The sequence below is a fragment of the Oreochromis aureus genome, linkage group 3, assembly GCF_013358895.1.
Source record: "Oreochromis aureus strain Israel breed Guangdong linkage group 3, ZZ_aureus, whole genome shotgun sequence".
Classification (NCBI taxonomy): domain Eukaryota; kingdom Metazoa; phylum Chordata; class Actinopteri; order Cichliformes; family Cichlidae; genus Oreochromis; species Oreochromis aureus.
Window position 1 is genome coordinate 79,223,083 of NC_052944.1, and position 144,179 is coordinate 79,367,261.

The 144,179-nt window shown below is 40.7% G+C and overlaps 2 protein-coding genes and 3 long non-coding RNA genes across 5 annotated transcripts in view; 2 read left to right on the plus strand and 3 right to left on the minus strand.

Annotated features, from left to right (window-relative positions):
• The first annotated feature begins 23,241 nt into the window (after positions 1–23,241).
• On the plus strand, positions 23,242–99,524 carry LOC120438225 (hemicentin-1-like). Its single transcript, XM_039608660.1, has 11 exons — positions 23,242–23,275; positions 50,734–50,853; positions 52,416–52,748; positions 55,822–56,151; positions 58,099–58,431; positions 59,358–59,687; positions 73,468–73,800; positions 83,876–84,217; positions 87,052–87,381; positions 88,956–89,297; positions 98,012–99,524. The coding sequence occupies exons 2-11, from the start codon at positions 50,784–50,786 to the stop codon at positions 98,134–98,136; spliced, it is 2,868 nt and encodes a 955-aa protein (XP_039464594.1). The 5' UTR covers positions 23,242–23,275; positions 50,734–50,783; the 3' UTR covers positions 98,137–99,524.
• Positions 99,525–100,902: 1,378 nt separating this feature from the next.
• Positions 100,903–101,892, minus strand: LOC120438288. The gene is made up of 2 exons (XR_005611777.1): positions 101,785–101,892; positions 100,903–101,702 (listed from the first exon to the last, which is right to left on the minus strand). It is a non-coding gene; the product is annotated as an uncharacterized LOC120438288 (long non-coding RNA).
• A 13,795-nt stretch (positions 101,893–115,687) lies between these two features.
• Positions 115,688–120,445, plus strand: LOC120438284. Its single transcript, XR_005611768.1, has 3 exons — positions 115,688–115,925; positions 119,496–119,831; positions 120,070–120,445. It is a non-coding gene; the product is annotated as an uncharacterized LOC120438284 (long non-coding RNA).
• A 21,679-nt stretch (positions 120,446–142,124) lies between these two features.
• On the minus strand, positions 142,125–143,759 carry LOC120438255 (zinc finger protein 708-like; the record flags this gene model as incomplete). The annotated part of the gene is made up of 2 exons (XM_039608703.1): positions 142,125–142,481; positions 142,728–143,759. A coding segment is annotated over one exon (1,008 nt), but the record flags the coding sequence as incomplete, so codon positions are not given.
• An 8-nt stretch (positions 143,760–143,767) lies between these two features.
• LOC120438269 overlaps positions 143,768–144,179 on the minus strand; it is a 12,995-nt gene continuing 12,583 nt past the window's right edge. The window contains exon 3 of the long non-coding RNA XR_005611754.1: positions 143,768–143,828. This is a non-coding gene — a long non-coding RNA (uncharacterized LOC120438269). The remainder of the gene's footprint in view (positions 143,829–144,179) is intronic.

Genomic DNA, 144,179 nt, shown 5'->3' on the forward strand with positions numbered 1-144,179 from the left:
GTGCCTCCGATAATCAGAGTAAGTTTTACTCAGATGATCTTCCAGGTCTTTTATGGCCATTTTGAGGCACCCGCTGTTCTCTTCGACAAAAAGGCACTTAACAAAGTTGTATGGGTTGCTGTAGAAAAGGGTCCTTTCCATTCTTTCTTCTTATGTTGTTGCCTGAGGTGTTCTGCTCTTCAGAGTTTAGTAAGTTGCTACTTCCTTTCCTCCTGCAGGCAACTCTTCCAGCTTGGGGTCACTGCACTGAGTTCTCAGATTATTACTGGGAGGACTGCTGCTTTCACCCTCCACATCTTCTCAAGCTCCTTTCTGATACCTTGGTACTTCTCAAGCTTCTTGTGATCTTTATTCCTGATGTTGCTGTCATTTGGTATTGGTCCATTTATTACTACAGCCCTCTACTTCTGCTTGTCCACTACTACTGTCTGGTTGGTTAGCCATCACCAGTTTGTCTGCCTGTATCTAGATGTTCCACACAAGATCTTAGCTCAGTCATTCTCGACCACCCAAGGGTTTGTTTCCCACTTTGACCTCAGGACTTTCAGGCCATACTCAGCACAAATGTTTCTCTATACTATGCCGGGCACTTGTCTGTGATGTTCCATGTATACTCTATTTGCTAGCATTGTGCGCCCTGCTGTTATGTGCTGGATTGTCTCTAGGGCATCTTTACACACCCTCCACCTGGGGTCTTGCCAGGTGTGATAGACCCCAGCCTCTATGGATCTTGTGCCTACACCTTGTTCCTGTGTTGTTGTAAATGGTGGTGTGAATCTATGTATTCAGGTAGCACACATTGTACTGCCTGGGAAGAAGAAACACCATAGAAAAATGCGGAAAAGAGCTGGGATTCTGGTCAGGCTTAGAAACAGACAACATTGCACCCCATTTCCCAGCATTCTTCTAGCAAACGTCCAGTCTCTCAAAAGCAAGTTAGATGAACTAAGGGCCAGGATAACTTTCCAAAGGGATGTTAAGAACTGCAACATCTCTCTTTTATCCGGCAGGTGGTTCTGGAGCATTCAGATCCACACTAGCAGACACAAAGACATTTTCTACTCACAAGCCATCAAGCATTTGAACTGCTCACATCCTGGACACACCATTAGACACTCACTACAGCTACTGGACTCTACACACTTTCACTTTAAACCACTATAAATCCTCACTGGACAAATGTTTGCCCTACTATAAATATGAAACAACTGTAAATACCAAACAATTGTCTTAAACTCTCTTAATATTTAATAGTTGTTATTTTTTCATTATTATTATCATTATTATTATTATTGTTTATTTTCTTCTTTAATACAACTGCACACTTCTATATGTTCATGTAAAGCTGAGGAGCACAATTGTTTTTCATTATGGATTTCATTACAGGTATATGTGGCTACACTGTTTATCTATACATGACAAAAAGACTTGAAACAGAAACTGAAGACTTACTAGTCCCTGTCTATCCTTCTCCTCCTTTGGCCAGCTCTTTATTACAGCAGGGTACCTGATCACGGGCAAGGCGTATGTGTTGATTTTTTCTTATCATTCAGCTGACTCCTCCTTGGTAGATTTCTAACTTAATAGTGACTTGTCATGTGGGCTTGAAGTTGGCCTCTATGTTGTTTGTGTTGGTTGCCTTGGTCTGCTCTTAGATCCACTAGCCATTGATCATAGTGGTTATAAGTTGCATCCTTCTCCCATAAGCTCTTCCAGTATTGTTCTGTCTCCAGCCTTGGTGGAACCATTCTTATATTGTTCCCCTCCCACTATGAGTACACTTTGGATGGTTCTGTGGAGAACAGCTGGTTTATCCTTCTGCCTTCTATTTCTCTGGTGTACTTATCAATCAGCTGGCCAAGGCCGCTTTGCTTGGCAGTTCCAAGGCCTCAGGCATTGACAGCTTGCTGTACTTCTTAGGTGCAGAGTTATGCAGAAAGGTAACCCGTCCTTATCTTTCTGCAACTTCGATAGCTGGCTAACTATCTTCCATGCTACCTTGATCTTGGCCTCTAGTCTCCTTCTTTATGGAGGGTATTACTCCTTGTAGCTGTTCATCTTGTAGCCAAACATTTCACTGATCATTGCTGCAGTAACTATTGTCCAAAGTTTTGTAAAAGAAGCATGCAGACCCGACCACATTGTCACACTTATTTCGGTTGTTGTTTCTTCTACACTAGGCTGCAACTTCCCAGATGCAGCTACACAGACAACAACAAAACTACTCAGAGCCCAATACAGACTTTAATACAGGGGGGACGTGATTCATTCACATTATCTAGCAGATCTTTAGAAGTTACTTCATGTAGTCTTGGTAGCTGGCTATGGAGGGCCCAGATTTCAAGCTTTGCCTTGATCCTGTCTTTCAGGTCAGTTCCTCTCATACTCAATGATCTTTCTTCGCACTTTGGGCTTGGTACCAATCTTGGGTGCGGGTGATAATTATATCTCCCTAGTACCGATGGAGTCTTCAATACCAGCATCCAGATTGATGGCAAAAAACTAGAGGCTGAGCGTTCCAATCTTTGGAAGAAGGAATTGTGTTCATGTCTAAAGATTCATGAGGTAGAACACAAATCCTATGGCAAGGGGGAGATAGGATGACAGGTCAGGGGCGAGATATCATCACGCCCATTAAAACCTCTTGCTATGCCAGCATCAAGCTTTGCTTGACAGTGCGTAGAAAAGAACCCAATGACACATAATCCCAAAAAGTTTCAAAATCCACCAAACAGATCTAAACTTTGAGGGTTGTGAGTAAAACATGAAGCAGACTGAGCCCCAAAACAACTGTAAACCTGTTTGGCAGTCTGGTATAATAAGTAGCTTTGGAAGTGTGCAGTGCTTGTCAGCATCATTGTTTTACAGAACAGTATTGTGAAACTGTTGGGAAATCCACATTTTTTTGTTTTGTTTTGTTATTTTTATGCCTGCTTTGCATCTCCAACTTCAACTCCAGGTTTTCCACACTTAACCTTTTCACCAAGTTGTGTGAGACTATGTCGAAAGTAGGGTAGGGGCCAGTTGATAATGAGATTTGATTGGACAAACTGGTGTCAGTGATGAAAATAACAGAAAGGGCTGCTGTCAGTGGTTGTAAGGAAAAAGGTCCTTACAAATGTGCCAATTAGCAGCCCACCCCTGCATCAGTGTGTACCTGCACAGCTGTACTTAAAGTATGTTCATGCACTCATTTCACAATAGTCAAAATAGAGTTATGCTTCTGATTTGTGTTTTCATCTGTGTGACTCATCTCGTCTGAGAGCATCATAGAGATAAAATCAGGTTATATTCCAAGAGTAGTTACATACTTTTATATTTTTATTGACATTTATATTTAACTGATAAGGTTTATGTAGCTAGATTTAGCTACAGTTTTTAAATTCAAAGTTCTTTAAGAGAAAAATGCATTTCAGTGTGTTATAATTTTAAATAGTTTCATCAATTGTATCTCTGCACAGTGAAAAAAGTGCTCCAGCACTGTCTAGAATAGGAAGGGGAATATAAAAACTCTTGCTCAGAGGAGGAGGGTGGGCTTTACTTGGTGTCAGTGAGAGAAATAAAAAAAAAAAAAGCTCAAATGAGTGAGAAGGACGATGAAGGAAACATCTGTGCTGTGTCTGCTCTGTAAGTAGAATCTCTGTGTTTGTTTGAATTCTTGTACTTTGACTGTCTGCTCTCCTGATAACTGATGATGGAGGAGAAGACATGAAAAACAAATCAGGCTGAATTCACAAGGTGTTCTTGAAATTAACAACAGGTATACTAGAGGGGCAAAAATGAGACAATCTCTAAAAATAAGAAAGAATTCATAGTTTATACAGCAATAAAGTTTCATTGTTGGGTCTTTATCTTACAATATAAAATGCCTTGAGGAAACTGCTATTGTAATTTTGCATTACAAAATTAAAGCTCAGTTGAATTAAAATATTCTCAGGCATGAATACAAGCATGAGGGCCATGCAAAGTATTTTGCATCATTTTGAGTTGCTGTTGCAAAATTTTAAGAAAATGAACTGGCCTATCACATATTTTTTTCACTTTTATATTTAGAATGTCTTTTTCCTCTGTAGGTTGATTATTTTGATTTTATTTTATTTTCATCAGGGGTGATTCTTGGTTAAAACATTTGCATACAGTAGAGTAATTTTCAATTGCAATTACAACATTGCTAAAGTAGAAATAGATCTACTTTTTGTTGGTAATTTTATTTTAAATTTTCAAAATATAACACAAAAACAAACCCAAAACAAAAAGGGACGCAAACAGGCTCAGCTGTATATATATATATATATATATATATATATATATATATATATATATTTAAAAGAAACCTCCTACAAGTCTCTACATTAAGATTAGAGGAACAGACTCTGACATGACATCACACAAGTGTAGGAATATATATATATATCTATATATATATATATATATATATATATATATATATACGTACAGCTTTTTGTGTGTGTATATATATATACAAAAAGCTGAAGTTGATGAAAGTTTACAAATCTAGTTTAGTCCAATCTGGCTTTTGCAAAGTGTTCCAAAAAGGGGTTCCAGACATTCAGAAATGAGTCTTTTGGGTATTTACTGAACCAAATAGATCTACTTTTGAATTTAAATTTTTGAATTCATATAAACTGTCCCTTTATTCTGCCGACTTGGGACCAGATATCACCCTTAGTGGAGAATAGATTAGTAGCAACCTGTCAAAACCATGTTTAGCATTTATGTTACCGTTCATATAATGAGCAAACATCGTCCATGTAAAATTATTTTCTGAATAGTGATTGTTTTCCCATCTTACTAGTATCTGAAAATTTGGCCACCTGGTTCTTCCTGCGGTTGTACAATTTCTCTGTCCGCTCACTGTCCTTTCTCTTTATTGCTTCTTTGCATCAACAATCATACACAAATGAATGGTGTTCAACATAAGAATAACATAAATTTTATATTATATTAAAAATATGTATTATATAATCTTATATCCTATATTATAGGCAGGCTATGGCTCCAGATAAGATATCAGTGTAACACACTGCTTAGTTATCTGAAATCATCATTAATCATGTGGGGGAAAAAAATCAACCTACATTGGCTTTACTTAAATGTAAATCAATAAATGTTCACTGCACCTTTTTGCTCTGAAGTTTTTTTTGCTGTTCCCATCGAGCTCTCTCCAAATCTCTCTCTCTCTAGATCGTCTTAGCCTTTCTGCTAGAGAGGAAAAGTGCTATACAAGAACCAGTCCATTAATCACTGATCATTTACACCTATTTTAAACCCATCCTGTAGGATGTTAGTAGGGTTGGCAAAATTTAACATTAGAAGACCGCAGACCACCTCATTTTCTGTCATCAAATAGGAAATGTTCAGATATATTAGAGGACGAGTTTGTGTGTTTGTCATCTGTTTGTGTTGAGTTGTTCTTTATATTCACCTCAAATAAACCTGAGTGTCGTTTCTCTTTAGTTCTGATCTCACTGCTGAGCTGCACAACAAACCAAGGTCAGTAACCTTCTTCTGTCACAGTTTAAACCTGATAAATGCTCACTGATATGACCTGATTGGGTTCATGTTTCACAATGTAAAGTCTAACAGATCATCAGTTTTTCATTTTAACCCTCACAGCTCGTCTGACTGTGAGTCCCAGCAGCTCTCAGTTCTTTGAATATGACTTTGTGTCTCTGAGCTGTGAGGAGGACGACAGCTCTGCTGGATGGACTCTGAGGAGAAACACAAGCAAACAACAGAGGACTCAGTGTGGAGATGGGTGGGGAAAATTAGCAGGTTCTTCATGTAGCATCTGCTACACTTATCCATCAGACAGTGGAGTTTACTGGTGTGAGTCCAGAGAGGGTCCCATCAGTAACATGGTTAACCTGACAGTCACTGGTAAGCTGAGTGTGTGGAGTTAGTGTTGATGAAGCTGTGTGTAAATGGATGAAATGCTGTAGTTTGTCTCTGTGTTGAGGTGGATCAGTGATCCTGCAGAGTCCTGTCCTCCCTGTGATGGAGGGAGATGACGTCACTCTGCTCTGTAAAACAAAGACCACTCCCTCCAACCTCCCAGCTGCTTTCTATAAAGATGGCTCCCTCATCAGGAAGCAGCCTACAGGTCACATGACCATCCAGCATGTTTCCAGGTCTGATGAAGGCCTCTACAAGTGTGACATCAGCGGTCATGGAGAGTCTCCATCCAGCTGGATCACTGTCACAGGTGACACACTCACCTGTCTGTGTTTCTGCAGCTTTCAACATTCACAATGTGACGACAACTTAATGACTGTGTTTGCTTTATTTTAGACAAACACACAACCACACCTCCACCTACATCCACCTCTCCCCCTGTTCTCTCCGTGTTGTCATTTTTTGGATCAGTTTGTGTTGGGGTTCTACTGGCGCTACTGGTTATGCTGGTGAGACGATGTGTTCACAGGAAACCTGACGGTGAGATTCAGATTATTCATATACAATGTTCAGTGTGATAACTTGTTTCCATTCTTTGGAAATGTTATCATTTACAAATCTTTGGAAGATCAATATTTTACCCTCATTTCCAGCTCCCCTAAATGCACTTTAGATTGATATATTTAATCTATATTACTCTTCATTTTGATTTATTTCAGCAGATCAAGAACCAGTTGGAGAAGATGACATCATGTATAATGATATTAAAATATCAAATTGTCATCCAATCAGACAAAACATAGGTAGATTTTTTTCTTATTGTCATTTTTGTTAGTAATTGGGGGCTGAGGTTTAAAGTAAATTATAAAACTGTATGTCAACTGTATATACATGTTTAAACTAATTACTACTAGTAATAACAAAAATAATGCTAGTACCATTAGAATTATTATTGTGTGTTTCTGTTCAATTATATTAAGACATTCACTTTAATAGCAGATTGCCCAAAATGGTAAAGTACCTCTTAGGTACTTTACCAACAGACATTACAAAGTTTAAACAGTTCAGAGGACATCAGCATTTTATTTAATTGAACCCTGAAGAACAATTAACCACAACAAAGCTCCAGAGAGTAATACCAAAGAAAAAAACATATAAATAAGTACACACAGTATCATAAATTGAAGTTCATAACAATTTGTTCTGGTTATCATATTAAATATGTAATTAGCTGTACTGGCTTGTTACATACGGTCTAAATAAATATAATGCATTTAGGCACCATAATGTCACCCACTGTTTTTTGCTTCTAGGTCGACAGACAAACCCAGTTTGCTTAAAAACCTGCATTTTGTCTGAAATCTACAAGATAGCAATAGCTGTGGTTAGAAAAAGACCTATTAATGAAAGAACAGCTGTCTGAACCGAACCCTGTAAGAAATTTCCTGCTGAGTTTATGAGCTCAGTCACTCATTTTGGGTGGAAAAAAAAAATCTTGGTCACATTATGACACTTTATGCTCAGTGGCTAATGGGTTGTCATTAGCCACAAGATATTGGCCACTGAGTATGTGGTTTCACATTTGAACCTGCCTTTGCTACCAAGACAGCGATAGCAGAAATGTTCATCTCAAAGTTGCAAAATAAGTCTTCACAAAACAGAAAGTGAGATCAGAGTAACCACAGTGGTGGAAATAATTATTATCCCATGTTGAATTTGTAAGATTGCTTGTAAGATTAGACAATTACATTTTCTAATTTTTCAGGTCATTTCATTTTACTGGAGACAGATCATCAATTACCTTATAGTACCATATCACACCATTAGAGCACTTCTTTATTGCCACATATTGTGTCACAGCAGAAAGTCGATAGTGTAAATTACAGCAGCAAAAATAAGTAAAAACAATGGAATACAGTTAGGACCTTTACCTTACAATATAAAACATCTTGATGCTGTAAAAATGAAATTAAATCAGTATTTGTATTTTAATTTAAACTACTACTAGACATCATTTGAAAAAGCAATTCTCTGAACTCTGCATAAAGGCTATTAATCTACAACTAAAGTTCTATCCATGGAATATGTTTGTTACTTTAACCTTTAAAAGTCGTAACTGCTTCATATTGAATCAACACAATTTTAACATTAATTTAATTATGTTTCAAACTGCATATTTAAATTTTAAATCTCACATTTACAAAGGTGATAATGTGATAGTTTGTATGACATGTTAGCATGTTGACCAGGACGCTGATAGCTCTGTGCTAAGAATTAAGATTTAAAATAGAACCAAACAGAACATGCTTAATAATTAACAAGAACGCGAAGCCCATGACAGAAGCATTCATGCTTTAAGTAAAATTAGACAATTTTAAACTATTAGTGTAAAAATAATCAGAGTGTTGTGTGTGTTTTCTTTATTATGCAGACAGTGATCCAGCTGTGGTCTACTCAACAGTAAGAACAGGAGACGTCAGTTATGGATAAATTTTCATCAAAGGGAAGAAAACACAAGTCGAAGGTGAGAGGTACAGCTGCTCCTCTCTGACTCCAGAACTGTTACATCTACAGCCAAACACTGAGACTTTTCTTTAAGCTAAACGCTGACAAGCTGATGTTTAGTAGGTGCATTGATCACTTTTACTAGAATGGTAACATCTGATAGTTAACACCAACTGTTTTGCATGTATTTATAGTTGCTTTTAGAAACTGAACAGATATTCAATTCAATTCAACTTTATTTATATAGTGCCAAATCACAACAACAGTCTCCTCAACGCGCTTTATATTTTACAGTAAATTGTACAATAATAGACACAGAGAAAAACCCAACAATCATATGCTGCTGAGACTGGTTGGGGTGACAGAATATTGTTGTGATTTTATAGAAAAAAGTCAGACAACTGACTGACAATCAGTCTCTATGTAAGATGAGGCCCATTCTTCATTTATCGATTCGTTATTCTAGAAAAGATCAAGCAGGCGCAAAAAATCTTGAGTTAATTTCAAGTGCTGAAATTATGTTAGGTACCTGTTCACTGAAACTCTCAAAATGAGGTCTAAAGAATTGTAGCTGCAAGTGAAATATAGTTATCTTTTTTGGAGGTGGGGTGGGGGAGGGAGCTGAGTGGCATATCACCCAGCTTCTTGTGGCTCTAGCAGCAATAGACAGTTCAGCTGTCACTTGATGAAGCACATTAGCTTTAAAAGGACGTTTTAAGCCTAATCTTAGAAGTACAGATAGTGTCAGTCTCTTGAAACAGACTGGAAACTGGTTCCATAGAAGAGGGGCCTGAAAACTGAAGGCTCTCCCTACTATTCTACTTTTAAATACTCTAAGAATAAGAGGTAAGCCTGCAGTGTGAGAGTGAAGCGGTCTGTAATGATAATCTTGTATTAGGAGATCTGATTTAGTTTTAGTACTTGTTGACAGTCTGAATGGTCCAGGAGAAAAATCTCTTTGTGAGTCTGGAGGCGTGGAACCCTAATGGCCTGAGGTGCTGACCAGAGGGCAGCGGGTCAAAGAGGTGCTGAGCGAGCTGCAATAGGATTAAAATATCAGAATTCTTTGGTACAAATTCATGCATGTTCTTAGGGAGATATTTGGCAGTGATGTTCCTTAAGACAATGAATCATTTTCACGTGCTTACTTTTGTAAACATAAAACCACAGCTGCAGCTACTTCCTGTTGTTGTTTCTAATCCTGCTGCTGATTCTACTTATCTGTAGTTTAAAGTTGGTGAGACGTCTTACTGTGTCTTAGTTTGGCTATTAATAGTGTTCACGTTATGAGAACTTTTTGTTTTTCTGCTCTGTGGTGAAGTGTATCAGTCTGCACTTAAAGGAGATCACAGCTTTGTGGTCGTCCACCCTCCTTTTCACAGAAGCAGCGCTCAGTTCTATGTGGTCACTGTATATCTTTCTTTTTTTTTTAAGTCAGCAGCATGAGAGTGTTTGACAAATGATACAGTCACTGTACTGTACTGTACAGCCATATTCAACAGTTTGGCAGATAACAATCAAGAGTTAAGACTATTGTAAATGTACGTATGTTAGTGTTAAAAACAGAAGTAAGAATTAGGAAAAATTACAACCAGCACAACAACACAAAATTACAAACATTTATATAAAACTACTTTTAAACTATTTCTTGCATCTGGACTTGAAGATATTTCACTTCTTATCCAAAAAGCTTCTTCAGTTCTAAGAGCAGTTGGTGAATTCTAATCACTGTTGGAGTGTCCCCAAGAGGGTCATTGACCCCCTATTGATCACACGACCCAAGGTGTGAAAATGGGTGTAGGTCACAATCAGACAAGATTTCAGGTGAACCCACTGTGAATTTAGTTTCTGATCCTCTTGTAGCAATCTCAATAACACTTTTGATTAAAAGCAATATCATACTGGGCACCGTAACAAACACAAACTCTAAGTAACTGATAGAAACCAGCACTGTGGGGAGACAAAAAGACAAAAGAATCAGAGCAAATTAGATGGTTAACAAGGTTACCCACGATACATTCAGTCTTACATTAACTTACATAAACCGGACCAAAAGATCATCATGATATAAACTGAATAGAACAGGAGACAATATTCCACCTGTTCTGACTTCATTAGATACAGAGAAAGATTCAGATACCTGTGTACCCTAATTTGCATGGTTTAATGTGAGTACCATAGTGTAAAATCCGGATTAGACATGCAGGGAACTCTCTACATTTTAATAAACAACTTCTGAAGATAACTCTGTCAAATCCTTTGGAGGCATCTAAAAAGTTAGTTCCAATAAATAACTGTAAAAGTTATTTTATAGTTATTTACTCTGACGCCCTGGGTCTCATAAAATCATCTCACAATGATCCATTCACATCAAAGTTTTAGTTCATACATTTTAGACACCTCATCGCACAGTCAATAACTGCAATATGTTTATATTCATAGATGAAAATATCAGCAAGTTCTGCAGTGAGATTCATTGATATGTTGTAGGATTAAAAGGATTAAAATGTCAGAATTGTTTAGTCCAATACACATCTGCATTTTCACAGGTCCACCTTATCTGGACGAGATGTCAGTGGACTCTTGACTTTTGAAGATTTGGAGCGGTATAATTGAGCATTGAACATCAAGAGCGGCTCAGATGTGTCAGTTATATGAATTTGATACACAGACACATTTCATTTTATTTTCAAGATGATCGAAATATAGTGATGAATTAGTTGTTGATATGACACCAAATCTTCTTGAAGACAATGAATCATTTTCACTTCTGCACTTCTGTAAAACCACAGCTGCAGCTACTTCCTGTTGTTGATTCTACTTACCTGTAATCTAAAATTGGTGAGACATCTCACTGCACTGTGTCCTAGTTTGGCTATTAATAGTGTTCATTTTGTTAGAACTTTTTTCTCCTCTGTAGTGAAGTGTATCACTCTGCACTTAAAAGAGATAACATCGTTGTGGTTGCCCAGCTTCCTTTTTCACAGAAACTGCCATCTGTTCTATGCGGTCACTGGATTTTTCAGCAGAGATGTTAAGAAGAAAACGAAAAGTCAGCAATGAGAGAGTGTGTGAGAAACGAAACAGTCACTGTACAGTTGCTTAGTATTAAAAGTGCATTTGAATCTTTGTGTCCTTCAAGTGCTTTGGTCATTAAAACTAAATAAGATCTACTATGTTAATAAATGTAATAAACTACTATGTAGAAACTCAAATTTAGATTTATTGGGCTTACTGGCATCACAGGACCCATAAGGTGAGACACACCTTTGACCATTTTACCATCATAGGTGCATCTCACCTTATGGGCCCTGTGATGGACAACCTATTTTACCCTGGGTAAAAAAAAAAATTACAACTATTTATTCAAAGCCACATTTAAAACAATATTTTATTACTGTTACTGATTATTACACAAAAAAAGCAGCTCAACAAAACTTTGACTTCTTTGGTTAGCTATAGAGGACTTTCTTAGTATTACTCTATTGCATTTACCTTATAACATGATGCACATTGACGCCAAAGTTTTGATTTGGCACTAGATGAATACACATAATTTAACTGTAACCTTCTTTTGTTTCTTTCCATTATGAACGTCCTCACTGGTTAAAATATAATAACTTAATGGTTTAATTAAGGTTTTGAATACTGAAACCAGGAGCGGTGGTTATTTCTGAGACTAGAACTTCATTTGTCATTTAGCCCATTGTTTGCTGGGTTGTCACTTCTTCAGACTTCTTCAGATCTCTGTTTGAATTTTGAGGATGTCTTTCATTTTTTCTGTTAGGCTGCAGCTTAATATTTTGACATAGAAGATACAGATCATTCCATAAAGTAGAAATTACTTCTGCATTTTTTTAAGTACACTCTGTTATAAAGTCAACATGATCAAATAATAAATTATACCTGTCTGTAAAAATTTCTTTTGACTTAAAACTACTACAGAGATTTATCAGAGATGTAGTGAATGCGGGTCACAGTGGGAAGTTTACTGCATTTTAAAATGATGCTATCCATATCTTATTAGTTAAACTACTCTTAAGACATCTATGTAATGAATAAATAAACAAACTGTGTTATTACAGTGTTTATTTATTTACTCATTGCAATGGTGCTGACACTGACAGGAATGAATATTTGAAAGCAATTAACTGTGACTGGGTTCTCTCTTTCATTCTGGTAAAAGCTAGAAAAAGCGTTTGAAGCTTTGCTGCTCACCCTTTTTCCACCAGGAGAGGGAGACATTGTTGATTTAAACATTGGGTAATGTCCATAGACATCATGCTTTGGTGAGATGTTGGATGGCAAGGTGAATCAAAAAGCAAATGAGAAAAATTGGTGAGTGCCTCAAACCTGACCTCTTAAGAATAAGTTAGTTTTTACTTTTTTACTAATAAGAGTTAGTTTTTTGTCTATTACTTTAATAAAGCCTTGTATTGAAATCTACTTTAATATTAACAAAATGATGTGAATTACAGGCTGTAAAATTATGCAGAAGTCATAATTTGTCATTTTTCAGGATGTCATTCTTCTCCAAGGCATTTCAACATGCAGTTACAGTGTGAGCAGTATGGAAGCTCTGTGATTTGTATCTGAGCTGGTTCCCAGTAAAGTCTGAACTGGGACTGTGTGTGATGCAGAGAGGTGAAGATTGGAGGTCTTGATTGAACTACAAAGCTTGTAATCATGTTTCCTGTTGTTTGAACTGTGTGTGTTTGTGTTCAGACTTTAAACCAGAGCCAGATGTCGTCTACTCTTCACTGAAGTAGTCCACCAGTCCAACCACTGATGTCCAGCTGCTGGTCTTTAACTGGTCCCCCCAGCACCTCAGACCAGAGGACATCCACAACCTGTTCAAAATTTTTATATTTATGTCAGGGGCGATTCTATGATCAGAGCTTTGGGGGTGCTGAGCACCCAGAGAGCTGCCCAGCCAGGCAAGATAAACTTTACTCGTCACGATGAGACTTCTTCCCTGTCTCTGTGAGTCCCTGCATCCTTAAATGTCTCCAGTTGTCCCGAGTTCCCTCTGACTGTCTCCTTGGTGCATTTAAACTCCTGTTCCTCCCTGTCCTCATCGTCTGTTGTCTTCATCTCCGTTATCAGTCATCATAATTTTACCATCTCTGTGCAAGTCTGCAAATTTCTTCATTAAATCATAAGAGTCTTAAATTCATCAAGTCTCTCTCTGCCTGGGTCCTCGTCACAAAACATGACATCACCGTTTTCTACATTTTAACACAATTTAATCCCAACATTAGTGAAAGAAAAGAAAAGCACTTTTTTTTAAGTCTGTAACAAAAACATCAAATCTGATAAAGGTTATTTAAAATGCTGCTAAAGAAGAATGGATTGGAATAAAAACAAATACATATCCTAACCTTAATTACTGGGGGAGGATAATGAATGATGATCACAGTGAGTAAGAAGTAAACTGAGTGCATTTATTGGACAGAGATTCACTTTTAATATGTATGTATAATACAATAGATACATAAAAATACACTCCAAAAATAGAGTGCTTGAAATGTACAAAATATTGATAAAGAAATTATAGAAATGGAGGCAACTTTGCCTATGGTAAAATGTATACAATGTATGAAAAGATCTTTACTGCAGATACTACTATGGCTCTGCAGATTTGATTGGCAAATAACTTTTGGTGGTCAACTCTCTCAAGCAGTTTAACAGTTTCTGTTTTGCCTGTCACTGTTCCCTGCCTGTTTTCTCACCTGGTTCTTCCTGACCTTGTACTTTCTCCTCACGTTCCCCTCTTTCCTCTCTCCCTCTTTGGACTGACAATCATACACAAATAGATTGTATTCAATTGGATGAAAAAAAAATACTTTAATATGAAAAAAAATATTATTAAGATCACTAATAAAAAAGTCCTCTCTCAGTGTACTTTCAAACAAAAGGCAAATAACCAAAACACATGTACATCTAATAAAGGATATAAATATTGAAATACTGATCGAACATCATTCTTGATTGATTGATCATTTGTTCTTACACTTTTACCTGAATGTGGCTCCTGGGTTTCATATCGGCACATGCAAAATATGACAAAATAACCAGCTTCTCTCATTCCATTTCAAACAGGACAGTGGTAACAACAGTAGGCTACAGACAATTTTAAGTTTTAGATTTTAAATAGGCTGTATAAATGTCAATGGGAGCAACAGGACGGTCAAATGTCGCTGATTTTACTACACGAGGATGAATTGCAGGGTAACAAACATCGTCGGAAAACACGTTTTCAACACTGCAGGTTTTCTTTGTTTGTAATGTTTTTTAGCTAAAAAGAAACATGTTATGACTCCTACCTAACTATATAAAGAGTAACTGAAGGTTAAATGTAGCTAATATGTCCTGTTTTCAGCCAGGCACTCACACCTCCGCTCGCTGCGTCTCAGAGTAGTGGAGAGGCGAGCTGGAACAAACCATTTTGGGGGTTATCTATACTTTTGTTGTTGAAATGTTACGTCTCAACCAAGTACTGTATGCTTTTTATATTTTTAGTAGTGTGTCACAAAAACAGCAAATATTGTCAAAAAAGTAAGAAATCTTTGGGGATGCTTTGATTCATTAAATGGGCTAAAATCGCCCCTGATTTGTCTTTTTTTTCCCCCTTGATGAACTAGACTGATATGAGCAAACATGTCTTTTTTAAATGTATAATAAATATACATGTAGATAAACTTTTCTGCATGACAGAATTGAATCACATCTTCTGGTTCCTTGTATGTACTCAGCAATCTCACTGTTATTTGTGTTTTATGCTCTTGTTTTTAGTTTCTGTTCTTCTCGTGTGTTTCTCTGGGTTTATAATATTTATACATTCTCCTGTGGAAAACATTCATAGACTCTCTCTCTATGGTTTAACAGGAACACAGCATGAACACCTTTACTTCTTATGTCTTGAACCAGCACAGAGCTCCTCCCATTTAGCCTTTCAGTGAAAAATTAAAAAGATCACAAATCACATTTGATGTCTGCTGCCATCTGCTGGTAAAACTGTGTCAAGTCAAGTAGATTTTTATTGTCAACAATATACACTATCATCCTCCTGGATCAAAGGTGCAAAGTGTAACAAATAAAAATCAAAATCAAATACACATATACAACTATTTGTTACAGAAATAAGATAAACTAAGAATAAGTACAATAGTATTGTAGTTGAATAGAAATAGAATAAGAAATAGAAATGAATGAGAATAAATAAGTACAATAGTACATAGACAGCATGGAACAGTGCGATACAGAAAAGTGCAAGTATTGGAAGTGAGAGGAGAGTGTTATGTAGTCCAAGAAGTGTGAAGAGGGGAATCCAGTGTGGAAGAGGGCAGCATGGTGTTCAGGAGGTGGACTCTTTGGGGGAAAAGCTTGCACAATCTCACCGACCTGCTCCTAATGATGCAAAGTTGTTTTCTAGATAGAAAAGGAGTAAATAGTCGGCGGAGGGGTGATGCAGGTCAGCCATGAGACTACTAGCATGCAGCAGAATACGGCGGGAGGTAAGGCTGGGTAGAGAGCAAAAATGCGCTCAGCGGATGTGTTACAGGAGAGCACCTGCTTTACTAGTGAATACAGTTTAATCTCATAACATCCTCCACATGTTAAATACGGGAAATATTGACCTTCTATGAACTGGAGAGATTTTAGATTCTATTTAGAATGAAATGAATGCCATTGCAAATAACAACGATAACAAGAATAAATAAAAACAATCAAAATGAAATTAATAATAATTATTATTATCATTTTCATTACCATTATCGAGCAACAAATTATCATTATTTTGTTTTCCAAAACTCTACAAGCACAAAATCCTCAAAAATTGTTTTTGCTAAATAATTTTTGATTTTTAACTTGGTATACAGCACAGTATATACAATGTATTGGCCCATCCTAATTAGAGCTTCAAAAGGCTGTAATTCAATTTTTATCTAAAACAAATATGTTGTTTTCCTTTCCTCATGCTCAAAAGACTCTTAAGAGTCTGTTTATACTTTTAGACCTGCAGTCGGTCTTTGTTTTTTAGTGTTCTTTTGTTATGCTGGCTTACATACTGTGCTATCTGTAGGATACAGATAGCAGACGTGACTGTAACATGAGCTCTGTCAGAGACACTGAAACACAAGTGTAGAGTTTGAGTGAGTAGCTGAAGTGGCTCATATTGTCTAAAGAGACAGACTGAATGTACCAGATATTTAATTTGTCTGAAATATCTCAATGTTAGTTCAACATTAAGCTGAATCAGCGAAGACGGAAATCTTTGCTGTAGCAGAGTCACTCTGCTCGACTTTCCTGTTTGTCAACTTCTTTGTTTGTACCTGCAGATGTGATTATCTCTGAGGTTAGGAACAGCAGAGTGTAATGCGTAATACACATTTTTACACAGAAGACAAATTTTTTTAAAATTGGATTTGTCAAAAAAAACAAAAACAAAAAAACCAAAACAACCACACAAGTCACACACAGAGTTAAATAAATGTAACTGATGTTATTCTTTTTTGTCAAATATGGCAATGCTGTCTTTAATCTTTTTCTGTGTTAATAAAGACATAAATGTTTGCCTAAAGAATGTGTTTCTTTATTCTATTTATTCTATATTTTTTTAAGTCTCATAATTGTGCAGATTACAACAAAGTTTGATGGTTTTCTCTGTTTAGATATTTTTAGTGAGGCTGAAAATTGTAAGTGAAGTCTAATATAAGCCAACAAATTAAATATATATGAGATGAATAGAAATAAACTTTAATAAATGGAAATAAAGCAGAATAATAATTAATTGAATTTGGAAGATGGCGGTGCGAGCAGTCGCAGCGGCCGGCGCTCTCCTCAACTTAGCTGTTTTCTTTTTATTTTGTGTATTTTTGTTTCACTTTTACTCCGATATGCAGGAGCACATATGCAGTACAGTAAAACTGAACTGCTTGCGGTTCTAAACCACAAAAACCTGCACACCTTTTTTGACAATGACTGGGATTCAATTCCCCCAGAGATCTGGAGGGTCACCGACTCTAATTTCACCATACCACCGCTGAAGTGGTGTAGGCGACGGAGGCACAGGAAACAGAAGAGAGGGAAGAGAGCGGGGCTGAAGGCTAGGCTACGTGCTAACCCACACGGACCGGCTATTCCGAGTCTCTTCCTCACCAACTCACGGTCACTAAATAACAAGATGGATGAGCTACGACTGCGGATCACCTCACGCTGTCTGGATTACTGTGTTATGATCATCACAGAGACTTGGCTGGACTCTTTTACCCCAGACACTGCGATTGAGCTAGCGGGCCACGCTACGTTCAGAGCGGACAGGAACAAAGAGTCCGGTAACAAACGCGGGGGAGGTCTGCTAGTGTTTGTAAACAATAACTGGTGCACCAACAACACAGTTAAAGTCGTCCACTGCTGCCCAGACATAGAATACATGATGGTTCAGTGCAGACCCTTCTACCTGCCGAGAGAGCTCACAGCGATCACAATAATAGCAGTTTATGTGCCGCCGCAAGCTAATGCTAAGTCAGCCATGGAGCTACTCCAGCGCTCCATTAATAAACAGCTAACAACGCACCCGGACTGCGCCGTGATCGTGGCAGGAGATTTTAACCACGCAAACCTGAAATCTGTCCTGCCTGGATTCTTTAAAAACGTGAGCTTTCCGACGAGGGAAAACAACACACTAGACCAGGTCTACACCAACATCCCAGATGCTTACAAGGCCACCCCCCTGCCTCATCTCGGACTCTCTGATCATCTCTCTCTGTCCCTGATCCCTGCTTATAAACCTCTAATTCAAAGACAAAAACCATCTGAAAAATCAGTAAGAGTGTGGACCGCGGAAGCCACCACGGCCCTACAAGACTGTTTTGATAACACAAATTGGAGTGTATTTGCAGAAGGATCAGACTTGGAGGGCCACACATCTGCCGTACTCTCATACATCAGTTTCTGTACTGAGAGCGTAACAACAACAAAGACTGTTAAAGTGTTCCCGAACCAGAAGCCATGGCTCAACAGTGAAGTGAAAGCCCTACTAAGAGCACATGACAGCGCCTTCAAATCAGGAGACCAACAAGTCTACAAAGAGGCACGCCAATCTCTGGTTAAAGGCATAAAAGAAGCCAAGCGCAAATACAAGCAGCGCATCAAGGAACACAAACAACTCCAGAAACATGTGGCAGGGGATCAAGACACTCACTGGCTACAAAGACAGTTGCACACATACCAACTCCCCAGACATCACCTTACCTGACACCCTAAACCATTTCTTCGCCCGCTTTGACCAAGAAAACAGGAACACCATCACCCATCCTGCCATTACAGAGAGGGACGACACTCCAATCCGGCTGGAGCAGCACCAGGTCAGAGCCACACTGCGCAGAGTCAACGCGAAGAAAGCAGCTGGTCCTGACAGTGTAGCCAGTAGAGTGCTTAAAGCCATAGCTGGACTGGCCATCGGGCATACCGGGCATTTGCCCGGTGGGCCGATGGTGATTTTTCATTTTTATGGGCTGATGGGGTTTTTTTTCTTCTTTTTTTTTCGTAAGGGTATAAACACTGAAAGGTGGTCGATTGGCCAGATGCTGGCAGATGTGTAAAAATAACTCAATTGTTTGGTGGTGGCTATTGCGGAGCTTCTACAGATTCAGTAACATTAGCAAGTGGTGGAGGCCAGCAGATGCAACACGCTGGCAGGTGGATGACGGAAAGGCAGGAGGAGCAGAGACCCGAGGCGGTGAACTGAACTTCAGGTAAGAAGTTATGACCTGCAGTCTATCTGGGTCAGATATAAACCAAGTTTAGGTGGAGTTTATTTTCGTTATGCTGACTTTTTAGTCAATTACAATAACTCGTTTCTATACTGCTGGGCGGGTGCTATGATATTATTGATGTTGAACTTGTTTTATCTTATTTATAAGGTTAGTTATTAGAGTTTCCAACCGTCGCGTAAAAAACGGAATCGTCTGGTATACAGAGAAAATATTGCGCGTTTGGTATTGAGGTGAAAAGGAACAGTTTGTCCTGGACTTCAGCTACAATGAAAAAGACACAAAGCTGGAGTTATTCTGTCTTTGCTGCACAGCTGCCTCTTCTTCTCTCATTCTTTCCCCCTCCCTCTCCTGTTTCTACTTCAGTCATGAAACTGATCAGTGATCAGCTGATCAGCTTTTCTCTCTTGTTTGTTTATCGCTCTAAATCTTACAACAAACGTTTTCATCTGATGTAAAATGTATAGAAATCCATTATTGTACATAGTATTTTTTTAGGGTCCCATCATAATATCTTCAGAAGTAGCTAAGTACTGTTTATGATGCCAGCATTTTCCCACATTTTCTAGATACTGTACCAGTACTGTGTGTAAAATGCCATCAAAAAGTCAATTAAGTTTTTCTTTCTCACCTGTCTTTCTGTCTCCTTTCACTTTTTAAAGGTTGCCATGTTAGAAAAAAATATTTTGCCCTGCCATGCTGTTTATTGATGTGGCAAATGAATGGTTTATGAAAATATATCTAAATCTGTCATCAGTAATCAGTAATGATCATGTCTCACCTCTAGTCTTCTCTGTCTTAATTTCAGGTTTTCACCATGTGTTGTAGATAGTTCAGGAGGTTAACTCGACCAAGCAGTCTACTTTCGGGTACTGTTTAGAATACCAGAATAGGGAGGAGGGTGAAGGTTTAAGTTTATTAGACTGATACATATATACCAGCAAGACAGTGTACATCACTGTGACAACAGCGTTTGTTTTCATTTAAAGGCTTTATGGTTTTTCCTATAATACCTAGTGGGCCGGTCTCTAGTCAAAATGCGCGGGCTGATTTTTTGTCCCAGTCCAGCCCTGCTTAAAGCATGTGCAGACCAACTAGCAGAGGTGTTCACCACCATCTTCAACCTCTCACTGCTACAGTCTGTAGTACCATCCTGCCTTAAGTCAGCCACCATCGTTCCAGTGCCCAAGAAGAACACAGTGAGCTGCTTGAATGACTATCGTCCAGTTGCTTTAACACCCATAATTGCCAAATGTTTCGAACAGCTCATCATGTCCCACATTAAAGCTGCCATCCCTGCAAACCTCGATCCATACCAGTTTGCATACAGGGCAAACAGGTCGACAGAGGACGCCATAATAACAGCTCTTCACCCAGCCCTCACTCATCTGTACAGTAGTAAGACCTATGTTAGAATGTTGTTTGTGGACGTCAGCTCTGCCTTCAATACAGTTCAACCCCACAAACTGGTTAATAAACTAAGCAACTTAGGACTCAGCAGCTCACTGTGCACCTGGATACTGGACTTCCTGAGCAAAAGACCCCAGAACGTAAGAATGGGAGAGCACACCTCCTCCACCCTCATTCTGAATGTGGGTGTCCCACAGGGGTGTGTCCTCAGTCCCCTCTTATACTCACTTTTCACCCATGACTGTTCTCCAATCCGCACCAGTAACACCATTATAAAATTTGCTGATGACACCACTGTCATAGGACTGATCGACAGCAACGATGATTCAGCCTACAGAGAGGAGGTTCAGCATCTGAAGCAATGGTGTGACGACAACAACCTGCATCTGAACACAGCCAAGACCAAGGAGATGGTAATCGACTTCAGAAAAACAAAGCGATCTGAGCACTCTACCCTCTACATTGATGGGGAGGAGGTAGAAAGGGTAGAAAGCTTTAAGTTCCTCGGAGTCCACATCTCAGCCGACCTTACCTGGTCCACAAACATCTCCCACCTGGTAGGGAAAGCACAACAAAGGCTGTACTTCCTCAGGAAACTACGTCAGGCCCAATTACCCCAAAGACTGCTAGTAAACTTCTACCGCTCCACCATTGAGAGCCTTCTGACTTACTGCTGCGCACTCTGGTTCAACTGCTGCACCGCGGAGGACAAGAGGAAACTGCAGCGGGTGGTGAGGGCAGCAGAGCAGGCAATCGGCACTTCACTAACCCCCCTCAGAGACATCTATACTGGCAGACTTCAGCAGAAAGCCAGCATCATCATCAAGGACCCCTCACACCCTGGACACTCACTTTCCCCCCCCCTTCCCTCTGGTAAACGCTACAGGTCCATCAGGTCGAAGACAAACAGACTCAACAGAAGTTTTTACCCACAGGCTGTCAAACATGCCCTACCTCCACCCTGATTGGAGGATAACTGCACTGCCAACACTCATGGACATTACACCTTATTTATAAATCGTATTTCTGTTTATACTTCAATGCAACCAACACCCCTACCTCTTTAAACTGTATTTATTGAAACCTTATTTAGCATAGTTCCAACAGCACCCCCCCCCCCACACACACACACACACACACAGAGTCAACGTGCAATATCACTGATCACACTGCACCTCTCAATGCACCTGCTAGTTAGATGGCATGTATGTGTATGTATATAGATGTAAGTGTGTATGTGGAAATATGTGTGTGTACGCATGTATATATTCATATATTTATCTATGTATGTGTGTGTATGTTTTGCAGGTGTATGTATGACTTGTACATATCTTTCTTTTGTAAGTGTAAATTTGTCTGTTATTGTGTAAATACTTTCGCTATTGTGTACTCCACACACATGGAGAGATGCCAAACTGCCTTTTATTGTTCTTGTAACAGTGACAATAAAAAAGCTATTCTATTCTATTCTATTTAACTGTTACTTATATTTTATGCTCTTGTTTTTACAGCAGCAGTTTAGTTTCTGTTCTTCTCTCGTTTTTCTCTGGGTGTGTATAATTTATAAATCCTCCTGTGGAAAACATTCATAGAGTGAACACTTTCACTTCATATGTCCTGAACCAGCACATAGCTCCTCCCATTTAACTTTTCAAAGGTCTCCCTCCCTCCCCTGCTCAACGTTCCTGTTTGTCAGCTCTTTGTTTGTCCCTGCAGTTACAGTTATCTCTGACATAAAGAACAATTGAGCCTCAGTCTAACTTTTTACTTTCAATTTCATTCTTTGTATGTAATACCAGTTCACAAGTACTCTTGTTTTTGGTTTTCAACCCTTTTGAATCTCACTACATTTATATTTTATTGGGTTTAAATACTGCATTAATTACTCTACCACACTTTTAGTGTTATAAACTAAATTTAACTACTAAAGCTGAGGACAGGACTCACACAGTGTAGCACACACAAACAAATGTTGTTTAGTCTGATTAACATGGACTAATGCTCACTTTTATCTGATTGTGTAACATGGATAACATCAGTGTTTCTGAGCCGAAGTCATGTGTTACATCAATGTTTCTAGTTTAAAGTACATCAGTAATAGTAAGGTAGCATTTTGACAAAATGAGGACTGTGTGTCAAGATCCAACAAGTGGGAGCAGAGATGGGTTTTCACTCTCACTTTTAAGGCCACAAGAAGACAAGAAGAACACCTAAGATCCAAAAGTATGAGAAAGAAGCAACAGAGAGAAGTGAACCAGAAGGATCTGTGTGGCAGCCATAATAATAACAAAAGCTCTTCAAATTCCCCAAATACAAAGAAAATGAGCTTAATTTCGTTCTTTATTACCTCATTTAGCTGAAAATGCCATCCCATACTTCACCAACTGACCATTCATGAAAACAAACAACAATAAAGTGGAGCAGTTGTTAATAAAATTCCTTTTAGCCCTTTAGTCTCACATTACTTTAATAATCCTTTGAGGACATTGGATTGACCTACAGTAAAGCTAAATTTTCAAGCATTTATCTGTAGCTTGTGTCCAGCTAAAACTAAATGCTGCCTTCTCCTCCTTTTTGCACAGTGACATCATAATGAAGTCCAACCTACTAACGTCACTCTAACATGACTTCCTTAAGAGACATCTAAATGAAAGACTGGAGTTTAGGTGAGCTGAATGAAATATCTTTACTCACTGTCAGTGACTTTCAGCTATTTTTCAAGCTTAAATTTGTCCTCATGTAGACACATCTGAAACTCAAGATCTTTTTATGTGTGCCTATGCCAAGAGGCACACATATTACTATTCCTCGGATTTATTATGTGTGCCTATGGAAAGAGGCACACATATTACTATTCGTCGGATTTATTATTATGTGTGCCTATGCCAAGAGGCACACATATTACTATTCGTCGGATTTATTATGTGTGCCTATGCCAAGAGGCACACATATTACTATTCGTCGGATTTATTATTCTTATTATTATTATTATTATTATTCTCCATCTTCCGCCTAAATTTCGCACGTATCACGCCCGCAGTTTTGAGAAAAGCTTCATATATGTTACCTCATTTTGTGCGGCTGGATCTGGAATGGTGTGCTATGACTTTTGGTGTTTATGACTATTATAGTTTTTAAATATTAATATTTTAGTGAAAATTTTCCCGCGCTCCTCTGCCAAACAGTTTTGACAATAGGGGTACATATGTTACATCATTTTGTGCGGCTGGAGCTGGGCTAGTATGGTGTGACTTTTGGTGTTCATAACTTTTATAGTTTTTGAAATATTTAGATTTTAGTGCAAATTTAGGCCAATTTCTAGGCTCCTGAGAAAGATTCTGCTTTTGGCACCATAGAAACAGACTTCATTTGTGGTGGGTTGGCTCTCTCTAGTGGTATACGGGGAGTAGTACGGCCTAAAGGGTGCCATGCTTGGTGAAAACTACATATCCCACAATTCATAGCATGCCTCTACCGAGTCAAACAATGGCGGACACCACTTCGTTTTATATGTCTTTTATTCGTGTTTCTAGGTCACAAAATACACTTTTAAGATATTTTCAGGCGAGAATGTAGGTGTGTAAACTTCAAATATCTGCTCGTTTTATCAAGACATCCCATATTAGCGACAATTCTTTTTAAGTGTTGCTGATAGCCGACTAGTTAGCTAGCGCCGCTAGCTTAGCTAGCTAGCGCCCTCGTGAAAAACCACCCAGGCTTGGCTGATAGTGAGGTGGCTAAAATTTGTTTAATCGCCCGATCGCTCGGCAAGGGTCTGTGTCTTAGCTGGACTTATTTTTCGTTTATATGGGCCGATGATGCTGGTCGATGTGGAAAAAATAACTGAGTTGTTTGGTGGTGGAGCTACAACAGAGGGCAGCTATCCACCGGTGTGTGACAGACAGGACATGCCATGAACGAGACATACAAGGCGGTGAGGCTACCGCCGATCGTCCGGTGTTTGCTAACGCGGAGGTCAATCATGGATCAGGGAAAGCGAAGGCAGGGCGTGAGGTGAACTGAATTTCAGGTAAGAAGTTATGACCTGCACTCTATTTGGGTCAGATATAAACCGAGTTTAGGTGTAGTTTATTTAGCAACAGTTCTCTTACGTGTTGCTGATAGCCGGCTGGCTAGCTAGCTAGCGCCGCTAGCTTAGCTAGCTAGCGCGACTAGCGACCCTTCGTGAAAAACCACCCAGGCTTGGCTGATAGTGAGGTGGCTAAAATTTGTTTAATCGCCCGATCGCTCGGCAAGGGTCTGTGTCTTAGCTGGACTTATTTTTCGTTTATATGGGCCGATGATGCTGGTCGATGTGGAAAAAATAACTGAGTTGTTTGGTGGTGGAGCTACAACAGAGGGCAGCTATCCACCGGTGTGTGACAGAAAGGACATGCCGCGAACGAGACATACAAGGCGGTGAGGCTACCGCCGATCGTCCGGTGTTTGCTAACGCGGAGGTCAATCATGGATCAGGAAAGCGAAGGCAGGGGCGTGAGGTGAACTGAATTTCAGGTAAGAAGTTATGACCTGCACTCTATTTGGGTCAGATATAAACCGAGTTTAGGTGTAGTTTATTTAGCAACAGTTCTCTTACGTGTTGCTGATAGCCGGCTGGCTAGCTAGCTAGCTAGCGCCGCTAGCTTAGCTAGCTAGCGCGGCTAGCGACCCTTCGTGAAAAACCACCCAGGCTTGGCTGATAGTGAGGTGGCTAAAATTTGTTTAATCGCCCGATCGCTCAGCAAGGGTCTGTGTCTTAGCTGGACTTATTTTTCGTTTATATGGGCCGATGATGCTGGTCGATGTGGAAAAAATAACTGAGTTGTTTGGTGGTGGAGCTACAACAGAGGGCAGCTATCCACCGTGTGTGACAGACAGGACATGCCGCCAACGAGACATACGAGGCGGGCAGGCGATTGCTAACGCGGAGGTCAATCATGGATCAGGGAAAGCGAAGGCAGGAGCGTGAGGTGAACTGAATTTCAGGTAAGAAGTTATGAACTGCACTCTATTTCGGTCAGATATAAACCGAGTTTAGGTGTAGTTTATTTTCGTTGTGCTGACTTTTTCAATCACTTACAATAACTCGTACTGCGTTCTAGCTAGCACGACAGAGTTTCTATACAGCTGTGTGCGCATGGTGAACTTTATGACAGCCTCCCTGTCATTCTCTCGCCTGTTGAAACTTCAGTCATGAAACTGATCAATGATCGGCGTTTCTCTCTTGTTTGTTTATCGCGCAAAACAACAGCAGCACCTTTAAGCTTGATCAGCTGTTGTTAGAATTCATTTGCTTTTAATTTCTGGTATCAGCTGATGTTTGCTGGAGCTACAGCTGTAAAAACGGCAGATGTCCTTACTGAATCATCAGAGCTGAACTGGTGATGGAGAAACAGGTTTACCCTTTAGGTGACATGAATAAGTTGAAGGGAAGTTATGAACTATTTTTGAGAGACAAATACAGGGAGTGCAGAATTATTAGGCAAGTTGTATTTTTGAGGAATAATTTTATTATTGAACAACAACCATGTTCTCAATGAACCCAAAAACTCATTAATACCAAAGCTGAATGTTTTTGGAAGTAGTTTTAGTTTTAGCTATTTTAGGGGATATCTGTGTGTGCAGGTGACTATTACTGTGCATAATTATTAGGCAACTTAACAAAAACAAATATATACCCATTTCAATGATGATTTTTTTACCAGTGAAACCAATATAACATCTCCACATTCACAAATATACATTTCTGACATTCAAAAACAAAACAAAAACAAATCAGCGACCAATATAGCCACCTTTCTTTGCAAGGACACTCAAAAGCCTGCCATCCATGGATTCTGTCAGTGTTTTGATCTGTTCACCATCAACATTGCGTGCAGCAGCAACCACAGCCTCCCAGACACTGTTCAGAGAGGTGTACTGTTTTCCCTCCTTGTAAATCTCACATTTGATGATGGACCACAGGTTCTCAATGGGGTTCAGATCAGGTGAACAAGGAGGCCATGTCATTAGTTTTTCTTCTTTTAAACCCTTTCTTGCCAGCCACGCTGTGGAGTACTTGGACGCGTGTGATGGAGCATTGTCCTGCATGAAAATCATGTTTTTCTTGAAGGATGCAGACTTCTTCCTGTACCACTGCTTGAAGAAGGTGTCTTCCAGAAACTTGCAGTAGGACTGGGAGTTGAGCTTGACGCCATCCTCAACCCGAAAAGGCCCCACAAGCTCACCTTTGATGATACCAGCCCAAACCAGTACTCCACCTCCACCTTGCTGGCGTCTGAGTGGGACTGGAGCTCTCTGCCCTTACCAATCCAGCCACGGGCCCATCCATCTGGCCCATCAAGACTCACTCTCATTTCATCAGTCCATAAAACCTTAGAAAAATCAGTCTTGAGATATTTCTTGGCCCAGTCTTGACGTTTCAGCTTGTGTGTCTTGTTCAGTGGTGGTCGTCTTTCAGCCTTTCTTACCTTGGCCATGTCTCTGAGTATTGCACACCTTGTGCTTTTGGGCACTCCAGTGATGTTGCAGCTCTGAAATATGGCCAAACTGGTGGCAAGCGGCATCTTGGCAGCTGCACGCTTGACTTTTCTCAGTTCATGGGCAGTTATTTTGCGCCTTTGTTTTTCCACACGCTTCTTGCGACCCTGTTGACTATTTTGAATGAAACGCTTGATTGTTCGATGATCACGCTTCAGAAGCTTTGCAATTTTAAGACTGCTGCATGCCTCTGCAAGATATCTCACTATTTTTGACTTTTCTGAGCCTGTCAAGTCCTTCTTTTGACCCATTTTGCCAAAGGAAAGGAAGTTGCCTAATAATTATGCACACCTGATATAGGGTGTTGATGTCATTAGACCACACCCCTTCTCATTACAGAGATGCACATCACCTAATATGCTTAATTGGTAGTAGGCTTTCGAGCCTATACAGCTTGGAGTAAGACAACATGCATGAAGGGGATGATGTGGACAAAATACTCATTTGCCTAATAATTCTGCACTCCCTGTATAAAATATTTAGCTTTTATTAAATAGTTATCTGAATCTTACAACCAAAGTTTGTATAATAATACACAAGATTGGCTGTAGACCATTGTTCATCATTCAGAACACTGTGTAAAAATAACAAAAACAAAAAGTGAATGCAAAAGTGCATAAATATTTATTTTACGTGTTTGATATGTGTGGCGGGCGTGGTCTGCAGTGCCGCTGCAGGGAGGTGGACCCACCTGAGGGGCATCTGCAATCACACCTCTCGGGCGTAGTCTGTGCTCTCTCGGCTGTTTTTGGGTGTGTGTCGGGCTGTGAGTTGAAAAGCTACAGCTGGCTGGGAGGGTACACCAACCATGTGTGAAAAGTGGTCCATAACGTACTGGTTCAAAGTGTGTTCGTGCAAACATTGTCGGGGTCTGCCGTGGTACAGAGGGACTTCTGCTTATGAACCTGTGTGCACAGCGTCTGCAAATCGGGGCTGTACAAAGTGACCTCATCTTTACCCAAAACTGTAAGCTGTCATCTGTGAGGCGCGAGCGGTGTTTGTTTTTACCATAATTCATGGTGGAGAATGGCTGCTCTTCTGAGTTTTGCTGTCTGTAGCCGTATGAATGGAAAACTACACAGATTAGCAGCGGCATAGGCACACATAAAATTTCTTCTGAAATTTTCGCTTTCTAGTTATTCTTATTATTATTATTCTCCATCTTCCGCCTAAATTTCGGCACGTATCACGCCCCGCAGTTTTGAGACAAGCTTCATATATGTTACCTCATTTTGTGCGGCCGGATCTGGAATGGTGTGCTATGACTTTTGGTGTTTATGAATTTTATAGTTTTTAAATATTAATATTTTTAGTGAAAATTTTCCCGCGCTCCTCTGCCAAACAGTTTTGACATTAGGATTACATATCTTAGATCATTTTGTGCGGCTGGAGCTGGACTATTATGTTGTGACTTTTGGTGTTTATGACTTTTATAGTTTTTAAATATTAATATTTTAGTACAAATTTAGGCCAATTCATCTTTTGGCGCCAAATAAACAGACTTCATTTGTGGTGTCTTGGCTCTCTCTAGTGGTATACGGGAGTAGTACAGCCGAAAAGATTTATCCTTGTGTTGAAAACTCCATATCCCACAATTCATAGCACGCCTCTACAGAGTGAACAATGGCGGCCACCACTTCGTTTTATATGTCTTTTATTCATGTTTCTAGGTCACAAAATAAACTTTTAAGATATTTTCAGGCGAGAATGTAGGTGTGTAAACTTCAAATATCTGCTTGTTTTATCAAGACATCCCATATTTAGCGACAGTGCTCTGACGACGTCGGTCCTGCCTGACAGCTAGCCGGCTACCTAGCTAGCTGCCGCACTTGGCTGCAAATGGATAGCGAGGGGACTCTCTCTGTCGTTTCACCTCCCCGGTCTCTCGCAAATGCTCGCACAGAATCGGAGTTACAGCTGGATGTGGAAAAAATAACTGAGTTGTTTGGTGGTGCTATAATGCGGAGCTACAACAGTGGGCAGCTATCCACGGTGTATGACAGAAAGGACATGCCGCGACCGCCCGATCGACCGGTGTTTGCTAATGCGGAGGTCAATCGTGGATCAGGGAAAGCGAAGGCAGGAGCGTGAGGTGAACTGAATTTCAGGTAAGAAGTTATGACCTGCACTCTATTTGGGTCAGATATAAACCGAGTTTAGGTGTAGTTTATTTAGCAGCAGTTCTCTTATGTGTTGCTGATAGCGGCTAGCTAGCTAGCGCCGCTAGCATAGTTAGCTAGCACCGCTAGCGACCCTTCGTGAAAAAGCACCCAGGCTTGGCTTATATTGAGGCGGGTGAAACTCGTGTCAGCACCGGTCGCTCGCCGACAGTATGTGTTTTAGCTGGACTTATTTTTCGTTTATATGGACCGATGATTTATTTATTTATTCATTTTAGTAACGGTATAAACAGTGAAAGGTGGTGGATTGGCCAGATGTAAACTTCAAATATCTGCTCGTGTTACCAAGACATCCCATATTAGCTCTGATGTTTTCGGTGCCTGCAAAGAGCTAGACAGGTAGCTAGCTAACCCGAGCTGGCTGTCTTTTTGACTCAGGGTCATAGCTGGACTTATTTTTCGTTTTTATGAGCCGATGAGGGTTTTTTTTTTAGTAACGGTACAAACAGTGAAAGGCGGTGGATTGTCCAGATGCTGGTCGATGTGGAAAAAATAACTGAATTGTTTGGTGAGTCGCTGACGCGGAGCTACAACCGAGGGCAGCTATCCACGTGTGTGTCAGAAAGAACATGCGGGAAGCGAGGCGGCGGCGACCGCCGATCGACGGTGGTAGATCGTGGATCAGGAAACCGAAGGCAGGAGAAGCAGGCGGCTGCCGGTCGGAGCGTGAGGTGAACTGAATTTCAGGTAAGAAGTTATGACCTGCACTCTATTTGGGTCAGATATAAACCGAGTTTAGGTGTAGTTTATTTTCGTTGTGCTGACTTTTTACAATCAGTTATAATAACTCGTACTGCGTGGTAGCTAGCACGATGGAGTTTCTATACAGCTGTGTGCGCACTAAGTTACTGATGTTGAACTTTATGACAGCCTCCCTGTCATTCTCTCGCCTGTTCAAACTTCAGTCATGAAACTGATCAATGATCGGCTTTTCTCTCTTGTTTGTTTATCGCGCTAAACAACAGCAGCACGTTTAAGCTTGATCAGCTGTTGTTAGAATTCATTTGATTTTAATTTCTAGTATCAGCTGATGTTTGCTGGAGCCACAGCTGTAGAAGCGGCTGGTCGAAACCAGGAGATGACCTTACTGAATCATCAGAGCTGAACTGGTGATGGAGAAACAGGTTTACCTTTTTTTTAGGTGACATGAATGAGTTGAAGGGAAGTTATGAACTGTTTCTGAGAGAAATAAACACCAAGCTCCTTTTTTTATTTAGCTGACAGCTGGTAAATGTGCAGGGGCGGATCTAGCAAAGCTTTTGCCAGGGGCCAGGTAGGGCATTAACAGAGAAAGGTGGACACAAAGATATACTTTTCTTTCTTACTCTCATACAGGGAGTGCAGAATTATTAGGCAAGTTGTATTTTTGAGGAATAATTTTATTATTGAACAACAACCATGTTCTCAATTAACCCAAAAACACATTAATATCAAAGCTGAATGTTTTCGGAAGTAGTTTTAGTTTGTGTTTAGTTTTAGCTATTTTAGGGGATATCTGTGTGTGCAGGTGACTATTACTGTGCATAATTATTAGGCAACTTAACAAAAACAAATATATACCCATTTCAATTATTTATTTTTACCAGTGAAACCAATATAACATCTCCACATTCACAAATATACATTTCTGACATTCAAAAACAAAACCAAAACAAATCAGCGACCAATATAGCCACCTTTCTTTGCAAGGACACTCAAAAGCCTGCCATCCATGGATTCTGTCAGTGTTTTGATCTGTTCACCATCAACATTGCGTGCAGCAGCAACCACAGCCTCCCAGACACTGTTCAGAGAGGTGTACTGTTTTCCCTCCTTGTAAATCTCACATTTGATGATGGACCACAGGTTCTCAATGGGGTTCAGATCAGGTGAACAAGGAGGCCATGTCATTAGTTTTTCTTCTTTTAAACCCTTTCTTGCCAGCCACGCTGTGGAGTACTTGGACACGTGTGATGGAGCATTGTCCTGCATGAAAATCATGTTTTCTTGAAGGATGCAGACTTCTTCCTGTACCACTGCTTGAAGAAGGTGTCTTCCAGAAACTGGCAGTAGGACTGGGAGTTGAGCTTGACGCCATCCTCAACCCGAAAAAGGCCCCACAAGCTCACCTTTGATGATACCAGCCCAAACCAGTACTCCACCTCCACCTTGCTGGCGTCTGAGTGGGACTGGAGCTCTCTGCCCTTTACCAATCCAGCCACGGGCCCATCCATCTGGCCCATCAAGACTCACTCTCATTTCATCAGTCCATAAAACCTTAGAAAAATCAGTCTTGAGATATTTCTTGGCCCAGTCTTGACGTTTCAGCTTGTGTGTCTTGTTCAGTGGTGGTCGTCTTTCAGCCTTTCTTACCTTGGCCATGTCTCTGAGTATTGCACACCTTGTGCTTTTGGGCACTCCAGTGATGTTGCAGCTCTGAAATATGGCCAAACTGGTGGCAAGTGGCATCTTGGCAGCTGCACGCTTGACTTTTCTCAGTTCATGGGCAGTTATTTTGCCCCTTGGTTTTTCCACACGCTTCTTGCGACCCTGTTGACTATTTTGAATGAAACGCTTGATTGTTCGATGATCACGCTTCAGAAGCTTTGCAATTTTAAGACTGCTGCATGCCTCTGCAAGATATCTCACTATTTTTGACTTTTCTGAGCCTGTCAAGTCCTTCTTTTGACCCATTTTGCCAAAGGAAAGGAAGTTGCCTAATAATTATGCACACCTGATATAGGGTGTTGATGTCATTAGACCATACCCCTTCTCATTACAGAGATGCACATCACCTAATATGCTTAATTGGTAGTAGGCTTTCGAGCCTATACAGCTTGGAGTAAGACAACATGCATGAAGGGGATGATGTGGACAAAATACTCATTTGCCTAATAATTCTGCACTCCTGTATAAAATATTTAGCTTTTATTAAATAGTTATCTGAATCTTACAACCAAAGTTTGTATAATAATACACAAGATTGGCTGTAGACCATTGTTCATCATTCAGAACACTGTGTAAAAATAACAAAAAACAAAAAGTGAATGCAAAAGTGCATAAATATTTGTTTTACGTGTTTGATATGTGTGGCGGGGCGTGGTCTGCAGTGCCGCTGCAGGGGAGGTGGACCCACCTGAGGGGCATCTGCAATCACACCTCTCGGGCGTAGTCTGTGCTCTCTCGGCTGTTTTTTGGGTGTGTGTCGGGCTGTGAGTTGAAAAGCTACAGCTGGCTGGGAGGGTACACCAACCATGTGTGAAAAGTGGTCCATAACGTAATGCTTCAAAGTGTGTTCGTGCAAACATTGTCGGGGTCTGCCGTGGTACAGAGGGACTTCTGCTTATGAACCTGTGTGCACAGCGTCTGCAAATCGGGGCTGTACAAAGTGACCTCATCTTTACCCAAAACTGTAAGCTGTCATCTGTGAGGCGCGAGCGGTGTTTGTTTTTACCATAATTCATGGTGGAGAATGGCTGCTCTTCTGAGTTTTGCTGTCTGTAGCCGTATGAATGGAAAACTACACAGATTAGCAGCGGCATAGGCACACATAAAATTTCTTCTGAAATTTTCGCTTTCTAGTTATTCTTATTATTATTGTGTGGATGCTTTATGCATCCACACTATTGAGTTCCTGTTTCTCTTTATTCTTTATTATTCCAGTTGCCACTTTTTGTACGTTTTTTGGCACTTAACTACTTTCACAATTTTCAGCCGATTTTCACCGTTCAAATTTTAAACTATTCTGCTATTTCTGCTAATGTGTGCTATGACTTTTGGTATTTTTTGCTGTTATACTTTTTAAAATATTAAGCTTTTTCCTTTAATTTGTCCCATTGAAATGAATGGGAAATTTCTGCAATTCTGCTAAAACTTGCTCGTTTTTGAAACTTAACTACTTTCTCATACTTTCGCCTAGAACAACCATTCAAACTTTAAAATGTTCACAAATTATTGGGCTATTCATGAATGATTCAGCTTTTTCATATCTGTTACCGTTTTCATCTTATTCCTCTTTAAGTTTTGAGTTTCATCTTTGTGATTTTTCACAAAATACATGCGTTGTTATGGTTGCTATGCAGTTGGTTCTAAGTGAGCCACTGTACCTTTGGCAATTTTCTCTTCATGTCCGAACAACTTCTTGCTACTTGATTAATTTTCACTCAACTCCCACAAATTATACATCAAAACGTAGGTATTTTTGCTGGCTTTCAGAAAATGTCACTATCATTGTTGTGGGATTTATAGAATTTTGGCAAATCTCCTCAGACCAACACAAAGTCTCAAAATCCCCATAGAAAGTCAATGGAGAGCTTGTTCAAAATCACAGCTTGATTTCTGTAATGAGAGGCATATTCGAATCGTCATATCTCCTTAACGAAGCGAAGTTAAAACATGAGGCTTGTCCCAGTATATCTTCAGACACTCCTGACACTCACAATTCAAGAATTTCTTTCTCACCTATTACCGTTCTGAAATGAGTTAGACTTGTTTGAGGGTAGGAAATTAGTCCTTCGCTCAGATTTCTTCAGATTTCAAACTCTGGAAATGAGGCACTTTTTTCTCTCGTCATATCTTTTAATGGATATCAACAGAGACCTGAAAATTTCCAATATTGTTCACCAAAGCCTGCTGTCTCTTACGGTGAAAAAATGATATTGATACTCCAAATAGATTTAGAGTTAGAAAGCGTTGTTTGAGGGGAAGTCAAGGCAGTTTTGCTTTGCTCTACTCAGTTATGGTGCATTAGAAGTCAAATATCTTTAATAATTCATATTTTAATGATAAATTGTCAATACTTTAAGATTCCCTGATCTCTTCTGAACAAAACGGTGTAAGAATGACCGTTCTAGCCCCTACGGTTAGGAAATTATGGCCATTTGTTTGAGAGGAATCCTCACTATGAGAAATTCACTGCAGAAATCCTGTCTCTGTGCTCTGTGTGTGTAAAAACGGCTGCACCTGTTTTGGCGGGAAAAAGTGCACAGGCTCTCTGATTGGTGGATTCAAATTCAGCAGCTCCCAGGCTGCTTGACTGACCTAGAAACTTACTCTCTCTCTGTGTGTGTGTGTGTGTGTGTGTGTGTGTGTGTGTGTGTGTGTGTGTGTGTGTGTGTGTGTGTGTGTGTGACAGAGAGAGAGAAAGAGAGGGCGAGACAGAGTTTTTATCCTGTGTGTCTCTCTGTGCATGTGTGTTTCCATATGTTTCCATATTTGTGATTGTGTGACTGTTACACTTTTTTTGATGAGTTTTTTTTTTTCATTTAACAAGTACATTTCAAGGACCCTTAGCATGTTCAGCATTTTTTCAGCTGTCCATTTTGCTTTTCCAGTTTTTCTGTTTAAGTTATTACTATTGTGCTGAATCATACTATTTCTGCTATTTTATAAGATTTGTGCTAAATATAGTATTTCTACCCAGTATAGTATTTCTGATTAATTATAGTTTTTCTACCAAATCATATTACAGTATTTTTGCTTTTTATACCATTTTATAGCATTTTATATTGCTTAATATAGTATTTCTGCTTTTATAGGATTTGTGCTTAATACAGTATTTCTGCTAAATGTAGTATTTATGCTTAATCACACTATTACTATATATTTCTGCCAGCTTCCCAGCCAGCCAATCATATCTGAGGTCTGCAGTTTCTTCTCTCGTCATATCTCAGCGACGGATGTACAAAGAGTAATGAAAATCGCAGTCAAAGTACACCAAAGTCCGCTGATTCACCCAGTACAAGAATTATGCTCCTAGTCCACCTAGTTTTGGAGTTACACGACGTTTTGTAACTCCAAAAACGGCGCTCTTTGCCTCACACCGCGATCTAATTCTGACTGCTCATCAACCTGTTTCCCAAGTGCTCACTGTCTTTCCCAGTGGGGCAGCTGGTAATGACACAGGTCTGCAACCTAAAGGTCGTGGGTTCAACTCCACCTTGAACAACATGTTTTTTGCCCTACAAATTAATACACTATCACAGACCAGTAATTCATATTCATCATTTATTACAATTCTCAAAACTTTTTACCAGCTTTTCTAATATGGACCTCACATTCTTCTTAACACTCCATGGCACAAATACTCTTCCCTTTAGGCTCTGTGAATGTGTGTGTGTATCAATATTTCTCCCATTTTAAAGTATTACTCCTCCATAATTGATTTCTCTTAAATCAAAGTACTTTTACTACATCTTAGTACTTCTGCTCAATCATAGTATTTCTGCTAAATCATCATGGTTTTTGTGCCAACTCATCAGAATCATGTTTATTGGCCAAGTATATGTGCATACAAATACAAGGAATTTGGTTCCGGTAGATGGTGCTCTCGAGCACAGCAATGTAAATCACACACACACACACGCACACACACACACACACACACACACACACGCACACGCACACACACGCACCCACACACACACGTATCTATATATACATTACACATGCATACCCATACATACACAAAGCTGTGTAAACCAACCAGAGATGGGCAGTAACGCGTTACTTGTAACGCGTTACTGTAATCTGATTACTTTTTCAAGTAACGAGTAATGTAAGGGATTACTATTGCAAAACGGTAATTAGATTACCGTTATTTTCACGTAGGAACGCTGCGTTACTGCGTTACTAAAACCGTGATTTTTTGCGAGAACGTCTCATGACAGTGACGTAAGCGAGTGCGACGTTCGTGACAACAGCTGTCTGCAGATCATAATATATCGAGTGCGGGACAGAGTGTAGCATGCAGCGTTTAAAGCGTGGAAGTACTGACCTTATTTTGAGTTTGATTCCATAAAAAGTGACAAAAACATTAGTGTCCGTTGTGCGTGGGAAGAAAACTTCTTTTACAGCGAAAAAACCCTAAACTTCCAAGCAAGCACCGAGTGTACTACGACGTAATGTGAAATTCACAGAGAAACTCATGGATTCTTCCACTGACCGCTGCGGCACACCTGCACCAGGGTAAACCTCCTCCGCCTACCCCAGTCCTGCTTTACAGGTGAAAATAGAGCAACAGGACCGCTAGTCTTTGATTTTATTTATTTTCTGCTGTGTTTTACTTGCATCTATTTGAAAGAGTGAGTGTAAACACAAAAAATATTTTATTTTATGTGCTGGAATGTGCAGAAAATAGGTTTAAATGTTAAACAAATTTCTTCCAGTCAGAGAATGTTGCATATAATTTAATTTTTGCTTGATGCATAAAGTTAAAAGATTAAAACTAATAAAACAAGTTTTAAAAGAGACTTTTCCATTTGATTACATTTTGTATGATGGATTATGCAGAAAAAGTAGAATTGGGCTGAAAGATCTATCGCTTTATCACCTATTCAGGTTGTAAATCGTGTTTTAAAAAGTAACTAAGTAACTAAGTAACTAAGTAATCGATTACTTTTGAAAATAAGTAATCAGTAAAGTAACGGGATTACTTTTTGGGGGAAGTAATCAGTAATTAGTAACTGATTACTTTTTTCAAGTAACTTGACCAACACTGAAACCAACTATAAATAACTAATCTAAACGTATATACATAAAATACAAAATGAAATGAGGTGGAATGAATACTACAGAATGTACATAAGGTGCAGTTGCAGTCTGGCAGTGGGAGCAGTGTGACAGTTCAACTGTTTAGAAGGGAGATGGCGAGGGAAAGAAACTGTTCCTGTGTCGGGTGGTCCTGGTCTGCAGGCTTCTGTACCGTCTGCCAGAGGGCAGCAGATCAAAATCTGTGTCCAGGGTGTGAGGGGTCTGTGATGATTTTCCCTGCCCGTTTCCTGGTTCTTGAGAGGTACAGATCCTGGATGGAGGGCAGGGGGCGCCGATGATCCTTTCTGCTGCCCGTACAGTCCGCTGCAGTCTGCACCTGTCCTGTTTAGTGGCTGCACCATACCAGACTGTGATGGAGGAGCACAGGACAGACTCAATGACTACAGTGTAGAACTGGATCAGCAGCTCCTGTGGAAGACTGTACTTCCGCAGTTGTCTCAGGAAGTACATCCTCTGCTGGGTCTTTTTGAGGATGGAGTTGATGTTGGTCTCCCACTTCAGGTCCTGGGAGATGGTGGTACCCAGCAACTTGAAGATCTCCACAGTCGACACAGGGCTGTCTGATATGATGAGGGGGGGCAGAGTTGAGGATGTCTCCTGAAGTCCACTGTCATCTCTACAGTTTTAAGAGTGTTCAGCTCCAGATTGTGCTGACTGCACCAGAGTACCAGCCGCTCAACTCATCATAACATTTGTGTTATGTTATAGTATTACTACTAAGTGGAGGAATTTCTGTCATGTTACAGTATATGTGCTGATTACAGTATTTCTGCCAAATATAGTATTTCTGATTAATTATAGTTTTTCTACCAAATCATATTACAGTATTTTTGCTTTTTATACCATTTTATAGGATTTTTATATTGCTTAATATAGTATTTCTGCTTTTTATAGGATTTGTGCTTAATATAGTATTTCTGCTTTTATAGGATTTGTGCTTAATACAGTATTTCTGCTAAATGTAGTATTTATGCTTAATCACACTATTACTATATATTCCTGCCAGCTTCCCAGCCAGCCAATCATATCCGAGGTGTGCCGTTTCTTCTCTCGTCATATCTCAGCGACGGCTTGTACAAAGAGTAATGAAAATCGTAGTCAAAGTACACCAAAGTCCGCTGATTCACCCAGTACAAGAATTATGCTTCTAGTCCACCTAGTTTTGGAGTTACACGACGTTTTGTAACTCCAAAAACGCGCGCTCTTGCCTCTCACCGCGATCTAATTCTGACTGCTCATCACCCCGTTTCCCAAGAGCTCACTGTCTTTCCCAGTGGGGCAGCTGGTAAGGAAATTATAGCCATTTGTTTGAGAGGAGTCCTCACTATGAAAAATAGACTGCACAAATCCTGTCTCTGTGCTGCGTGTGTAAAAACAGGTGCACCTGTTTTGGCGGGAAAAAGTACATAGCCTTTCTGATTGGTGGATTCAAATTAAGCAGCTCCAGGCTTTTTGACCCACCTAGAAACATACAGGAAACACTGTATGTACAGCCCCTGTTTGTTCACTTGCTTCTGCTGCTGCTGCGTGTGTGTGTGTGTGTGTGTGTGTGTGTGTCTGTATGACAGAGAGTGAGAGAGAGAGAGAGAGAGAGAGAGCCTTTTTATGGGTGTATCTTATTGTGTGATTTAAAATCAATATATTTACACTGGTTGATTGAATTGGATCCTGTGTGTGCTCTGTGCATGTGTGTTTCCATATATGGGGGGCGATCGTGGCTCAAAAGTTGGGAGTTCGCCTTGTAATCGGAAGGTTACCGGTTCGAGGCCGGCTCGGACAGTCTCGGTCGTTGTGTCTTTGGGCAAGACACTTCACTCGTTGTCTACTGGTGGTGGTCAGAGGGCCCGGTGGCGCCAGTGTCCAGCAGCCTCTCCTCTGTCAGTGCGCCTCAGGGTGGCTGTGGCTACAACGTAGCTTGCCATCACCAGTGGGTGAATGATTGGATATGTAAAGAGCTTTGGGGTCCTTAGGGACCATAAAAGCGCTATATAAATACAGGCCATTTACCATGTCCATATTTGTAATTGTGCAAGTTATTACTATTATGCTAAATTACAGTATTTCTGCTACTTTTCGGTGTTTGTGCTAAATACAGTATTTCTGCTAAATCTTAGTATTATTGCTTAATCATATTATTTGAGCAAAATCATAGTATTTGAGCATATTCTTTCTATTTGTGCCATAGCATAATATATTTGCTGAATTACAGCATTTCTGCTATGTTGTAGTATTTGTCCTAAATCACAGTATTTGTGCAATGTTTAGGTATTTTTGTTTAAATAAAGTATCTATGTAATCTTGTACCATGTTTGCTAAAATCCTGTATTTCTGAAAAGTTATCTTGTTTCTGCTAAGTTACAATATTTATTCTAATTTCTGCTGCTAAGTTCTGCTATGTTATTGTATTTCTGCCAAGTATTATGTTTTCTTTACGTTATTGCAGTTCTGCTAAGTAATTACATTTTTGCTAAGTTCTTATGCTTCTGCAAAGTTATTACAATTTTTGCAAAGGTTTTACAACTTCTGCAACTTTTCAGCTTTTTCAGCTAGTTTCAGCTGACAGCTTCAGCTTTACAGCATCCACACTGCATTTTCGCAGGAAATGCAAATTTTCTAGTTATTATTATTATTATTATTCTCCATCTTCCGCCTAAATTTCGCACGTATCACCCCGCAGTTTTGAGAAAAGCTTCATATATGTTACCTCATTTTGTGCGGCTGGATCTGGAATGGTGTGCTATGACTTTTGGTGTTTATGACTATTATAGTTTTTAAATATTAATATTTTAGTGAAAATTTTCCCGCGCTCCTCTGCCAAACAGTTTTGACAATAGGGGTACATATGTTACATCATTTTGTGCGGCTGGAGCTGGGCTAGTATGGTGTGACTTTTGGTGTTTATAACTTTTATAGTTTTTGAAATATTTAGATTTTAGTGCAAATTTAGGCCAATTTCTAGGCTCCTGAGAAAGATTCTGCTTTTGGCACCATAGAAACAGACTTCATTTGTGGTGTGTTGGCTCTCTCTAGTGGTATACCGGGAGTAGTACGGCCTAAAGAGTGCCATGCTTGGTGAAAACTACATATCCCACAATTCATAGCATGCCTCTACCGAGTCAAACAATGGCGGACACCACTTCGCTTTTATATGTCTTTTATTCGTGTTTCTAGGTCACAAAATACACTTTTAAGATATTTTCAGGCGAGAATGTAGGTGTGTAAACTTCAAATATCTGCTCGTTTTATCAAGACATCCCATATTAGCGACAATTCTCTTAAGTGTTGCTGATAGTCGACTAGCTAGCTAGCTAGCTAGCGCCTTCGTGAAAAACCACCCAGGCTTGGCTGAAAGTGAGGTGGCTAAAATTTGTTTAATCGCCCGATCGCTCGGCAAGGGTCTGTGTCTTAGCTGGACTTATTTTTCGTTTATATGGGCCGATGATGCCGGTCGATGTGGAAAAAATAACTGAGTTGTTTGGTGGTGGAGCTACAACAGAGGGCAGCTATCCACCAGTGTGTGACAGAAAGGACATGCCATGAACGAGACATACAAGGCGGTGAGGCTACCGCCCGATCGACCGGTGTTTGCTAACGCAGAGGTCAATCGTGGATCAGGGAAACCGAAGGCAGGAGCGTGAGGTGAACTGAATTTCAGGTAAGAAGTTATGACCTGCACTCTATTTGGGTCAGATATAAACCGAGTTTAGGTGTAGTTTATTTAGCAACAGTTCTCTTACGTGTTGCTGATAGCCGGCTGGCTAGCTAGCTAGCGCCGCTAGCTTAGCTAGCTAGCGCCGCTAGCGACCTTCGTGAAAAACCACCCAGGCTTGGCTGATAGTGAGGTGGCTAAAATTTGTTTAATCGCCCGATCGCTCGGCAAGGGTCTGTGTCTTAGCTGGACTTATTTTTCGTTTATATGGGCTGATGATGCCGGTCGATGTGGAAAAAATAACTGAGTTGTTTGGTGGTGGAGCTACAACAGAGGGCAGCTATCCACCGGTGTGTGACAGAAAGGACATGCCGCGAACGAGACATAAAAGGCGGTGAGGCTACCGCCGATCGACCGGTGTTTGCTAACGCGGAGGTCAATCGTGGATCAGGGAAAGCGAAGGCAGGAGCGTGAGGTGAACTGAATTTCAGGTAAGAAGTTATGACCTGCACTCTATTTGGGTCAGATATAAACCGAGTTTAGGTGTAGTTTATTTTCGTTGTGCTGACTTTTTCAATCACTTACAATAACTCGTACTGCGTGCTAGCTAGCACTACGGAGTTTGTATACAGCTGTGTGCGTGCTAAGTTACCGATGTTACCGATGTTGAACTTTATGGCAGCCTCCCTGTCATTCTCTCGCCTGTTGAAACTTCAGTCATGAAACTGATCAATGATCGGCTTTTCTCTCTTGTTTGTTTATCGCGCTAAACAACAGCAGCACGTTTAAGCTTGATCAGCTGTTGTTAGAATTCTTTTGATTTTAATTTCTAGTATCAGCTGATGTTTGCTGGAGCATGAAGATGAAATCAGGAGATGTCCTTACTGAATCATCAGAGCTGAACTGGTGATGGAGAAACAGGTTTACCCTTAGGTGACATGAATGAGTTGAAGGAAGTTATGAACTGTTTCTGACAGACAAATATACACCAAGCTCCTTTTTGTGTAGCTGACAGCTGGTAACTGTGCAGGGGCGGATCTAGCAAAGCTAGGGCAGCTAGGGCATTAACAGAGAAAGGTGGACACAAAGATATACTTTTCTTTCTTACTCTCATATAAAATATTTAGCTTTTATTAAATAGTTATCTGAATCTCACAACCAAAGTTTGTATAATAATACACAAGATTGGCTGTAGACCATTGTTCATATTTCAGAACACTGTGTAAAAATAACAAAAAACAAAAAAGTGAATGCATGTGTGAAAAGTGGTCCATAATGTAATGCTTCAAAGCGTGTTCATGCAAATATTGTCGGGTCTGCCGTGGTACAATGGGACTTCTGCTCATGAACCTGTGTGCACAGCGTCTGCAAATCGGCACTGTACGAAGTAACTTCATCTTTACACAAAACTGTAAGCTGTCATCTGTGAAGCGTGAGCGGTGTTTGTTTTTACCATAGTTCATGGTGGAGAATGGCTGCTCTTCTGAGTTTTGCTCTCTGTAGCCGTATGAATGGCAAACTACACTGATTACTAGCGGCATAGGCACACATAAAATTTCTTCTGAAATTTTCGCTTTCTAGTTGTGTGGATGCTTTATGCATCCACACTATTGAGTTCCTGTTTCTCTTTATTCTTTATTATTATACTTTATTATTATTATTCTAGTTGCAACTTTTTGTACTTTTTTGGCACTTATCTACTTCCACAATTTTCAACCGATTTTTACCGTTCAAATTTTAAACTATTCTGCTATTTCTGCTAATGTGCGCTATGACTTTTGGTATTTTTTGGTATTATACTTTTTAAAATATTACGTTTTTTTTCCTTTAATTTGTCCCATTGAAATGAATGGGAAACTTCCACAATTCTGCTAAATCTTGCTTGTTTTTGAAACTTATCTACTTTGTCATACTTTCACCTAGAACAACCATTCAAATTTTAAAATGTTCACAAATTATTGGGCTATTCATGAATGATTCAGCTTTTTCATATCTGTTACCGTTTTCATCTTATCCCTCTTTAAGTTTTGAGTTTCTTTTTTTTGATTTTTCACAAAATACATGCGTTGTTATGGTTGCTATGCACTTGGCTTCCAGTGTGCCACTGAAGGTTTTGCAGTCTTCTCTTCATGTCCGAACAACTTCTTGCTACTTGCTCAATTTTCACTCAACTTCCACAAATTATACATCAAAACGTAGGTATTTTTGCTGGCTTTCAGAAAATGTCACCATCATTGTTGTGAGATTTATAGAATTTTGGCAAATCTCCTCAGACCAACACAAAGTCTCAAAAATCCCCATAGAAAGTCAATGGAGAGCTTGTTCAAAATCACCGCTGGATTTCTGTAATGAGAGGCATATTCGAATCGTCATATCTCCTTAACGAAGCGAAGTTAAAACATGAGGCTTGTCCCAGTATATCTTCAGACACTCCTGACACTCACAATTCAAGAATTTCTTTCTCACCTATTACCGTTCTGAAATGAGTTAGACTTGTTTGAGGGTAGGAAATTCGTCCTTCGCTCAGATTTCTTCAGATTTCAAACTCTGGAAATAATCCACTTTTTCTCTCGTCATATCTTTTAATGGATATCAACAGAGACCTGAAAATTTCCAAGATTGTTCACCAAAGCCTGCTGTCTCTTACGGTGAAAAAATGATATTGATACTCCAAATAGATTTAGAGTTAGAAAGCGTTGTTTGAGGGCAAATCAAGGCAGTTTTGCTTTGCTCTACTCAGTTATGGTGCATTAGAAGTCAAATATCTTTAATAATTCATATTTTAATGATAAATTGTCAACACTTTAAGATTCCCTGATCTCTTCTGAACAAAACGTGTAAGAATGACCGTTCTAGCCCCTACGGTTAGGAAATTATGGCCATTTGTTTGAGAGGAATCCTCACTATGAGAAATTCACTGCAGAAATCCTGTCTCTGTGCTCTGTGTGTGTAAAAACGGCTGCACCTGTTTTGGCGGGAAAAAGTATACAGCCTCTCTGATTGGTGGATTCAAATTCAGCAGCTCCCAGGCTGCTTGACTGACCTAGAAACTTACTTCTCTCTCCTGTGTGTGTGTGTGTGTGTGTGTGTGTGTGTGTGTGTGTGTGTGTGTGTGTGTGTGTGTGTGTGTGTGTGACAGAGAGAGAGAGGGAGAGAGAGAGAGAGAGAGAGAGAGAGAAAAAGCCTTTTTATGGGATGATCTCATTGTAAGATTCAAATTCAATATATTTAGACTGGTTGACTGAATTTGGATCTTGTGTGTGTGTGTGTGTGTGTGTGTGTGTGTGTGTGTGTGTGTGTGTGTGTGTGTGTGAGAGAGAGAGAGAGAGAGAGAGAGAAAGCCTTTTCATGGGATGATGTCATTGTAAGATTTAAATTCAATATATTTAGACTGGCTGACTGAATTGGATCTTGTGTGTGTGTGTGTGTGTGTGTGTGAGAGAGAGAGAGAGAGAGAGAGAGAGAGAAAGCCTTTTTATGGGATGATCTCATTGTAAGATTCAAATTCAATATATTTAGACTGGTTGACTGAATTGGATCGTGTGTATGTGTGTGTGTGTGTGTGTGTGTGTGTGAGAGAGAGAGAGAGAGAGAGAGAGAGAAAGCCTTTTTATGTGATGATCTCATTGTAAGATTCAAATTCAATATATTTAGACTGGTTGACTGAATTGGATCTTGTGTGTGTGTGTGTGTGTGTGTGTGTGTGTGTGTGAGAGAGAGAGAGGGGAGGGAGGGCGAGAGAGCCTTTTATGGAAGCATCTTATTGTATGATTTAAATTCAATATATTTAAACTGGTTGACTGAATTTGATCCTGTGTGTCTCTCTGTGCATGTGTGTTTCCATATGTGTCCATATTTGTGATTGTGTGACTGTTATACTTTTTTTTTGCTGATTTTTTTTTCATTTCACAATTACATTTGAGGGACCCTTAGCATGTTCAGCATTTTTCAGCTGTTCATTTTGCTTTTCCAATGTTTCGGTTTAAGTTATTACTATTGTGCTGAATCATACTATTTCTGCTATTTTATAAGATTTGTGCTAAATATAGTATTTCTGCCAAATATAGTATTTCTGATTAATTATAGTTTTCTACCAAATCATAGTACAGTATTTTTGCTTTTCATAGGATTTTTATAGGATATTTATATTGCTTAATATAGTATTTTTGCTTTTTATAGGATTTGTGCTTAATACAGTATTTCTGCTAAATGTAGTATTTATGCTTAATCATACTATTTCTATATATTTTTGCCAGGTCCTCTGTGAGGACTGAGACATTCAAATTTTCGTATCAGGGCCTGCACGGCTTCCCAGCCAGCCAATCATATCTGAGGTCTGCCCTTTCTTCTCTCGTCATATCTCAGCGACAGATGTACAAAGAGCAATGCAAATCACAGTCAAAGTACACCAAAGTCCGCTGATTCACCCAGTATAAGAATTATGCTTCTAGTCCACCTAGTCTTTGAGTTACATGACGTTTTGTAACTCCAAAAAACGGCGCTCTTTGCCTCTCACCGCGATCTAATTCTGACTGCTCATCACCCTGTTTTCCAGGTGCTCGCTCTCTTTCCCAGTGGCACAGTTTGTGATGACACAGGTCTGCAACCCAAAGGTCGTGGGTTCAATTCCACCTTGGTCAACATGTTTTTTTTTACCTACAATTTACTACACTGTCACAGACCACTAATTCATATTGATCATTTACTACAATTCTGCAAACTTTTATGATTTTAGCAGCTTTTCTAATATTGACCTCAGATTCTTGTTAACACTCCATGGCACAAATACTCTTCCCTTTAGGCTCTGTGTATGTGTGTGTGTATCAATATTTCTCCCATTTTAAAGTATTACTCCTCTATAATTGTATTTCTGTTAAATCAAAGTACTTTTACTACATCTTAGTACTTCTGCTCAATCATAGTATTTTGCCAAATCATGGTTTTTATGCCAAATCATAATATTTCTGTTATGTTATAGTATTACTACTAAGTGGAGGAATTTCTGTCATGTTACAGTATATGTGCTGATTACAGTATTTCTGTATAATAGAATTTTGGCAAATCTCCTCAGACCAACACAAAGTCTGGAAACTCTGCATAGAAAGTCAATGGAGAGCTTGTTCAAAATCACCGCTGGATTTCTCTAATGAGAGGCATTTTCAAATCTTCATATCTCCTGACGCAGCGAAGTTAAGACATGAGGCTTGTGCCAATATATCTTCAGACACTCCTGACGCTCACAATTCAAGAAATTCTTTCTCACCTATTACCATTTGGCCATGAATTGGGTTTGTTTGAGGGTAGGAAATTCGTCCCTCGCTCAGATTTCTTCAGATTTCAAACTCTGGAAATGAGGCACTTTTTTTCTCTCGTCATATCTTTTTATGGATTTCCACAGAGACCTGAAAATTTCCATGACTGTTCACCAAAGCCTGCTGTCTCTTACGGTGAAAGAATGATATCGATACTCCAAATAGATTTAGAGTTAGAAAGCGTTGTTTGAGGGCAAGTCAAGGCAGTTTTCGCTTTGCCTCTACTCAGTTATGGTGCATTAGAAGTCAAATATCTTTAATAATTCATATTTTAATGATAGGTTGTCAACACTTTAATATTCCCCATCTCTTCTGAACAAACGGTGTAAGAATGACCGTTCTAGCCCCTACGGTTAGGAAATTATGGTCATTTGTTTGAGGGGAGTTGTCACTATGAGAAATAGACTGCAAAAATCCTGTGTCTCTCTGTGCTGCGTGCACCTGTTTTGGCGGGGAAAAAGTACACAGCCTCTCTGATTGGTGGATTCAAATTCAGCAGCTCCCAGGCTGCTTGACTGAGCTAGAAAACTTACTTCTCTCCCTGTGTGTGTGTGTGTGTGTGTGTGTGTGTGTGTGTGTGTGTGTGTGTGTGTGTGTGTGAGAGAGAGAGAGAGAGAGAGAGAGAAAGCCTTTTAATGGGATGATCTCATTGTAAGATTTAAATTCAATATATTTAGACTGGTTGACTGAATTGGATCTTGTGTGTGTGTCTCTCTGTGCATGTGTGTTTCCTTATGTGTACATATTTGTGATTGTGTGGCTGTTATATATTTTTTGCTGATTTTTTCATTTAACAAGTATATTTGAGGGACCCTCAGCATTTTCAGCATTTTTCAGCTGTCCATTTTGCTTTTCCAATTTTTCTGTTTAAGTTATTACTATTGTGCTAAATCATACTATTTCTGCTATTTTATAAGATTTGTGCAAAATATAGTATTTCTGCCAAATATAGTATTTCTGATTAATTATAGTTTTTCTACCAAATCATAGTACAGTATTTCTGCTCTTTATAGGATTTGTGCTAAAACATAGTATTTCTACTAAATGTAGTATTTATGCTTAATCATACTATTTCTATATATTACTGCCAGGTCCCCAGGCAGCCAATCCTCTGTGAGGCCTGAGACATTCAAATTTACATATCAGGGCCTGCACGGCTTCCCAGCCAGCCAATCATATCTTAGGGATGAGACATTCAAATTTACAAATCAGGGCCTGGACTGCTTCCCAGCCAGCCAATCATATATGTGGGTTGAGGCAATCAAATTTGCATATTGGGGCCTTCGTGGCTTCTAATCCAACAAGTCATCCATGTCATATATTTCTAAAAATCCATATTTTAATGATAAATTGTCAACAGTTGAAGATTCCTCCATCTCTTCTGAACAAAACGGTGTAAGAATGACCATTCTAGCCCCTACGGTTAGGAAATTATGGTCATTTGTTTCAGGGGAGTCCTCACTATGAGAAATAGACTACAAAAATCCTGTCTCTGTGCTGCGTGTGTGCACCTGTTTTGGCGGGAAAAAGTACACAGCCTCTCTGATTGGTGGATTCAAATTTAGCAGCTCCCAGGCTGCTTGACTGACCTAGAAACTTGATTTTCTCTCCCTGTGTGTGTGTGTGTGTGTGTGTGTGTGTGTGTGGTGTGTGGTGTGTGTGTGTGAGACACACACACAGAGAGAGAGAAAGCCTTTTACAGTATTCTGTAAACTTTTATGATTTTACCAGCTATTCTAATATGGGCCTCAGATTCTTGTTAACACTCCATGGCACAAATACTCTTCCCTTTAGGCTCTGTGTATGTGTGTGTGTATCAATATTTCTCCCATTTTAAAGTATTACTCCTCCATAATTGTATTTCTGTTAAATCAAAGTACTTTTACTACATCTTAGTACTTCTGCTAAATCATAGTATTTTGCCAAATTATGGTTTTTGTGCCAAATCATAACATTTGTGTTATGTTATAGTATTACTACTAAGTGGAGGAATTTTTGTCTTGTTACAGTATATGTGCTGATTACAGTATTTGTGCTAAATCATAGTATTTCTACTATATTATATTTTCTTTCCAAGTATAGCATTTCTGCTATATAAGTGTATTCTGCTATGTTAAAATATTTGTGCTAAACCAGTGTATTTGTGCTGAAACATAGTATTTCTGCCAAATGTAGTATTTCTGTCAAATTACAGCATTTTTGCTATGTTGTACTGTTTCTCTAAATCATATTATTTCTGTAATGTTTAAGAATATTTGGCTAAATATATTCTTTCTGTTATCTTATACTATTTGTCCTAAATTCTTGTATTTTTGAGAAGTTATCGTGTTTCTGGTAAGTTACAATATTTCTGCTAAGTTCTGCTATGCTATTGTATTTCTGCCAAGTATTATGTTTCCTCTAAGATATTGCAGTTCTGCTAAGTTACTACATTTTAGCAAAGTTCCTTTGCTTCTGCAAAGTTTTTACAATTTCTGCAACTTTTCAGCTTTTTCAGCTAGTTTCAGCAGAAAGCTTCAGCTTTAAAGCATCCACACTGCATTTTCGCAGGAAATGCAAATTTTTCTAGTTATTATTATTCTCCATCTTCCGCCTAAATTTCGGCACGTATCACGCCCCGCAGTTTTGAGAAAAGCTTCATATATGTTACCTCATTTTGTGCGGCTGGATCTGGAATGGTGTGCTATGACTTTTGGTGTTTATGAATATTATAGTTTTTAAAATAATATATTTTAGTGAAAATTTTCCGCGCTCCTCTGCCAAACAGTTTTGACAATAGGGTACATATGTTACATCATTTTGTGCGGCTGGAGCTGGGCTAGTATGGTGTGACTTTTGGTGTTTATAACTTTTATAGTTTTTGAAATATTTAGATTTTAGTGCAAATTTAGGCCAATTTCTAGGCTCCTGAGAAAGATTCTGCTTTTGGCACCATAGAAACAGACTTCATTTGTGGTGTGTTGGCTCTCTCTAGTGGTATACCGGGAGTAGTACGGCCTAAAGAGTGCCATGCTTGGTGAAAACTACATATCCCACAATTCATAGCATGCCTCTACCGAGTCAAACAATGGCGGACACCACTTCGTTTTATATGTCTTTTATTCGTGTTTCTAGGTCACAAAATACACTTTTAAGATATTTTCAGGCGAGAATGTAGGTGTGTAAACTTCAAATATCTGCTCGTTTTATCAAGACATCCCATATTAGCGACAATTCTCTTAAGTGTTGCTGATAGCCGGTTAGCTAGCTAGCTAGCTAGCTAGCGCCTTCGTGAAAAACCACCCAGGCTTGGCTGAAAGTGAGGTGGCTAAAATTTGTTTAATCGCCCGATCGCCGGCAAGGGTCTGTGTCTTAGCTGGACTTATTTTTCGTTTATATGGGCCGATGATGCTGGTCGAAGTGGAAAAAATAACTGAGTTGTTTGGTGGTGGAGCTACAACAGAGGGCAGCTATCCACCGGTGTGTGACAGAAAGGACATGCCGCGAACGACACATACAAGGCGGTGAGGCTACCGCCGATTGACCGGTGTTTGCTAACGCGGAGGTCAATCGTGGATCAGGGAAAGCAAAGGCAGGAGCGTGAGGTGAACTGAATTTCAGGTAAGAAGTTATGACCTGCACTCTATTTGGGTCAGATATAAACCGAGTTTAGGTGTAGTTTATTTTCGTTGTGCTGACTTTTTCAATCACTTACAATAACTCGTACTGCGTGCTAGCTAGCACTACGGAGTTTGTATACAGCTGTGTGCGTGCTAAGTTACCGATGTTACCGATGTTGAACTTTATGGCAGCCTCCCCTGTCATTCTCTCGCCTGTTGAAACTTCAGTCATGAAACTGATCAATGATCGGCTTTTCTCTCTTGTTTGTTTATCGCGCTAAACAACAGCAGCACGTTTAAGCTTGATCAGCTGTTGTTAGAATTCTTTTGATTTTAATTTCTAGTATCAGCTGATGTTTGCTGGAGCATGAAGATGAAATCAGGAGATGTCCTTACTGAATCATCAGAGCTGAACTGGTGATGGAGAAACAGGTTTACCCTTAGGTGACATGAATGAGTTGAAGGGAAGTTATGAACTGTTTCTGACAGACAAATATACACCAAGCTCCTTTTTTTGTGTAGCTGACAGCTGGTAACTGTGCAGGGGCGGATCTAGCAAAGCTAGGGCAGCTAGGGCATTAACAGAGAAAGGTGGACACAAAGATATACTTTTCTTTCTTACTCTCATATAAAATATTTAGCTTTTATTAAATAGTTATCTGAATCTCACAACCAAAGTTTGTATAATAATACACAAGATTGGCTGTAGACCATTGTTCATCATTCAGAACACTGTGTAAAAATAACAAAAACAAAAAGTGAATGCAAAAGTGCATAAATATTTATTTTACGTGTTTGATGTGTGTGGCGGGCGTGGTCTGCAGTGCCGCTGCAGGGAGGTGGACCCACCTGAGCGGCACCTGCAATCACGCCCTCGGGCGTAGTCTGTGCTCTCTCGGCTGTTTTTGAGTGTGTGTCGGGCTGTGAGTTGAAAAGCTACAGCCGGCTGTTTGGGTACATCAACCATGTGTGAAAAGTGGTCCATAACGTAATGCTTCAAAGCGTGTTCATGCAAACATTGTCGGATCTGCCGTGGTACAATGGGACTTCTGCTCATGAACCTGTGTGCACAGCGTCTGCAAATCGGCGCTGTACGAAGTAACTTCATCTTTACACAAAACTGTAAGCTGTTATCTGTGAAGCGTGAGCGGTGTTTGTTTTTACCATAGTTCATGGTGGAGAATGGGTGCTCTTCTGAGTTTTGCTCTCTGTAGCTGTATGAATGGCAAACTACACTGAATAGCAGCGGCATAGGCACACATAAAATTTCTTCTGAAATTTTCGCTTTCTAGTATTTATTTAAAATACCAACAGACTCAGAACATTAGTACAAACGAAGAGTGAGTCAACTAGAGAACACGGCAATGTCTGCTTTAACTGCGTCACTCTACTCGACTTTCCTGTTTGTCAGCTTCTTCATGCTTGTCTCAGCAGGTGAGGTTTAAAAGTTTTTCAGTGTTTCTTTCTCTGATAAAGAGTATGAACTAGATTTGTGATAATTTCATGTTGATTCTGCAAGTCTGTGTTGAAGCAGCATGAGGATGGGGTCTCTCATGTCAGCTGTAACACTTTAACTGCTTTCCAGTTCCCAGCACAGACACAAAGAAGTGTAATGTGTGTGTCAGTGTGATGTGTTGTAGTGTCAGGAGTCAGTATACAGCTACAAAGCTTTTTGTTCAGTGTATACAAACAGCTGTAGCTCCATAAAGGCAGCATGCAGAGACTCACAGTGTCTTATAATGAGAGGCTGCTTTCTCTTTAATTATAAGGACACATTTTAGGCATACCATAAATATTGAATTAAATATTGAATTATGCAGGAACATAATTCAATATTTAATCTGTAAAAAAATATAAAAAATAAATTAAGAAAAAACTTTTTAAAATGAACTTAGCTACAGTGCTTTCAGGAAGACACCTACTGTAATGAAATTTGGTGCTGTGCAATCTGTTATTTTAAATTTAAATGGTATTCTGAAATGATCAGACAAAAGGAGGTTTCATGAAATACTGTCAAATGTGTAGTTTCTATGCCATATGTCAGAACAAGATCCAGAGTATGATTAAAGTACTGCGTGGGCTTATCTGTCATGGTTCTGGGTACTTTGTGACCCATCATTTTTGAGTCTTTTGTATTTTATATTATGGCTTGTGTTCTGAGTTCTTTGTTGTGCTGTTTTGATCGTTATAGTTATTATTATTACCCGAGGTTTGGTTATGGCTATGATGGTTTTAGGTTTTGTTATATTGCTCCTCTGGGTTCCATGTTGTGCTTACTCTGTGTCTTTCTGTCCTTCGTTTTAGGCCTCTATGGTCTGTCTCCCCAGTCTCTGTTAAGTTGCATGTCTAGAGATCAGTTGATGGTTTTTCTGTTTTACTTTGAAAGACCGTGTCTTATGTCATTGTTTCTAGTTTAAGCAGAAACTAACAAAAACAAACAACATTAATAATCAAAAAACAAACACCGAGTCACCACACTCAGGACCATGACAGTTATGTTTTTAGGGGCTGTAATAAATTTTGCCTTATTTTTATTTTCATTCACTCTGTGGATGCAGTCAGCAGATGGTTTCCTAGAAAACAATAAAGCCCACAGTTTTTTGAACACCACTCAGACCACCAACAATTTAAGGAGAACATGCAGTAATGCATGTAAATAGTAATGTCAAGTGTCCTGTGTAAAGCATAAACTACAGTCATTAGAAATTATTACAAATAACAGCTTGAATGTACAAGTAAAGTGGACTGGTTCTTATATAGAACTTTTTACTTGTCACTCTGACTGAGGAGGGAACCAAAGGAAAATACTATTTACTATTTAAAATGTTTTATTTTTCTCCTTAATAAGTGTTTTATTTGTCATTTACCAAGAATTCTGTAACTGAAAACTTTGTGTGTGTCTATGTATTTTTAAAGGAAACATTTCATTAGAAATGAAGAGTTGTACTTTGACTTTTAATCACTCTAATCTTTTTTTTTTTAATTTCCTCTTTTAGACCAGAAAATTATCAAAGCTGAATCTGGACAGAGAGTCACTCTGACATGTCGAGCTGAAAACAACAAGGTCAAATTTGTACACTGGAGCAGAGCTGACCTGGAACCAGATTATTTCCTTTTGTACAGAGATGGGGAGTTGCTTTCAGATAATCAGCATCCATCTTTTAAGAACCGTGTGGATTTGCAGGACAGACAGATGAAGGATGGAGACGTGTCTTTGATTCTGAAGGATGTGACAACTGCTGATGATGGAACATACAAGTGTCATGTCTTTGTGGAAGAAACACGATCATGGGAACTCATCAGTATCATCAACCTGAATGTATTTCCAGGTGAGTTCACGGAGGTCAGACACTGCTTTCTGGTTGGTTTCATTTTTATGGATGACCTGGTGGATGTTAGAGGTAGACAAATGATATCCAGGTTCAAAGATAACTAATAATAAAATAATAGTAGTAGATGGGAATACAAATGTTATTTCAGTGTTAATTCTAATTCTAATAAGCAGAGAAAAAAGGAAAATAAAAAAGTATATCTCTATTTTATGTTGTCTACATTGTAGAGGGGTTTAAGTGAATTCAGCAGATAAGGGAACTGTAAAATAATTTTTAATGGTTGAGTGTTGCTACAATTATTTCTATGCAGAGCTCCAGCAGATTTTCCTAATGCACTGGTTGCAATCAGCTGATCTGTGCTACTGCTGCTCTGAGGTTAACTGCTCTTTGTAAATTTAAATCAACAACTGAATTAAACCAAATGTAACCAGATGTTTTACAAACGAATTTCCATCCTCTACACTGACAGTACACTGTTTAGGCTGTCTTTATATTAGATGCTTGGTATGAAGGTGGAATTCAGTCAGTGGATCTAAGCATCATCAGCTAAATTCTATATGAATCTCTGCTACACTTGATGTCACCTAACTCTGACCATGAAACCACAGCCACTGTGCACTGTTTCACTTTAAATCCCTCACAGTACAGAATTCTAAACTGCAGTGTTTTCATGCAATCTTTGAATAACACAAAGTTAGTATACATATGTTTGTTTTTGCATTTTTCACAATATGAACCAAACACTTTACATCATATTAGATCATTTCAAATAAATTTAAAAAAAGTGGACTTACATGTGAACTTTAAATTTATAGTTTATTAGATGTCACAGAGCAGTCCTTACCTTCGTCCTCTCTTCCCTTATAAAATAGCATTTGAAATTACCTCGTACTTTAATCTTTGTGACTATGACACACAGTTTTGCCTCTTTCATATCTTTTTATTTCATATTCCCTGGTGATTAATACAGGAACAAGATTTGTTCTGTCTTTATTGTGCACCCCTTTGCCCAACTTGACACACAGCTAATGGCTTCAATGAACATTGGAGGTAACTTTAAGGCTTTTACATCATTAATAATTCAATGATTGACATCTTTTCCTTCCCGTAAATCTAAAAATAAACACAAAGTAAATGTTACAAGATATCTTTTCCTTAGCTTACACTTCAAGCTGTACTGTTGCATAGTATGCGTAACAACAGAGACTCAATTGTGATCACAAAACAAATTACTGAGTTTAGCTTCCCCAAAGACAAACATAATAGAAGGAATAACTTGTTTCTAAACAAATATCTGTGATACAAAAGCACTAAACTTGTAAACATGTTGTATTAATAATACTCACAAGCAATAACTCTCTAAGGCAGAAATGTTTTAAAAGGCATCTAAGCCACGAACAGCACATCTTGCAGGCTAACAAGCAGCCAGCTTCCTGTTTTTCTCCATCAACAGGAACACAAAAACCGAAATATAAGCTTTTGAGAAATCCCACTATGACCAGCAGAGGGTGCTGAAGAGAAAGAACCTTTGCATGTCATAACAAGATTGCCTTTTATGTGTTACTGTTCAGACTCAAATCGATTCCATGTTAAAAGGCCTGCATTATCAGAAAATAGTGACATATTTAGACACGTGCTCCTAAACCTCTTATTGTGTGGATACAAACAGCTAGCTGCATGAGTTCACTCCAGGTACTCCGGCTTCCTCCCACAGACCACAGAAATGGAGCTAGTGGGATTAGGTTAACTGATCATTTTAAACTGCCCATTAGTGAGAATGGTTGTCTGTTTTTATTTGTTAGCCCTGCAATAGCTAGGTGACCCGTCCAGGGTGTGCCCCACTGCTCGCCCTATGATAGCTGGGATAGGCTCCACCACCCGTGCATCATTGCCAGACCTGGCCCACATCTGGTTGACATACACCCTACCATAACACCGGTCAGTCAGAAGTGCCAGCTTGATGCCAGATCTGGGCCAGACCTGTTTTCTATAGGCCTGGGCCACATAAACCAAACCATAATCAGGCCAGATATGGCATGCCAACGCATAAACAGTGGCGTCAATGCCAGACCTGGCACACATCTGGTTGACATACACTCTGCCATGACACTAGTCAGTCGGAAGTGCCAGCTTGATGCCAGATCCGGGCCAGGCCTGTTTTCTATGATCCTGAGCCACATAAACCAAACCACAATCGAGCCAGATGTGGCATCCCATCACATAGACAGTGCCATCTGTACCAGGCCTGGCCCATATCTAGATGATAAACATCTTATCATGCCAGAAGTCAACCCGCAGTGCCGGCTTGATACCAGATTGGGGCCAGACCAGCTTCCTATGTGGGTTTGACTCCTCTTTCAAACCATCTGTCCTCTCTGTCCAAAATGTGAACGTTGGCATCCTCGAAAGAGTGACCTTTGTCCTTTAGATGCAGATGAACTGCTGAGTCTTGTCCCGTGGAGGTGGCTCTTCTATGTTGTGCCATGCACTTGTGAAGTTTGGTCTCTCCAATGTAGAGGTCTGGGCAATTCTCAATGCACTGTACAGCATACACTATGTTGCTAAGTTTGTGTTTAGCAGTTTTGTCTTTGGAAAGAACCAGTTTTTGTCTGAGTGTGTTGCTGGGTCTGAAGTAAACTGGGATGTCGTGCTTGGAGAAAACTCTCCTGAGTTTTTCCGATACACCGGCTACATAGGGGATGACAACGTTGTTGCGTTTGTCGTTCTTATTCTGCCTAGCTGGTGTCTGATCTTCTTTTCTGTGCATCTTTGCTGAATTGATGAAAGCCCAATTACGGTAACCAAATGTTTTAAGAGCCTCCTTTACAAGTGTTGTAGGGTCCTGATTACTCCAAGTTTGTGTTCCAGAGGGTGGTGGGAGTCAAAGAGGAGGTACTGGTCCGTGTGAATGGAAACTGTTATTCTTTAGGCCTTCCCTGGTGAAATTTATGTTTTAAAATATTGCGCTCCACCCCCTAACTCTTTAGACCACCACATTGAAAGTAAATATTTCTAGTCATTATTGTACTTTAACTTAAAATTCTCTGCTCTGTGTTGTTTCCTCTTTCAGACGAGCAAATCATCACAGCTGAGTCTGGACAGCACATCACTCTGACATGTCGAGCTCCAAATAACAAAATCAAATTTGTACACTGGAGCAGAGCTGACCTGGAGCCAGAATACCTCCTTGTTTTCCGGGATGGGCAGTCTCTTCTAAATAATCAGCATCCATCTTTTAAGAACCGTGTAGATCTACTGGACAAACAGATGAAAGATGGAGACGTGTCTTTGCTTCTGGAGGATGTGACGCTCAATGATGATGGAACATACAAGTGTCGTGTCTTCATGGAAGAAACACGCTCATGGAAGCTCAGCATCATCAAAGTGACTGTTTCTTCAGGTGAGTGAGTAGAGTTGAGTGTGTGTGTGATCAGAGGTGAAGCTGCTTCCTGGTTGTTGATGTTTGTTTGTTGTATGGATGAGCTGGTGGATGTCAGAGGTAGACAGATGTTTCTCCAGCTGTTGTCTTTGTGGCTGGTAGTCTAGAGTTGTAGAGCAGCATTGTTTGGGTAAGGTTAGAGCAGAAACAAAGACATTTATGTTCCTGTTCATTTTATTATGCAAAATTTGCAGTTGAAAAATGGCAATGAATCAGAATATATTTTTAAATAATAAGATTCAGATTGATCTCAAATTTTTGGCAATCTGTCTGCCTTTTTAATTTAGAGAGCAATTATCTGCAAACTTTCAACAGTCTCTCTTAGAGTGATTGCAGTCAGTCCAAGTCGACTATTTAGAAACGTTGCCTCAATCAGGCAACCTGTGCAGTTGCCTTCCAATTAAAAGTGGTTATGAGTATGCAACATCCTAAAACTCTGGGTGACCATTTAGTCACCCCAAGTTGGAATTGGTTGTAGGATTTGACAAAAAAAATCACTACAATCATCAGATAATCACTATTTTTAATTTATTAATTTCATGTAAATGTAAGATTGTTGCTGTCTTATTTCTGCACGTGTGACTGAGCTTGCTCTTAATTAGGAGTCAAAAGGACTTTAATCGATTTAATTAAATATTAATATTTGGTGTCCTTGTATTGATACCACATCCCCATGCAAACATTGTGATACTATGCCACATTTAATTTTTTTTCGCCCACCACTACTGCTTACTTGCTTCGATTTTTCATACATATGATCAAAATATGAGCATCAGTGCTGACTTTACTGAGACCATTCCGCACTTCTTGTACTATATTTCACAACTGGCTGTGTGCAAGCAGGAAATGTCATGGCTGAACAACTGGTGCGTTTTGGATGTGGAGAAAAGAATTTGAATTCAAACAAAGAGCGAGCCTTTATTTGGCTGATGGCAGGTGAAAACATGAAAACTAATGAAACTATGAACAAACTATGACAGACTATGATAACCGATGACTCGAATAACAGACTGCCTATGACGTGGATAACAGACGACGCAACACTGACAAAGAGAAACACTTAAATACACTGAGGGATAACAAGGGGAATGAGACACAGAAGGAAAGTACAGCTGGGAGTCATGTGACATGACAAGACGAAGAGGAAGCAAAATTCAGTACACTGACACAGGGCATAGACTTTCAAAGTAAAACAGGAAACATAACAGGCACGGACTTGACTAGGGGAGACAGCAGGCTGGGGAGACAGCAACCATGGAACACAAAAACAGAGACCAAAAGACTAGAAAAGATAAACGATGACAAAACCAAAATTCAATAATGATAATAATTCAATTGGTGACCAAAACACTGGGTCACCAACCCAGGACCATGACAGGAAAGGACCCAAACGCAAACTCACAGAAACCAGACTTAAAGTCAAAATACAGCTTTATTTGCTGAAAGGGGGGGAAAGGCGATGAAAACTAAACTGGGAATCCTAAGAAGCTAAATACATTGGGAAAAAAAGAGAGACATGCAGCCATGAGGTAGATCACAACACTGTGCAGAAGAAAACAAAAGGCTTAAATACACAGTGATTGATGAGAGAACAGGAAACTCATGGGGAACACAGTGGTTGCAAATTACACCCAACAAGGCAAAGAATGCAAAGCATAACTTCATGTGTTATGTTTAACACATGAGACAAGGTACCTTCAAAGTAAGAGAAGCAAAGCAAAACACTTTTTTTTGTTCTTTGAATGTTTAGCATGACAAAACCTCAATTATTCACTGGTGACCCGGTGGATGCTAAGCAGTTAATTAAATCCAGTATGACTAAGAACACAAATGTCAAAGGTAAACAATATATTTTTTAAGTAAATACTTTGACCTTTAACCTCTGCTCTGTGTTGTTTCCTCTTCCAGACAAGAAAATCATCACAGCTGAGTCTGGACAGAGTGTCACTCTGACATGTCAAGCTCCAAATAACAAGATCAAATTTGTACACTGGAGCAGAGCTGACTTGGAGCCAGAATATGTCCTTTTTTACAGGGATGGGCAGTTACTTCCAGATGATCAGCATCCATTTTTTAAGAACCGGGTGGATCTGCAGGACAGACAGATGAAGGATGGAGACGTGTCTTTGATTCTGAAGGATGTGACAACTGCTGATGATGGAACATACCAGTGTCGCATCTTCACAGAAGAAACACGCTCATGGAAATCTGTCAGCATCATCAATCTGAATGTTCCTCCTGGTAAATGAGTAGATTTCAGACACTGCTTCCAGGGTAGTGATGTTGGGATTTTTTTTTTTGTAGTTTTTTGTATAGTTCAGCGGTCCCCAACACCCGGGCCACGGATGGTGTGTTTGGTACCGCACCGTGAGAGTCAAGGCTTGGCTGTGAAATTTATGGTTTTCAGGGTTTTTATCATTATTTTCTATTGTTTTTATCATTAATTTGGTTCCCCTGGTTCTTTCCTGTGTGTATAGATGATGTGTGGTAGAGGTAGACAGATGTTAAGCAACAGCAATACACACCAGTACAAGAGAAGTTAGATCAAAGAGAAAAAGAACAGAAAATGTTGATGAAAATCACATTGCAACACGCACAAACATCCAAAAACACAATGAGAATAATCTGGAGATATTTTGACCAAATCAAGTTATCCAAAGAGGCAGAGCAGCATGTACTGAAAACTGTGTTGAAATCATATTTCCTCAAAGGCAGCTAACACCACAAATTATTTTTACCATCTTACACTTTAGAGCACACGGACAATGTAGACACTTTCTCACATGCCTTGTATTACAAATAAGAACAAGCCAACACGTTACTCCAATCAGCAGTAAAGTAGGCTGCTGTTAGGAATACAGGAGTCAACTTCACTGTAAAACACATAATGCCAGTAAGCGCAGTCAAACAATGTCAACTGAGAGAAATGTTTATGATTGAGAGTTGGTAATCAGGGGCAGTTTGTGAAAATAGCATGAGGATAAAATCCACAATAACCCTCAATGGGTTACTAGTGACTGGAGGATGTTAAGAGGTTAATATCAAATCCAAAATGACTAAAAATTCAAATCTCAAAAGAATAAAGCAACATATTTAAAGTAAATAATCCTGATCATAACTGTACTTTGACTGATAACCTATCTACTCTGTGTTGATTCGTCTTTTAGACCAGAAAAACATCATGGCTGAGTCTGGACAGGATGTCACCCTACCATGTCATGCTTCAAACAACAAGGTCAAATTTGTACATTGGAGCAGAGCTGATCTGGAGCCAGAATATCTCTTTATTTATCGGGATGAGCAGTTTCTTTTAGATAAGAAGCATTCATCTTTTAAGAACTCAGTTGATCTGCAGGACAGACAGATGAAGGATGGAGACGTGTCTTTGATTCTAAAGGAAGTGACCAGTGCTGATAATGGAACATACATGTGCCGTGTCTTCATGGACGAAATACGCTCATGGAAGCTCAGCATTATCAACCTGAGGGTTCCTCCAGGTGAGTTCAAAAGATTCAGTGTGTGGGTAAAGATGCTTCCTGGTTGTGGATGCTTGTTTGCTGTATGGATGACCTGGTGGCATCACCCCCTGAGGCCAGTGAGGAAAACGGACTCTAAGGAAGACAACACTCGGAGACGCAGGGTCCGAGGGTGACAAAGCTTTATTTACAGTGGTGCAATTGATGCAAACAGCGAACAAAGGTGAGAGGTGCTCAAAGTGCTTACCATTACCCAGAATTGCTCAATGTAATCAAGGACAAACTCAAAAACACTCTTGAGGGCTAGCGGCAGCCTAAATAAACTTAAAACACGCTAGAAACTCTACTCCGGAACATGAACTTAGAACATGATTGGGAATAACATTAGCTTTTTTTTTTTTGGCCACCTGTCCGGCCACACCGAGAGGCCGAGGGCACCCCAAGCAAGCCCCAGGCTCCAGGCCCTGACAAGCAGCCACCAGGAGTGAGCCGGTGTGTACCTGGACGCCCATCCCCAGACACAAAGAACCACCAATGCACCGATGTCTGAGGGCGTCTGCCACTGGCAGGGGGAGTGGTGGGGGGAGATAGGCCTCCATACCTTGGAGGGCCTGAGATGTCCCCAGAGAGGTGGCGTCTGATACCCGACCTGACATATAGACACAGACAAACAGGCACACACAGATACAAACATCCATTCCCACCCTCATGCTCTCATATGCAATTACTCAACACTCACCCAACGTGGAGACAGACATAAATAGACACACTTATATACAATCACACTCCCCAAGCATACTGTAAACCCCAGGTCTAGGTACCCTTGCCCCTGGAGGGGGAAACTGCACCCATAACATTAGCTTTGAGGCACACTATGTTTCATAATACTTCGCTTATGACACACGGGTTTAACTCAAAGATTCATAACCTTTTTACTGTTAAACACACATGGCCGACTTGGCATTTCTATGAAACAAAGCTGTAAAGAGCACTAGAAGTGTCCGTGGGGAAGCCGTGGGGCTGTCGTGGATGGGATGGAGAACCCGACACTGGGTAATCTGCCAGTGCAGGAACTCCTGGGGACGGAAGCAGAGGTAAGGGTGTAGTCACTAAAAGTGGGGAGAACAGGTGTTAGATGCAGGACGCGGCAAGCTAGTTCAAAAACACTCGTAGTGACAGTAAACAGTCTTACTCATGTGCAGGCGGAGGCGAAGCTTAGAGGGGAGGTGGTCCGGGTGAGGGGAGATGGTAATCCTGAGCGCTGGGCAGGGAGGCAGGCAGGTGGGCACGGAGAAACTGTGAGCAGACCAGCGCTTAAATCCAAACAAATTACAGCAGCAGCTTGGCAAAGTTCAGAGGTCCTCTGAGAGTGGAGAAAGCACAAACGTCAGGAAACACATGAAACAACTATGAACAGATGAAACTGGGAACTGGGAAGGCCCAGCACTCGACTGGACCATGACAGTTGGATGTCAGAGGTAGACAGATGTTTCTCCAGCTGTTGTCTTTGTGGCTGGTAGTCTAGAGTTGTAGAGCAGCATTGTTTGGGTAAGGTTAGAGCAGAAACAAAGACATTTATGAATCAGTCTCTTTTTCTCTTGCTCTCTAACTCGTCTGTAAACATGTTTACTGACGAGCCTAAAGCCTACAGCTGTTATTTACATTATTATGTAAATAACAGAATAATTTAAAGCAAAAATTGGGAAACGTAAAGTCCGAAGTCTTTATATTAAGGGCCATCAGTCAAACAATATTGTTTGCTCTGGGTCTAAACAGAGCGTGTTGTGTGTGACGTCTTCTTTTGTGCATGCGGGCCGCTTTGAGCGTTCACACTAGTGCGCGTTTGCTGTCGCATTTTATTTGTAGTGTGAACAAGCAGACAAAAAAATCAGATTTGATTAAAAAAAAAATTGGAATTGAGCATTAAGACCTGCAGTGTGAACGTAGCCTTAGTGTGTAGACACATAACATACATCAGCTTCAAAGTGTGTCAGCAAAATGTCCCAGTTCCCATAAACACACTCTTAATTTTTGGAAAGCCTTTTCGGAAGAGTTGAGGCTGTTACATCTGCTAAGGGTGAGCTGACATCATATGAAGGAGGGGAAGGGGAGGGTTGACAAGTTCTACAGTTGAATGAAGGAAATGTAGGAAGCCTCGATTGGGAGTGTTTAGTTTCAGCGAGCGGCTTAAAGTCAAACCTATTCTTACAGGCAGTTTTTTTCAGAGATTTTAATCTTTTATTTACCAGTGGCCCCTTTATTTCATTACCACGTTTTAAATAAAAACGTTTAATGCTCCTTTACTTTTAGTGCAGGGCACAAAATTCAAACAGTTCCACAAAGAAGATAAAACAAGTTATAGAGGTAGCACAATGCATTCACATGATATTTTCTCATCTCTTGGCTGATGTATGTATGATGAGTATGTATGATCCAAAGAACAATCAAGAACAGGAGTGGAAATATTATTCTTTGGGGCATTTTTTAAGGGTAAAAGGGTGAAAGGGAAACCAAAAGCTTAACAAGACAAAGTGATTTGAAAGATATTGTGATGTATGATATACTGTATATACACTACAATTGAAAATTTCTTTTCACTTCACAGGTCTGCCTTGTCAGGGTTCATTTGAGGAATTTCTTGTCGTCTTAATGGCATTGGGACTATCAGTTGTGTTGTTTAGAAGTCAAGTTGGTACACAGCCCTAACTGTTTGACACCTGTTAGAATTTATATTATGGCAAGAACCAATAAGCTAAGCAAAAAACAAACAAACAGTCCATCATTACTTTAAGAACTGAAAGTCAGTTGGTCCGGAAAATTGCTAAAGCTTTGAATATGTCTGCGAGTGCAGTTGCAAAAACCACCGAGCTGTATGACAAAACTGGCTCACAATGAGAACTGCCCCAGGAAAGTAAGACCAAGAGTCACCTCTGCTACTCAAGATAAATTCATCCAATTTACCGGCATCATAAATCACAAGTTAACAGTACCTCAGATTAGAGCCCAGATAAATGACACACAGAGTTCCAGTAGTAGACATATCTTTACATCAGCTGTTCAGAGGAGACCTGGGTTGGGTTTTTTATGCCTTTAGGGTCAAATATCTGCAGAGAAACCACTACTAAGGAAAAGCAATACGCAGAAGAGATTTGTTTGGGCCAGAAAAACAAATGGAATGGACATTAGACCAGTGGAAATCTGTGCTTTAGTCTGATGAGTCCAAATCTGAGATCTTTGGTTCCACCCACCATGTCTTGTTACAACCCAGAAATGGATGGTCTCTACATGTATGGTTCCCACTGTGAAGCATGGAGGAGGAGGTGTGGTGGTGCTTTGCTGGTGACACTGTTGGGGATTTATTCAAAATTGGGGGTACACTGAAGCGTGGCTACCACAGCATCCTGCAGTAACATGTGTGGAATTACAGGGATTATTTTACATAACCATCATCTTATCATTGCATTAATTATCATTTCATCAAAGTGTTTATTGAAGCTGCTGGCATTATGTTATAATTTATATTATAGGGGTTATCCTAATCAAATATTAACATGTTTATTACAGGTGCAGTTATAACTACTTTAAAATGATTGAGTTAAATATATATATATCATAACTCATATGCTGAGTATATTGGTATAGTAAAATAGTAGCTGAGCAAAGGCCTGAATGTATTCAGCTTCTTGTGGTATTTGAGTTTGCTTAGTTACAGGTGACGGAAGGATGTCCAGTCCATGGTGACCTCAAAGGCCTTAGGTCATCACTATATTCGGAAGAGTATGCCACAAGGAGGAACCTCTATGTTGCAGTTAATTCTTAAAATACATGAATGTTCTGTACATGCAAATTATGTGCTTGTAAACGCAAGAAGGGGCGTTACAATACCCTGATGTTATAAAAAGCAATCTAGAGTGTATTTTGGGTAGAGATGTACAACTGCTTTGCAGTTTGCACCTCTCCACGCTGCGTGTATTCATTAAAATCAATTGTTTGAACGGCCTTTTCTGGACCATCATTGTTTTACTCTCGTCCTCAATTTCGGACCCGTAACATTTGGTGCATTGGCCGGTTGAGGGAGAAAAGTTGGAGGTTGAGACTGAGAGGGTCCAAGGTGCTCAAACAGGCAGACACGAGTCAGTGGTCGAAGTGAGTGGACATAAGCCGGCTTATTCAAAGGTAAGGCACTACCTGTTGAATTATTTCCAAACAGTGCTGAATTGGTTCTGACAAAATTGAAAGTCTACTCACTGAAAATTACTGGTGAAAGTCTGTTTTGATTTTGGTGAAAATCTCATGAGAAGTTGAAGTTGAAGTAATGATAAGAAAAAGAGTAAAAGTGAGTTAGAGTCTCACTAAAGGTACCGGGTTAAAGTCCCAAAGGAATAAGAATAAAGAGGATATAGAATAAAGAGGATTCAGAATAAAGAGAATTTAGAATAATAGGTAATTGGTGAAGTTTGTGACATTAAAGTCTCAATTGAATATAAAGCCGGGCTTGGACACCGATATGGTGGGTTTGTGAGTTTTGGGGTGTCTTCAAAATAATTAAATTGTATATAGAACGGGACTCTGGGAGTCTAACAAGTGCATTGCTCAGACGTAACGGTTGCCAAGGTCAAGGACGCTTAGACCTTGTCCTCAGTTGAGGGATAGTCAGTTGGTCACTGTGGAGCTTGGGGCACTCCAGAATAACTAGTGGTTGGACCACTTTACCGTCCGGGGCGGTGGTTTGCACTTTTTTGGTCAGTAGAAACCGGGTTTCGGGCGTCTACCTTTTAACTTAAAACTTCGGGGAAGCCTGGGATGTGGGGTGTCCACATAACAGGGCTTTTCGGGTTGAGTTGATTGATGCTTTTAAATTGTGTAGGGTCTTAGATATTTGGCCACGGCCCGGGGCCGAGACTGGTTAAATTGATGACAAAAAACTCAGGGAGTTTATCGGTCGGACCGTTAATTTAAAAATTGTCTAAATTGTGTAGGTTTTGGAATGAGAAGCCTAAAATCTGTGCAGTTGTAATCATAGGACGTCTGTGTAAATATATTAAGAGACTTGTCTGAGTCTGTGAGTCAGGCTGGTATTATTTTTAGACTGTGTGTGTGTGTGAGAATGCAAATAAGGCAGCTGAGAGGTCAATAGAGTATGAGGAAGTTAATAGGGACTGCTAGACATTGCTGGTGCATGTACTTAAGATGCTGGTTTTGTTTATTACAATATGTAAGTAAAGTTTTATTTCTTGCCATGACTGTATGACTTTTGAGGGGTTTTGAGATAGGATACATAAACTGTTGATACTTAAGACCGTTACCTGGGTTCTGAGAACTGAAATTGAATTTGAGATAATTTAATTAATAAAGATGTCTGTAAGCGATTATGTGTTTTGGGGTGTCAAGTAAGATGTTTTAGGATTTTTAGATGGGTTTTGTTTCAGTTTGAGATAATATATACAGTTACATTTTCTGTGTGTGTGTTGTTGAGTGACAACATGCGCAGTTTAAATTGGGCGTTGTTCCTTCCTCTTTTTAGTTTTAAAACATAAAGGCTGTTAGATTAAAAATTACTGTGAGTAACGGTTTGACTTTTGACTAGGGAAATATGATGCTTACTTTTGGGTCTATGAAGATATAACATTTTGGTGGAGATGCCAGGGTAAAAATAGTGAGCTCAGACAGGGGAGTGAGAAAAAAAAAAAAAAACACCGTGAGATGAGTAAGGTGTTTAACTGACTCAGGATTTTAGAGAATCGAGTCAGCGGCGATCTTGAGTTTTAATGGTAAGTTGATTGTAAGAGAAAAATCATTGTTTACCATGTTGAAGTAATTCTGATGATATTACTAGAGGTGTTGTGACACAAGTGAAGAACAAGTTGTAAATGGGGACTCACAATTATGTTGATATGGATAAAGGACAGAAACAGTTTCTGAATTTTGAGGAGAATTTTGAAGCACTGAGGTTGAATTTTCTCTGTGCTTGGTGCCCTGTGTGGACCTATGTTAGAGTTATAAGTCCAAAGGTTAAAGCAAAAGCGCAAAGTTATGCAGTAGAAATCAGAAAACACTGGAATGCCATAAAATAAAATGGAACAGAATGATGTATACAATAGAATAAAATAAGAATACCAAGATTATATAAAACTCTTTCTCTTTTAAGAGGACAGACGCAGTTACTGAGGGTTGTCTACTTCCCTTCCTGATTGTAAACAAGCATGTTTGATAGAGATCTCATGCGCTTGATAAAACTCCCTCTAAAACTCCCTGTAAGACTGTTAGGAAAGCGTGTATGGGGTGATTATAAGTGTATGAATGTTGTACTGGATTTTAATGATTCTGTGTGAGTTGTACAAAGTAATATAAGTAATAATAAGTCTGGGTAGGTACAATAGGACAATGAGTGAAAAGTGGAAGTCTGAGAGAAAAGGCAGTGTGTGTGAGACAATTATGAAAGGATTGTGTGAATGAAGTAAAAAAAAAAAAAAAAAAAAAAAAAAACAACAACAACAAAAAACTGACAAATGCAAAAATTAGTATACTGAAAAGTGTGTGAGAAGAGGGTGTATTGTTTTTAGACCAAGACTTAGTAAAACTAAAGAGGGTTGGTAGACTGTAAATATGAAAAAACAAGTGTTTGATTAATCTGTAGAAACAGGAAAGAGAAATAGGAAATACTGTGCTGCTGTGTGAGTGATTGATGATGTCAGGGGAGCACCCAGAGAAATAGGCAGACGAGTTAAATTCTAAGAAGATGAAGCGAATGCATGTTTTAAGTAAAGTAATAAAGTAATAAAATTATATTAATTACAGGTTTTAGAAAAGGGACAGACTGAGAGAAATAAATACATGAACTGACAATTACATTAATGAATTGAAAATGCACGTACACTAACTGCTACATGTGAAATTATTGTTGGAAAGTTTAATACACACATGAAATAAAGAAAGCAGTTTACACTCCTTTAATTTCCAGAACCAGTGTGTCCCCTAGACCTGATAACACCCTTGCCCAGTTGGCCCCGTATAAGGCAGCATGGAAGGCTGGACAGCCCATGACGGGTAAGATCCCACCTCGAAACCCTGGGACAACCTAAGGCAAGGCGCAGTCACGATTGCTTGAACCTAAGTCCCGGAGTGACCTTGGAGTCACTGGAGGAGACGGGACTTCAAGGGTACAGCCGCTGGGCACAGGCGAAGGGAAATGCCACTAACAATGACCAGTGATGAGCCAGAGAGAGAAAACACACCTTGCCAAAGGAGTTTGAAACACTGCAAAAGAAACATTTACAAGATCACAAGGATCACAAAGAAACATTGATAAAATTACACATACAAACAGAAAATGCACTAACCTTATAAAGATAAGCTCATGAAGATTAATGCGATTAAAACCTGGCTAAGAATACAAACATATGTAATTAAATAAGGTTGCTAATTTCAGGAGTGTTAAAATGGTGTGGATGTTGAATAAAATACACTTGGATAAAGTAACGTTGAGGAAAAACTCAAAAGAAGTTAGATGACAAGGAAATCAGTTATACGAAAAGCGATTAAAGTAGTTTAAAAGAGTGACTTAGCAGTGCTTTTGCACTGATTGATCAAAGTAAGTGATTAGTATAGAAAGAAAATGAAAATAATTAAATAATGTGATAAAGTTTAAACATGTATTTCTTTTGCCAAGTTAAATTGTTGAGATATGGCTGAGTATGGAAAAGTTTGAGAGCTTGTGTGAATGTGGACAGAGGAGCTTGCTGTGTGTGTGTGATTGAGGCCTTAAAGGAGGGGTAGATTGTTCAGAGGTGCAAATTTGATTAGGAGGTTTATAAATTAGTGTTGACACATTGTTGTAAGGTGTTAGGCTGAATCTGAGTATGGTAAAGTGCTTAACGGGGTTATTGTTGTGTACTGAAACGGTGTAGCTTTTGGCGAGGTTTTCGGTGTGTTGAATGGGTGAAATTTAAGATGGTTTAAGATTTTTTGGGGCTGTTGTTTTCATTTTAATAGAGGAGTTTTGATAAATATGGACAGGTCTAAAAGGGCCCATAGTTTTATAACAGTGCACTTAGAAAAAACCTGTCAGGTGATTTTGTTTTGTACTTTGATGAGCTAACAATCAGCTCTCTTTTTTCTCATTTTGCTCTAAGCAGGCCTGGAAGAGAGTGAACTGACGGCGCGGACAAATTACCAAGTAAGGATTGCAGCGAGTCAATCCAGTCAAAAGTATAGAGAACTATTTTCCTAAAAAGGAAAAACGAAATAAAACAAATGATTGAGCTCATTTTGCTGATGTGGAGCATCTGATCACGTGCGCAGAAGGCTGCAGATCAGCAAAAAATATCATGTGTGAATGCATGGGAGTGAATGTGAGTGATGGGACCAAGAGGGGAAATAAATAAAAGGTTGACAAACAGGACAAGTGGGAGACTTAAATCTGGGGATGCTGATTTTGGGATATTGATGTGTGCGTTGAGAAAATTATTTATTGGGGTTGGATTATGTTATTACATTATAGGATGCTAAATGCTAAAGGGAAACATTGATGTAACTTAAGTTACCATGAACGGAGGGACACATGATTAATAACTGTTCTGTGTAAGTTTATTTTGGGTTATAACACAGGTTGGATCATCAGTGGAGAAAGTGAGTATAAAAGGTGATGTTCTGGTTAACACACAGGCTTTTTGTTTATAGGACGTTTCAAGGATGCAGGCTGTGGATGGAGCCAAGAAAAGATTTGACATGATGATTAATTTGATTTCATTCCTTAAAAACAGGTTTGAAGGTCCGGAGCATGTAGACTTAATATGATATGACTAACCTTTTTTAATGCCCTAACCTGAGTGAAGGATTTTGAGTTTGTAACACATGAGATGTGTCACAAAAAGGGGGGAGTTACAGGATTTAAGGTTTAATTTGAAAGGGGTTTTAGGATTACTTGATGATGTTTAGGTTTTTGATAATTTAGGTATGGTAAAACTGAGGCAGAAAGTGTTATTTTCAGGTTATTTTTGATTTCTAGAATAAGAGGTTATAATTTAGGCGTGCACATACAGATATGTCAAAGGAAAATTGTATATATGTTATCAGCTACATGAAATGTGTCTACGTGACGTTTACCTAATAACTTATGTGATGATAAAGTTGTTTACCGACTAGCAGCTTGCTCTCTTCTTGAACCTACAGACTTAGAAAAGGGGAACTTCAGCTCTGAGTTCTGAGAATAACTGGTATTTTTATAAGTAGACAGGAAACACGTCGAGACCGCCGTATAGGGCAAATGTGTTAGAGCTTGTAATTAAATGTGGGCTTGAAAAGAGGAAGCAAATTTGGTACAGGACGTGCTTGAGATGATCAGATGAGAGAAAGGAGAAGAACAGAGCACAAATACACCGAGTTGTTTATATTACAAAGAAGATCAAAAGCTTGTTAGACACAGGTTATAATGGAAGCATAAAAGGGATGAGAGGAACTTTACATAACATAGAAATCCTGCAACAATTCGTAAATTGCCCAAACACAGTGTTCAGACCGGATATGCGCTACCCGTTAAAGGGGGCGAAGAAATCAGGCCTAAGTTTGAAAAATGAAATGGGTTAACTCGATAGAGGATGTTTCCAAAGGTAGAGAAAATAATGTAGGACCTTTTACCAGGAGAAAGCCAATTGTATTTTTTACACTTTACAGTGTGCATTGAGGGAAGTCAGGAATAGTTTAAATTAGGATTGAAAAAAATTAAACTAGGTGAAAAGGGGGTGTAGCAAGTAGATTTAGGGCAGTTCACAGCCTGGCGTAAACGCAAGGTGCTGTCACACAGCTTAAGTTATTTGGTTGATTTATTTTATGACAAAATAATAAGGAAATATTAAAAATATACAACACGTTGAGAAGATCTCTTATGTTATATTTTAGTGTTTAACATGGAAGATGCCTCTCTGGAGCTTCTCTCCTGATGCTACTCCACCAAAAGAAGTTTATTTATAGAGACTATGTCAGCTCCCAAACAGACAACAACAAACCAAGATTAGCAATAAACAATCTAAACATAAATAATAACAAATGAAGAACAACACAGAATCCAAATCTGAACCAAAGAACAAAATAGTGAAATGTGGATTATTGGGTTTTTCTCTGTATATATGAAGCATTTGTAATGTGTATCTGCTAATGAAGGCTTGTAGAGGCCAGTTTATACTCACAAACGAGTGCTCAGCCAGACTGAAAAACAGGAAGCTTTAGTGCACAAGGCATATTAATAAATATAGACACAAAAAGAGGAACTCCCCATATAAACAACGTTCAAAAATGTGTGAAGTATAAAGTACCGAAATAACATTATATATGTCACAGCTGATGATTCTAATGTTAGAGAGCTCTTGCAACTGGCGTCTGAGCTGTGCAGAGGTCTCTCTTAAGACAGGTACTTATGTAGGTTAGCATGAGGTTGAGTTAAGTTTATACGCAATGCATAACTGTGCTTGTTTAGAGTTGATGTTCTATCCAAGAGGGTTTTAAGCTTCACTGGTGAGAGTGTCCAGGTGATACATGTTGAGGGATGATGAGAACATAGCAGGTGAATTGCATGCACGCTTACAAACACACATGATTTAAATATAGGCCAGGCCAAAGGCCTGGACTTGATGCAGCTTTCAACTTTACAGCTCCTAACTTGCAGGAATGGCGTGGAGTGTAATGAATGAATGCAAAACATGCTTACGGACACAAACATGATATGAGTTTATTTTACAGGGTAAAGGTGGACCACAGGTTGCTTTGTTTCTGCTTAGCAACTACTGAGGTAAAAGGTGTTAAAGATAAATATGCAATAAGTGAACAGGAAATGTGTAAGGGTGAGCCGGGTGAAACAAAATGTTGTAGATAATGGAAACTTGTCTAACGGGCATTAACAGTAACCTTTGCATGTTATGTATATGCTGAGGCAAAAGAGGCGTAAATCCAGATAGAAAATTTTGAAGTGTGCTTTTTAGCGGAGATTTAGGCTGACATGGGGATGGTGTGCATTTTACTTGGGTTGTGTTTAATAAGACTAAAAGCGTTGCTCACACACATAAAGAGTATTGAGATTGAATAAAGTTAATATAATGGATAGAGCCCAGAACAGGATAATACATAAGTAAAATCAAATGTAATGTTTGATTTCACTTTTATTGGGAAAATAATTAGCCAAGAAATGTGTATTGAACTCTCCACATACTTTGAAACTGCGCAACTCTGAGTGGGCAATGTAATGAAGCAACTGTTACATATTTGCATTAAACTAGCCAACATAGACTCACCACAAAATGATGTAGGATGTTGCCCTGCAGCGGGGGCAGAAAATCATTTGCAAACCAGGGATCTTATGTTGATTATTATATTCTTACTTATGTACACACACACACACAGAAGGGAAAAATTTCAAAACAAAACAAAAAATAACTTCGCTTAACCTGTCAAGCACAGGAGCAAAATAAAAATCTCTTTGGGCTTTGTTAAAATTTCTTTAGTAAAAGTGTAAAAGGCCAAACCTAGGAAGTTCGGCAAACAGGAAAGTTCCTTGAGTATCAGGAGTTAATAGTCAGGAAACATTTCTCACATTAACGCCTTATATCTGACAAATCATTGACTCATAGATGCAGATAGACACACAAGTGCACATACATCCAGATGTGCATTTAGACATTAAAAGTGTAGAGGCATGTACACACAGATTGGCAAACCGGTACAGAGTCTAACTGAAGAGCTTAACAAAGTAGACGTGGCAGTAGGGTTTGTGATTTTGCCTGATGTGATATTGTGAACCAACTTTGAATAATGACAGGAACCTTAGATGAACAAAGTAGGTTAGTAAGGTGTCGCAGAGAAAGGTTGTTTGTTTTCTATCCCTTACAGGAGAAGATTTCCACTAGAGAAGGACCCAGAAAAGGAGCAGAGATTACCTAAGCGTGAAGTGTTTTCAAGTGGGGGCTGGTGTTTTATTGCTGGACCACCTAGAGGACATGAGGTTGTTGTCGGATTTGCTGAGTCAGGGGCGGCTAGAGAGGGTCAGAGCGAAGGTAGTGGACCTGGGAATGGTGTAGTGACGTCTTTGGAAGACGTCAAAAGGGGAATTGTGGAATTACAGGGATTATTTTACATAACCATCATCTTATCATTGCATTAATTATCATTTCATCAAAGTGTTTATTGAAGCTGCTGGCATTATGTTATAATTTATATTATAGGGGTTATCCTAATCAAATATTAACATGTTTATTACAGGTGCAGTTATAACTACTTTAAAATGATTGAGTTAAATATATATATATCATAACTCATATGCTGAGTATATTGGTATAGTAAAATAGTAGCTGAGCAAAGGCCTGAATGTATTCAGCTTCTTGTGGTATTTGAGTTTGCTTAGTTACAGGTGACGGAAGGATGTCCAGTCCATGGTGACCTCAAAGGCCTTAGGTCATCACTATATTCGGAAGAGTATGCCACAAGGAGGAACCTCTATGTTGCAGTTAATTCTTAAAATACATGAATGTTCTGTACATGCAAATTATGTGCTTGTAAACGCAAGAAGGGGCGTTACAATACCCTGATGTTATAAAAGCAATCTAGAGTGTATTTTGGGTAGAGATGTACAACTGCTTTGCAGTTTGCACCTCTCCACGCTGCGTGTATTCATTAAAATCAATTGTTTGAACGGCCTTTTCTGGACCATCATTGTTTTACTCTCGTCCTCAATTTCGGACCCGTAACACATGCCATCCCATTCAGTTTGCATTTAGTTGGATCGTCATTTATTTTTCAGCAGGACAATGACCGTAAAAAACACCTCCAGGCTGTGTAAGGGCTATTTGACCAAAAAGGAGCATGATGGAGTGCTGCACCAGATGGCCTGGCCTCCACAATCACTTGACCAAACACCAATTGAGATGGTGTGTGATGATATGGACTGCAGAGTGAAGGCAAAAGGGCCAACAAGTGCTCAGCATCTCTGGGAACCCATTCAAGACTACTGGAAAACTTTTCCAGGCAACTACCTCATGAAGCTTATCGCGAGAATACCATGAGTGTGGAAGAATCAAAAATATAAAACATGTTTTAAGTTATTTCATACTTTTTTGTTTATACAGCTGTATACAGCTACAAAGCTTTCTGGTCAGTGTATACAAAAGTTTGTAGCTACAAAAAGGCAGCATGCAGAGACTCACATTGGCTTCGTGAACACACAAGGATCGACACACGATTCAGATGATGTTTGTCTCTTTATTATCTGGGCATGCAGTGCTTTCGGGTTAGGCACCAGTGTTCTACATCTATCTTAGCTTTACAGGTGACTGCTGCTCTCCTGTCCTGATGTCACTAAAGTAGGAAAACCCTCATTAGCCTGATTTTCTCCACCTGCCCCATCACTCTTCTTGGCACTGCCTCTTGAGTCCGCTGCACTACCCCTCCCCTGCAGCAGACCCAAAGACCACACCCCTGCCACAGTCTTTTAGTGAGAGGGCTGCTTTCTCTCATACATTATGTTCACTTGCTATCAGCTATCGTTTTTGTTTTGTAGAAGCTAACATCTTGTAGTTTCTCACACTTTGCATATTTAGCATGAGGCTAAAATTCACCCTCAGTGTGTCACTGGCAACCTGGTGGATATTAAAAAGTTAAAATAAATTACATTTAAATGACTAAAAACTCAAATTTGAATCGGATTAGGCAAAGGTTTAAAGTAAAAACTTGCAGTCATTATTGTAATATGATCCCTTTAACCTCTCTGCTCTTTGTTTGTTTCTTTCTTTTTGTTTGTTTGTTTCTTTTCATCATTCAGATCAGAGAAACATCACAGCTCTGTCCAGAAAGAGTGTCATTTTGCCATGTGGAGCTCCAAGCAACAGCAAGGTCAAATTCATATATTGGAGTAGAGCTGACCTGGAGCCAGAATATCTCCTTGTTGTCCGGGATGGGCAGGCTCTTCTAGATACCCAGCATCCATCTTTTAAGAACCGGGTGGATCTGCAAGATATACAGATGAAAGATGGAGATGTGTCTTTGATTCTAAACAATGTGAATACAGCTGATGATGGAACATACCAATGTCATATCTTCATGGAAGAAACACGTTCATGGAAGCTCAGCATCATCTACCTGAGTGTTCCTCTGAGTAAGTTGCTCTCCAACTCATCTGTAAACGTGTCATTGGTACGGTTTTTCCTGTATCAGCCACTTCTCTCTGATGCTGTGCAGGGTCGCCCCTTCCATGATGGTTCCTCTTCTTTCTCTGGTTTCTGCTGCCTGAGGTATTTGTTGAGTACCTGGTCAACTTTGGCTATTTTCCTCATGTACTCATGGATAGTTGTTTCATCCCAGTCAGTGGTTCTAACTCTTGGCCTCAATTCATTTCGTTAGAGTATAGTCTTGGGGTGTTGGATTTGGGGCTGAAACCCTCCATTGATGTCAGTGGCTTTTTTTTTTTTTTTTTTTTTTTGTCTGTCCCATTTGGTTCTTTAGCCGTCAGAATTGTTGTCTGAAGACCAACAAGGATACCAAGTGGATTTATTTTGCCAAATGGATCATCATGGCATTGCCGTATTGGTCCATTTGATCAAACTTAGTTATTTTTATTTATTTTATTTTCAGTTGTTACAGATGGGACAGACATGACTGGGGGATAGGAAAGGGAGAAAGAAAGAGAGGAAGGAAAAGAAAACAGAAGGAAAAGGGACAGTGAGAAAGGGCACTTACAAAGACAAAGAGAGAGAAAAAAAAAAAAAAAAAAATCTCCTGGATCACCTGTTGAGAGAAAAAGGAGAAGACAAGCAAAAAAAAAAAAAGCAACAACATACTAAACACAACACCATCACGTTAATCTAGCTAAGTGTGAACAGCAGTAAATACTAAATATTGAAAGTTGTTGTGCAGCACACAGGACAGACAGCGCACAATGTGCTTAAGTAGCAGCTACGAAAGGTGTAGTTTGTCTACGAACAGTGAACACCCGTGTGTACACCTGTGTGGATCAACGCGCTTGTATACAAAAGGTTTCCCCATGTAACGGTCTGCTAGAGGGTGTGGAGGCCCATAGCCCCGTCCCCAGGGCATGAAGCAGGCATGGAGGAGATCCAGGCTCCAGACATCCAGAGGCCCCAGAGTGCGAGAGCCCAAGGAGGACCACCGGAGGGGCATCCGTGCCACCTTCCTGGGAAGGGCTGAGGAGATCCCCAGGCAGGGGTCACCCAGTAGCCACGGAGCAGAAGCCAGAGGGGCTGCACCGGCGTGCCCGCCCGGCTCTGCCGGCAGCCAGCTGTGCCAGAGTGAACCGAGTTGCAGGCCCGAGGCTGGAGGCCGAGGGCCCCTTTGCTCGGAAGAGGCCTGACCGAGCGACAGGCACCAGGCCCGCCAATTAGCCACCGGGAGTGAGCTGGTGCATACCTGAGCGCCCAGCCTCGGACACCAAGAACCACCAATGCACCAACCCCTGAGGGCATCAGTTACCAGCAGGGAGTGTGGTGAGGGGAGATAGGCCTCCACACTTGGAGGGCCTGGGAGTACCCAGGAGGTGGAGTCTAAGACCCGACCTGACATATAGACACAGACAAACAGGCACACACAGACATAAACATGCTTTCCCACCCTCATGCACACATATACAAACACTCAGCACTCACCCAACGTAGGGACAGACATACATAGACATGTACACACAATCATACTCCCCAAACATACTCTATGCCCCGGGTCCAGGTACCCTCGCCCCAGAGGGGAAACGGCACCAGACCCAAGATATGTGACCCTTTCCCCGGGGTGGAGGCAAGCAGACCGCCCCAGGCTCCGCAGTAGCAGGGAGGCCAATCGGACGCCAACACCTCCTCCCAGCCCCCGCCCGATGGCTAGTAGAGAGCGGGGTGTGTGAAGACCCCATACCTCCCTCCTCCCGCTCATGTGTAGTGTTGCTGCGTGTTGTTCTAAAGTGCATTTAAAACAAGGGAGGGCATGTGCTGCTGCCAGAGAGCAGCAGGTGTTAGCACGACCCCTCCCGAGAACCCTCAATGTCTACATGGATTTAAAATTGAGAGGTGGGCACCGGCGCCAGAGGTAGGGTTGAATACACAGACCGTCCTCTGGGACGCCGTTAACGTGGTCACCCTCAAGGCCCTACATATGTGTGTGTGTGTGTGTGTGTTATGAGAGTGTGAATAATGTGGATGTCTAAGTTGTGAAATAAAATTGAGGCGCAGTTGGCCAGAAGAGGACAGAGGGGGGGAATGCCTCCCTGCACCCTGGTGACACACCCGCACCCCAAGGCCCTACCTGTGTGGGTGGGTGTGGTGGAGCGGGAAGAGGGAGGCAGCCGGGATGGGGAGGAAAGAAGGAGGGCAAAATGCCCTCCTTAGGGCCAGCTCCCCGGCTGACCCCAGTAGGCACCCCGTCCTCTAGTACCCACCAAGGCAAGGGAGCCCAGGCCCATCCAGACCGGGGCCTATGGCAGCAGCACCGCTAAGCCCTACAGGACCTGGGGAAGCCCACCCCACCCCACCGCAGAGGAAACTATACCCACCCCAACATTCAATCATCTCCAGACTACACAAGACAACAGACACCCAGGTTAGGTTTATTCTCCACCTCTCCTGTGTCTTTTCCCCACCTGCAGAGTGGATTTCTGCTAGGATGGAACAACCTCCCTGCCAGTTGAAGAGTCCCCCAGTTAGGCCGATGCACCAGAGGCCCCCTGCGCCAGGGCTGAGCCCCCGTGCACCCACCCGCCCACAACCTCGGGCGACACACCGGCGAGGACCGAAGCCCCAAGGCCCAGCCAGAGCCCCATCACAGAGACGAAGCACCCCAGACCCCAAGCCCCCGCCTGCCCCGGATCCACTCAGGGGCAGCCAGGCTACCAGGCCAGTAACCTACGTCCGCCAGTACAAACCATCCCCCAGCCCCGCTGCACGCAGCCACGAGGAGAACACCCTCTAAGAGCGACCAGAGCCACTCACCAGGTTATGACCACAACCCCCCGCGTTGAGCCCTCCAGGGATAACGTCTCTAGGGGTTCTCCTGGCGCCCTAAGCCCGTCGCAACCTCCACATCAACCACAATAGCGAAGGCAGGACCAAACCATGACCCCCCACCCCCACTGGGTGATGAAGCCGATCAAAGGAGCCCAAAGGGATTGATCAAATGTGGTGGCAGAGGCTGTATCAAGACTAATGTGATCTATTAAATGGTTTTATATTGATTAGAATTAAGATTATTTTTATTTTTCCAGTTAAGGAGGACCATTTTCTTGGCAATGCATAGGGCTGTAAAAACAATGTGGGCTGTGTTTATTTCTGCAGTGACCTCATCCAAGTTGCTCAGCAAGCACACTAAAGGGGAGGCTGGAATGTTACATTTCAGACATATCTCACGCCAAAACTTCTGCACTGGTGGACAGAACCAAAGGGCGTGGATGTAATTGTCTGGTGTATTGCCTTGACAGTGTGAGCAGTTGTTGGAAGATGTAAAGCCCATCTTGAACATCCGATGACCTGTATAGTGCACTCTATGTAGTATTTTGTATTGTATTAATTGCAGACTGGGATTTTTAATCAATTTAAAGGTTTTTAAGCATACCTGAGACCAGAAGTTTTGGTCTAAGCTGACTGATAAATCTGCTTCCCACTTTGCAATAGGAAGGGATATTGATTCATCTATTTTAGAAAGTGTTCTGTATATTTTAGATAATAATTTGGGGGATTTAAGAGTAAGAAAGTGTACCGCACTTGGTGGTGTTTGTAATTCAGCTTGACTGAGGTTAAATCTCTTTTGTCAGTGGCTTCTATCGCCTCCTTTGGCCAGCTGATTATCCCAACAGAATATCTGGTGACCAGCAGGGCGTAGGTGTTGATTGCCCAGATCTTGTTATTATTATTCAGCTGACTCCTCAGGACTTGCTTTACTCTCTGGATGTATTTGATTGTTGCGCCTTTCCTAACGGCCTCATTAAGGTTCCTATTTGTGTTTCAGATGCCCAGGTACTTGTAGTTGTCCTTACTATCAGCAGTCTTTCCTTCTGGTAGTGGAATCCTCTAAGTTCTGGCTATCTTCCCTCTCTTGGATGCCATCTGATAATACTTCTCCAGCTAAATGACATTCCAATATCTTTGCTGTAAATCCTAGCAGTGTTGTCCACTGTATATTCTGTTACTCCAGGCGGCAGCGTTACGGTTGCCATGGTCACAGGGTGACGCGTTCTCTCTGCGACTGTGTGTTTCCTGGGTGAGAGAGTGCCTTTTTGTTGTTGCTGTTGTGCTAAGCTATGCCGAGCAGTTTGGTTAGCGGTGGTGTGTTTCTGTTGGAAAATAAACGGCTGTGCTCCCTGGAAACTCAAGGAAGCAAGACCAAACGACACCTCTGTCTCCTCCTTGTCTGAGCTCGCCACAATATGTTTGGCTATACCCTCTATGTTTGGTAATTCCATGCCGGTGGAAACCCAAACAAACGCATTAAGAGGCCCTAATGCCTCGCGTCTCATAATGACTTGAAAAATATTTTTAAAAATGATTTAATATGACGGCAATAGGCAGAGTATTACAGGCATACCCCTAAAGAATGTAGCCTCATGGGCAGTGTAGTCCGTGCTGCGGCGAGAATGGACTGCCATACACGTTATGTGTCTGTGAGCGAGGGAGGGAGAAAAAGGAGAGTGGAAAAGTACGAGTTGTCACCGAGCAGAAACGGGAGCTGGAAGCATGTAAATATAATAATAACCACAGCAGCCCAGAAGAGTGCCTGACGAGCCCAGTTGTAAGTAAGCTATTAAGACTCCACTGTACACTGTGTTCGTGTTTTCCTCCGAAACAATAAGCAGCCTTTCAACGCCTCTCTCTGTCTCTCGCTAGCAAAGTTGACCCAGACCACAAAGTAAACCTATTTTTCGGCTACGAGCCCGACACGAAACCCAACGTACTAGCCAGAGCTGTCCCTTTACTACAGTTCGGAGCCGCGGACCTTCAGTAATAGTAATAAAGCACACAGCAGTAGTACATTCATGTAGTTGTAAAAAGCATGATAATACATTAAGTAATCCAAAGTATTCAGAATACGTTACTCTCATTGAGTAACGTCATAGAATATGTTACAAAATGGCATGTATTCTGTAATCTGTAGTGGAATACATTTTAAAAGTAACCTTCCCAACACTGATTATTTTGCCTTCCATGTAGAGGAGGCGGCTGACGATTGCTCCATTCCATAGTCAGTACCTTTAGCCAGTCTTGTCAATGATCTGGCTAAGGGTTTTCAGACTTATGCAGAACAGCAGTGGGGACAGAGCATCTTCTTGATAAATCCCAAACCTGTGATTTTTGTTATTGGCTTGAAGTTGGCCTCTTTTGTTTTTTCTTTTTTTTTACCCAAATTCCCATCAAAATCCTGATGAAGGCTGTTAGGGTCCTGTTAATTTTGTACAGTTCTAAGCATTTGACTATCTTGTAGTTAAGGTCCGGCCACCAGATGCTCGCCCTTGAGCACCCTCCCCGGGCCTGGCTCCAGGGCGGGGCCCCGTTAACCGTATCCCGGGCAGGTCTAACCGTTCCCTCGATCTTTTTCACATAAGGGTTTTCTGAATCACTCTTTGTCTGGTCCGTCACCCAGGACCGATTTGCCATGGGAGACCCTACAAGGGGCGCTTATGCGCCAAGTGGCAACTCACAGTACTCAGCTTTCTTGGAGTGTCTGGGTAGGGTGCTGGAGGGTGCTCCGCCTGGAGACCTTGTTGTTCTACTGGGAGACTTCAATGCTCATATGGGCAATGACAGTGAGTCCTGGAGGGGTGTGATTAGGAGGAATGGCCACCCTGATCTGAATCCTAGTGGTGTTTTGTTATTGGACTTCTGTGCAAACCACATTTTATCCATAATGAACACTATGTTCAAACATAAGAGTATCCATAAGTGCACGTGGAACCAGGATTCTCTAGGCTGCAGGTCGATGATCGATTTTGTAATCGTATCACCAAACCTGTGGCCATATGTTCTGGACACTGGGGGAAAGAGAGGGGATGAGCTGTCAACTGTTCAACACCTGGTGGTGAGTTAGACCAGGTAGCAGGAGAAAACGCTGGACAGACCCGGTGCCCCTAAACATATAGTGAGGATGCACTGGGAATGCCTATCAAAGGCCCCAGTCAGCGAGATGTTCATTGAGACATTGACATCGAGTCCGAATGGAGAATGTTCAGCACCTCCATTGCCAAAGCTGCTGCATTGAGCTGGGTCCGCGAGGTGGTTGGTGCCTGTCGTGGTGGTAACCCCCGAGCCAAATGGTGGACACCAGAGGTGAAGGGAGCCACCAGGCTGAAGAAGAAGTCCTATCGGGCATGGTTAACCTGTAGGACTCTGGTGGCAGCAAATAGGTACTGACACGCCAAGAGGAACGCGGCTTGGGCAGTGGCTGAAGCAAAAACTCGGGTGAGGGAGAGGTTTGAAGAGGCCTTGGAAAAAGACTTTTGGACTGCCTCGAAAAGATTCTGGCAAACAGTCAGGCAACTTAGGAGGGGAAAGAGTTGCTCTACCTGTACTGTGTATAGTGCTGGCAGAGCGCTGCTGACATCGACTGACAAAATTGTCAGGTGGTGGAAGGAATACTTCGAGGACCTCCTTAATCCCACTGGCACGTCTTCCGTGGAGGAATAAGGGTGTGGGGACGAGGCGGATGACCCGCCAATCTCTGGGGGTGAGGTCACTGAGGCAGTTAAACAACTCCTTTTGGCAGAGCCCCTGGGGTGGATGACGTCCGCCCTGAGTTCCTGAAGGCTCTGGATGTTGTAGGGATGTTCTGGTTGACATGTCTCTGCAATGTTGTGTGAAGATCAAGGGTGGTACCCCTGGACTGGCAGACTGGGGTGGTGGTCCCCATTTTTGAGAAGGGGGACCAGAGAGTGTGTTCCACCTATAGGGGGATCACACTCCTCAGCCTCCCTGGCAACGTCTATGCCAGGGTGCTGAAAAGGAGAGTCCATCCGTTAGTCAAACCTCGGAGATTGGAGGAATTACCTCAGATATAGGAGAATGAGCCTTTTCAATTAAGGCTCCTAAACTTTGAAATATGCTGCCTTTAAATATTAGACAGGTATCTTCCTTTCCTGTTTTTATGTCGCTTTTGAAAACACACCTTTTTTGATAGCGTTTAGACTGGTGTGAGTTGATATGTTTATATGTGTATTTTATCTGTTTATGTGAGTTTCAGTGTTTTTATCATGTGTTTTACTCCTGTGTTTCTGTACAACACTTTGGGCAAACTTTCTGTTTTTAAATGTGCTATATAAATACATTTGATTTGGATTTGGATGATGTGGTTTTCATCCTGGAACACTAGACCAGGTCTTTATCTTCTCGAGAATACTTGAGGGTGCATGAAGGTTCGCCCTACATGTGTTTTGTGGACTTGGAGAAAGCATTCGTGTCCCTCGGGGTGTCCTGTGGGAGTTGCTGCTGGAGTATGGGGTGTCGGGCCCATTGCTACGGGCCATTTGATTCCGAGTGTGAAGCGGCGGGAGTGAGGATCAGCACCTCCAAATCTGAGGCCATGGTTCCCAGCCGGAAAATGGTGGAGTGCCCACTCTGGGTCGGTGACAAGTTCCTGACCCAAGTGGAAGAGTTTAAGTATCTCGGGGTCTTGTTCACGAGTGATGGGAGAAGGGAGCTGGAGATCGGCAGACAGATTGGTGCTGCGGCTGCAGCGATGCAGACGCTGTACCGGTCTGTTGTGGTGAAGAGGGAGCTGAGCATAAAAACAACACTCTCAATTTACCAGTCGATCTATGCCTCTACCCTCACCTATGGTCACGAGATGTGTGTAGTGGCTGATAGAACGAGATTGCGGATACAAGCGGCGGAAATGAACTTCCACCAAAGCGTGGCTGGACTCTGCATTAGAGATAGGGTGAGAAGCTGAGCCATCCTGGAGGGGCTCAGAGTAGAGCCGCTGCTCCTCCACATTGAAAGGAGCCAGTTGAGGTGGTTCAGGCATCTGACAAGGATGCCCGAACATCCTTGTCCGATGCCCAAACTGGGCATCTCTTGGGTGAGATGTTCTGGGCATGTTCCACCGGGAGGAGGCCCCGGGGCAGATGCAGGACAAGCTGAAGGAGGTTGCTGGGGAGAGGGAGGTCTGGGCTTTTCTGCTTAGGCTGCTGCCCCTGCGACCCGGCCCTGGATAAGCGGAAGAAGATGGATGGATGGTAGTCCGTCCACAGATTAGCCAGTCTGATGTTACAGTCTTGAGTTGAATTGAAAGAAAAGAAAAAGACTGAAAAGACTGAGAAACCAATTTTGAATACACAAATATGACTGATATATGTAGAGCAGGGGTAGGCAACCTTTCTGATGATGAGTGCCATCTAAAATTTCTTCAGAAGTCAGTGTGCCATATGATTGCATTAGCAATAAATTTAATAACGCCACCTTCTCAGATTAATTCACTGCGTGTTGTGCCCAGGGATGGACTGGGAGAAAAATATCGGCCTGGGCATTTTGGCTAGAGACCGGCCCACCAGGTATTAAAGCCATAAAGCCTTTGAATGAAAACAAATGCTGTTGTGACAGTGATGTATGCTGTCTTGTTGGTATATGTATGATTTCTATACATTTTACATCAGATAAAAACTTTGGTTGTAAGCTTCAGATAATTATTTAATAAAAGCTAGACATTTTAAATGAGAATAAGAAAGTATTTCTTTTTGCCTCCTTTCCCTGTTAATGCCCTACCTGGCCCCCTGGCAAAACTTTGCTAGACCCGCCCCTGCACAGTTACCAGCTGTCAGCTATGTAAAAAAGGATCCTGGTGTTATTTGTCTCTCAGAAACAGTTCATAACTTCCCTTCAACTCATTCATGTCACCTAAAAGGTAAACCTGTTTCTACATCACCTGTTCAGCTCTGATGATTCAGTAAGGACATCTCCTGGTTTCATCTGCATGTTTCCCTCTCACCACATATCCAAACCGACATCATGACCAGCAGCTTTACAGCTGTGGCTCCAGCAAACATCAGCTGATACTAGAAATTAATATTAAATAAATTCTAACAACAGCTGATCAAGCTTAAAAGTGCTGCTGTTGTTTAGCGCGACATCTGCTGGTTTCCTCTTTCTGGCGCAAAGTGGGCGATAAATAAACAAGAGAGAAAAGCCGATCAGCTGATCATTGATCAGTTTCATGGTTGAAGTAGCAACAGGAGAGAGAGGGGAGAGAATGAGAGAAGAAGAGGCAGCTGGGCAGCGTAAAGACACAGAAAAACTCCAGCTTTGTGTCTTTTTTTTCATTCTAGCTGAAATCTGGGACAAACTGTGTTCCTTTTCAGCTCAATACGAAAAACGTATTATTTTCTGTGAATATGGGATGATTCCATTTTTTACGGGACAGTTGGCAACCCTACTAACTAACCTTATGAATAAAATAAAGTTCACTATCAATAACATCACAGCACCCACCCAGCTGTATAGAAAATCCGTCATGCTAGCTAACATGCAGTACGAGTTATTGTAACTGACTGTAAAATGTCAGCACAACGAAAATAAACTCCACCTAAACTTGGTTTATATCTGACCCAGATAGACTGCAGGTCATAACCTCTTACCTGAAGTTCAGTTCAGCTGATACTCGGACCGGCGGCTGCCTCGGGTCTCTCCTCCTCCTGCCTCCCCTTTCCCTCATCCACCTGCTGGCCTCCACCACTTGCTAATGTTACTGAATCTGTGGAAGCTACGCCATAGCCACCACCAAACAACTGAGCTATTTTTACACACAAATAAATAAATAAATAATCGGCTCATAAAAATGAAAAATCACCATCGGCCCACTGAGCAAATACCCGGTATGCCCGATGGCATGTCCAGCTATGGTTGTGCCATCAGTTAACCCTGCCTAGGTTTGCCGACCCCTGATTTAGAGCATATATTTTGTTTATATGAACCAATCCTGTGACTCTCTACTAGGAAACCATCACATATGATGTATGTCTGATTTTAGAGATATTAATATATTTGTGTGCACTCCAGCTACATTGTCATGGTTTAAAAAAAGAAACATTTTTTTCAAAGTATATTATAAATTAGCTTTGATTTTTGTAATATTGCAAGAATTTTGAAATAAAGGTCTGTCGTCTCTCTGTGTTAGTTTCCTCTGCTTTTGTAGTAGAATTGAATAGAAGAAATGAAGTGTACTTTTACCTTTAACCTCTCTATTGCTTCCTCTTTCAGTCCATAAAGACGCCAATGCTGAGTCTGGACAGAACGTCACTCTGACATGTCGAGCTCCAAATAACAACATTGATGTTTTAGAGTGGAGCAGAGCTGACCTGGACACAGAATATGTCCTTTTGTACCGGGATGAGCAGTTTGATACAGACAACCAGCATCCATCTTTTAAGAACCGGGTAGATCTGCAGGATAGACAGATGAAGGATGGAGACGTGTCTTTGATTCTGAAGGATGTGACGATTAATGATGCTGGAACATACGAGTGTCGTATCTTCATGAGAGGAACAAACCACAAGGACAGTAAACCCATCAGTAGCGTCACACTGGGAGTTGTGCCTCCAGGTGAGTGAGTAGAGTTGAGTGTGTGTGTGATCAGAAGCAAAGCTGCTTCCTGGTTGTTGATTAAACTTTGTAGAAAGCAGCTGGTCTGAGTGATGTGATCAGAGTGCAGTAGATAATGACAGCAGTTTAAATAGTCCAGCTGCCTCAAGTAGTTATTGGCGGTAAGTGATTATGGCACCTAAGCTTTCACAGAAGACTTTCCACACTTGTTATATAAACGATGGGACCCCAATGAGACGGTATATGAGATGACATGCTCTGGAGATGAACTACATGGTTAGTTAGCAACTTTGCGTCACTCTCCTGGAAGTAGCTGTGGATTCTTCTGCCATGTGCGCACTTCGCTGGTCTGATGGCTTAAAAGGCGGAGTCTTGAGTCTTTAGCAGCTCATGCACTTACGCAGTCAACCACAGTGTGTACTCCTCCAAGTTTGTGTGGTGACCATTTGTAGCAGCCTCTCTGAAAATGTCCCAGTCAGTCTGCTCAAAACAGTCCTGAAGAGCAGAGAGAACTCCTGTAGGCCAAGTTCTCAACTGTCTCAGAACTGTTTGCGCCATCTGATGAGCAGTCTGGATGCTGGAATTAGCATAACATACAAGTGGTTTGAGTATCGAGATGGGGGCAAGGCTTAGCTCGGTACGTGGTGGGAAGATATAGTATAGGAAACACAGGGAAGGCATGATAACAGAAACAAGAGATAGAATACAAACAAACTAGAACATAGATAATAAAACTAAGAAGACCTGAGAATACAAGAACTAAACACAGAGGAAACCAACCAGGATATCTGGAATCAAGGACTAAACAAAAAATAATTACAGCTATGATGGCAACCATTATAGCTGCGCCAGTCTGGTTTAGCTAGCAACTCATGGTTACCTACATCATTATTTTCTAGGGATGTGATAATCATTAATGTAGCTTACTGTGTTGGTCCAACTGCTGCAACAAGATTACCCCCATAGTGGTGTCTGAGGTATCCATCTCCACATCAAATTGCCTCTGCAGGTCAGGGTGGACTAGGACAGGAGCAGTGCCAAACTTCTTTTTAAGCTTTTAGAAAGCTTGCTCTGCCTTAGGAGTCCCAGACAGGGCCTACAAGTAAATAAAACACTGCTGAATGGCATAATCAGGTATTTGTGATCGCTGCGTGGTCTATTAAAAGCTATTTTCCATTCATCTCTTTATCTTATTCTGAAAAGGTGGAAGGCGTTATATAGATCTAGTTTTGTGGATATGGTGACTTGGTAAAGTAGTTCAAAAGCAGAAGTAATTAGTGGCAACAGATATTTATTTTTAATTGCTATTTGATTTAGGAATCTGTAGTCAATACATGAGCTGTGTGTTTTATAATTTCTTTTGCCTGTCATTTCCTGTCTTTTGGGACTAGAGTGAGGCAGTCTGAGAGCAAGGGTGCCTAAAAAGGAAGTCAATACCACGTATTTGGGGCCGATGTTTAGGGAGAGACAAAGCTTACTGGGTGTGGGTGGGTAGGTGGCAGGGCGCTCAGCATGGGCGTCACCTCAGTTGGTACAGCTGGGGGCACCCTGTTTGATGTGGTGTTTAGCAATACTGGGGCACCACAGGGAACAGTCCTATCTCCATTTCTGTCTCCATTCCTTGTACACCTCAGATTTTTAGTAAAATAGTGAAAAATGCCACCTTGAGAAGTTTTGATGACACTGCACTGATTAGGAGTATTAAGGCTGGATGGGAGTTAGAGTACAAGCAGCTGTTGAGGAAATTTTTGGAGTGTACTCTCTAAGGAAGCTCAGATACTTTAATGTGTGCAGTAAGATGTTGGAGATGTTCCAACATCTTACTCCATCTACCACTCTGTAGTAGTGAGTGGTGCATCTATTCTGCTGTTGTGTTTTGGGGGGTGGAGGTGGGGTTCGGGGGCAGCATCAATGCCAGAGAGGCCAGCAGGATCAACAAACTAGGACCAACAAGGCTGGAAGCATCATCAGTCAGAATTTGGAGGCATTTAACTCGGTGACAGTCAGAGGTCATTGAATAAACTGCTCTCTATCATGGACAACCCATCACACCCGCTCCACTCCAAACTTATGAGGCAGCAGAGCTCCTTCTCCCACAGACTGATCCAATCACTCTGCCATAAGAAACACTTCTTGAAATCTCTCCTACCGTAAACTATCTATCTACACATCCACTGATCTCATTATAGGAAAGGGTGGAGGTAATATCATGTGATCTAGCAGAATGGGTTCTCTCAAATTTTCACAGGGGGTTGTGAACATTTGTTGTTTCATTCACACCTTAACTCATTAAGGCAGTTATCAATCCTAATATTAGAGTCTCCTCTAAATCCTTTGCTACATCCCTAAATGCTAACTTATCCTTTCATTGTATCTTTTTCTTCTCCCAACCTGATACCAAAATCAAAACTCTAAACTGGACAGAAAACGACACTTATGAAATTTGGTGTCCTGACAGCAAATTTTCAGCATTTTTTGTTCAGTGTATACAAACAGCTGTAGCTCCATAAAGGCAGCATGCAGAGACTCACAGTGTCTTATAATGAGAGGCTGCTTTCTCTCACACATTATGTTCACTTATTATCAGCACATGTTGTTGTTCTGTGGAAGCTAACATCTTGTAGTTTCTGACACTTTGCATGTTTAGCATGAAGCTAAAATCCCCCCTCAGTGGGTCACTGGTGACCTGCTGGATGTTCAGAGGTTCATTAAATCCAACATGACTAAAAACTCAAATGTCAAAGGAAATAAACAAAATAGTTAAAGTCAATCATTCTGATCATAATTGTACTTTGACCTTTAACCTCTCTGCTCTGTGTTGTTTCCTCTTTCAGACCAGAAAAACATCACAGCTAAGTCTGGACAGGACGTCAGTCTGACATGTCGAGCTCCAAATAAAAATATCAAATTTGTACATTGGAGCAGAGCTGACCTGAAGACAGAATATGTCCTTGTGTACCGAGATGAGCGACTTTTTACAGATCACCAGCATCCATCTTTTAAGGACCGGGTTGATCTTAAGGACAGACAGATGAAGGATGGAGACGTGTCTTTGATTCTAAAACTTGTGACAAGTGTTGATGATGGAACATACAAGTGTCGTGTGTTCATGGAAGAAACACGCTCATGGAAGCACAGCATCATCAATCTGACTGTTCCTCCAGGTGAGTGAGTAGAGTTGAGTGTGTGTGTGATCAGAGGTGAAGCTGCTTCCTGGTTGCTGATGTTTGTTTGTTGTATGGATGAGCTGGTGGGTGTCAGAGGTAGACAGATGTTTCTCCAGCTGTTGTCTTTGTGGCTGGTAGTCTAGAGTTGTAGAGCAGCATTGTTTGGGTAAGGTTAGAGCAGAAACAAAGACATTTATGAATCAGTCTCTTCTTCTCTTGCTCTCTAACTCGTCTGTAAACATGTGTGGGGAAACTCAATGTTAAAGTCTACAGCTGGAGGGGGAGGGGAGGGGTGAAGCTGGTGGTTGTGAGTCTGTGAAAGTGAATCCTGCCGGTGCCATAGCTGCTGAAAACGAACTTAGTGCAGACACAAAACATCCATCAGCTTCAAAGCGTGTCAGAAAAATGTCCCAGTTCCCATAAACACACTCTTAAATCTGTGGAAAGCCTTTCCAGAGGAGTTGAAGCTGTTACAGCTGCTAAGGATGAGCTGGCATCATATTAAATCCTGGGAATTTAAGAATGGGATGCCACTCAAGTTAATATGTGTGAAGGTACATGAGTGAATGCTTTTCACTATATCTATGTTGTTGAGGGGTCTGAGGACCTGTTTCAAAAAGGTTTTGTGTTGAGTAAAGATCTTACAATAAATAACACGAAGATACCAGCAAAAATCCCAACAATCATATGACCCCAATGAACAAGTGTTTTGGCAACAGTGGGGAGGAAACACTCCCTTTTAACAGGAAGAAACGACCAGGGTGACTAATAATAGCTATTTATTTGGAGAGGTGTATAAACTCATAGTTAGTGAAAACAGGTCAATGCATCATGGGAATCCCCGGCAGCCTACGTCTATTGCAGCATAACTAAGGGAGGATTCAGGGTCACCTGGTCCAGCCCTAACTATATGCTTTAGCAAAAAGGAAAGTTTGAAGCCTAATCTTGAAAGTAGAGATAGTGTCTGTCTCCGAATCCAAACTGGAAGCTGGTTCCACAGAAGAGGGGCCTGAAAACTGAAGGCTCTCCTCCCATTCTACTTTTAAATACTCTAGGAACAACAAGTAGGCCTGCAGAGCGAGAGCGAAGTGCTCTAATAGGGTGATATGGTACTACAAGGTCATTAAGATAAGATGGGGCCTGATTATTTAAGACCTTGTATGTGAGGAGCAGGATTTTGAATTCAATTCTGGATTTAACAGGAAGCCAATGAAGGGAAGCCAAAACAGGAGAAATATGCTCTCTCTTTCTAGTCCCTGTCAGGACTCTTGCTGCAGCATTTTGGATTAACTGAAGACTTTTCAGCGAGTTTTTAGGACATCCTGATAATAATGAATTAGAGTAGTCCAGCCTGGAAGTAATGAATGCATGAACTAGTTTTTCAGCGTCAGTAGTAGTCAGCAGTGTTGATATTAATACCTAGGAATTTCAGGAAGTACACTTTACAAATAAATAAAAATACAAATAAAGCTCTGTGGTCTCTGTAGTTCCTTACTGAAACATCTTCTATGGATGAACATCTATAGTCTCCGAACTTTAACCTCTCTGCTCTGTGTTGTTTCCTCTTTCAGACCAGAAAAGCATCACAGCTGAGTCTGGACAGGACGTCACTCTGACATGTCGAGCTCCAAACAACAACAAAGGTGTAAAGTGGAGCAGAGCTGACCTGAAGACAGAATATGTGCTTTGGTACCAGGATCATCACTTCGTTCCAGACAACCAGCATCCATCATTTAAGAACCGGGTGGATCTGCAGGACAGACAGATGAAGGATGGAGACGTGTCTTTGATTCTGAGGGATGTGACGATTAATGACACTGGAACATATGAGTGTCGTATCTTCATGAGAGGAACAAACAACAAGGACAGTAAACCCATCAGTAGAGTTACACTGACTGTTGTTGTTCCTCCAGGTGAGTGAGTAGAGTTGAGTGTGTGTGTGATCAGAGGTGAAACTGCTTCCTGGTTGTTGATGTTTGTTTCTAAAGATGTTGTTGATGAGACTTTGTAGAAAGCAGCTGGTCTGAGTGATGTGATCAGAGTGCAGTAGATAATGTCTGACAGCAGTTTGAATAATGGAGCAGATACATGTAGTGTTTAACTTATAATTTAAAAATAAGATACAAATGACCTGACTAAAACTTTGTACACCATAAAATTTGGAAAACACCTACAAATAAGCACCAAACTGTCACGGTTCTGGGTCAGTTTGACCCAGTATTTTGAGTTGTTATGTTTTGGTGTGTTTTTGCATTTTGGATTCTTTTCTTATTATGATGATAATGATGGTTATGACTCTATGTTTCAGTTATTCTTGTTTAGGGATTAGTTCATAGGTTTTGTGTTCTGTAAGGAGTAAATATTTAAACAAGACATTCTTCAGGCGAAATAAAGACACTCAAGACAGTTTAGATGGTAACAACGTGCGCACGCTGGGTGAGCGCTGCTGTCTCAGGCTCACAACCAGCGTATGTGGCAGTTCTTTATTTATAGCGTTTCAGAGTATGTGTGTGTGTGTGAAGTTTATGATCTCAGAGTGTGTGTGTGTGATTCTGAAGAATGGGCCCCTCTTTGTATTTGGGAGTGTATAGATAAGAACGTCCTGCTCTCCCCTTCCTGGGAGTGAAACGGCTCGTAGAGAACCAGGTGCAGAGGAAATATACTGGGTGAATCATATCTGAGAACACTATGCTTTTGTCTTTCATTTAAGCTTCACTTCAGCGAAACAGTAAAATCATAAAATACGATTAAATGGAAAGAATAAATGGGTAAACAACTATTAACACTAAAATTAAAGATAAACTTTCAATAACGTACAAATGGCAGTGGGAATAATACTTGAAACATTTGAAAATCTCTTAACATGTTCTCATGTTTATTGCAGGTTTAGTTCAGTGTCTAGTCTGTCTCTCAGTGTTGTGTCTGCGTCTTTGTTTAGTGGTGTCTTGTTTCCTGTTTTACTCTGAAGGTTCATGTTCCTGTCTTATGTCAGTGTTTCTAGCTTTGTTCCCCCTGTCTCATTAGGTCTTATTCCTCCCAGCTGTGTTCCCCTTCTGTCTCTAATTCCTTGATGACTTCCTCAGTGTATAAGCCCAGTGTGTCTTTGTGTCAGTATTGCATCGTCTGTGTACCTCCCTCTGGTCAAGTTAAGTGTTTTTCAGGATTCTGTGCAGTTCATGTTTGCCATTTGGTTTATGTTGTTTTTCATGCAGCCGCACGATGAGGTTCCGTGCATGTTCATGTCAGTTTTGTCACGCCATTTGGTTCACAGTTTCCATGCATCTGCACAGCATTCTGTTCACAGTGATCATAGTTATTCCTTTCAGTTAGTTGCAGTCTCTGTCCCTGTTATGTTTTGTCCACTCCCCTCTGCATCAGCCCGAATAAAGGCTCGCTCTCAGTTTAAGTTCACTCCCGTCTCCTCGACTGTGTTCGCGCCTGGGTCCACCACACACACTCTCAACACGGTCTGCCCCCACTGACCGTGACAGTATGGCGTAGGCGCTGCAAGCGACGGAGCCGCAGGGCTCCTCGGGCCCTCCAGCTGACGTGGCGTGAGGCTGGACGGGCTCCTCGGGCCTCCCGCCAGCAAACTGGACATGATGCTGACTGGGCGCATCCGAGCCGTCAGCGGACGCAGACGCAGGGCTCATGTCAGAAACGGACCTTGATTTTACAATGTCCTTAAGACCATTTACATAACCCAGAGTTACTCCTTCTGAAGGGTTAAACACACTTTCTCTAGCCTTGGAGCATGAATTAAACAGAGCATCGGACCAAAAATGAGTTAATTTCGCCGCATGAAAAACACAAACATTACCCAAGAAAACATTCTTCATAAGTCCATGACCTGGTTCACTGGTACACTTTTGAAGAATAGAGATGTTCATGGGTGATTCCCACACAGTAGCCCGACAGTCATATGGTACACAAGAAAGCTTGTCGTAGCTTGAGCTCCCACACACTGCACTAAAAGCGGCCCCCGAGCCTGGCTCCAGAGTTACATAACGAGGCTTTTTGACTACATCTCTGGTTAGTTCTGAAATAACCTTAGACTTGAAGGCAGCTGATTCAGACACATTAGAAACCTTCTTAGTCAGATTGCCTGAGATAACACAGCTTATAGGTCTTTGACATGGTTTTACATCCTGCAGACAATTGTTAAAGGCAGAGGTGACAACACAAGCCCCGCCATCATGTAATGGAGGGAATTGCAACTCAGGGTCTAAGTATCCATACCCAGAATACACAGTTGCTGCATTACCAACTGGGATTAGTTCATAATTACTGCTCCCAGCCCCCAACAGATTTACTGAGTCAGAGGGCTCAATCTCCTTGCTGGCCCTCTGAAAAACAGTCTGTAATGTCAAACTCTGAGTACTCATGGACTCCAGAGCATTAGTTTCTCGAGGAGTAGATATGGAAGCAACACTAGGAACAGACTTTAATTCAGTGTCTTTGACATTGTCCATGTTGTCTTTTGATGCTGCTTTTAAGGGGCTAAGTTCAATTCCCTCTGACTCCCCACCAGACTCTGAAGGAGTTTCAGTCCTGACTTGTGCCAGTCTGGCCACATGTAAAACAGTCAAATCATTGTTCATGGGAGCCTTCACAAAAAGTTCATAACTTGACCCCAAATCCCACATAGGGCACTCAATCATAACATGCTTGGTGACTGCACTTGCAGGGGGCTGCTGGGCGTCAGCTGTCCCCATCTGAAGTGAAAGTACAGATGCAGGACAGAGCTGAGCCTCAGACAGGCTGTCTCCCACACAGGGAGTTGCTTCAGGTACACAAGAAACATTTTCAACAAGATTTCCCACAGAAACATTATTCATATGCTCGCATCCTGATTCTGTGACCTGAAAAGAACTGTCCATGACCGGCTTATAAATGTTAGGAGTACAATCATATAAGGGGTGAGAGCCTCCCTCAGAGTCCAGTCTGTCATAGCTCAAACTCATATTTTCATCGTCTTTAACAAACATAAATTCAAAGTCTTTATTTTCAGACTTGGGTTCATTAACCTCAGGAGCAGAAAAACATAACTGTAAACTGGCAGTCTTATACTCAGTATTTCCTTGCTGTGTCTTGGCAACATAGGCAGAACTTACTTCATTATAGGCCCCGGAACCAGTTGCAGTGTCTTGGTTCACAAATACAGCAGAACACACCTGTGGGTCTCCAGCCAGCTTGTGGGCCAGACAGATAGACTCTCCCTCAGAGGACGCAGGAATGATGGCAGGCTCAAACCTGTTAGAACAGGACTTCACAGTCTCAGAATTATCCTTAATAGTCTCAGGGTCCCCAGAGAGTGTGTTAATGGTTAAAGCAGTACTGGTTTCAAAACTCCCTGGCCCCTGGATACAGTTGGTTTCTTCTGTCACAGGTAGGCAACATACTGTCTCTTCAGTCTCGGCCTGTGACGAGGTTTCAGATTCACAAGCAGCCCACTCGGCCACATGTGCTACATTAATGACAAGATTGTCTTTGGCAGCATGATTTATGTGTTCAGGACTAGTTTCCGGGACATTTATAACCCCAACAGAGCTGGCTATAGCTGGCTTACATACATTTTCCTTGCAGTCACAAAGGGGATAAATAAACTCATCAATGTCTGAGCACTCACCTACAGCCATTACCCGGATCTCTGATGGAAACGGGGCCTCCAGGTGGACACTCTGTGTCTGTATTGTCTCATTCTGGAGAGGCTGTGGCGGCTGCATGGAGCGACGACACCGCAGACGCCGCTTCTTCCTAGGAGCGGCCATGAGTGCGGCGGTATTAACGGCGGAGACCGACTCTTCCTCTCCGCCCACCTCCTCGCCAGGCAAGCAGACGGAGAAGAGAAGTCCTCACGAGGGGGTGAAGGTGAGCGGCTGTTCCACGGTGGGGCGATGGATGGGAGCTCTTCTTCGCGAAGGAGCCAGGGCTTCCATCGGAGCTCCTCCTCCCGATAAGCCCGTAACACCTGCTGCCGCTCCTCCTCACCGAAGTCTATGGCTTCCGTCAGCCCTGTGCACCGTGCTGTGCGGCTAGACTGTGGCAAAATGGTGGAATGTGGGCCGATGGCGGGTCAGTGGTGAGACTCAGCATTACGACTCGGACCGCCTCCGGTTCACGAGGCTGAAATGAGGACTCCCGCTCGTGGGGCGGGATCATGGGTGCAGAGGCAGCATTCAATACCCTTTGGGCCAGCGCACGGGCCCGAAGCTCCTCCTTAAGGGGGCCCAGAGAATCAAACTTCTCAATAAGCTGAGGAAACTGGTGGAGCTGTTTCCGGAGGATGGCATCTATGGCCGCCAATCCGGTTGACACCACTTTGGGGTCCGCGCACCCACAGATGCGTGTCATGATCCGGCTGAGCCGCTGCAGCTCCTCCCCGATCCCATCTGTAGTGTCCGCTGGGTCCATACTGGTCGCGTCGTACTGTTATGGTCAGCGGGGGAAGACCATGTGGAGAGTGTGTGTGGTGGACCCAGGCGCAAACACAGTCGAGGAGACGGGAGTGAACTTAAACTGAGAGCGAGCCTTTATTCGGGCTGATGCAGAGGGGAGTGGACAAAACATAACAGGGACAGAGACTGCAACTAACTGAAAGGAATAACTATGATCACTGTGAACAGAATGCTGTGCAGATGCATGGAAACTGTGAACCAAATGGCAAACATGAACTGCACAGAATCCTGAAAAACACTTAACTTGACCAGAGGGAGGTACACAGACGATGCAATACTGACACAAAGACACACTGGGCTTATACACTGAGGAAGTCATCAAGGAATTAGAGACAGAAGGGGAACACAGCTGGGAGGAATAAGACCTAATGAGACAGGGGGAACAAAGCTAGAAACACTGACATAAGACAGGAACATGAACCTTCAGAGTAAAACAGGAAACAAGACACCACTAAACAAAGACGCAGACACAACACTGAGAGACAGACTAGACACTGAACTAAACCTGCAATAAACATGAGAACACAAAACCTATGAACTAATCCCTAAAAAAGAATAACTGAAACATAGAGTCATAACCATCATTATCATCATAATAAGAAAAGAATCCAAAATGCAAAAACACACCAAAACATAACAACTCAAAATACTGGGTCAAACTGACCCAGAACCGTGACACAAACCAATAAAAGATTTATATATTTGGATGAAAAAAAAAAAAATTATTTTTATTTTTTATTTTTTTGGCTTTGTGAAACTCCATCTTCTGTCTTTTCCCCTTCCAGTTGAGTAAAATTCAAAAATACATAATCCCTAAACTAGAGATGGACCGATCCGATATTACGTATCGGTATTGGTCTGATACTGACCTAAATTACTGGATCGGATATCGGCCAGAAATAAAAAATGTAATCCGATCCATTAAATATCAAAAAAGCATCTCACAAAACTTGCGACATGGCGTAACTCGGCTCATAACCGTAGCACATCGGAGCAGTATGCCTCACGTGATAGAGCGGCTGTGTGTATTTGTAGCCTCAGTAGCAATCCAGCATTTCATCTCCGAGGAAGTTATCCCAGAGCGAAGTAAAGCAAGTGTGTAAGTTCATCTCTGAATGTTTGTAAAGCGTTCCCATGTTAAGCTTAACAACCGATATATGGAGCGACTGCCTCTCTCTCTCCCTCTCCTGCCGCTACTTCATGAAACTGATCAATGATCAGCTGATCGGCTTTTCTGTTGGGAGTCCATCTCTCTTCTTTGTTTTTGGCCCACTTTGCACCAGAAAGAGGAAACCAGCGGCGGAACAACAGCAGCACGTTTAACCTTGATAAGCTGTTGTTAGAATTTATTTAATATTACTTTCTACACCAGGATCCTTTTCTACGTAGCTGACGGCTGGTAACTGTGCAGGGGCGGATCTAGCAAAGTTTAGCCAGGGGGCCGATAGGGCATGAACAGGAAAAGGGGCACAAAGACATACTTTTCTTTCTTATTCTCATTTAAAATGTCTAGCTTTTAATAAATAATTATCTGACTCTTACACCCAAAGTTTTAATCTGATGTAAAATATATAGAAGTCCATTACTGTATATAGTAACTGTTAAGTCTAATATACCCTAGTAAGCTATACTACTTTTTCCTTTGGGAAGGTACCATCTGTGCAGTCTGCAATTCTGTTGAAGAAAGATGTTGAATCTATTTAATTATTCTTGAAAAATAATTTAATTCTGTGCATTTTTTTTTCACACTGCATCAAATGAAAGTTGATTACGTCGATTAAACATCATGAGGTGGAGGGTGGGGGGTGGTTCCCTATTTTTTTTGCTGTTGGGAGTTTGCAACCCTATTAGTTAGGTTGCTTAATATTTCTGCTAAGTACTCTTTAAAATACCAGAATAGGGAGGATGGAGTAGGTTTAAGTTTATTAGATTGATCAGTGTTGCTGAACTATGAAATATTTTGGGTGCAGTGTATTTTTTACATACAGGTATAACAGAATAGCTTTAGTGTTGTTGTTTATTTAAACTTGAGTATGAACTTATACAAAATGCAGCAAGATATTAAAAAACAGTTTTATTGATTAAAAAACACACTATATCGGATTCATATCGGTATCGGCAGATATCCAAATTTATGATATCGGTATCGGTATTGGACATAAAAAAGTGGTATTGTGCCATCTCTACCCTAAACCCTAATGGACTGTCTAAGCTATAATATTTTGTACTTACGTAAAACAAATGTGATTCTTAATAATTAGCCGTCAGTTGCTTTTCTCCTGAGCAGTAGCGGCTTTGATATGGGCGACACGGGCTGTTGCCTGGGGCGGCATCGTGGTTGGGGGCGGCATCACGGGCATCGGCAAAAAGAAAAATTGCTCGTACTCATGCTGCCCCAAAGTCATGCCAGCGCATATTGGGGATGGCATAGATACCGATTGGTTTTCTGGGAGTAAGGACTATGGGCAGAAATCTGTGCATCAGAAACTGAATTTGAATTAGTCTAATTTGAAATTGAATTTTTGGTTTGAAAATGATAATCACTAAATTGAAATTGAACTTTATATATTGAAAATGAATTCATTTGCTTTGAAACTGCATTTTATCCTTTAAAAATTCAGCTCTCGAATAATTTCAGTTTCACTGAAGTTACCAGTAATGCTGTACTAATGAATTAGACTAACTATTCACTTTAGCTAAAGTTATTAAGTTAGCTAAAGAGTTGGGATGCTGTGTAAGACATAAATAAAGCTCAAATACAAAGGTTTGGACACCGTTTTGCATGTTTCCCTACTGTAGGGGTCTCTGCAAGCATACAGGGCTCTGACAGGGTACAAGATGACAACTTTGGAATTCTACTAGAAACAGTCGATCATATTTGTTTGTCAAAGCTGAATCCAGGGCAAACTATGCTAAATTAGCGTTTTTAGCTAACAGCTACAATAAGCATAAAAGTTACTGTACGGCTATCAATTGTTAACATGACGCTTGTTCTTATACATGTAATACATTTATTACCAACCTGAGAGTTTATCCGCTGGTGATTCGACATGACGAATGACTTCTGAAGTCTTAATTCAGCTCAAGACGCTGTAGATTCCCGTCAGTAACACTTTCGGTACGCTAGTAAAACGTAGTTCTATTAATCTGCGCTCGTTTACTCTTGAACCGGAACCGGATGTAAGTTCCAAAAAACTGAATTGTAGAACTGAAACTGAATGGTGAGAGTGAATCTGAAATTATTCGAGAGCTGAATTTTTAAAGTATAAAATGCAGTTTCAAAGCAAATGAATACATTTTCAATATATAAAGTTCAATTTCAATTTAGTGATGATCATTTTCAAACCATAAATTCAATTTCAAATTAGACTAATTCAAATTCAGTTTTCAAAAGCATTTATTCAAGTTACAATTCAGATTCAATCTGAGCAATTCAAATTCAAATTTAACTTATTCAAATTCAGTTTCTGATGGCACAGATTTCTGCCCATAAAGGACGCCCTTGTTTGCGAGGTGGGTCTGCTGCTTGCGGCGCAGGGAGGAGAGGGTGGGGCGGTGGGGGATTCTCTGGCTGGCTGGAGCAGAATCTGATAACCAAGTCGCAAAAAAACAAAACAAAATAAAAACAAACCAACAAAAACGAAAACACCAGACATTATGATACAGACTTATAATTTGTACATATGTTTTTTGGAAATTCTATACAGTGAGTGCGAGAGCCCTCGGTGCGCCTGCTTGCTGCTGTGCTGAAGTGAAAGTAAACTTTATTGTCATCTCTACTTTATACAGCACAGTATACAGTAATTTCCTGTGAGTGTGAGTGGCTGCCTGTCTCTCTGTGTTAGCCCTGCGAGAGACAGGCAACCTGTCCATCGTGTACCCTGCCTCTCACCCTGTTGTAGCTGAGCAAGGCTCCAGCCGTCCTCTGGTCCTTTATAACCTGGCTAGCTTTTCTTTTATTACAACAGTTTTGGTCGGATCATATGGATTTTTTTTTTTTTTATGAAAGAGCTCAGAAATCCCCTTAGTATGTAAGATTTTACACAAAGTTCATATTTTTAACAATTTACATTTTGCCTACTGCATTAGAAGAGGAAATGGATTCTGTTCTGTTCTTCACTCATCACCTACCTGACAGCTGACACCTCACACCTGTTTCTCACCTGCAGGTCAGACAGGAGGATCTGTTGGACTGATCGTTGGCTTGTCAGTTTCTGCTGTACTTCTGGTTGCTGCTGTTGCTGGTTTTCTGATCTACAAAAAAAATTATCAACAGAACCGGGATTTTAACTAGCCTACATTTAAACTCACCTGCAGGTCCACCAAGGATCTGTTGGACTGATCGTCGGTCTGTCAGTTTCTGCTGTTGTTAGTGTTTTGATCTACACAGAACGACAGTGTCGGGGCACGTGCTAGCCTCCTGTTGTTTAGTGAGTGTTTGAAATGTCTGAGTGTTTTAGAGCTGAACTCTGAGTCTCCTGCTGATGTTGTTGGTTTGTTAGTTTTTTTGATCTACAGAAAACATAAAGCAACTCAAGGTTCAAATGAGCCTCTTAATTCTTAACATCTGAACTGTGAGTCAGACGATCTGAGGACAAATATAAATGAACTATAAATAAAACTATAAATGAACTCTCCTGAACATCCATCAGATGGACCTCAGATGTCTCTGATGATCATCATGTTCAGACTCAGACCAACAGTGTGTGTCTGTGCTGTCTGTCAGTGACTCTGAACTACAGTTTATTCATCTTCAGTATGTTCATGAGATAAAACTGTGTTACAAACATGAATGAATTTATGTGCTATAATCTCAGAATCAACTATTGGTTTTGTATTTTAGCTTCAGGATCAGCACTTTACAGTATAATTACAGACACTGATAACAAGTCAAACGGTGTGTGATGTATAGATGAGGTCTGTTGGATTATAGATGATCAATAATTCTTCTGATAGTTTTCAGGAATCATTGATCAGCTAAAACTAAATTGCTCCCCAAATTTTGAATGTTTAAAGGTTGTATAAAGTCTATTAAGGTTTAAAATTAATAGAGCACTTTAATGTTAATATAAAATATTAACTTTAATGTCACTTTTTCCTTCTGTTTTTAGCACACAAAAATGTTCTTTTATAGCAACCCCATCTTTTGTTGTGGTTAAGAGCCTACAAGTGGTGTAAACATTTTTTGCCATGCAAAGTGTTGCTGGTTTATTGTAGCCAGAGAGATAAATTCTCTGTGTCAAGAAGGAAATGTGACTCTGCCAAACATCCACACAGAGCAGCTCACTATATTGACCCTTTCAGCAGCTGAAAGTAGCTCAATTTTTTCAGTCAACAATTTCTCATATTCTTAAGAAAATCATTCAGCGTAACAGCTTAGAGCTACAGTTATATGAAACTTAACATTTGAGTATTGCAGATATTTCTCTGATCCTGTACTGTGAAGCTTGACAACCTCTTGACTTTTGTTGCAGGAAGCTAAATAGTGTAAAAACAAAACTGGTAATTTAATATTAAGTACCTTATTTTTAACTTAACTTTTCTCAATTACTAGAAAATACATGAATGCCTAATGTTTTGAACATAATTTTCTCTGGAATATGTTATTAATGTACACAGATTCACCACAGCTCTCTGAGAAAAAGCTCTCTGAAGAAAGAAAAAAGGAGATTTTAAAAGAAACTGTGTGCTGTGTTTTTATTCTTGAACTCTGTTGGAGCAGCTTTGCATGATTCTCAGATCAGACTAGTCAAATTAGAGGGTGTTTGGAAACAAGTGTGATTAGCATGGGTGAAACTGCTTATGACATGGCAGACAGTTTCTATGGGAACACAAAGAAACACCTGGAAGAAAACTGAAAACTGTGTAAAGACACTAACGGTGCGTTCACACCGGACGCGAAAGAGGCGAGCGAAAACGCCCAAACGCCCCTAATGTCACGCGTGCACATTTGCACCTCAACGCGTGTCCAGGGAAAATCCACCGCGCCTCAAAATTGCATCTTTCCACGCGCGTGAACCGGAAATGTGGGAGGAAGTTGTGCTGCAGATGTCCTCTGAATAAACACATTATCTTGTTAGCGGAAAGGTATTTGTACATCAGTGGGAAAATATCGGGACAGTAGGCGGGCTTGTTGGCTTTTGCACGGTTTCATCGGGTCAGTCTGGAAATTAAAAAGCAGAATGAATGAACTTACCAGGTTGCCCAATCTCCTCACTAATGTGCCTCCAAGCTAGGTCCGTTTTATTCCTGTCTCGGTAGAAGTAGCAACTAGCATCATTTAGCTCTGGATGATTAGCCACGGCACAGATGAGCTTTTCCTCCATACGGAGTGACTGGATCTGCCCCTTTGACCTAGTTACAGCCACGTCACCGGCCTCCTGATTGGTTGTCGGGGCGTGATTTGACACCGGAGTTCATATTTTCCAACTCAGCGTGTGCACAAAATGCAACACACGACCTGACGCGCGTGGTTTTCTTTCGCGAGTCACACGCGCCCCACGCGGTACACTGACGCGCGTTTCACGGGTTTTGGCGTTTTCCCGACGCAAATCTGCCTCCGCATTTTCGCCGGACGCGCAATCGCGTGTCATCGTGCTCTTTCCATTGACTTTACATGTGAACCTGACGCTCTGGCCGCCTCTTTCGCATTTGGTGTGTGCGCACCGTAAGAATTACAAGGTAAACCAGGAAATTGATTTTAAACCTTCATTGCTGAGTGTTTGTGAACCTTAAACATACACAAACTGATAAGTGTATATATATATATATATATAAATTCACATAATTATTCCTATAAGTGTTACAGAATTTACTTTTTTAATGCATTTAAAGAATGATTAGACAGTGAATGAACATTACTTATGAAATTAAAAGTAACTGGAAACAAACATGCTTTTTGGAAAATTTCAGGAGTGACTTAAAAATATTTTAAGTACAAATAGAGCCAAATTAATAATGTTGCATTAAGCACTATTATGAAGGGTTGCAATTATGTTGTCAGGGCTCTGTGTGCAGGCGGATGGAGAGGAGGATCCAAATGCGAGACTCTGAGACTGAATAGAAACTGAGAACCTTAGCTTTATTGCTGGTGATAATTGAAAACATGAACTGAACAATGACACTGAGAACTGAAACACAGGCATAATTCTGAGGGTACGACGCGACACTGAGCAAGGGCAAACACAGGGCTAATATACACAGGGAAGTAATCAGGGAATGGAAAACAGGAGGGGGAGACAGTTGGGAGAGATTGGGGCTAACGAGACAGGGGAGCGAAGCTAGACACACTAACATAAGGCACACTCCTTCAAAATAAAACAGGAAACAATAGACCACTAAACAAGGATGCAGACTGAGAGGCAGAATATAACACATGGAACTCAAACAATACGTGAGACCACAATTCCTTAAACACAGATAAACAGAAACATGAAACTCTAATAATAATCATCATAATCATCATCACCAACACAAGCACTACAAGAGAATAAGAAAACAATCCACAATGAAAAAACACATCAAAATAACTGAAACACAGATTCATCATAAAACCCAACAAAGCACCAGAGAAACATAAATAAAAATCCATCAGTCAAAATGTCAGGGCTAATGGAAGGTATGGACTCAAGCGCGGAGCTCTGTGTTGAAGCAGACAGTGCGTTTATTTAGAGTGCTTGAAATGTAGTAATGTAGTCTTTAAACAGCGAGATATCCAACAATGTCCTTTTTCTCAATTCCCAAAAGTGATGAAGGTGAGTTTTCCCGTGAGGTCTGTGTGCACTCCTTCCGTGTGAGTTCCTCCTCCCGAAAACACCAGTGAATCCTTTCTCTCCACTCCTCCGTCCCGTACTTCTCCACCTGAGAGACGAGCAAACACAACAGCGGATAAGAAGGCTTGCCTCGCTACGCGGGTTACAAGATCACGAGCACACTTAGCTACCGAGCTCCGAGTACGATCCAGCGTTGACTGCCGTCCGGACACACCGTTAAATACCTCCGTTTCGTGAGGAAAGATTAGCGGCAGCTGGAGCTGAAGATTACACTTCCGGGTCAGAGGTCGGCCTTTCTCACTCTCGGAGACGCCGCTCCTAGGCAGCCAGACCCGCAGAATAGGGAGGGAGAGAGAAAGAGAGGAAGGCGCACACACACATATCACAAATAAACAAGCAGGTCGTCCGGGAAGGACCGTCCGACCGTGACACAAAAATAAACCAAACCATAACAACTCAAAATACTGGGTCAAACTGACCTGTGACATATGTTGCAACTATTATGAAGTAAAGCTCATAAGTGCAACTTATGTGAAATCATATCTGATCAGTCTATTTGTATTTGATGTGTATTTAAAAGCATTTTCTTGATATTTTCAAAATATGATTCAAATATACAATATTTTTCCACATAAAATGAGATACTACTAACCCAAAATGATATCAGTATTTTATTTCATTTCAATTGAATTCAATTGAATACAGTTTCATGTATTTATGCCTGATTATCAGGATTACAGCATTATTCAGTTATGTGCAATGATCCACGCAGTGAACTGCTACAAACGAAAGCTATGGTACGATAAAGTAAGTATGATGATGGAATACGTGTGGTACTAGACTCACACTCAAAAGACAACACTAACATCTACATTGTTTTTCTTCTCCCCTCTCAGGTAGGACTCTTTTGTTTGGTCTGAGGGAGCTTACAGCTCTCTGTCTCCTTTTTGCAGCTGAAGGTTAACCTCATCCACCTGATTAATGACTAGAGCCTAGCTTTGATTATGCCTTTTTTTAAATGCCATATGAAATACAAAAAGAAATCTCTGGACATGGTGGATGTGGGTTGCTAGCTGCCTAATGGATGTGAGATGTTAAAGGGATTTTTTAATGGTGCAAACAGTCCTGCTATAAGAAAAATAACCCTAGAAAACAATAATCCCCAAAACTGTAACAAAGATGACTCTTTGACAACATTTTTTAGTTTTAAATCATGTCAAAATAAATATTACAAGACTTAAAATTTACTGAAAGAGCATCAAAACATCCTAAAGTAAGATCATCAAAACCAAAACCTGCAGACCAGCTGTACACTCTGACATATTAATAAAATGTAAACTGACTGAACACTGACTGAACACTGCAGTCGGCTTGTCTGCAAAAATATTCAGGCTTTTCTTAAATCTCAGCATCTATTTTTTCTCCTCGTCTTTCCTCATGTTGTGCATTTTCCATTGTTATACATCTCTGACCTGTCTTTCCCATGTGATGTTTGTGCAATGTATGTATTTTCGGAAAGGTAAGATGGCGCTGGCACGGCTGGCAGCCTTAACCCAATTTCCCTCGGGATGAATAAAGTATGATCAATCAATCAATCAGTCAATCAATCAATCAATCAATCAAAAAACCTGATATACTTACAGAGGACCACAGCCAAGTTTAGATCTTTTAACCCCCCCTTCCTGTCTGTGACTGAGTCTGATACAGTTTTCTCACTGTTTAACATTTAAATGAAATATTTAGTTTGCAGTAAAAAGATACAAGCTGTATTTTTTTCCTTTAGGTGTGAGCTGTCCATGTAAGCGGAAGTGAGCTGCAGGTGGGGAATTTTTTTCTTCCTAAATGAGTCTGAAAACGTCTCTTTCCTTTACCCACGAACATGTAGAATTGAAAAACACTGTAAGGTTTCTCTGGCTCAGTAATGTCTGATACAGCATTCAATCTTTAATTCGGTAAATATGAGAAAAACAAAAATTCAGAAAAATATTTCTCTTTTTCTAAAATTGATCATATTAGGGGTTTTTTTTATCTTTTGTTTCATTCTCATGTATTCCTAAAAGCAGAGAGCAAAACAGCAACTGTTTAAAACGGGAATTTCACTAGAACTCGAGTTTAGACTTCTTAGATGGCCTGTTAGTAAATTAACTGCACATCAGCTATATTATTGGTCAGGTAATTGCATAGAAAAGTTCCCAAAGCCTCAAACATTGCAAAGAGAGGTCCACTTCAGGGACTACAGTTAAAGGTGAAGCCTTGGACAACGTTACTGGCTGCAGTAATCTACGTCGCTATCCAACTGCTGTTAAATAGGTCTCGCCCCTTATAAGTCTTCAAATATGTGCGGTATAAAAAAAAAATCACAAAAAAACAAAACTCCACCTTCCTAACAGTTGTTATAAAGGGCAGGGCTCGACTGGGACAAAAAAAAAATCAGCCTTGGCTGGTCCATGATCACTCAAAATAGCAGATGGATAGTGAAGTGGTAACACAACTACTTGCCTTTGGTACTTTATGTCAGCAGATGAATTTAATTTTTTAAATTAATTTAATTCAATTATTTAATATACTGCACTACAATCACATAAAGAAAACAGACAAACCCAAATGATCACATGAACCCGCAATAAGGAAGCACTCTTTTTTAAACAGGAAGAAACCTCCGGCAGAACCAGGCTCAGGGAGGGGCGGGGCCATCTGCTGTGACCGATTGGGGTGAGAGAAGGAAGACAGGATAAAGACATGCTGTGGAAGAGAGACAGAGATTAATCACAGATATGATTCGATGTAGAGAGGTCTATTAACACATAGTGAGTGAGAAAGGTGACTGGAAAGGAAAAACTCAATGCATCATGGGAATCCCCGGCAGCCTACGTCTATTGCAGCATAACTAAGGGAGGATTCAGGGTCACCTGGTCCAGCCCTAACTATATGCTTTAGCAAAAAGGAAAGTTTGAAGCCTAATCTTGAAAGTAGAGATAGTGTCTGTCTCCCGAATCCAAACTGGAAGCTGGTTCCACAGAAGAGGGGCCTGAAAACTGAAGGCTCTGCCTCCCATTCTACTTTTAAATACTCTAGGGACAACGAGGGTCAGGGGCTTGTAGGAATAAAAAATAAAAGAATGCTTGGACACTGCTAGCATAATGGGCAGGTTTTTTATGGGGCACCCACGCAAAAGCAAAGCAGAAGATGAAGCATCAACAGATATGTTTCCAAACCAACTTCCTTCCAACCCAAAGGCTAGTAAATATGATGAAGCATATCTTGCCTTTGGCTTCACCAGCAAAATGGTGGTGTCAAGGTAGGCATCTCTGACAGAATTTGTTTCCCTTGCATCGGGAGCACGCGCTGGGCTGTCCAAATAATGGACAAACAGAATCCCACATTTTTGATTTTTAATTTATAAACACAAAAAACTACTCCTGAAATCCTGCCTGCCACAGCTGTTTCATGACAGAGAGAAAGAAAGTAGACTTTACAGTCAAACGAGTGACCATATATAAACCATGTGTGAGGATGGTTTTAATGTAAAGTGTGAATCATAATGTTCCAGTCAGTCATCAGTATGTCTCTGCGCAGCTGTAATTAAAATTAAGCTTTTTCAATAAAGTTTAATGATTCACTCATTAGTCTCCTTTCCCGGGGCTTTTAACCTAAGTTTACATTACTTTCCCACAGTGTAAAACTCAATGCTGACATCATCGCTGTTGTCCTATCATCTTTCTGTCCACTTTCTTCGAGACAGTCAGACTCCACTCTGCATACTTTAAATCTATCTGCTCATCTTTCATTCTTCCTTGCCCCTTTGGAGAGTCATCTCTGCCTAACCTATCCATCCATCCAAGCATCCTGATTGAAATATGTTCAGAGGGCCTCAGTGTCTGAATGGTTCCAGTTCAGCTCCATAACAGCAGCGTCCCTGGTTTGATTCCTGTGTTTCAGCTCATATCTGCCTCTCTCACTGAGGGGACGTAACTACATGGACATGGATTTGTTCATCAACCAAACTACAGATCACTGAGAACAGAGGACATTTGATAATTCTCATTTTTGTCTTATTTATTTCACTTGGAGTGTTTTTTTAATGCAGTGATCACTTGCATTTTTACACAAATAAAAAAAGTAGCGTCCCACCTCGGTCTTTGAACCAATAGAAAGCTGGTGCTCAGAGGAAGAGGGCGGGCTTTACTTGGTGTCAGTGAGAGAAATGAAAAAAAGCTGAAATGAGTGAGAAGGACGATGAAGGAAACATCTGTGCTGTGTCTGCTCTGTAAGTAGAATCTCTGTGTTTGTTTGAATTCTTGTACTTTGACTGTCTGCTCTCCTGATAACTGATGATGGAGGAGAAGACATGAAAAACAAATCAGGCTGAATTCAAGTTCAAAACACCACGAGGACCAACTGCAGGTCTGAACTGACTCTTTATCTTTGCTCAGGAGTCGAGGAAACACAGCAGGCAGTGAAAAGCTCAAATCATCATTTGCAGATGATCACAATGATCAATTTAAGTGCTGCTTTTAATAATAATAACTTGAAAATGAGATAGAGTAGAATGATGAGCTCAGATTGTGTGAATACTTGTTATTCTATCAAATTTTTTTGTTTTTCTTTTATTTTATTTTTTTAAAAATGAGAACATATCAAAGAGAGAGACGGGTTTGTGTGTTTGTCAGCTGTTTGTGTGGAGTTGTTCTTTATGTTCACCTCAAATCAACCTGAGTGTCATTTCTCTTTAGTTCTGATCTCACTGCTGAGCTGCACAACAAACCAAGGTCAGTAACCTTCTGTCACAGTTTAAACCTGATACATGTTCACCAGATTGTTAATTTTAAAAAGTAACAAAAATTGCTCATAATTACTTACACTATTAGCTACATTATTTTCTCATTACTCTGTAAAATGACCTGAAGCACACCATAAGCATCATCAATACCATAACAATATAAATCCTTAGGTATACAGTCCCACACACCAACACAAATCCCTATCCTAATAAGGACACACATACAATCTTTCATTTACTATTTACATATGAACACAATGTTGTCATCTGTCTTACTTCTCACTGCATTTCTTACCTGTTGACAATCAGGCTCCTAGCTGCTGGACTAGATTCTAGTACATACACTTGGCTTTATCATTACTCTGGGTTCTTGGCTAGATTAGCATTAGCATGCTGTCTGCGCATGTGCTTCCAACACGCCAAAGTCCTGCTAGAAAGTTTTCTGTCCTGGACATAGATTACACTTAATCATTATAATCTGGTCATTTTGTGCAATAAAAATCAAATTAATGTCCATATCTCCACTCAGAAACTGTAGGACACGGCACCATTTTGCTTTTCCTGCACACCAACTGAAATCATCTCATTGCAGTGCAAATGCACATGTTGATGTTTTGTTCTTTTTTTCTTTCTATCAGCCAGATGTGCAGATAACTGAAGAAACGAAAGTAACGCCATAACTGTAACTGTAGTGTAATTACTGAATTTAGTAATAGCAAAGGGAATGTAATTCTAATAGTGTGGATCGCCCAATACTGGTACTCATTAAATTGACCAGTTTTGCTTTCAGAACGTAAAGTTTTAAACTACTAACATAATGTAGAAGCAAAACACAATTTTAAGAGTGTCATGTAAAATATTTGAACTGTTTTTTAACCCTCACAGCTCGTCTGACTGTGAGTCCCAGCAGCTCTCAGTTCTCTATAAGAGACTTTGTGTCTCTGAGCTGTGAGGAGGACGACAGCTCTGCTGGATGGACTCTGAGGAGAAACACAAGCAAACAACAGAACAGTCAGTGTGGAGATGGGTGGGGAAAACCAGCTGTTTCTTCATGCAGCATCAGCTACACGTATCCATCTGACAGTGGAGTTTACTGGTGTGAGTCCAGAGAGGGTCCCATCAGTAACATGGTTAACCTGACAGTCACTGGTAAGCTGAGTGTGTGGAGTTAGTGTTGATGAAGCTGTGTGTAAATGGATGAAATGCTGTAGTTTGTCTCTGTGTTGAGGTGGATCAGTGATCCTGCAGAGTCCTGTCCTCCCTGTGATGGAGGGAGATGACGTCACTCTGCTCTGTAAAACAAAGACCACTCCCTCCAACCTCCCAGCTGCTTTCTATAAAGATGGCTCCCTCATCAGGAAGCAGCCTACAGGTCACATGACCATCCAGCATGTTTCCAGGTCTGATGAAGGCCTCTACAAGTGTGACATCAGCGGTCATGGAGAGTCTCCATCCAGCTGGATCACTGTCACAGGTGACACACTCACCTGTCTGTGTTTCTGCAGCTTTCAACATTCACAATGTGACGACAACTTAATGACTGTGTTTGCTTTATTTTAGACAAACACACCACCTCAACTCTATCTACAACCACACCTCCACCCACCTCTACATTTCCATCACCTACCACCACCACACCTCCACCGAGACCTCCTTCAAACATCACCATCACTATTCCACCTACATCCACACCTCCTACTGGTTCCACCTCCATCACTCTTCCTCCATCACTATCTCCTCCTGTTCTCTCTGTGTTGTCATGTGTTGGATCAGTCTGTGTTGTGGTTCTACTGGTGTTACTGGTTCTGCTGGGGAGACCATGTGTTCACAGGAAACTTGAAGGTGAGACTCAGACTTCCTGATCTTTCATGCGGCAACTGTGGCTCAGGGGGTTGGGAAGCGTATCTGCAACCGGAAGGTCGCTGGTTCGATCCCCGGGCTCTCTGTCCTGGTTGTTGTGTCCTTGGGCAAGACACTTTACCCTCCCCTCCCGCCTACTGGTGTTGGCCAGAGGGGCCGATGGTGCGATATGGCAGCCTCACTTCTGTCAGTCTGCCCCAGGGCAGCTGTGGCTACAACTGTAGTGTGAGAGTGAATGAATAGTGGCATTGTAAAGCACTTCAATCCATTATTATGTATCACTTTGCTTAGTATAATAAAGTTCACATTCATAATTATTACAGTAACAACTTTCTTAAATGTAATCTATCTTTTGATATTTAACGTTGTTATTTATTTTGTATCATTTCAGAAGATCAAGAAGAAGCTGGAGAAGATGATATCCTTACAGGTCAAAAGCAGATCATCAACAAGAGCCAGTTAGACAAGCCAAAGGTATTACTATGTTTTCTTCATTACTGTTAAAGTTGGCATTTAAATTGCTGAATGTATCTACCCAACTACCTGCCTAAAGGTGTTTCAAATGCCTGCTGAGTTGTTAGATTAGTTTCTAAAGCGATGTTTTAGAGATGCCCTGTCCCCACTGCTGTTCTGCATAGGCCTGAACCCCCTCAGCAGGGCTTTAGAATAACCTTTTGCCACGGTTGCACTGGTGCAGCTAACTTTTTTTCTTAGGTGCACCAAATATTTCATCGCATCGATTAGCACTGCAGTCTTTTGTGTTTGTGTGTGTGCGTGTGTGTGTGTGTGTTTCAACACAATTTTTTTTTTTTTTGAGTACAGTTCTACAACAAAGGTAAGTTACTGAAAAAAGTGTGCTTAAAGTGCTTTGGCACTTTGACACTCCTTGGCATTATATTATTCTGACATTATAGGCAATGTTAAACTTAATAATCAGCTGGGCCTCCTCTGATGACCAGTTCGTTGCTTATATATATTAGCACCAGTCACAAATGCAGTATTGCCAGACATGGTCTTTCCACACTCACGACAGTGCTTTCTAGATTTGGTTAAGCACGCAGTTGTTGAGACGATGAACTTGTTGTTTAGTATGAGTCGTAATAAGAGAACAGTTGAACAAGGTCCTTAACTGTGTGTTTTCAGCTTCTCGAACATTCGACTCATTGTTAAAATTGCATGTAAAACCACAGCAGCTACTTCCTGTTGCTGAGTCCAGTTAGTCTGAACCAGGTAGGACTTCTCACCACAGTGTGTTCCGGTTTGGCTAATGATAGTGTTCAAGTCATGAACATGTTTGCTCTGTGTTCTGTGGTGCAGTGTGCAAGTTTGTATTAATAGCAAGCAGCATCTTTGTGGTGCTCCACATTTGTTTTTCACAGAATGAGCCCTCAGTTATTTCTGCTCATTATGAGTTTCACAGCAGAGGTGTTAAGATAAGAAACCTGAAAAATGCTGCACATTACAAAACATGTTACTTAATTTCTTCATCAACTTAACATCTGTCTGTAATAATATAACAGTACTGTTGCTGTAGCTTTGGTAATTTTATATGCTTTATATTGCAGAAACTGATACAACTGTGGTCTACCCAGCAGTGAGCGCTGGCAACGTCAGTTATGGACAAACAACCATCAGAACGAGGAGGAACAGGTACAGCTGGGCTGCTTGCCCTTTTTACAGCCATCATGCTAAGCTAAGCTAACCACATCAAGCTCAGAGCTCAGACTTGTGAAGAATATCAAGTTTCTCATCTTTCTGTTACAGAAAAGCTGACATCTGAGGAGCTCCAACAAACTGCAGACGAAAAGCATGAAGTTTACTTTGAAATTTGAATCATACAGATCTACTCTAGTAAAGTCCAATAGTAAAAATCCAGAGCTGGAAGTGAACACAAAACACAAGCTTCACAATCTGATATATCAGGTTCAACCAAAAAATCCTGCACAGTGAAAACAAGTTATAGTGCATCAACTTTTAGTGGGTAGTGCTGTTTCTGACAAAAACAGGAAATGGTGCAACATGTAACTGTGACTCTCATTATAACCTTACAGGTGTACCAGACAGGCCAAAGTTGATATGAAGCCTACAGTAGTGCAGGGTCTATTTTTGACTGAAGCTATGAGAAACAGCAGTGTTTCTCTAACTTGAAACTCTAAAACTGTGCACAACAGCTCACCTAAAAAGTAAGATGCCTGAGATTGAAAGAAAAAGACAGAGCAGTGTTCCTGTTCCCTGAATTAAAACATATTAGCTTCTCTGAGAGATAGGGATAGACCGATCCGATATAATGTATTGGTATCAGTCCGATACTGACCTAAATTACTGGATCGGATATCGGAGGCGACTTTTGTTGTGATTTGGCGCTATATAAATAAAATTGAATTGAATTGAAATAGAAAATCTAATCCGATCCATTAAGTATCACAAAAGCACCTCACAAATCTTGTGATATGGTGTAACCCAGCTCATGAACTTAGCAGGTCAGAACAGTATGTGTCTCGTGATAGAGCGGCTGTGGTGTGTGAGACCTGTCGGTCTTCTGACTGAAAGCACTTGGAGCCTCGCTACGTCTTTCAGAACCGGTATTTCATCTCTGAGCAAGCTATCCCAGAGGCGTAATGCAAATGTGTGAATTCATCTCTGAATGTTTGTAAAGCATTCCCACGTTAAGCTTAACAACCAATATATGACTTTGATGCGTTGTCATTGCACAGACATCTAACAATTCACAAGTCTGACCGCACAATGGATAGAGTCAAGTTTTACTTTGCAAGACGCAGTTGTTACGTTTTGTATAGAAATTATATATACACATATATACATTTATATATATACACACACATATATATATATATATATATATATATATATATATATATATATATAGTTAAGCCCATAATTATTCATACCCCTGCCGAATTTTGACTTAAAGTTACTTTTGTTCAACAAGCAAGTTCTTTTTGAGCAGAAATGACACAGGTGTCTCCCCAAAGATAATAAGACGATGTACAAGAGGCATCATTGTGGAAAAAAATATTTCTCAGGTTTTATTTATATTTTAGCAAAAAGTATCATGTCCAGAATTATTCATACCCTTCTCAATAATCAATAGAAAAAAAGCCTTTATTGGCTATTACAGCAATCAAACGCTTCCTATAATTGCAGACCAGCTTTTTGCATGTCTCCACAGGCATTTTTGCCCATTCATCTTTAGCAATGAGCTCCAAATCTTTCAGGTTGGAGGGTCTTCTTGCCATCACCCTGATCTTTAGCTCCCTCCACAGATTCTCAATTGGATTCAAGTCAGGACTCTGGCTAGGCCACTGCAAAACCTTAATGTTGTTGTCTGCTAACCATTTCTTCACCACGTTTGCTGTATGTTTTGGGTCATTGTCGTGCTAAAATGTCCACTGGTTCCCAAGGCCAAGTTTTTCTGCAGACTGCCTGATGTTGTTGTTGAGAATCTTCATGTATTGCTCTTTTTCATGGTGCTGTTTACTGTGATTAGGTTCCATGGTCCATTGGCTAAAAAACACCCCCAAAGCATTAGGTTCCCACCACCATGTTTGACAGTGGGGATGGTGTTCTTTGGGTTGAAGGCTTCTCCATTTTTATGTCAAATGAAGGCAACATCATTGTGATCAAATAATTCAATTTTTGTTTCATCTGACCATAACACTGAAGACCAGAAATCTTCTTCTTTGTCCAGATGAGCATTTGCAAAGGCCAAATGAGCTTTTGCATGCCTTAGAAGTGCCTGGAGAAGTGGCGTTTTCCTTGGTCTGCATCCCTGGAACCCAACAGTGTCCGTTGGACTGTCTGCCTTGAGACATTGCCACCAGCAGAGCCCAGATTCACCAGAATGGCCTTGGTGGTGATCCTTGGATTCTTTTTCACCTCTCTCACTATTCTCCTGGCCAGCACAGGTTTCACTTTTGGCTTCCGACAACGTCCTCTGAGATTTTCCACAGTGCGGAACATCTTGTATTTTTTAATAATACTTTGCACTGTAGCCACTGGAACTTGAAAACATTTGGATATGGCCTTGCAGCCCATTCCTCACTTGTGAGCAGCCACAATGCGCAGCCGCAGGTCCTCACTGAGTTCCTTTGTCTTAGCCATGAATGTCCACAGACCACCTGCAGAGAGCTGCTGTTTTTCACCTGTTGAGTTGATCAAAACAGCTATTTCCAATTAATCAGGGTAATTAGGATGCTTTAGAACAGCTTTGACTATTTGGAATGGTATGGAACTTTGGATTTTCCCAGAGACTGTGACAGTTTGTAAAGGGTATGAATAATTCTGGACATGATACTTTTTGCTCAAATGTAAATAAAAGCTGAGAAATATTTTTTTCCACAATGATGCGTCTTGTACATCATCTTATTATCTTTTGTGAGACGCCTGTGTCATTTCCAGTCGAAAAATAACTTGCTAGTTGAATAAAAGTAACTTTAAGTCAAAATTTGTCAGGGGTATGAATAATTATGGGCTTAACTGTATATATATGTGTATATATATATACATATAGTATAATGGAGGAATAACTACATCAGGGTCCTGGGTCTTTTGAGCCAGTTGTGTTCCCTCGCTCCCTCTCATCTCCCTCTCTCCCACTCCCGCATCATGTTTTCTGTTTTATTGTTAAGTATAGTTTGGTTTTTCCCTGCCAGCACATAAAGCTGTGTTTTTTTTGGGTCTACTTCTCGTGTCTGTGAGTTTGTGTCTGCCTATTGCTGCCTACACACAGCCGGTTTGTGAATATTCCTGCGCTATGTCTCATTGGAGACTGGGGCACACAATATTTTACAACAACCAAAGAAAATAACATATTTCAACAATAAGAACATTTTAACCAAATATAATATTGTAAATATAAAATTAAGGGGGGGGGGCTTATTTTTTGTCGATAATGCCTTTCTTGTCCTTATAACAAGACATACAGAGAAAATCCAACAATCATATGACCCCCTATGAGCAAGGGTGGCTGATTATTTAAGACCTTGTATGTGAGGAGCAGGATTTTGAATTCAATTGTGGATTTAACAGGAAGCCAATGAAGGGAAGCCAAAACAGGAGAAATATGCTCTGTCTTTCTAGTCCCTGTAAGTACTCTTGCTGCAGCATTTTGGATCAGCTGAAGACTTTTCAGCGAGTTTTTACGACATCCTGGTAAGTATCTTGTTAGATACAATGATTTAAGTACAATAACCTTTATCTGAATTTAGAAACAGAAGCAAATCAGAGGTCTTCAAGACATTTTTGCATGACCATGATGTTGCTGGCTTTTTTCACCACTCAACATTCAGCCATTAATTTAAAATATTAACAAAGTCTCATCAATACCTGAATTTTCATGGACCGTTATAGATTCACTAGATAAAAGTCACTCACTGTGTGTGCACTTCTGAGAAAATGACCGTTTACTCCTGGCAGTAACAATTACACCCACAGCCATAAGTTTGCTATTTGTGTGCCACAGACTTTGTAAACCACAATTCCTTTAAATATTCTGATCTAAGAGGGGATTTTCTACATATTCTGTAAGGACAGCCACAACTATCAGTCAGAAAACTGACACAGGACCTCTTTAGTAAATTCAACAGCTTTTTACTGTTAAAAAAAACTTAAAACTGGTAAATTTATGTTAAATTAATGTTAAACTGGTAAATCCATGTGTTCTTTCTTTAAAATTCCAGCTTTGTGGAGAAATTATGTTGCTGTAGTTCAGGTGATAGAGCGGGTCACATAGTAAAATGGTAAATGGCCTGTATCTGTACAGCGCTTTACTTAATCCCTAAGAACCCCAAAGTGCTTTACACATCCACCCATTCACACACACATTCACACACTGGTGATGGCAAGCTACGTTATAGCCACAGCCACCCTGGGGCGCACTGACAGAGGCGAGGCTGCCGGACACTGGTGCCACCGGGCCCTCTGACCACCACCAGTAGGTAACGGGGTGAAGCGTCTTGCCCAAGGACACAACGACCGAGACTATCCGAGCTCGAACCGGCAACCTTCTGATTACAAGATGAACTGCCAACTCTTGAGCCACGATCGCCCCAGTAACTGCAAGGTTGGTGGTTCAATTCCTGTTTTCTCCAGTCTGCAAATATCCTTGGGCAAGATACTAACCCCAAGTTGCTTGCTGATGCATTAATTGGAATGTCAATGTTTGAAAGCAGTGCTTACATAGAAAAAGGGGCTTGTGTGAATGAGGCAAGTTGTGTAAAGTGCTTTGAGTGCTCAGATAGAGTACAAAGACCCTATATATGAACGAGTCCATTTAGCATTTATCATGTTTTTCACAGGGTGTTCTCATTTAAATTACCCACATAAAGTCAGTTTTTCTTCCACAAACTGCACATCCAACAAACCAGACATCCAGCATCTCATCATTAAGGAGACTACAGTGTAAGGTTATTCAGTTTCTCAGTGCACTGCTATTGTCTTTAACTAAATTCTTGTAAAATCTCCAGATGTCCTTCTTACCTGGATACAAAAACAGAGCATATATAGAGGGAGGAAAATAAATAAATCGGGATCACGTCTTACTGGAGACTTGAAGAAAGAAACTAAAATAATTACTTTTTGTGTAAAAACTTAATCAAGCAAATTTTGGAAAAAGTCATCCCTTAATAAGCTGGTGTGTATTAAATCATATGCTGTATTTCTGTGAACTTTTGTCCTTGTTTTTCCTCCATTGTTTTTTTTTTTTTTTATTCATCACCTGCAACATGTCTGACATCGAAGTGAAGTGACACAGGGAAAGTCTTCAGAATATAGGATTTATGGAAAATGTTCATAAAAGGGGAAAATATGTGCCACACAGACGTTATACATAACTGAATGATGGCTCAACCTGCCACACAGTGTGAATACTCCACAAAATCTGAGTAACTTTTGTGTTACATGCCGAAAGATGTTGCTTTTCTGTTGCTTTTATCTTTCAGGTGTCAAGTCTCCACCTATTGGCCTATTCAAAGATAATTGCCATGTGTCCATTGGCCGGTCTGGGCACAGAAGGCAAATCAGTCATTAGGGATCATTACAAATAAGCAGCTCCCTGGCCATCTGGGTGGCTTCTGACTTTTGAGAAATCTTTGTTTGAAAGCTTTTTTTTGATTTGGCACAACCGCCCAGTCCTCCTCCCCCACCTTTTTTCTTTTGTCAAGTTCATTATTGTCGAGGTACATGACAAATAAATCCTGCCTAACTATTAACCTAGCTTTTGTCCCTCTTCATTAATTTTGGTTGTCTTGTGTTTCTGTCTCCTAACTGTCTTAGTCCCCTCCATGGTGGGTGGGACGTAACACATTGTGAGTTTCAATGTGTTCATATTCAAACATAGCAAAACATGTCTCATCCTGTCTATATCCTATATCCTGTAAAAGCACAGTGTTCCTCCCCTGTGTCAGTTGGTGTTTTCAGAGCTGAAGTTAGTAACTTGGTGAAGTCAGTGTCCAGCATTTCTATCATCATTTATTTCTGGATTTTTCTTTTTACTTCTGTTTTACATGAATTGATTTGACACTCACATCTGCTTTGGACTGGTTCCAACTCAGAAAGCGACTAAGAGAGAATCAACATGTGATCTCATCTTTTTCTTTTTTCATCATGTCAAGGAATAAAAACTCTAAGGATTGTCCTGAATACCTGAGAACAGTAAGTGACCTGACACCTTCTGGTGTTATTTGAGTGTTGCTCATATGTTAGTTCAAAGTTCAAAATGACTGTATTAACGTTAACAATTGTTTTAGCTCATCTTGTTTTTTGACGACTTCTTGTGGCACACAGAAGTTACCAGAGTCACTGATTAACACAATCTTGGTTTAATGAGAATGAGACAAAAAAAATGCCTATAGTCAAGAAACAGGCGGAGAAAACAATTATAAGGCATTTACCGACAAGCCTCCTCAAATACTGTAAGAGCAGTTGTGCCTCTTTCTGCACTTATTGAAAATCTCAGCACAGAATTATACTAGACCTTTATTTACAGTTTGTCATTAATGTAATTTTAGTTTTAGACTCCAACATTTTCAGCAGTTTTACTTCCTTTTTTCTCTGTGTGTGTTTCTGCTGCTTCTTTGTCCCTCACTGTAAACAGATGTACTGAGAGACTCCTGCACTGATGTTTCATAGGAAAGTCCAAACAGCCTCACTGGTTCTCCATAAAGTGCAAAGATATGCTCTCTGTGGCTCCAACACAACTTAAAGACAATCAAAGGTGGACAAAGTTCTCATGAACAGCTGTGGTTTTATGAAGGCTACAGCTAAATGCTGCCTTCTCCATAGTACAATATACATTTTTATACAGTGACGTCATTTTGAAGTCCTTTGGCTGATGATGGTCTTTAGTATGTAGCTGATGATTGATGATGAGATATGTTATGTTTGTGTTGTTCTGTGGAGATCCATCAAGAACTGAACCTGTTAAACACTCAGACCTGCTTTAGATTTCACTGCTTTAGTCGTGACACACTTTATGATCGTCCTACAGAGCAGAGTAACAAACGTCACGCTAATGTGACTTCATTAAGAGACGTCGAAGCGAAGGTGTTGAGTTTAAGCAAGTGGCCGAAAAGATCAAACTTTTAGTTTCATTTTAACCTTAATTTGAATCTAATAAATTCAAGAAACTTCAGTCACTGGAAATACCAACAGACTTTTATCACAATATAAATGTTGGATAATCTGACCTTGAGAACATGGACATGTCAGCTGTAACTGCGTCACTCTGCTTCAGTTTGGTTTTTGTCAGCTTCTTCGTGTTTGTCTCTGCAGGTGAGATTTAACTGTTAAAAACCAAAATATATCTGCCTCTGAGACTGAGAGGAACAGAGTATGAGTCTGTACTACATGTAAAGAATATTTCACTAAGAGTGAGTTTTATGTTAATTCAGAGGTGGAGTTTGTGTAGGCATCACATCGGTCTCTGTAATCCAGCTGTGACAGAGACAAAGAAGTGTAATGTGTGTGTCAGTGTGATGTGTTGTAGTGTCAGGAGTCAGTATACAGCTACAAAGCTTTTTGTTCAGTGTATACAAACAGCTGTAGCTCCATAAAGGCAGCATGCAGAGACTCACAGTGTCTTATAATGAGAGGCTGCTTTCTCTCACACATTATGTTCACTTATTATCAGCACATGTTGTTGTTCTGTGGAAGCTAACATCTTGTAGTTTCTGACACTTTGCATGTTTAGCATGAGGCTAAAATTCCCCCTCAGTGGGTCACTGGTGACCTGCTGGATGTTCAGAGGTTCATTAAATCCAACATGACTAAAAACTCAAATGTCAAAGGAAATAAACAAAATATTTAAAGTCAATCATTCTGATCATAATTGTACTTTGACGTCTTGATGCATTCTCAATCATCCAGGAAAGTAAATCTCCAAAAGTTGAATCTGTTCATCTGGACGTAGCGTTTCGTGGGAGAAACGTTTCGTCACTCATCCAAGTGACTTCTTCAGTCTCAGCTGACTGCAGGTTTCCCCAACCTTATAAACAGTACATTTGCATAATGACTGAAACCAGCCCACTGAAGGAACAATGGGCTGTGAGGTCAGTTCCTTAATCATAATTATCCAAATTCTTATGACCATTGATCAACAATCACTGACCAAAACCCACTGATCAAAGAACACTGATCAATGGCCATGAGTACCATTCACAGAGAGTTGGGGAATGGCTGCAATCACAGCATTGTAAGATGGCGAAAGATGTACCCTTAGGCCCCCTCCTCGATTCAGAGATGGTCTTTCCCTCTTCACGTAAATGGCCTCCTTGACTCCGCGCTCAAACCAGCGTTCCTCCCTGTCCAGGATGTGTACATCCTCATCATTGAAAGAGTGTCCACTGGCCTGTAGGTGTAAATAAACTGCAGAGTCCTGGCCTGACGAGGTAGCTCTTCTGTGTTGTGCCATCCGCTTCGCTAGAGGTTGTTTGGTTTCCCCGATGTATAAATCCTGGCAATCCTCCTGGCACTTAACAGCGTACACTATGTTACTCTGTTTGTGTCGGGGGACCTGATCCTTTGGGTGGACCAGTTTTTGGCGCAGCGTATTTTGAGGTTTAAAAGCCACAGAGACCCGGTGTTTAGAAAAAATGCGTCTCAACTGTTCCGATACTCCTGACACATATGGGATCACTACAGGTTTTCGCTTGGGCAGCGGTTGTCCTTCTCTCCTGGATCGGCTGGAGCTTTCTTTGGGTGCCTTTCCAGCTTTGACAAAAGTCCAGCTGGGATAACCACATTTACTCAGGGCCTTCTTGATGTGCTGTTCTTCTGCCTCCCTGGCCGCTGTGTCAGTGGGGATGGTGTTCGCTCTGTGTTGTAGCGTCCTGATGACACCCAGTTTGTGCTCCAGTGGATGATGAGAGTCAAACCTTAGATACTGATCCGTATTTGTAGGTTTACGGTACACGTCAGCTTTTAGATGTCCCCCATTACTGATGGAAATCTCACAGTCTAAGTAGGCTAACCTGCCACTTTTCATATCCTCCCTGGTGAATTTGATGTGTCAGTCCACCGAGTTAATGTGATCCGTGACCATTGGTCAGTGATTGTTGATCAATGGTCATAAGAATTTGCATAATTATGATTAAGGAACTGACCTCACAGCCTATTGTTCCTTCAGTGGGCTGGTTTCAGTCATTATGCAAATGTACTGTTTATAAGATTGGGGAAACCTGCAGTCAGCTGAGACTGAAGAAGTCACTTGGATGAGTGACGAAACGTTTTTCCCACAAAACGCTACGTCCAGATGAACAGATTCAACCATCCATTCGCTTCCGCTTATCCTTTTCAGGGTCGCGGGGGGCGCTGGAGCCTATCCCAGCTGTCATAGGGCGAGAGGCGGGGTACGCCCTGGACAGGTCGCCAGTCTGTCGCAGGGCTAACACACAGGGACAGACAACCATTCGCACTCACATTGACTCGCACATTTACACCTAGTGGCAATTTGGATTATCCAATTAACCTATCCCCACAAGCTGCATGTCTTTGGACGGTGGGAGGAAGCCGGAGTACCCGGAGAGAACCCACGCAAACACGGGGAGAACATGCAAACTCCACACAGAAAGACCCCGGCCTGATGGTGGAATTGAACTCAGGACCTTCTTGCTGTGCGGCAACAGTGCTAACCACCGTGCCACCGTGCTGCCTGAACAGATTCAACTTTTGGAAAATTGTACTTTGACCTTTAACCTCTCTGCTCTGTGTTGTTTCCTCTTTCAGACCAGAAAAACATCACAGCTGAGTCTGGACAGGACGTCACTCTGACATATCAAGCTCCAAACAACAACATCAGAGCTGTACATTGGAGCAGAGCTGACCTGGGAGATGAATATGCCCTTGTGTTCCGGGATGGTCTCTTTCTTCCAGACAACCAGCATCCATCTTTTAAGAACCGGGTGGATCTGCAGGACAGACAGATGAAGAATGGAGACGTGTCTTTGATTCTGAAGGATGTGACGATTAATGATGCTGGAACATACGAGTGTCGTGTCTTCATGGAACAAACATGCTCATGGAAGCTCATCAGCATCATCTACCTTCATGTTGATCCTCCAGGTGAGTGAGTAGAGTTGAGTGTGTGTGTGATCAGAGGTGAAGCTGCTTCCTGGTTGTTGATGTTTGTTTCTAAAGATGTTGTTGATGAGACTTTGTAGAAAGCAGCTGGTCTGAGTGATGTGATCAGAGTGCAGTAGATAATGTCTGACAGCAGTTTGAAGAGGAAATGGATTCTGTTCTGTTCTTCACTCATCACCTACCTGACAGCTGACACCTCACACCTGTTTCTCACCTGCAGGTCAGACAGGAGGAGACACAGAGGATGGATCTCTTGGACTGATCCTTCGTCTGTCAGTTCCTTCTGGTGTTAATTATCCTTAAACTACATGAACATTGTGTGACATTTTGGAAGCTGTGATCCATAGTTGCAGGGGGTGGGGGCTGATCAGGCAGATTTTATTCACTGTAAGTACAAATGTAATATACAATCATATACTGGATATCATATGTATACCATGTGATACCACATGTCTGATCCAAAGGTATTTCACATCAACATTTCTAGTCTCTCTATCTTATATTTTTGCTCTTTACCTGACAGTGTCACCGTCAGTGTTGGTCAAGTTACTTGAAAAAAGTAATCAGTAACTAATTACTGATTACTTCCCCCCAAAAGTAATCCCGTTACTTTACTGATTACTTATTTTCAAAAGTAATTAATTACTTAGTTACTTAGTTACTTTTTAAAAACACATTTACAACCTGAATAGGTGATAAAGTGATAGATCTTTCAGCCGAATTCTACTTTTTCTGCATAATTCATCATACAAAATGTAATCAAATGGAAAAGTCTCTTTTTAAAACTTGTTTTATTAGTTTTAATCTTTTAACTTTATGCATCAAGCAAAAACTTAATTATATGCAACATTCTCTGAGTGGAAGAAATTTGTTTAACATTTAAACCTATTTTCTGCACATTCCAGCACATAAAATAAAATATTTTTTTGTGTTTACACTCACTCTTTCAAATAGATGCAAGTAAAACACAGCAGAAAATAAATAAAATCAAAGACTAGCGGTCCTGTTGCTCTATTTTCACCTATAAAGCAGGACTGGGGAAGGCGGAGGTTTACCCTGGTGCAGGTGTGCCGCAGCGGTCAGTGGAAGAATCCGCGAGTTTCTCTGTGAATTTCACATTACGTCATAGCGCACTCGGTGCTTGCTTGGAAGTTTAGGGGTTTAAAAAGAAGTTTTCTTCCCACGCAGTGAACAGCGGACGCTAATGTTTTTGTCACTTTTCATGGAATCAAACTCAAAGTAAGGTCAGTACTTCCACGCTTTAAACGCTGGACGCTCATACTCTCTCCCGCACTCGATATATTATCCATTGCTGATCTGCAGACAGCTGTTGTCACGAACGTCGCACTCGCTTACGTCACTGTCATGAGACACTCTCACAAAAAATCACGGTTTTAGTAACGCAGTAACGCGCATGCGTTCCTTACGGAAAGTAACGGTAATCTAATTACCGTTTTTGCAATAGTAATCCCTTACATTACTCGTTACAAGTAACGCGTTACTGCCCATCTCTGGTCACCGTAAACTATTATGACAACATACTGTTGTTGTGACAGCACTTCAAAATGACACACAATTAAATAGAAGTGAATCGAATCATGTAAAGTATCCGATCATTATTTACAAAATCTTCTCATCACTGTTTTTCAAAGGAAATGCTGATTTTCAGAAAGTGTTAGTAAAGGGCTCATAGTGTCTGTCAGAGAGCTGTGAGATACTCCTCGAACTACTCCATCTTGTCTGCAAGTGAAAATGAAACTACTGAGCTCATCCTCCATAGATAGACAGAGGTGTTTGAATATAATACCAAAGGAAACTCCTTTTGTCTTTTGCTTTTCTTTGAAGTGTGTTAAAACTCTCTTTTTTAAGTGTTCTCAAGGGAAAGGGAATGAGCTGCCTAGTGCATTAGAAACGTACTGCCATGGAAAGTTTATACAAGGCTGTTCTATTTGTGTCTAGATTAAAATAAATACTTTATTACCAAACAATTAAATGAGTTTTACTAAAAATACACATGTGGTATATCCATATAAAACAAAGGTAAAATGGATTCCAAATAAAAAACCTGTATCTGACCCTTGTTTTTGCTTGCTGTACAGAGAGTGAGCTCATGTTGTGTGATTCCGCCTTCTGTGTCCTCCTCTTAACCATACTGAGTTCCTCACAGCTTGGTTTGCTCACTGCTACTTTCACCCGCACTACAGCAGTGACTTTTTGACTAGTCTTGCAAAAATTTCCTGCCACAGAGAGGATGGTTCAGGTTGTAACAGTAAATTGTGCTTGCTCACCCAGTCACACTTTTACTGTGAAATAATAAAAAAACAAAGTCCTGTTTTTGTATAGCGCTTTACTAATCCCTAAGGACCCCAAAGCGCTTTACACATTCAGTCATCCACCCATTCACACATACAATCACACACTGGTGATGGCAAGCTACATTGTAGCCACAGCCACCCTGGGGCGCACTGACACTTTCTCACATGACTGTTATTGGTAGTCATGTGGTCGCAAATCTTGGAGCTAACATGATAACCTTATCCCACCAATGATGTGGAGGGCTAGCTTTTCAGATCCAATTAAAATCAATTCACTCAAAAAAAGATCCTCTGGGAAACTTACCATCCTTTGTTCTTTCTTCGTCCATATTAAGTTTTTACCTACTAAGTATAGTTTCAACTTTACAAATGTCAATATCATCTCAGTTGTTAATCATACTTGCACTTTGTTCCTTTTCTTTGAATCTTTCACTTATGTTACATAACGGATCTGGCACTACTCCATATCCCTTCCTTGGTTCCTGAAGTTGCTGCACCACCTGTCCTCTACAGCTGAGCTATAGAGCACACCTCCACCACACAGGTCCCATACCCGACTGAGGCCAGGGACCCATCAAGCCAAGCCTATCCCTGTCCTGTGAGCCGGAGAAAATAATCAGCCATTACCATCTGTGCCCCGGGCCTATGGACCACCTTGAAGTTAAATGGGTGTAGGGCCAGATAATACTGGGTGATCTGAGTGTTGGCATCTTTCATGTGGTGGAGCCACTGTAGCAATAAATGGTCTGAAAAGTTCATTTTATTTACATAGCACATGTAATTACAACAGTAATGCTGTGGTGTAATCCAGTGCTGTACAGAAGTACAAAACTATTACTACGAAAACACAATATAACGTAAAATATTATTACCAAAATGATCTCATACTGTATTAAAAGCCAGTGAATACAAATGTGTTTTTAGATTAGATTTGAAGAGATTGATGATAGGAGCCTGTCTGATGTGTAGAGTTAGATTATTCACTTCGGCACGCAGGAAGGTGGATCAAACAGACACACGTCCCCTTGAATTCTTTGAAGAAATATTCACTCTCCCACCGTGTCTGAAATTTTCTGCACTCACTTTCGACCATTCGCTTCTTTGGTTGTGCCATGTTTAGTAACTTGGGATAAATTTCTTCTGTGATTGTCCTTTTTGGTGGAGCAACTGCCTTGATCAACAGCAGCTCCCCCTGGTGTTAAAACTAAGAAGTGCAAGAAACTCAAGCAAAAGTTGAAGTGCGGGCCATATTCTATTATACTTATATATATATTATACACAGATGAAGTTCACTTCCATGTGTGTACGTTCATGTTTGTTACGATGACCTGATTGTGAGAAGCTTTTGTCACAGTGTCTGCACTTGTATGGTGTCTCTCCTGTGTGGATTCCCTTATGCTTTTTCTTTAAGCTCACGTGCAGTGGTGAAGGATGACCCACACTGGTCACAGATGTGCTTTTTGACCCCACTGTGGAAGAGGTCATGTATTTTTAATGTACTTGGTTTGTGGAAGCCTCTCCCACATTCTTTGCAGTAGTTCATTTTGTCTCCAGTGTGTCTACATTGATGTGTTTTTTAGGTCCTGTTGATGATTGGAAGTTTTTCCACAAAGGTCACAGAGAAACTCTTTCCCACCACCACAGTGACGACAGGGTTGAGAAATGGATCCATGTACTTTGCTCTACTTCTAAACAAAGACAGTGTAAGTCAGGGAATTCCTTCAACGTTTTTATCCTGAACGTCGCCTGAAATAAAGAGCATCTCTGGCAACGTCCAATTACATTTTACTGTTTACACTATAAAACTCAGGTTACTTCTTCATTTTTCCAAACACTTCATTCAGTATAACTCCATAAGTTTACTGATCAGACTTGTTCCAAACACTCAGGCTACAATTACAAGATGAAAATAAATACATCCTCACAGTAACTGCACTTGTAGAGTTACTTTCTGGTGTGGATCTGTTGGTGGATATTCAGCTGATTTGAAGATTTAAAAGTCTTCTCACACAGGTCACATTTATAAGGTCTCTCCTCAGTGTGGCTAAACATGTGTTGTTGTAACTGTGCATCTGTTGCAAACAGTTTCCCACACTGATCACAGCAGTAAACATCATTTCCAGTGTGAATCCGACGGTGACTATTTCGGTAGTGTTTGTCACTGAAACCTTTTCCACAAAAGTCACAGCTGTACGCCTTAATTCCAGAGTGGGTAACTAGATGCCTCTGTAAGTCGCCATTTTGAGCAAAAGCCTTACCACACAACTCACAGCTGTGTGCTTTAACTCCACTGTGGATGAGTTGGTGTTTTTTTTAAACCTCCAGCCTCGGTAAAAGACTTTCCACACAAGTCACAGCTGTACGCTTTAACTCCACTGTGGAAGAGTTGGTGTCTTTTTAAACCTCCAGCCTCGGTAAAGGACTTTCCACACAAGTCACAGCTGTAAGGTTTAACTCCACTGTGGATGAGTTGGTGTGTTTTTAAATGTCCAGTCCGGGTAAAAGACTTCCCACACTCATCACAGCTGTAGGTTTTCTCTCCCTTTCTTCTGTGCGGTTTGTCGGCCTCCTGAGAGCGCTGACTTCTCGCTCCATGTTGGTCCTGCAGTGACAGAGATACAAACAGAGGCAGTGAGAGAAATGCAGTCGTGGAGCAAACTGAAACTCCCTCCATTGGTGGAATCAAACATGTCAAAAAACACATTGTACGTGTGTTACCACCACCTTGTGGTGATAGTGTCACATTACAATGATGTGCTACAATGGGAGGTAAATGGTAAATGGTAAATGGCCTGTATTTGTATAGCGCTTTTTTAGGTGTAATGAAAATGACATTATTGAATAAATATTGATCAGTAGAGAAACTCTTTTACTTCAGAAAAAATTCAACTGATGATATTGTTGTTTCAATGTGTGCTTATAAAATATGATCTCTGTATATTCTTGTAACTTCTGTGGTTTTTGGTTGTGAATGTAGATTCTGTATATATGGAGGAGCCCAGGATGGAAAAGATAAAGCTGCTGTTAACATGCTTTTAAAAACCAACCAATAATATAGTGTAACTGTGATGTTTTTCTCACCTTCCATGTTGAAGTCATTGTCTCCTCTGTAGTGGTTGAGCTGAGTCCAAAATTGTTCTTCTGCTGCTCCACCAGACTCCTGTTACTCAGCTGGGACAAACACAAACACACAAACACACACACACACACACACACACACACACACACATACATATCTATCTCTCTCTCTCTCTCTCTCTCTCTCTCTATATATATATATATATATATATATATATATACACACACACACACATATATACACACATACATATACATACATATATACATATATACATACATATACATATACATATATATATATCCATATATATATATATAAAACACCCAGCACGCCCCTGCGGGCGGTTTATCCTTCAAGCTCGGGTCCTCTACCAGAGGCCTGGGAGCTTGAGGGTCCTGCGCAGTATCTTAGCTGTTCCCAGGACTGCGCTTCTGGACAGAGATCTCCGATGTTGTTCCCGGGATCTGCTGGAGCCACTCGCCTAGCTTGGTTAGCATGTGTTTTGGATTTTGCAAGTGTTTTGGAGTTTGCATGTGTTTTGGATTTTGCAAGTGTTTTGGATTTTGCAAGTGTTTTGGAGTTTGTATGTGCTTTGTCTCTAGGGGCCACCATACATATCACTCTTAAAAGGCTTTTAGTGTTATTTTCAATGCGCTGAGGTCATAGATAATGAGATAAAACATGCTAATGTGTGATGCTGCAGAACCACGTCATGTCATCATGTCAACTGAGTAGCTTATGATTTAGCATTATTGCAGGCAAACCAGCATATGAAATGAATGTAACAAATCCAGACTGGGCACCAACACTGCACATGGGCCTTTAAAAACATACTAAATTGCTGGCATTGTACACTAATCCGCACATAACTTCCAGATGAATCACACACCTGTCATGTGCACTAATTTTATCTTACCGGCTTTTATTATGCAGCTGCAGAGTCTGAAGTAGGGCTGTGCGATATGACCAAAATCTCATATCCCGATATTAAGACATCTATCGTCCGATAACGATATAAATCACAAAAATGTAACATTTTCTGTAAATTCTGTGAATCTCGGGCAGCTCGACTTGCGTGAAGTGTTTCCAGCTGGGCGTCGCGTACCTGGAGTCGAGTGTTTTAACTGATGCATGAAACGATACATTTTTAGACATAAGTTGTAATGGCCGCCGTTTTCTTTGTGAGTATTTATTACACGGCGTGCTGCGGGGAAAAGCCTGTTCTAACGTTTGAGGCTAAGGTTTATTTTTTAGCACCTGGCGGCTCTTTTTTGCTTCTCATCCGTAAATACTCTGCATCTTTCACGTGATTCAGTTTATTTTGAAAAGTCTCAACAGGATCTTGAGCTTTATTGTGAAAGGTTTATGTGGAAAATAAACAAGCGGACACGAGGTGGTTTTACCATCGTTGTTGCTAACGACAACGCATAAAAACAAGCGCTTGTCCGTCCGTAGTGTGGTTATATTAAATATAAGAGAAAGAGAGAACTTTAGGAAATTAATTTAGCCACTACAGTGACCATCAAAATAATGAAAAAATATTGCCGTAAACAGTTTATTTTGCGACACCACGAAACAAACGATAGCGTAAAATGAAACGATAGACGTTTTTATATCGTCATCCGATATATATTGTTATATCGAACAGCCCTAGTCTGAAGGTGTGCCCCGTGCAGAAGTAATCGATGAAGATCTGACAGATGACCAACAACAAAATCACCATGTCATGGAGGCTGTGGACAGCAGTTGTGTTGGACAAGTGGAGGTTGAGGTACCAGCTGTAAATGTGGACAGTGGCGATTGGACAGACAGCATCACGGAAGCTAAAAGGCAGACGAAGGATTGTGTGTGCAATGAACAGGGCAGAGCAGAAATAAACACAACACTGCTTGATAAGATTGTTAAGGTTTGCTGTGTTTTGAATATGTGCCCCAGTGTGGTTGTCAAACCAGTGCCAAATGAAACTTTCTCTTATTGAGCATTCATAAAGCTGTTGTGTTGCATGCATAGGTGGGTCAAGTATCCAAAAATTGTACTCAAGTAAGAGTATCATTACTTTAAAATATTATTACTCAAGTAAAAGTAAAAAGTAGTCGTCAAAAAAGTTACTCGAGTAAGAGTAAAAAAGTACTTGGTGAAAAGGCTACTCAAGTACTGAGTAAGTAGCGAGTAACTGTTTGAAATGTCCGATTTATTTTATAAATAAATGCTATCAGACAGTCAAAAATAAATATACAAATTTTAGTATTTTCAAAAGGAATATATGTAAAAAGATCTACAAAATAAGGCACAACAATTCTAATTTCAAGATTTCAGTTTTTCACAACGTAAAACTTTTTCAAGCAAAACCCACAGTAAATATATTCACATTTACAGCAGCCTCAGAGAAAACATTAGAACGAGGCAACTTCAACATAACAGACTACAGCTGATGCGCCAGAATGTCATACTAGGGGTGGTTCTTTTAAATACAAGAGGGATTAAGTAAATCGGAAACAAATGACACAGAGATGCAACAGGTATAATCAGGAAAAGTTTATTCCCATAAAGGGGGTCTTGCCTTTCCCAACATCTTGCTGTATAACTGGTCATGTCATAGTAGAGTTATACATGAATGGATCCACACATATCTAAAAGACACAGATGATCCCCTTGAAGCCTGGACATGTCAGCCATTTAATCTTCTAAGTGAACTAGTGAGTAAATATAATAAAAAACATAATAAAGTAATGATTGATACTTATTTAAAAACATGGCGTGATATGAGTAAATACACTGAAAGTAATCCTATACTTAGTTATATAACACCTTTTTTAAATAATCAGCACTTCACACCGGGAATGGAAAGTGCAGTATTTCAGAGATGGTTTGGTGCAGGAATACGTGTGGTGGGTGATCTGTTTGATGGGAATGTTTGTATGTCTTTTGAGCAGGTCCAAAAGAAATACACTATACATCAAACGGATTTTTGCATTTTACAGGCTCGCCACCTAATTACTTCATGTCATGATGCTTTGCATAATACAATGCAACTAGGACCCATGGAAAATTTCTTCCTACATTTAAGTGCAGATAATAGTACTATAAGACAGTTTTATAATGTACTACAAGGTTATAATAAACACAATATTGGAAAACTGATTAGGAGCTGGGAGGGTGACCTCCAGTGTCAGTGTGATGATCATGCCTGGAGTGAGTCCATACAATCTGTGCATTCTTTATTTCTTAGTAACAGATTTAAAGAAATTCAATATAAAATTTTACATAGACAGCATAGAACACCTATTTTTCTGAATAAAATTGATCCGAGCAGGTCTGCACAATGTATTAAATGTAAATCTGCGCCGGGGTCCTACGTGCACTGTCTTTGGACTTGCTCAAAAATCTCAAAATTCTGGCTCTGTGTAACTAAAGAACTAAAAGGGATATTTAAAAGCAGAATACAAAGAGATCCAGCTCAGTATCTATTGGGGCTGCCAATTTCGAACAAATTTCCAGATAAAAACAAGCATATACTTCTATGCAAACTACTGTTTTGGCAAGAAAATGTATTCTTTTAATTGGATTAATGAAAACCACCAACAATAACTCAGTGGTATAAAGAAATTTTTAGAGTATTACCAATGGAAAGACTGAGTGCAAAATTAAGTGGCAATGATGATATTTTTGGGATATATGGCGCCCGCTATTGGATTACTTACCTGATGATCTGAAGAAAACCATACTGATAGGCACAACCCCACTTCACTGGCGGGTTGAGTTTGTCAGGAGATATATGTAAATGATTGGTAGACCGAATTATATATACTGTATCAGTTCCCGTCTACATGTCTCAGATTGCTCATTGTGGGGTTTTTCTTTGATCTGCTTTGAGGTTGTTTTTTTTTTTTTTGGTTTGTTTGTTTTGTTTTGTTTTTTTTTGTTTGTTTTGGGGTTTTTTTCTTTCTTTTATTGTTTCTGTTTTGATCTTTGTTTTGTTTTGTATAAAGGGAAAATTATTAAAAAAAAAAAAAAAAAAAAAAAAAAAAGGAAAAGTTTATTCCCAAGGCGGACGGCAGGAATTAAAAAAAAAAAACCCCAAAAACCCCAAAACAAAACATCTGTGCTAAAACTCCACAAGAATAGACATTCAAACAAAACTTATTTTGTATACTAAAATACCCTGAAGTATAGACAGTGGATTAACACAATGTAATATGGAAAAATGGAAAAACTACACTCGCAAATAAACACTGAAATCAGAGTAAAGTAAGACAAATACAAATTCCCACTATGTGGATGTACATATGTGTATGGCTCACTTTACCATAAATTGTTTCTTCAGTCAGTGAACTGGTGCTTCAGCTTCAGCAGCAGTTTGCTCTCAAGGTTCTTGCTGTGAAGCTGTGACCGTTTGGCAGTGAACAGGAGTCCTGCATGACTAAAAAGTCTCTCACAGGCTGCAGATGCAGGAAGAGCTGTATTGACTTTGATCGACAGCTTCTTGATCTGAGGAAAGCCATGCAATAGCTCCATACCTCCAATGAATGGACATGAAAGGTACCTCTCCAGTTCCTCTGCTACTGGCTTTCCTGACCCCATGGATCCATCATCTTCATCGAATAGGCCGCTGTTTGTGCTGGCCTCGCCCAGCTCTGGGTCTAGGTGATGTCTGATGAAGTGGAGACCTGTGGAAAGATGTAAGGTTTTCAAAAGAATTAGGTCTGGTCATTATAGTGCTGTATACACTGCCAAGCTGCAGATGTTTGTTTGGAGGAAGCCTCCAAAAGATGGCCGTGTTTTGCCTTAATCGTGTGTGCATCGTGTAGTATACATGGGGTAACGAAAAGCAGTTAACACCTCACGACCAGCTCCCAATCATCAATCGTATGGTCGCATGATAATCAAACCAGTTTGAAATCCTGTTGCCTCTCACACTGCGCAGCACAAACACAGAAATGAAAGAAAAGGTGGAGCGGCACGGCAGTGCAGCGTGTGATCTGGACACAAGAGATGGAGGCACAACTTGGAGGATGAGGCAAGCTCATCCGAGTACATAAGCGTAGAGCTGCCACCGGGGCAAAAGAAAAATAGAGCTATATCACGTTATAACGCAAATAGTTTATTGTTCTAACAATATACCTTTCACGTTTGAACAATATAATATTTATATTGTACGAACGTGATAATTATGTATATTGCAATAATGTGATATTATATTGTTCAAACATGAAAGGTATATTGTACAAACATGAACAGTATAATGTTAGAAAAACATACTTTTCACGTTATAACGTGACATAGCTCTATTTTTCTTTTGCCCCGGTGGCAGCTCTACGCTTCCTTATCCGAGGCTTTTCAATGTGGCCTCACAAAATTATCACGACTACAACAACCATGAAGAGTTGGATGGACATTGCTGCTCAATCACAGCTGCCTGGTCAATGTTTTTCATTAGTAATTTAGCAGAGTTGATGGTGTGTGTGTCTGTGTGAGTGAAAGACAGAGAGGGAGAGCGAGGGACAGATTTTGTATGATAAGCTTCATGTTATGGACGCACAGTTTGAGTACTCAGGTCGCATCAGAGCATCAGGCCTATAGTGTGAGACCCTGCATCGTGACCTATGAACTTCTAACCTCTGCGATTTAATTGTACAGTTTGAGCAGGAGCGGAATAACGTGACTGAAAAAAACTCGCACAGTGTTTGCCCAGCTTAATGCAGACTGTTTAAACTAAACAAGCTGCTGTTTCACATAATAAACCCTGTCAGCCGCAGTGTTGCCTTCTGTTTTAACAGTTAAAGCAGTAGAGACCATTGACTGTAGAAAACATGGACGACGCGACTCCGCCTCCTCCCATTGTGCAAAAATGAAGCCAAAATATCCCGCTTGTGGAGGCTGCCATCTTGCAAATTTGGAGCCAGAGTCTGCGCACTAGTGACTTGAGGTGGAGCGACTGTGTAACGCTCCCGCCCACACACCCGCTGGACATGACCGCAAACACGCCCCCCTACACTTTTTACGTAGCCCGGCTGCTCGAGTTTTTTTGCTGGTTTACCGTGACTGATGACTCGTTTAATTAAGGTAAATACAACCATGTCACCGTTATAAAAAAAGATGCACAGCGTATCATCTTATAGTTCTAAAGTCACTTTGTTGTTAATTCGTTTGCTAGATTAGCCGCTAGCATACGCACTGTGTTGGAGGCTTGTTGCTAGCTAGTTAGCGATGCTACACACCTGCTACTCTAATAGTCTGTGTTATTGAAGGATTCAGCACTTCTTATGTTTGTTTTTATCCATTTTTAGACAGCGATGAGATCAGCTGCTCACTCTACAGAGGCCCAGAGTTACTGTTAATATCAAAAATATAATGCTGTCCTTTGAGATTTTAACATAAGACTGTGAGTGTAATGGATCTAAAACTGTTTAAATCTTCAGAGCCCTCTACAGCCTGGTAACATGGAAACTTTAAAAACATCAGCAGAACGTTTCAGTAGTGTAGTCTAATTTGTTCTTTTCATTTAATAACAGAGTCCATATTATATCAACAGCTATATTCACCCTGGAGAGAAACTAGTGAGGGAGACCATCAGGACCAAGCTGGGTTTCCTGGGTCCAGAGGTTTGGAGAAACTTCTTCCTTTTCTTTCATCACAGCTGTCCTGTGCCAGAAGTTCTGTTGACCGACTGAGAGAGACTTCATTTAAGAAACACCAGGAAGACTGAAGCTCATCGCATAGATCAAGCAGGACTCATGATCTTCACCAGCAGCTCCCTCACAGGGAAATCTTCAGCACTCCTCTGTAGGCCCGCCCCAGGAGATGGATACACCCAGCATTTCATGAACACTGTGATGGAGACCTTTGGTTTGTGTAATGTTATAAATACTCGGATACTCCCCAGAGGCTCCAGACTTTTACGTGAAGATATTATATTCAGTCCTGTAGAAAGTTATATATTTAAAAATATATGATCCTCTCTGGTTACTCTGGTATGAATAACTCTGAATCACTTTATGGTAAATAACACATTATCTGCAAAAAACTGTGAAAGAATTCCAGATGACAAGTTTGTAGTTCAACATACAAGTGACGACCTTTGACCTTCATCAGGTTTTATTTAATTGTGCCAGAGAAAATCTCATATGCTCTTCATGCAGCTGAGTACATCGAGTGTTTAAAACGGAAGCTGTGCAGGTCTGAGATCAGCAGCTTTGTGAAACACCAAACTGAGGTCCTCTTACAGTTTTTTCTGAATGCTTAAACCCTGACTGTGATTTTTATAGCACAATTTCTAAAACTATTAATACTTATAGCAAAACCACTCACTGAGTTTGCAAAACTAAAAGCACAAACACTGCTTTGCACTCAGTTTGCCATTTTGTAACACACACTTTGCAAAACTGTAGGCACAACTCACTGCTTACACTCAATTACCAAATTTCCAACACACTCCTAGCAAAATTATAAACATGTATGGCTATCATTAACACTATTTTGCCAACTGTCTGGCACACTTTCACATGTGAAAACTGTTTTAGATAATTAGTCCACTTTGCAATCAGCCTAAGCTCTATAAACAGGCCACAGGTAAGCTGTCTGTGTGGAGTACAATGGAAGGAGCAGCAAGAGTGAGAAGAGTGAGAATCAGAGGAGGCCGAGGGAGAGGACGTGGAGGTGAAGAAGTTGGAGGAAGAGGACGTGGAGGAGCAAGAAGAGGACGAGGAGGGGAAAGAGGAAGAGTAAGAAGAGTAAGAAACAGAATAACTGATGACATCAGAGCTACAATAGTGGACCATGTCATCAACCATGGGATGACCCTGAGGGAAGCTGGCCAATGGGTGCAGCCTAAACTGAGCCGCTACACTGTGGCAGGCATCATTAGGACATTTCGAAATGAGAATCGGTAAGTACTTTGTAGCACTGCCATACTCTAATGAGAAACACAACAGTACCATACATGCAAAAATACTGAAATTGTTACTTTACAGAATTGCCAGACGTCCAGATGTTGGGGGCAGAGGCAGAATGTTCACTCCAGAGCAAGAGACCCATATAGTGAACATGGTGATTGCCAATAATGCAATAAGACTGCGTGAAATACAGCAGCGCATAATTGATAATGACACCATCTTTCAAAATATACACAGTGCAAGCATTTCTACACTAAGTCGTGTACTTGCCCGCCACAGAATAAGAATGAAGCAAGTTTACAGAGTTCCTTTCGAGAGCAACACAGAACGTGTAAAGCAACTGCAATATGACTATGTGCAGGTAAGCTAGTGTCATTGGTTCTGAATGTGGAAGTGCATACTGTAGTGCTGTGCATGGGCCTGATGTGTTGCATTTGTTTTGTCTTGTCCAGAGAGTGATGGAACTAGAAGCAGATGCAATGGGACATGAGCTACTTTTTGTGGATGAGGCTGGTTTTAACCTCAGTAAAACCAGGAGACGTGGCAGGAACATTATTGGACACCGTGCCATCATCAATGTCCCAGGACAACGTGGTGGTAACATAACCATGTGTGCAGCTATAAGCCAAAATGGTGTTGTTCACCATCATGCAACCATAGGCCCATACAACACTGCACACATTATTGCATTCCTGGACACCTTGCATGACATGCTCACTGTTCAGAGGCCAGAGCAGACCCGATATGTCATCATGTGGGACAATGTTAGTTTCCATAGGGATGCTTTGGTCCGCAACTGGTTTACAGATCACCCATCCTTCATGGCACTCAACCTCCCTCCATACTCTCCATTCTTAAATCCCATCGAGGAGTTCTTCTCTGCCTGGCGCTGGAAAGTGTACGACCGTCATCCTCATCAACAGGTAGCCCTTTTACAGGCAATGGAGGAGACATGTGGAGATACTGACCAGGCATCATGTCAGGCCTGGATACGGCATTCAAGGAGATATTTTCCCCGGTGCCTTGGACTGGAGGATATCGCATGCGATGTGGACGAAATTTTGTGGCCGGACCCAGAAAGACGACATGATGTAGGCTGATTGTCTTTTTTTTTTTCCTTTTTTTTGTGAAATTCCTATTTTGTGTTCTGACTTTGTCTTGGTTTTGATGAGTGTGAATAAACACCAATACTTGAAGTTTGGATCCTTGTATGTTTACATGACACTATGACAAAAGTGTGACCTCAAATTGACATCTGTACACAGAGAAAGCAAAAGCCAGATGTGTTTTGTATTCATACCATCAGTGTGCAGTTGGCACATTGTGTGCTTAGTAGATGATGGCTTGTGTGTACTGTTTGATACGAAAACACCATTTTTACGAAGGTGTGAAGAGTTAATCTAGCTGTGTTCGCTTTTGCAAGAGAACTACAATGTTTTGAGAATTGGGTGACAGGTTTTCTTATTTGTGTGTAGAGTTTTGCAAAAATAGCCAATAGTTACAAAAAATGTGCTTAAGCAATCAGAAAAAACTGTAATGCTGATATATAGTGACACAGTTACATGAGTGATTAATCCTTTTGTTTTTTTGTCTTTATCAATAAAGCTGCAGCTTTCCCTACAGCAAATGTAGTATTTTAAGCTTTGTACTGTTTTCATCAGTTCATTTTGCAGTTAACATGTTGGATGATCTGTCTGCTGTCATTGGGTGGTGCTGAGGTCTGAATCTGAGGGCAGCTCCTGTAATCACAAAGAGAACAAAACCATCACAAACTCAAATATAAATTTTATCCCTCAAAATTGAAATAAAGCTGATTCTTCTGTCCTCACACACTCCCCAGATAGCAAGACGACATTGAATCTATGTTGATTTTTCATCCGAACCGTCGTATATGGTCGGGGTTGAAATGCCAATGTTGTAACAACATTGAAATACTGTGGTAAACCGACGGTCTTACTATAGAGACGTTGTAACGATGTTGATTCACCGTTGTTTTTTTGTCATTGATATTTGATCTATTTATAGTCGACCAGGTGACAACAACAACGTCGAGAAAACGTCTATTTATAGTTGACGATCATTCGGCTCCGGTCACCATCAAAAACCATCAATTTGTAGTTGAGCATTAAATTGCATTGCAACTAATCGGGTATAAAGTACCAGAGAAAGTAGATTTATTGTTCATTTGTTATCAATGACTTGGTCTAGTTCACCAGCTTTAAAAATCGTGTCTACGTGCAATTTATGTGTAGTTGACCGGAAATTAAAGCAGCGATCACTTGGACTATTCCGCAGCACCCTCTCACATTGGTACATCCCCAGGTATTCATTGTCTTCTACAGTAGAGCGGGACATTTGATTTACTCTCAGCGGAATTGACCGGAGAAGGCATCAGGTCATGCACTGCACTGGCCTGCACCACGATTAGTATAAGGTAAGAATGAATGATTTTTTTTCCTACTCGTTATTTCCATGTTTGCATTTGAATAACAGTAAAAAACTCGTTAATGTTGTACATTAACGAGTTTTTTTACTATTATTTACGTTGCTCCCACAAAATGTGGGAGCCGAAATTGTGTCTACTTCTTACAATCCGGCAACAAATAAATTGCACTGCGAACAAAGTATATCAACAAAGAAAACATTTTTGTTTCATAATTTCTTCGTTACATTCCTTACAAAGCTAGCTTTAACGCTCGAGGTTTCCTTTGTTCTTGCCGTCGCCTCGGCGCTTGACCCAGACTTTCGCTCTGTAGTTGCTTAGTACTACAAAAATTCTAAATCTGTGATATATGATTGATAAAGCGTAAAGTTAACTGTATAAAGCGTGTTCAATGACTTTGTTACTTTTGATGATTGGAGAGCACTCGCTTCAATTCGCACACGAAAACTTTAGACTCAGTTTGAATGCTCACGCGGCATGCCCACGTGACTACGTTGCACGCATACATGACTTTCCGTTTGTGCCTTGAATAATGAATAAGGCTACGTCCACACGTACCAGCGTATTTTTGAAACCGCTGATTTTTCTATGCGTTAGCACCTTTTGTCCACACGTAATGTATGTCTAGCCGTACATTGTGTTTGTATTTCAGGCACATTTCACGAAGCAGAACGCAGTCGTCAGAGATATCCACGTGAACGGCTGTGATACGTCTGACCTTCAGTCGAAGAAGAAACCCAGACCAGTCTTAAAAGAAAGCACAAGTAAAATCTTTTATTCACAAACATATCTTTGATTGTTAAGAATTTATGATCTTGTCTTTTATACATATCTGTGGTGCATGCATAATGCAATATCACCACATAATATAGTCCAAAAAGTGGAAGTTTGTAAACTTTTAAAAATGCAAAGCCGTGTACACTTGTGCACTTCAAAAATTCATTGTATACTGTACCTTCTTGCACGTCTCTGTTTCCTGTGTGTGTTGTTAGAAATCAAACTAACTTTAGGAAACAATATGCCAAAAGCATATTTACAATTACTTAAGACCGTTTTAATTTCTTTTCTGTAGACCAAATCCCTGTACACATATACGGACTCAGAGGATGAGCAGCCTACAAAAAACGGTTTCCCCAGGCCCCTCGAGTGAAAATACCAGGTAATAAAATACTGTCTAGTGTCTGTGTACATATCTGTGTCTGACACGAGGAAACTTTTTTGACAAGTTGTCTGTATTCTTAAATACTTAAAAATTATCTTTTCTAAACAGCCCTCATCACTCCGCAGTCTGCCCCCAGCCCACTGATAGCAACCATCATAATGCCCCACCCAGCTTCCGGCACCTTTCGCCACTCCAGCACAAACCGACACAGCTTTGCGATCTCGCCAGCATGCAGAGTCTGATGTCTTCCCTATAGATGGTATGCTTTTAAAAAGCTTTAAAGCTGCATCACAATGTCATTGTACTCTTATCTAAAAAAAAAACCCAATTTATACTCCTGAATGTCATCTTGTTGTGATTTTTTTTTTTCTGCAGATTCCAGAGACTCTGTGAGGCCACTATTACAAGTTTGAAAATCTTGGAATTTCACAGTTTACATGGTATAACAAATATATGTGACAGGCAAAAACTAGTAAACACTTTTAGCAGTTACAAGAACTAACAAATGAATATCCAACAAAAGGGAATAGAAATACATTGTACTGCCAATACTTTGGTTTATTCTTTGTATGACTTGAAAATCAGGCTTTAGGGAAAACTAAATGACATGTTTCTATCATCAATTACGTGAAGTAAACACACAAGCACTTGCATACACATTTAAGACATGAGACATGCTAATTCCATCTCATAAAATGTGTCTATAGGTGAGACGCTTTGCGTTGATTGGTGCTGCTGGACCGCACTGGAGGTGCGAGTCCGCCGTGTAATGGTTTATGCCATTACGAAGGAGCTGGCCTCTGTACTCGACTGGGCAGGGGAAAAAAAACCAAGGACCAGACAAAGCAAAAAAGGGCATTTAAAGAGACAGCGCTGTGCAGATGCATATTTGGTAAGTTTTAACATTTATTGTAGTTTTATGAGCCTGAAGTGAACAATAATGGGATCAACTGATGTGCTGGGTGCGTTTCACATTTCCTATGTCTGTTTTTTGCTATATTACTTTGTCTTTCTTAATAACAAGACTTTCATGTCCGGTTAATCTGGAGATGGAGTCTTTGGTCTTCGGCTTGTTTTGTCCTCGGGTTATACACTTTGTACAGCCCGAGGACCCCATGTTTTCTTTTTTTTTTTAAAGGATACATGGCACACCATGCTAAAACATATCACATTTTCAGCTTATAGCTCTTTGGGAATCAAATGCGGCAGTTTGCTGATTTCCACCTGGTGACTTTCATGTTTATCAGCCTAGGAGTTTACATACTTTCTCCCTGCTGAAGACAATTAACAAGAGCTTATTCATGTGCTCTAATTCCCTTTTTTTTTTTGTCTTTGTTTTTGTGTGTGTGTCTATTTTTGTCCTAGATGGCCTGGCGCAGTAGGTGAGGCGAACTCTATGTCTGAGTTGGTCTTTGCTCAAGCAGTCCAGAAATGGCTCAGATATGCTCCAGATCGTACGGGTGGCGCGCAGGACACACATCATCCATCCCCATCCCGGAGTAAATAATAAAAAGTGACGTGAAACATAGAAATGTAAATAGGAAACTTTGTCTTTTAATAATTTATTTTGCAAATGATACATGTCTATTGACCTTTTTTGATTTTTTGTTTTTTTCAATAAAAAGCAACTGTGCGAAAGAGGTGGAAAATCAATACCATAGCTCAACAGTGTTTCAATATCAGAATCTGACATTGTTTCAATGTCAACAGTGTTAGAAAATATAACGTCGAATCAATGTCAGGTTTCAACATTGATTCAACATCAAAACCTGACGTTGTTTCAACGTTAAAAATGGGTGCAAGAGTGATGTTGGGTCAACCTCACACTTCAACGTTGCTTCAATGACGTCGCCTGATATTGACTCAACATTGTTTCAATGTTTCCTTGCTATCTGGGTCAGGATCTGAAGTTCTTCTCTTACATTTTTTCAGTATTACAGTACACTACAGTATTTTAATCCATAGTTCCTGATTAATGAGGAGTTACTGAAGTACAAGCTTTTAAAAAGCTTGTACTTACTGTCTTTACAGATGTGGCAAGAGACCGAAAACATGCTGTTCTTTGCATATATTTAATATTCAGTTCTGCACAGGAGCTGAAGCAGCGTGCAGCCTGTTGCTTTTACAGTATAATACTTGTAATAAAAGTACAGTAACAGTAATTAGTGACTGATTAGCCCGGAACGTTTCTCTTAATTTCTTTAGTAAATTCATTCACCTGCACAGATTAGCTAAACGAACCCTGACAGCCGAGTGCTCATTTTAGCTAGCTAGGCTAGGTCTCAGGACATAGCTAAGGACAGTAGTTACGGATTAGCTTACAAACACGATTAACTTACCGAAAAAGTGCAGCGGGGCCTCGGGTCCTTCTGTCAGGTAGTCCAGTTTACTGAAGAACACCTCAGGCTGTCAGGTTAAAACACTCGGTCGTGTTTTAAGTAGCGTGGCGCTGGCCCTCCTCTCAGAGCCTACGCTCTATCTGCTATTCCCGAACAGAGATACGCAAGTTTCTCCGTGACTGCAGCTGCCAGTCAAAGCTGCTATGATGACGTTTCACCCCAATTTAACATCACCGCAGTAGGAATTAGAATCAAACTTATGGGAAAGGAGACCCCTTGGACATCAATCAGCATGATGAGAATTATTGATAACAAAAGAAAGAATCTTTGGAAAAAAATTATCTGAGGAGAATAAATTTATTTTAGTCTGACCCCAGTCCCATCCGCTAACATGGAGGAGGCGGGGTTTATGACCTATACTGCAGCCAGACACCAGGGGGCGATAGAGACGTTTTGGCTTCATTTTTGGGGAGCTGTGGCGTCGTCCATGTTTTCTACAGTCAATGGTAGAGACGAGCTGTTTGCATGTTCGTGGAACTCTAGCGTCATTAACCAGGCTAGCTGTTAGCTTATAGCTCACGCTAGCTAACCAGCGAGCAGTTAAAAAGACAGCTGAAGCTGCACAAAACACCCACAAACTTACCTCACTACAACGTAGCGCCGGAAATATGACTCGCAGCTCGAGCTCGACACAGCTGCTGTAACATAACGGTGCGTTCACACCGAACGCGATAGAGGCAGCCAGAGCGTCAGGTTTACATGTAAAGTCAATGGAAAGAGCACGATGACACGCGATTGCGCGTCCGGCGAAAATTCGGAAGCAGATTTGCGTCGCGAAAACGCCAAAACCTGTGAAACGCGCGTCAGTGTATCGCGTCTGGCGCGTTTGACTTGCGAAAAAAACCACACGCGTGAGTTTTTGTGTTGCACTTTGTGCATACGCGTGTTTCGCCTCTACTGCTCGAGTTGGAAAATCTGAACTCCGGCGTCAATTCGCGCCGCGACAACCAATCAGGAGGCTGGTCCCGCTATTTTCCCACTGATGTACTAACAAGATAATATGTTTATTCAGAGGACATCTGCAGGAGAAAGTGGAAGAGCCTCAGGGACACATATAATAAGGAGAAGAGGACAGAGAAGGAGAAGAGGAGTGGGTCTGCAGCAGGATCGGGGAAGAGATGGAAGTTCTTCGCGGTCATGGGGTTTCTGGACCCCTTCCTCACCCTGCGGGAGACTAGCGGCAATATGGTGCGGACCGTGGAGAACTTCCCCCCCCCGAGGACCAGGGACAGCCCGGAGAGGCAGCAGGGGAGTGTCAGTCAGAAGGACAAGGTTTACAGTGAATTAATGTAGGCAGTTAATTTATGCGTGTTGTCATATAGGAATATATTTTGTTTATTAATAAAACAGTATACAGTGGTCCCGCTGTTCACCCGTCACATTTCGCTGATTTTTGTTATTGCACCGTACAGCTTTCCACAATGCGCATTGCATTCTGCAGCCTGATTGACAAATCTCCTCCGTGTCGTGTCTCCTGCGCTTGCCAAACTTATCATGTTTGGTTTTGATAACCATCACGTCCAATAGAAAAAACAGCCCCAAAACACTCATAACTATGACCCTCATTCGGAGATACACACCTGCACCGTGAGGGAAAAAGGTGCACGAAAGTGGCGCGCAGACGGAGAAAAAGCACAGCATAATAAAACTTCCTCCCACATTTCCGGTTCACGCGCGTCAAAATATGCAATTTTGACGCGTGATGGATTTTTCTTGGACACGCGTTGAGGTGCGAATGTGCACGCGTCAAATTAGGGGCGTTTGGGGCGTTTTCGCTCGCGTCTATCGCGTTCGGTGTGAACACACCGTAAGACTGACAACCAGCTAACCACAGTTAAAAAGATATTTAGAGAAAACTTACTGTTTCATCAGGTTACGAGCTGATTTCTTTAACGCTGAAAAGTTGGTTTGTTTTGGCTCTGACTGAAGACACCGACACTGCAGACATAGCTGTTCTTTTGTACTGCTTTTAAGTGAAACATTCTTTGTATGTGAGGCCAATGGTGTTCATCCTCTTCTGCTCTAGCGTAGACTCTGCCATCATATTTCTTCTTTCCGTGTGTCGCTACTTTGAAACGCTTGGGCCACTCCGCCCGCCACGGGTTCAAACTGGTCTTGTGAGTGTATGGCCACGTCTCATTGGTAAAAAAGTTACCGGAAACTCCACTGACGGCATGTTATCTAATGTGTTAAAACTAATTTTTTTTTTTAAGTAACGAGTCGAATTTTGCAAATGTAGCGGAGTAAAAGTAGCATTTCTTCTTTATAAATGTACTCAAGTAAAAGTAAAAAGTATCGTGCAAAAAAGGTACTTAAAAGTACATTTTTTTCAAAAACTTACTCAAGTAAATGTAACGGAGTAAATGTAGCTCGTTACTACCCACCTCTGAATATATATCCATATCTGCAATTCTGATACTTTATTAGTTTATTAGTTTTATTAGTTTGGTAAAAAAGACATTCCTATAACTTTAATAATACAGTAACAAGTACAACTACTAAACACTACTGTGTCCTAAGGAAACAAAGACTAAAATGTAACAGAGATAACATAAACTTGATATACATATCTATACATGCAGCTTCCTAAATGTAACATTCAGGATTATTCACTGCAGCTCCAGAAATCAGAGCTACCTCATCAGATCCAAGTGTGACATCAGCTGACACTCTTTACAGGAGATTCCATCTGAACTCTGTGGAGCCTGATCTCAAGGTTTTTAAGTCTGACCCTGAAACCAGAAGAGGATCTTTCTCTCTCTTCAGATTCATTATGATCCAGTGATTTCAGTCCTGCATGATCAGGCTGATGTTTGCACAGAGCAAGTAATGAAGTGAATGTTTTTGCACATTGGTAACAGTGAAACAGTTTATTTACAGTGTGGGATCGTTTGTGTTCAGAGTATGAACTGAGATTCCTGAAGCTCTTGTCAGACTGGTCACAGCTGAAATTCACTTCCATGTGTGTATGTTCATGTTTGTTACGATGACCTGATTGTGAGAAGCTTTTGTCACAGTGTCTGCACTTGTATGGTGTCTCTCCTGTGTGGATTCCCTTATGCTTTTTCTTTAAGCTCACGTGCAGTGGTGAAGGATGACCCACACTGGTCACATATGTGCTTCTTGACCCCACTGTGGAAGAGTTCATGTATATATGGTTTGTGGAAGCCTCTCCCACATTCTTTGCAGTAGTTCATTTTGCCTCCAGTGTCTACGTTGATGTGGTTTTAGGTCCCGTTCATGACTGAAGGTTTTTCCACAAAGGTCACAGAGAAACTCTTTCCCACCACCACAGTGACGACAGGGTTGAGAAATGGATCCATGTGCGTTGCTCTACTTCTAAACAAAGACATTATAAATCAGGGAATTCCTTCAACATTTTTATCCTGAATGTCGCCTGAAATAAAGAGCATCTCTGGCAACGTCCAATTACGTTTTACTGTTTACATTATAACACTCAGCTTACTGAGCGAAGATGAGTCTTCATTTTTCCAAACAGTTCATTCAGTATAACTCCATAAGTTTACTGATCAGACTTTTTCCAAACAATCTGGTTAAAATTACAAGATAAAGATAAATACATACCTCACAGTAACTGCACTTCTAGAGTTACTTTCTGGTGTGGATCTGTTGGTGTTTTTTCAGGTGATATGGAGATTTAAAGGTCTTCTCACACAGGTCACATTTGTAAGGTCTCTCCTCAGTGTGGCTAAACATGTGTTGTTGTAACTGTGCATCTGTTGTAAATGGTTTCCCACACTGATCACAGCAGTAAACATCATTTCCAGTGTGAATCCGCAGGTGAATATTTCGGTAGTGTTTGTCGCGGAAACTTTTTCCACAAAAGTCGCAGCTGTACGCCTTAATTCCAGAGTGGGTAACTAGATGCCTCTGTAAGTTGGTATTTTGAGCCAAAGTCTTACCACACAACTCACAGCTGTAAGATTTAACTACACTGTGGATGAGTTGGTGTCTTTTTAAGTTTCCAGCCCAGTTAAAAGACTTTCCACACAACTCACAGTTGTAAGGTTTAAATCCACTGTGGAAGAGTTGGTGTGTTTTTAAGTTTCCAGCCCGGTTAAAAGACTTTCCACACAACTCACAGCTGTAAGGTTTAAATCCACTGTGGATGAGTTGGTGTGTTTTTAAGCCTCCAGCCTCGGTAAAAGACTTTCCACACAATTCACAGCTGTAAGGTTTAACTCCACTGTGGATGAGTTGGTGTTTTTTCAAGTGTCCAACCTGGGTAAATGACTTTCCACACAACTCACAGCTGTAAGGTTTAACTCCACTGTGGATGAGTTGGTGTTTTTTCAAGTGTCCAGCCTGGGTAAAAGACTTTCCACACAAGTCACAGCTGTAAGGTTTAACTCCACTGTGGATGAGTTGGTGTTTTTTCAAGTGTCCAACCTGGGTAAATGACTTTCCACACAACTCACAGCTGTAAGGTTTAACTCCACTGTGGATGAGTTGGTGTTTTTTCAAGTGTCCAGCCTGGGTAAAAGACTTTCCACACAAGTCACAGCTGTAAGGTTTAACTCCACTGTGGATGAGTTGGTGTTTTTTCAAGTGTCCAGCCTGGGTAAAAGACTTTCCACACTCATCACAACTGTAGGTTTTCTCTCCCTTTCTTCTGTGAGGTTTGTCGGCCTCCTGAGAGCGCTGACTTCTTGCTCCATGTTGGTCCTGCAGTGACAGAGATACAAACAGAGGCAGTGAGTGAAATGTAGTCATGGAACAAACTGAAACTCCCTCCATCAGTGGAATTCAACATGTCAACAAAAACATTGTAGGTGTGTTTCCACCACCTTCTGGTGGCAGTATCACATTACAATGATGTGACGCAATGAGAGTTTTAATTAAAATGACATTATTGAAGAAATATTGATCAATGAAGAAAATCTTTTACGAAATTGCAAGTTCAACTGATGATATTGTTGTTTCAGTGTGTGCTTATAAAATATGATCTTTGTATTTTCTTGTAGGGGCGATCGTGGCTCAAGAGTTTGGAGTTCGCCTTGTAATCGGAAGGTTACC

Bases quoted from the DNA above. Each gene is read 5' to 3' on its own strand.
- LOC120438225 (XM_039608660.1), top strand. From the start codon at position 50,784: ATGTCTGCTTTAACTGCGTCACTCTACTCGACTTTCCTGTTTGTCAGC. The intron at 52,749-55,821 runs GTGAGTTCACGG...TTCCTCTTTCAG, and splicing joins CAACCTGAATGTATTTCCAG to ACGAGCAAATCATCACAGCT. The intron at 84,218-87,051 runs GTGAGTGAGTAG...TTCCTCTTTCAG, and splicing joins ACTGGGAGTTGTGCCTCCAG to ACCAGAAAAACATCACAGCT.